Source organism: Xenopus laevis, chromosome 7S, assembly GCF_017654675.1.
Source record: "Xenopus laevis strain J_2021 chromosome 7S, Xenopus_laevis_v10.1, whole genome shotgun sequence".
In the NCBI taxonomy this organism is placed as follows: domain Eukaryota; kingdom Metazoa; phylum Chordata; class Amphibia; order Anura; family Pipidae; genus Xenopus; species Xenopus laevis.
In genome coordinates this window covers 49742257-49886435 of record NC_054384.1, presented here as the reverse complement: position 1 = coordinate 49886435, position 144179 = coordinate 49742257, and the positions used below count along the sequence as shown (strand labels likewise).

General features: G+C 41.7%; 3 protein-coding genes across 7 annotated transcripts; all 3 read left to right on the top strand.

Annotated features, from left to right (window-relative positions):
- Window positions 1–31928: 31928 nt before the first annotated feature.
- On the top strand, window positions 31929–36715 carry LOC121396365. Its single transcript, XM_041571212.1, has 3 exons — window positions 31929–32903; window positions 35280–35333; window positions 36079–36715. Exon 1 carries the CDS (start codon window positions 31993–31995, stop codon window positions 32896–32898), a length of 906 nt encoding a protein of 301 aa, XP_041427146.1. The 5' UTR covers window positions 31929–31992; the 3' UTR covers window positions 32899–32903; window positions 35280–35333; window positions 36079–36715.
- A 25298-nt stretch (window positions 36716–62013) lies between these two features.
- Window positions 62014–87917, top strand: LOC121396364. 2 transcript variants are annotated; one of them, XM_041571210.1, is made up of 2 exons: window positions 62014–64824; window positions 87785–87917. In XM_041571210.1, exon 1 carries the CDS (start codon window positions 62182–62184, stop codon window positions 64516–64518), a length of 2337 nt encoding a protein of 778 aa, XP_041427144.1. In that variant the 5' UTR covers window positions 62014–62181; the 3' UTR covers window positions 64519–64824; window positions 87785–87917. The 2 variants fall into 2 exon arrangements, with proteins under 2 accessions (XP_041427144.1, XP_041427145.1); XM_041571211.1 differs by lacking the exon at window positions 87785–87917 and adding an exon at window positions 65072–65183.
- MGC115313 (uncharacterized protein) lies at window positions 87111–128970 on the top strand. 4 transcript variants are annotated; one of them, NM_001095864.1, is given in 5 exon segments: window positions 87111–87166; window positions 87785–88015; window positions 88429–88558; window positions 109866–109940; window positions 128624–128970. In NM_001095864.1, coding segments are annotated over 3 exon segments (342 nt in total). In that variant the 5' UTR covers window positions 87111–87166; window positions 87785–88015; window positions 88429–88438; the 3' UTR covers window positions 128771–128970.
- Window positions 128971–144179: the final 15209 nt, after the last annotated feature.

The following is a 144179-nucleotide window of genomic DNA, read 5'->3' as shown; positions in this document are numbered from 1 at the left end:
CGATCTGCTGTACCCAATGCCTGGGCTGTAAAAACAGAGATGCAAAAAGTTGCCAAACACCACACTGTTATTGGGCATGTGACACACCAGGGAGCCTCTGAGCGCAGGTAAAGCATGATATAAGATGTGATAAAATAAATAATTTTCTGCATGATGTATTGCTGATGACAGTTTTACAGATAAACTAAAAAAAGATTTCTTTACAGACTGAGCATGTATTTTACTGAAAATCAGATGACCTGGATGAATGTAAAAATTTATGCTACATAATTAAAATGTGGTAGACACAGCAAGATTTCTGTTCCTCCGAGACCTATTTTGAAGGTGAAAATAGCACTATAATGGGCTAATTTGCTATTTCTTGCTATTTCTTAAGAAGCAGTTGTCTTTATCTTTTATTCCTTTAAAAGAACTTTGATGACTGAAAAGGAGATTTTGTGTACTCACCATTAAATCTTTTTCTCTTCAGTCACTTGGGGGACACAGGGACAATGGGTATAGCTAGTACCATTAGGAGGCAGCACACAACTACAAAAAAGACAACTGGCTATACCCCCAGCAGGCTGGAGATGAGCTCAGTTTGTACTAAAGTCAACAGGATATGATATAACTAAAAAATTTTAGCCAAAAAGCCAATAACTGGTAACAAGAAAAAGGTAACTTGTCTAACGGAAGTGAAAGCCTCAATCCAGGGAGGGAAGCCCTGTGTCCCCCAAGTGATTGAAGAGAAAAAGATTTAACAGTGAGTACACAAAATCTCCTTTTCTCAAAGTCATCTTGAGGGACACAGGGACAATGGGGACGTACCAAAGCTGTCCCCTAACAACCGGGTGTAAAAAGAGGCTTATGTGGTATCAACCACCGCAGCCTGAAGCACTTTTCTGCCAAATCGAGTGTCAGAGGCCGGAAAGGTATCAAAATTATAGATTTTTGAAAATGAATGGACAGAGGTCCAAGTTGCTGCTTTGCATAGCTGTTCAGCTGATGCCTGGTTTCTGAACGCCCAGGACGTACTCACACCCCTAGTCGAATGGGCAGTGACTCTGTTCGGTGGTTTCCGACCCCGGCCTTGTAGGCACTTTGGATAGCTAGTTTGATCCAGCGAAAAATGGATTGTTTGGTAGCTGATGCACCGCGTCGTGGGCCTAAAGGAAGCACCAGTAGGGAATCGGACTTGTCGAAGTCTTGAACTCTGAACAGGTAAAACTTTAAGGCCCTCGCAGTGTCTAGAGTGTGCAGGGCCATTTCCTTCTGATATGCTGGAGACGGACAAAAGGAAGGAACAACTATTTCTTGATTTAGATGAAAATCAGAAACCACCTTAGGTAGGAAGGATGGGATGAAGAACTGCTCTGTCTTGATGAAAGACAAGATAAGGCGACTTGCAGGAAAGAGCGCTGAGTTCTGAAACTTGTCTTGCAGTAGCAATAGCCAGAAGAAAAACAGTTTTCCAGTTCAGGAACTGAATGGGCACTGACCCCAGAGATTCGAAATGAGGAAGCTGAAGCGCCCGGAGAACTAGCGTGAGGTCCCAGGTAGGTGCGGGAGCCCTGACAGGTGGGGTCACATGAGCAACTCCTTGCATGAAAATCTTGACATCGGGAAGCAGACCTAGTCTTCTCTGGAAGAGTACTGATAGTGCTGAGATTTGAGATTTGAGAGAACCTAAGTACAGTCCTAGTAACAGGCCTTCCTGCAGGAACTCTAGAACATTGGGTAGGGAAAACAGCCTGAACTTAAACTTGTGAGTGTAAGACCATTGACGGTAGGTGGACCTAACTCTGTGATAGGCCCTGGCTGAAACCGGCTTTCGTGCTGCACACATTGTGTGTGCCATGGCCCTTGAAAATCCTTTCTGAGTTAGAATTGTGGTCTCAAGAGCCACGGCGTCAAGTTGAGGTAGGTTGGGTTTGGGTGTAGAATTGGACCCTGAGTGAGACGGTCTGGGAGAAGAGGCAGGGGCCACGGTTCTGCGACGGAGAGGTTGAGAAGGTCTGTGAACCATGCTCGTCGAGGCCACCTCAGTGCTATGAGGATGAGGGTGGATCGTTCCCTTTGAAGCTTTCTGATCATTCTGGGAATGAGTGGTGTGGGTGGAAAGGCATACGCCAGTCGAAAGGGCCAGTTGGCAATCAGTGCTTCTGCGTTTAGGGCCAGTGTGTCTCTGTATCGAGCTAGGAAGTTTGGTACCTTTCTGTTGTGCCTGGTTGCCATGAGGTCCACCTCTGGAGTCCCCCATCTGTGAGTTACTTCCTGGAATACTTCGTCCTTCAGTGACCACTCGCCTGGGTCTAAGGGTTTAGGAAGTCTGCTTCCTAGTTCAACAGCTCTGGTATGAAGATGGCCGACAGCTGTACTCTGTGAGTCTTGGCCCATTGGAAAATTTGTTTTATCTAGCTTAGAACTGCCCTGCTCCTTGTGCCGCCCTGGTGGTTGATGTAGGCCACCGCTGTGGAGTTGTCCGACTGTATCTTCACCGCCTGCTCCGTCAAGTCTTGCTGCCAGTGAAGTAGGCCTAGACGAATTGCTCGGATCTCGAGCAGGTTGATCTGCAACTTCTTTTCGTTCATTTTCCTTGAGCTGATCTGCCTTCAAGCACTGCTCCCCAGTTAAAGAGGCTTGCGTCTGTTGTGAGAATGCGCCAACTGGGATCCCCTAGGCATCTTCCATTTGAGAGGTGAGTGGTGTTCAACCACCAAAGAAGGGACGTCCGAGTTTGTGGGGACAGGAGTATCCCTTGTAGTAAGGACTTCCGTCTCCAGGTGCTGAGAATGTTCCACTGGAGTTCTCGTAGATGGAATTGGGCGAAGGGGACTGCTTCTATGGTGGAAACCATGACACCCAGTACTTTCATGCAGAATCTTACAGGATGATGTGGCTTCTGCAGCAATGACCTTAGCGACGCTTGGAGATGAATTATCTTCTCCTGAGGGAGGGAGATCCTCTGGGTTAGAGTATTGAAGTTCATGCCTAGAAAGTTCATGGATTGACTAGGAATCAGGGAGGGTTTGTTTAGGTTGAGGACCCAACCTAGTTCCTGTAGTTTCTCCATGGAAATCTGAAGTGACCGCTGGGCCTCCTGGGGGGAAGGAGCTTTGATCAGAAGGTCGTCTAGGTATGGAGTGATGGAGACCCCCTCATTGCGGATCAGTGCAGTGGCAGCCGCCATGATTTTTGTAAAGACCCTGGGGGCCGATGTGAGGCCAAATGGGAGGCTTGTGAATTGATAGTGGAAACTTTGGAAGGCAAAGCGTAAGTACCTCTGATGGGGAGGGAAAATGGGAACATGAAGGTAAGCGTCTTTTATGTCGAGGGACATAAGGAAATGCCCTGGGGACATCGCTGCAATGACAGATCGAAGGGATTCCATTTTAAATTTTCGCGGACGAATGAGCTTGTTCAGTTCTTTTAGGTCCAGGATCGGCCGGACGGAGCCATCTTTTTTGAGGTCAATGAAGAGGTTTGAGTAGTAGCCCTTGAAGTGCTCGTCCGGGGGGACGGGTGGGATCACTCCTGCTAGAAGAAGGTTGGAGATGGCACTCTGAAAAGCTGTACGCTTGGCCGATTCTTGAGGGAGTCTTGACATGAAGAATCGGTGTGGAAGAGATGAAAACTCTAGATGGTAGCCTCAAGTAACAACCTCGTGAATCCAGGTGTCTTGAACAAGTGATACCCACGTGTTTGCAAAGTGGGACAATCTCTCCCCTATAGAAGTCGGACCGGGAAGGTCGGCGTCATGCAGAAGTAGTCTTGTTGGCGGGTTTTGAGGTGTGCTTTCGGTTCTGCCAGGGAGTTCTTTGTTTGTTGCCGAAACATCCTTTGTTTGAAAAGGAGTGTCTTGGGGTAGAAGACCTCGAGCTCTTGGTCTGAGAGCCACGAAAAAACTTGTTCTTCCGAAAGGAGGGACATGCCTTGGGTTGGGGGAGAAGAGTACTTTTACCCCCAGTAGCCTGACTAATGATCTTATCAAGATCAGGGCCGAATAGAAGCTTCCCTTTGAACGGGATGGAGGTCAGGGACTTCTTAGAGGAAAGGTCTGCTGACCATAGTCTCATCCATAGGGATCTGCGGGCTGCCACTGAGAGGGCAGAGGCTCTGCCAACAGCTTGAGTAGCGTCTAGTGAGGCTTCACACATGTAGTCGTTGGCTTCCTTGATTTGAGATGCCAGCTGTGAGAGTTTGTGACGTGGTGCTCCTTCCACAATAGCAGGGATGAGAGTGTCGGACCAGCATTGTATGGCTCGGCTAACCCATGCCACAGCTAGGACCGACCGAAGTGAGGATCCGGAGGCTGCGAATAGTGAGCGTAGTAAGCTCTCTAACTTTTTGTCCATAGAGTCCTTGAAGGAAGACGTGTAAGGGACTGGTAAGGCCGTGTTCTTAGAGAGGCGGGATACTGGAGCGTCCACTGATGGAGGAGCAGCCCATTTTTCAGTAAGTTCAGGTGGAAAAGGATACAACTTTAACCTTTTCACTGCCAGCCAATTTGGCCAAGTTGGAACTTCTATTGCCAGACCGTTTTTGAACATTTTTTGCTCTTTCACTTTAGGGGACTTTCCTGGGGGGGTCTTTTAGTTTACCCTTGAAAACAAGATATTGTTTTTTTCAGGACAACCTATGCTAGAATTTAGTTGTCATTCCAGTCCTGTAAAAAGATATGGGCTTCTAAGTGTATAAAAACAAACAAAAAAAAACAGTTTCACATGATACAAACGCATATATAAGAAGCATAATTTATTTTATGCATGAGAACATGGCAGATTTGGAAAGTTCTGTGTCTCCCGAACGAGCCAATGCCAAATATATATAGTTTTATGGAGATTTCTCACTTCGATAGATCAAAAACTCCGAAGCAGTAAACTACCAAATTTCCAAAGCACCGCTCCACAAAACTGCATACATCTGATTTCAAGGCCAAACATTCCACAGCAGGTTTACCCTAAAAAACTACCCCTTATTGGAAAGAACAGATTCTAACAAGTTCAAAATGGGTAAATATATATTTGTACTCCAAACTACCAAATTGCAATTCTTTCCTAAAGTTAGCAGTTTTTATAAAAATGTGTTACATTTTTGAAAAATTACCTCAAAGTGTCCAGTCTACAGCATTGTATCTCCCACATATCATTATATACCAAGATACAACACCCCAAATATGAAAGCCCAGTGTCCGCTGAACAGTTTGATGCCCCATATGCATAGGTACACCTAAGTATGTGGCGTATAGGGGCCCCAGAACGAAGACACCCCATATGAGTTATCAGTTCTGGAATTCCAAATACTGCAAAATCTGCACATTTACATCATTTTTCAAGGGGCAAAAGTACAAAAATGTATGTTCACCCCAGTAAACCATATACTTTTGGAAAGTACACATTCTGACGAATCTAAAATGGGTATGCATGTCTTTCTACTCAAAAGTACCAACCGCAAAGCTTTCCTACATTTCGCAATTTTTATGACAGTACCGAAAATCACCTCAATATTGCAACTCTGAAGCATCGTATCTCCCACATATCATTATATACCAAGATAAAACACCCCAAATATGAAAGCCCAGGGTCCGCTGAACAGTTTGATGCCCAATATGCATAGGTGCACCTAAATATGTGGCGTATAGGGGCCCCAGAACGAAGACACCCCATACGAGTTATCAGTTCTGGAATTCCAAATACTGCAGAAGCCACAAAAAAGAAAGCTCTCTGTTTGATTTCAAATTAAGCAGAGAAATCCCTGTTTAAGGCAGGATTTTTTTGTTCTCATTTGGTGTGTGAAGGTGTTAGCTACTTGGTGTGTGAATTTTGGGAAGTTTTGAGTTGATTTACTTTATTTAAAATCGATTTTTATTTTGACCCAGAAGGTGAGTGATTGCTAGCCCAGTTCCCTTCACTTCCTGTGGGCTACAAACTCACTGACAGATCCCCTACCCCTCCCCCACACCTGGGTGTCAGTTTCACTTGTTTTTTTTTTGTATTTAGTTTCAGCTGAAATTTATCACTATTTGCACAGATTGTGTGTGTGCTTTTACTTTTATCCTTGTTTTGTAAGGAGAGAAAGCTAAAGGGAGAAGGATTTAAGAAAATAAAACATTTTCTAGTAGCAGTGCAACTCCGAGGCACCTGCTCTCGTTAACCCTCTCCCTGCTAAAGCTTCTCATTGTTGCATTTACTTTTGCTGATTCATAGAATTAAGCTTACTTTTTTGTGGATTGTTTTGTAAAATAATGGGAGGGAATAAAAAACAAAATTATAAAAAAATACCTCAAGCTCCTAAAGGAAAAGGAGCTGAAAAACCTGGCTGTAGCTATGCTAAAAAGCACCAGTCACAGCCTTTGTCAAAAAGCTCCACTGCTTCTGTTTCTGCTGCTGCAGCCAATGTGACCCCTGCTAAAAGTTTTGCACAGGCAGTGGCTACTAGCAACAACCCAAGCCAAGTCACTGCTGGGGTAGAGCAGCTTACAAGGAAGCATGGGGTTAGATGTCTAATGACAGGAGCTCATGGCATAGAGGCTTACATAAAAGCTGCAGCTGAAGTGGTGGGCCCATCTGTAATAGTGGCAGCAAGTAAAATGTATGGGAAAGCCATAATATTTGCCCGTACACTAACTGCAGTGCATACTCTAGTGCAGAGAGGCATCACAGTAGGGGGTGGTTATATCCCTGTAGAACCCCTAGAAGGATTAGGCATAAAGATAGTCTTATCTAATGTGCCCCCCTTCCTGCAAGACCACTTATTGCTACCCCACCTGCAAGCCCTCGGTGAAATAAAGTCAACTATTTCTAAACTTCCCTTGGGTTGCAAGGAGAGCAGATTGAGACATATCCTCTCTTTTAAAAGGCAGGTGCAATTACTTTTGCCTCGGGGTCAAGATACTATTGAGGGGTCCTTTGGTGTTCCATTTGAGGGGGTGCTCTATAAAATTTTTTACTGCACTGAAGAAGTGAGGTGCTTCCTTTGCAAGAACCTGGGGCACACTCGCCAGAGTTGCCCCAAAGGGCATATTAAGACCACAGTCCCTGTTCCTGCCCCAGTACCTCTAATGCAACAGCATACCCTGCCACATCTATTGCTGCAGGCTCCTCAAAGGAGAAATCCCCTTCAGTAAAGAACCTCAAGGGGGTTGTTACACAACCCACCTCTGAAACCTCCAAACCTCCTCCTTCTTCACTCAAGTTATCTAAGGCTACAGCCTGCATTTCAAGTTCAGCAAAAGAGAAGGGGGGAGGAATGTCAATGCATCCCTTAGTGCTGCAGTTGTTCTTGCCAAAAACCAACGTAACCCTGTTATTAACACTCCTAAGGGTGTGGGGTGCCGGTGGTTGTAACACCTGTCGTGGTGGGAGCAGAGAGTAGCATTTCCTCTTCAAATGACAAGAAAAAGAAGAGGAAATTTAAATCCAACAGGCTGATACCTGAGGAATGGGTTTCAGTGGTCAATGATGGAGCACCCCCATCCAAGGGCAAAAAGGGCAGCAAAACATCTGTTCCTCATGTGGTGATATTGTCTAGTCCAACTGTTGGATGCAATAAACTGGTGCCAGACCATGCACCTATAGACCCAGTTGGGGAAGAGGAGGGGATTATGGGCCTCCCCACAGAGTCAGGGGTGCTGCATCTGTCTCCAACAGGGGATCTTCCCCTGGAGTATAACGGGACAGCTAATGAAACCCCTGCAGAGTGGGCCGTAAGTGTCCCTGAGGTGCTGAGCTTTGGGAACTACAACCAGCCTCAGTGTTTAGTGCCTCAGGGTATTTCACTCCAAGAAATGGAGAACATTGGGACAACCCCCATACAGGATCCTGCAGACAATGCTGCGAGGGAGGATAATGAGGCTAGAGTTGTAAATATGGAGGATAGCCAGACAGACTCTGTAAGGTCTACTGTGCATGTTAAGATCTCTCCTCCATTCTCTTCCACTGACCCCAATGTTATTGCCATTCAGGAGGCACAGGAGGCAGTGGAAAGGGCAGAGGTTGCCCATCGAGCCTCTAAAGCTCCTGTTGTTAAGGAGCCAATTCCATCTGCTACCCCTGAGCCAAACACCTCCAGTGGTGTTCCAAGCAAAATCCAAGTATTATCTGAGCCGTTGCTGGGTCTCCAGATAGCAGGTGCTTCTGATCCTTCTCCTGCGACTTCTTGTGTAGATATTATCAAAGCTCCAGTGGAGAGGGGAAATTATCAATCCCTTAGCCAAGAAGAGTTCATGGATGAGGGGGACATCGAAGAGGAGGTTGACACAGTTGTGACAAATCCTTCTACCCCAATCATCCCAGCTGAGGATCTCAAGATGTTTCTTGAGAGCACCCTTGGTGTTAAATTGGAGAAGAAGCTACATATGGCTCTAGAGAAGTGGCATGATTTGACTTTGGTGATCAGTTCTGTGAGACAATACATCAAGGTCATAAAGAGGCCAAAAACTATGGAACTGCAGAATATCTCCGTAGTGTTAAGTTCCACAAAAAGTGTTTGTCTCACCAGGCCTCTGTGAGGGCTAAAGCATTTACTAACACATAATAATGGCTCTAAGTATAAGCACTCTTAATACAAATGGCTGTCGGGAGCCTTTCAGAATGTTTCAGGTACTCTCCTTTCTACGCCAAGGAGGGTACTCTGTCAGTTTCCTTCAAGAGACCCATATCACTCAGGAGCTTGAAGCGACCTGGCATCTGGAATGGAAGGGTAGAATCTTTTTTAATCACCTCACATGGACGTCATGTGGGGTGGTGACCTTGTTCTCAGAATCCTTCCAGCCAGAGGTACTGAGTGTTAATTCTGTCATCCCAGGCCGTCTGTTACATCTCCGGGTCCGGGAGTCTAGTGGAACATACAATCTGATAAACTTGTATGCCCCAACTACTGGACCAGAGAGAAAGTATTTTTTTGAAAGTTTATCAGCCTATATGGAGACAATTGACTCAGATGAAGCCGTGATTATAGGGGGTGATTTCAATTACACCCTTGAGGCTCGGGACCGGAATGTTCCCCAGAAAAGGGATTCATCTGAGTCAGCTTTGCGGGAACTCATTGCCCATTTCTCCTTGGTAGACATCTGGAGAGAACAACACCCCAGAAACCGATGCTTTCACCTATGTTAGGGTGAGAGATGGCCGTGTGTCTCAGTCCCGGATTGATAGGCTTTATATATCTAGCCATATTATGTCACGAGTTCGGTCCAGTAATATTAGCTTGGCACCTTTCTCGGACCACAATTGTGCTTCTTTGATAGTGGCAGTTGCACCATCTCTGCCCAAAGCAGCCTATTGGCACTTTAATAACAGCTTATTAAAGGATGAAGGGTTTGCAAAGGCAGTCCGGGAAATGTGGACAGACTGGAAGGGTTATCAGGATGAATTTGCCACACTGAGTCAATGGTGGGATGTAGGCAAGGTTCACCTAAAGCTCTAGTGTCAAGAGTATACAAAATGTTTGAGCAGACAGAAAAATGCAGAGATTGAGGCTCTGAATAGGGAGGTGCTTGATCTTGAGCAAAGGCTGTCAGGCTCTAAAGACCAAGCCATACAGTGTGAATATGTAGAAAAGAAAGAGACTCTGCGTAACATGGAACATCGACAGGCTCGTGGTGCTTATGTACGAAGCCGCATGCAGTTACTCTGCGATATGGATCGTGGCTCACGATTCTTCTATGCTCTGGAGAAGAAGAAGGGGAATCGAAAACAAATAACATGCCTTCTTGCGGAGGATGGCACCCCCCTTGAAGATCCGGAGGCTATCCGGGACAGAGCCCGGTCCTTCTATCAGAACCTTTTTTCTCCTGATCCCATCTCTCCAGATGCCTGCAGGGAGCTATGGAATGGGCTTCCAGAGGTCAGCGAGGGGAGAAGAGAGAGGTTGGAAAAACCAATCACTCTGAATGAACTCTCTCAAGCACTCCACTTAATGCCCCATAATAAATCTCCAGGGCTAGATGGATTGACTGTAGAGTTCTTCCAGTTCTTCTGGGATACTCTGGGACATGATTTCCATAGGGTTCTAAATGAGGCCCTCAAGACCGGTGAGATGCCACTTTCGTGTCGTCGAGCAGTGTTATCACTGCTACCTAAGAAGGGGGATCTCTGCCTTATTAAGAATTGGAGACCGGTCTCATTGCTCAGCACAGACTATAAAATTGTAGCCAAAGCTATATCACTCAGGCTCAAGTCTGTGCTGGCAGAGGTGGTTCATCCTGACCAGTCCTATACAGTCCCCAATTTTTGACAATGTCTTTCTGGTTCGGGATTTACTACATTTTGCCCGGAAGGCTGGTCTATCTCTCGCTTTTCTCTCCCTGGATCAAGAGAAGGCATTTGACAGAGTAGATCACCAATATCTTTTAGGCACTCTGCAAGCCTATAGCTTTGGCCCACAGTTTGTGAGCTATCTAAAAACACTGTACACCTCTGCAGAGTGTCTTGTTAAAATCAACTGGTCTCTGACTGCACCTCTGGCCTTCAAACGAGGAGTTCGACAAGGATGCCCTTTGTCGGGACAGCTGTATGCACTGGCCATTGAGCCTTTCCTGTGTCTACTAAGGAAGAGGCTTACAGGACTGGTGCTCAGGGAACCTGACATGAGGGTAGTTCTTTCAGCATATGCTGATGATGTCATCCTTGTGGCCCAGGACCTAGTTGATCTTGAGCGAGCACAAGAATGCCAAGAGGTTTACGCTGCTGCCTCATCAGCTCGGATCAACTGGACCAAGAGCTCAGGCCTTCTGGAAGGTCCTCTACATGTAGATTCTTTGCCTTCTGCTTTTCGCGACATCTCGTGGGAGACTAAAGTCATCAAATATTTAGGTGTCTATCTGTCAGCTGAAGAGCGTCCTGTTCCACAGAATTTTATTGAACTTGAGGAGCATGTTCTTACCCGCCTGGGAAAGTGGAAGGGTCTTGCTAAAATGCTTTCTATGAGGGGGAGGGCTTTGGTGATTAACCAGCTGGTAGCCTCTCAACTCTGGTATAGGCTGACATGTCTTAGCCCAACCCAAGAATTCATTGCTAAAATCCAGAGAAGGTTGCTGGACTTTCTCTGGATGGGAAAGCACTGGGTCTCTGCAGGTGTTTCAAGCCTACCCTTGAGAGAGGGAGGACAGGGAGTTGTATGCATACGCTCTCAAGTACATACTTTCCGTCTCCAGCAGATACAGAGATACTTGTATGCAGATCCTTCTCCACAGTGGTGTACCCTAGCATCCAGCTTTTATCATCAGGTACGCAACATGGGGTATGACCGGCAATTGTTTGTCATCGAACCTGAAGGATTCATAAGAAGCCTCTCACCATTGCCGGCTTATTACCAAGAGACTCTAAAGACCTGGAGCATGGTGACTGTGCTAAGGCAAGGAGGCATTCAGGGGGAGGACATTCTAACTGAGCCCATACTTTACAATCCATCTTTAAAGACTAGGATGTTGGAGTCCACCAGCATCCGTCACCGCCTTTGCAGGGCTCAGCTAACCAGAGTTGGGGATTTCCTGGATTTCGAGAGGTCAGATTGGGTGGAAGCTCGGGCAGTTATGCCACGCATGGGGTACCTTACCACTAGAGTTCCACATCGTCTGCTCCAGGAGATCAAGAATAACCTCTCTCCTGACTCTCACTCATTTATTGATGGGGTTTTACGTGGTGGAGAACCACATCCACCTTGGAACTCTCCACCTCCAGCCATAAAAATAGCACCCAAGACCCGTCAATCCCCTGACACACCTCCTTCTCCCAACTTGAGCCAGTTGGAGAATTTTACCTCGACGTGCTTTTATGACATGACAAGAAAGCTATTGTACTCCCTCATGCTCCACACTGTACACTTTCTTGCTCTTGTCTCCCGCTATGATACCATCTGGAGGCGGGTGTTTAATGAGGGTGAGAAACCCCAGTGGCGAGCCCTTTATTCCAGCCTGGTGCCTAGACCCACTGGAGACTTGAGTTGGAGAGTGCTCCATGGTGCTTTGAGCACAGGAGAGTACCTGGTCCATTTTACAGACTCCACAGCTGCTTGCCCATTCTGTGGCAAAAGGGAGTCTGTGTTTCATGCTTATTTTTCGTGTGCTAGACTGCAACCTCTTTTGGCTCTTTTGAGGAAACTTCATCTGCAGTTCTGGTTACATTTTTCCCCTCACGTTTTTATTTTTGGACGCCCAGTATCCCGGGACAATCGAGAGAAAGACCTTCTCTTCAACTTGCTCCTAGCTTTAGCCAAACTAGCCATTCATAAGTCTAGAATGCAATGTTTGGAGGGTGGGAATCCTCTACCGGTAGAGGCTTTGTTCCGGGTGCTGGTGCGTTCCCGCATCCGAGCAGAGTACACCCAGGCAGTGTTCACTGGCCGGTTGAGTGAATTTGCTGACCAGTGGGCAATAGATGGGTTGCTTTGCTCAGTATCCCCAGATTTGGTTTCTGTTAAGACAACTCTCACACTTCATATTTAAGTGCACTTTAATTTAAGTGACAGATCTATTATATTCATCATCAACATCTCCTTTGAGGTGTAATTCATTTTGGTGAGCAATCACTCACCTGCAATTTGAATAATATTCCAAATACTGCAAAATCTGCACATTTACATCATTTTTCAAGGGGCAAAAGTACAAAAATGTATGTTCACCCCAGTAAACCATATACTTTTGGAAAGTACACATTCTGACGAATCTAAAATGGGTATGCATGTCTTTCTACTCAAAAGTACCAACCGCAAAGCTTTCCTACATTTCGCAATTTTTATGACAGTACCGAAAATCACCTCAATATTGCAACTCTGAAGCATCGTATCTCCCACATATCATTATATACCAAGATAAAACACCCCAAATATGAAAGCCCAGGGTCCGCTGAACAGTTTGATGCCCAATATGCATAGGTGCACCTAAATATGTGGCGTATAGGGGCCCCAGAACGAAGACACCCCATACGAGTTATCAGTTCTGGAATTCCAAATACTGCAAAATCAGCACATTTACAGCATTTTTCAAGGGGCAAAAGTACAAAAATGTATGTTCACCCCAGAAAACCATATGTTTTTGGAAAGTACACATTCTGACGAATCTAATAGGGGTATGCACATCTTTCTACTCCAAAATACCAAGCCGCAAAGCTTTCCTACATTTGTCAATTTTTATGACATTACAGAAAATGACCTCAATATTGCAACTCTGAAGCAGCATATCTCCCACATATCATTATATACTGTACCAAGATAAACACCCTAAATATGAAAGCTTGGGGTCCGCTGAACAGTTTGATGCCCAATATGCATAGGTACACCTAAGTATATGGGGTATAGGGGCCTCAGAACGAAGACAGTTCTGTAATTCCAAATACTGCAAAATCAGCACATTTACAGCATTTTTCAAGGGGCAAAAGTACAAAAATGTATGTTCACCCCAGAAAACCATATATTTTTGGAAAGTACATATTCTGACGAATCTAAAATGGGTATGCACGATTTTGTACTCCAAAGTACCAAGCCGCAAAGCTTTCCTACATTTCGCAATTTTTATGACATATACAAAAATCTCCTCAATACTCCAACTCTAAAGCATTGTATCTCCTACATATCATTATATACCAAGATAAAACTCCCTAAACATGAAAGTCTGGGGTCCACTGAACAGTTTGATACCCAATATGCATAGGTACCCCTAATTATGTGGCGTATAGGGGCCCCAGAATTAAGACACCCCATACGAGTTCTGTAATTCCAGATACTGCATAATCAGCACATATACAGCATTTTGCGACAGGCAAAGGTACAAAAAACTAGGTTCACCCCAGAAAACCATATATTTGTGGAAAGTACACCTTCTGCCGAATAAAAATTTGCTAAAACTGTCTTTCTACTCCAAACGTACCTACTGCAAAGCAACGCTAAAGGCAGTGGTTTTTATGATATTTCTGAAAATCTCCTAAAAATATTGCAGTTGGTCGCATTTATCTCACCCGATTTCTTACATACAATTGGAAAACACCCTAAATATTGACACCAAGGGTCTACTGAACAGTTTGATGCCTAATATGCATAAATATACCAAAGCAGGTGGGCATGTGCGGACCCCAAATGAAAACAGTGCATAAGAATTTTCTCAGCTGTCAATTCGCGTTCTGTGAACATAGCGCCCTGACTGCATATAATGTGCCGTAAGACCACCTAACAGTACAAAGACCCCCCAAAACCATATATTTTTGGAAAGTACACATTCTGCTGAATAAAAATTTGCTACAACTGTCTTTCTACTTCAAACGTACATACTGCAAAGCAACGCCAAAGGCAGCGGTTTTTATGATATTTCTGAAAATTGACTAAAAATATTGCAGTTGGTCGCATTTATCTCACCCAATTTCTTATAGACAATTAGAAAACACCATAAATATTGACGCTAAGGGTCAACTGAACAGTTTGATGCCCAATATGCATAGATATACCAAAGCAGGTGGGCACGTGCGGACCCCAAATGAAAATAGTGCTTAAGAATTTTCTCGGCTGTCAATTCGCCTTCTGTGAAGATAGTACTCTGACTCCATATAATGTGCCGTAAGACCTCCTAACAGTACAAAGACCCCCCAAAACCATATATTTTTGGAAAGTACACATTCTGCTGAATAAAAATTTGCTATAACTGTCTTTCTACTCCAAACTTACATACTGCAATACTATGCTAAAGGCAGCGGTTTTAATGACATTTCTGAAAATCACCTAGAAATATTGCAGTTGGTTGCATTTATCTCACCCAATTTCTTACATACAATTAGAAAACACCATAAATATTGATAAACCAAAGCAGGTGGGCACGTGCGGACCCCAAATAAAAACAGTGCATACGAATTTTCTCGGCTGTCAATTCGCCTCCTGTGAACATAGCACTCTGACTGCATATAATGTGCCGTAAGACCCCCTAACAGTACAAAGACCCCCCAAAACCATATATTTTTGGAAAGTACACCTTGTGCCGGATAAAAATTTGCTAAAACTATCTTTCTACTCCAAATGTACATATTGCAAAACAACACTAAAGGCAGCGGTTTTTATGATATTTCTGAAAATCGCCTAAAAATATTGCAGTTGGTCGCATTTATCTCACCCAATTTCTTATATACAATTAGAAAACACCATAAATATTGACGCTAAGGGTCTACTAAACAGTTTGATGCCCAATATGCATAGATATACCAAAGCAGGTGGGCACGTGCGGACCCCAAATGAAAATAGTGCTTAAGAATTTTCTCAGCTGTCAATTCGCCTTCTGTGAAGATAAAACTCTGACTCCATATAATGTGCCGTAAGACCCCCTAAGAGTACAAAGACCCCCCAAAACCATATATTTTTGGAAAGTACACATTCTGCTGAATAAAAATTTGTTAAAACTATCTTTCTACTCCAAATGTACATATTGCAAAACAACACTAAAGGCAGCGGTTTTTATGATATTTCTGAAAATCGCCTAAAAATATTGCAGTTGGTCGCATTTATCTCACCCAATTTCCTATATACAATTAGAAAACACCATAAATATTGACGCTAAGGGTCTACTGAACAGTTTGATGCCCAATATGCATAGATATACCAAAGCAGGTGGGCACGTGCAGACCACAAATGAAAATAGTGCTTAAGAATTTTCTCGGCTGTCAATTCGCCTTCTGTGAAGATAGCACTCTGACTCCATATAATGTGCCGTAAGACCCCCTAACAGTACAAAGACCCCCCAAAACCATATATTTTTGGAAAGTACACATTCTGCTGAATAAAAATTTGCCATAACTGTCTTTCTACTCCAAACTTACATACTGCAATACTATGCTAAAGGCAGCGGTTTTTATGACATTTCTGAAAATCGGCTAAAAATATTGCAGTTGGTCGCATTTATCTCACCCAATTTCTTACATACAATTAGAAAACACCATAAATATTGACACTAAGGGTCTACTGAACAGTTTGATGCCCAATATGCATAGATAAACCAAAGCAGGTGGGCACATGCGGACCCCAAATAAAAACAGTGCATAAGAATTTTCTCGGCTGTCAATTCGCCTCCTGTGAACATAGCACTCTGACTGCATATAATGTGCCGTAAGACCCCCTAACAGTACAAAGACCCCCCAAAACCATATATTTTTGGAAAGTACACCTTGTGCCGAATAAAAATTCGCTAAAACTATCTTTCTGCTCCAAATGTACATACTGCAAAGCAACGCTAAAGGCAGTGGTTTTTATGATATTTCTGAAAATCGCCTAAAAATACTGCAGTTGGTCACATTTATCTCACCCAATTTCTTACATACAATTAGAAAACACCCTAAATATTGACGCTAAGGGTCTACTGAACAGTTTGATGCCCAATATGCATAAATATACCAAAGCAGGTGGGTACGTACGGAACCCAAATAAAAACAGTGCATAAGAATTTTCTCGGCTGTCAATTCGCCTTCTGTGAACATAGCACTCTGACTGCATATAATGTGCCGTAAGACCCCCTAACAGTACAAAGACCCCCCAAAACCATATATTTTTGGAAAGTACACATTCTGACGAACACAGAGTTGCTAAAAATGTGTTTCTACCCCAAATTATCAAAGTGTAAATGATGCTAAAAAATTACATAAGGAAAAACAATGCAAGCATAAAACTGCAATAAAAATCACAAAAAAGCAAATACAATTAGGAAAATCAACAAAATAACAAAATAACTGATCCGACAGCGTGGTTAGAGGTCAGAATGCTTGATCCAGTAGTCATGCTGTGAAATCTAAAGTTTTTAGGGAAATAACATAAGGGAAACTTAGAAAATGAACTAAAAAAATAAAAAAAGGGGCGTGGCCTACGATGCTGAGCTGAGCAGACGTGTTCTCTCCTCGTCTTTCCATGGCACGCCGCGGTCTGACCATGGATCGGAACACAGCGAGGCAGTCCAGGAACCGCAGGGTGAGCTACTTTATTCTAGGGACTCTATCCTAATCAATCGATTTAAACAGCTCCTACAGACGGAGCTACGGGAGGTGGCTGACTCCATTACGCAGCGAGTTTCGCGGGAAATTAAAGATTTGGGCACTCGCACTGCGGCAATTGAGGACAAAGTTGACGAGCTAGTGGCAGAATCCTCCGCACACGCAGATATGATTTCGGAGCTGCGGCAGCAGCTACAAGGCCTACAAGACCGCATGGAGGATTCTGAAAACCGCTCCCGCAGGAATAATATACGCATAAGGGGCCTGCCAGATGCGGTGACTAATCTCCAGGAGGAGATTCCTGCCTTGCTCGCCGCACTTGTCCCTGAAATCCCTCAGGACAAATTATTGCTGGATAGAGTCCATCGGGCCCTGGGGCCCCGACGGGAGGGTGGCCCCCCTAAAGATATCATCGCCCGCTTACATTTTTATACGACCAAAGAGGCCATCATGCAATCGGCGAGAGCCGCTCCTCATTTGGAATTTAACGGAGCTAAATATACCCTGTTCACGGATCTATCAGGGGTTACCATTCAACGCAGATGGGAAATGAAACCAGTTACTGGAATCCTCCTGGCTAATCGACTGAAATACAGGTGGGGATACCCTTTCCGCTTGACTTTTTCTTATAACAACAAAACTTTCTCTGTTTGTTCTGCGCAGGAGGGGCTTGAAGTGTTAGCGGAGTTAAAATTGACCACAACGCCAAATAACTCTCCCCGCTCCGCTACTTCCCACACTGGAGCGAGACCGATTTCACCTCTGTGGCAAAGATCCCCAAAGCCGTGACGCACTCGGGACTGCCACCACTGGCTTGGTTTTTCTCAGCACATTGTTGCTTTATTCAAGATTTGATTCATGTTCCCCCTGGGGGAGCCCCCCCGCGAGCCGATACACATTCTTCGGCCCACCCCCGCTAATGCAGGGGCGCACAACTGAAATACCCTTCTATAGACGGTATTTTTTTGATGTTTGGTCTGTTCTGTTTTTGTTACCTGTTCTGCTGTTTGGAAGTATCCGAGGGAATAATTTTTTTGGGGAATCCAACCCACGTCCAATGGACTGTTTTATGCAATCTGTCGACATGGCACTATGGCGCTGACGTGTGCAACACATAACGTTAAGGGACTCAACTCTCCCGTCAAGAGGGCTAAGGCCTTTCGCCAATACCATTCGATGCACATTGACATTGTTTTTTTACAGGAGACACATTTCTCCCGAGATTCGGGAACCTAAATTTTTTCACAGGATGTATCCTCGGGTGTATACAGCAAATGCGGCAAAAAAACACTGTGGAGTAGCGATATGCTTCCATAAGAGGCTCAACATCCAAATCCAGTCCTCTTTAGCGGATAAACAAGGGAGGTACCTAATCCTCACAGGTCTGTTACAGGACTCTGTCATAACTGTGGCTGTGATATATGGCCCCAACGAGCGCCAGAAGCCCTTTTTTCAAAAAATTTTCACCCTCTTGGAAAAGCATCAGAGAGGTCACCTTATATTAGGTGGGGACTTTAACGAGGTGGTGAACCCAACTATGGATCGACAAGGGCCCCCCTTGACTCAACATACACGGCATACCCATTATCTCTCGTCCTTATTGCACCAGTACGCCCTGGTAGATGCCTGGAGGGAGACCCACCCATTTAAAAGGGACTTTACGTTCTTCTCCCATCCCTATGAATCCTACTCAAGATTGGACATGTTCCTGCTTAACAAATCCCTGACCTCGGTCATAGTCCATGCTTCGATACATGTTTGTCCTTGGTCAGACCACTCCATTGTCAAACTTCAACTCAGGAACATCGCACCCAGACCACTGGATTTCTCCTGGCGGTTGGACGACACTCTCCTGTCCCAGAAGGAAATTGCCGACTATATAGGTCTTGAAATACAGACTTATTTCCAGCTAAATAACGGACCCGATGTTAAGAACTCTACTCTGTGGGCAGCCCACAAAGCCTATGTTCGTGGTCTGCTGATCCAATCCCAGGCAAGAAGACGGAAGGCTAACAGAGAGAAATTCTCCTCGCTGATGTCACAACTTTCTCAATTAGAGGCTGCCAACAAGACCAGGTCTACTGCCACGCTTCGGGGTGCAATAGATAAGTTGAGGACTGATTTGAACTTGTTAATGACTGAGCAGGAATTGAAAAAATTGCAATGGGTGAAGCAGAAGTATTTTCAAAAGGCTAATAAGGCTGATACAATGCTTGCACGTAAACTAAGTAACAAATATTTCCATTCCCCTTTCACGCAAATTCGTACTAAAGAGGGGGCCTTAACTGCAAATCCGGTTAAGATAGTTGATGTGTTTGCTCAGTTTTACAAAGCATTGTATGACCCTAATGTTGAGCCCTCCCTCACGGCGATTGGTAGCTTCCTTGGTAAGACCTCCCTTCCCCAATTATCCCAAATACAACAGGAGACAATTTCTTCACCGATAGGGTTGGAGGAATTGCTGGAAGCTATTAAGGGCCTAAAGTTGGCTAAATCGCCGGGACCGGACGGGTTCACGGCCAAATATTACAGAATGTATGCCCAGACTCTTGCCCCCATGCTGTTGCCCCTTTATAATGATGTTATGTCTGGTAAAGATCTGTTCGATCATGACTCCCAACTTGCCCACATAGCGGTAATCCCTAAGCCCCACAAAGATATCACCCAATGTAAAAACTTTCGGCCCATCTCAGTGCTAAACATTGATCTTAAACTGTTGGCCAAAATTGTGGCAAACAGGGTAAGCCTGTTTATTAGTGATCTGATTCATAAGGACCAGGCCGGGTTCATTCCGCATAGGCAGGTGACCGATAACATCCGCAGGGTCATTGACCTGGTTCATTTTAGCAAAACGACTGCTACTCCTTCCATGCTCCTATCGTTGGACCTAGAAAAGGCCTTTGATACAGTCTCCTGGCGTTATTTGGTCCAGACTATCCAATCGTATGGCTTCCCACCTGAATTTCTTAATGTTATCCAAGCCCTATATCACTCTCCCGGAGCACGTGTATGACACTTGGGCTTTCTGTCTGCTCCATTTCCTATTAAGAGGGGCACCCGTCAGGGGTGTCCTCTTTCCCCTCTCTTGTTTGCCCTCATTATTGAACCCCTGGCAATTCATATTCGGCAACATGTTGACATCCATGGTCTTCAGATCGGTGAGATTCATCATAAATGTGTCCTCTATGCTGATGACTTATTACTGTTGGTTTCCAAGCCTATGACATCTCTCCCATATTTATATACTTTACTCTCTGAGTTTGGCTCGGTCTCTGGTCTGAAGGTTAATTCCCAAAAATCCGAAGCGCTGAACATTAATCTCCCTCCCCATACTCAAAAGCTGCTGGAGCTTAACTTTGGATTTCACTGGCAACCTAAAAGCATAAAATATTTGGGGGTTCAGATCACTCCAGAATATAGTAGCCTTTCCCAAGCCAATTATCCGGGGACAATTAGAAGACTGTTCTCTATGTTACATTCTTGGGAACCCTTGCAGTTATCGTGGTTAGGGAAAGTACATGCCCTGAAAATGACAGTCCTCCCCCACCTGTTATATTTGTTCCGCACACTTCCAGTTAACCCCCCTATGACTACTCTACTTAAACTGCAGTCTCAATGCCTTAAATTTGTATGGGGTGGTAAACGGTCTAGGCTGAGGGCAAGCGTAGCCTACCGGAGTAGGACTAAGGGTGGCTTGGGGATTCCTAGTCTTAGGGCCTATTATGTTGCGGCTCAGCTGGCTCAGATGGTGGAATGGCATACCCAGAGTACTTCCCCTCTCTGGACACAGTTGGAACAAAGCTCTGTGGGGGGCACTCTTCTCAGCAATTTGATGTGGATTGGGGCCTCCCCTGACCCCACTTATTGCCCCACGGTGAACCATTCCCTGCAAGTGTGGAAGTCGGCTTCTACCAATTACCCATTAGTGTCGGCCCACCGTCCTGTGTTATCTTTCCTGAACAATCCTGACTTCCCTCCAGGCAGGGAGGGGGGCGCCTTCACTTGGTGGCAGGACAATGGCCTTTTAGCTTTGCATCAGCTCACCAGAGATCATGTGTTTCTGTCTTGCCAAACGCTCCAAGAGAAATTCCATATGCCTATCACTGAATCATTTAGATATGCCCAAATACGCCACTATTTTCTCTCCCTAACGGGGAACATTCTGCGGGACTTGCCTGCACCCACAATATTTGAACACTTATGCCTGCACTCCATCCCATATAAAGGGGCCATATCTAGAATTTATGATGTCTTAATACACCAGACGCCTGTTAAAGATTTGATTTTTGTTAAGCAGTGGGAGCAAGACCTGCGTCTTTGCTTGGAGGAGGATGCTTGGCTGGACATGTTGCGGGACATGTCTAGGTGTTCCCCTAGTATTTTGGTACAGGAAACTTCTCAAAAGGTGGTCACTAGGTGGTACTTAGTTCCCGAACAGCTTGCGAAATGGTATCCCACCTCCTCTCCGGTGTGCTTTAGGGGTTGCGGGCAGACTGGTTCATTTATTCATATTTGGTGGCATTGTCCTAAAGCTGTCCGGTTCTGGACCAGGGTCTATACGATGGTAACTAGCGTCACTGGGCTTACACTTAGGAAGTCCCCTCAGGAAGCTCTGATACATGGACGGGTGCCGGGTGGGAACAAATGGGTTCGGCAGCTAGTAGGCCGTATATTTACGGCGGCCAAACAGACTATTGCCAAGGCTTGAAAATCCAACTCATTAAATTTACAGGAGGTGAAACACAGACTAGATAACTATATGTCTATGGAAAGGCTTTCCTCACTTGCTAAGGGTGACTTGCGCTCTTTTCACAAACTCTGGGGCCCCTGGGTTCAATATAGAGGGCTATCAGCACTAGGTTAGATATGGGTACGTTTGGTGGATTGTACCCTAGATTTGCCATTTGCCATTTTTTCCCCAAGACACACCTATATTCTTATGTGATCATATTCTTCACGGAATATGCTCCCCCTATGGATACGTTCTTTAGTTTCTGTTTTACCACTTCTGTCTATTCTTTCCTGTTTAACTAAGGTTGGTATCCTATTTTCCTCATTGTTGACTGCAATAATTGTAATCTGTATCTTTGCATTATTGAAGCTGTTTTTTACATGCAATGCATTACTTTCTGTAAGAATTTTTATGGAAATTAGGAGCAACGGCTGTATTTTGATTTTCTTCTGTTTCTTTTTCTTTGAAAAATGAAATAAAAATATTAAAAAAATAAAAAATAAAAAAAAGTGAAAAAAACCCCTATAAGTGTGTGTTTGTGTATGCATGGATGTACAGTTCTAAAAAGTGTATAAATATGTGCATATATGTATTTGAGTATGTAAATATGTGCAAAAGTTTGAAGAATCAAAAAAATCAGAAAATCAAAAAAAAATACTTTTACTAGTACAGTATGTGTACTGTGTATATGTAAATGCCTGTAAATACCTGTAAATACCTGTAAATAAGTAAAAAAGGGGCACTTACCAACTCTAGATGAAGAGGAGTCCTTTTCAGTGCTGTAGGGTTGAAAAACGCTGAGTCACTGCACCAGGAAGTGCGTGGGTGGAGCTGGAGCATGTGAGCTGCTGGTGCTGCAACAAGGAAGCTGTTGAAGCTGTTGCTGCGTCTCTCTGTGACCCTGGAGTGGAGGATCGCCAATCTTTTTCAGGTAAGCTCGTTGCCTAGGGGGTTCTGCTGCTAACCGCTCCTCTCTGCACGCTGATTTTGCAGTGTGTGCAGAGAGAGCGCTGTTTTAGTAAAGAACCTAGCTCCTACGTTCTTGGCACTTAAAGCCTTTTTTCAAAAGAACGTAGGAGCTACATTCCTGGCAGTTAAAAGGTTAAGAAGCGACGGTTTGTTTGAAAACGTCTCTCGGGCTTGTCCCATTCTTTTTTTTTTAAAGATTTTCTTTATTGAGTTTTAACATTGATAGAATAGAAAGAGAGAGAGAAGAAGAGACTTAGAAGACATTGAAGAGCAGTCCCCTGGTACCGGTACATGAATATGACTGAGCTATACAATTTATAATTTCTTTTCACCCTGCCATGTCTGTTTGTGGGTCAGCCAGCCACCTGTCCCATATTTTTCCAAATTTGCTAGGGCATCCCCGGGCCTCATAAATCAGCTTTTGCCTTGGAAGAATGTCATCAATCAACTTTATCCAGAAACTTAACGTTGGAGGCTCAGGTGCTTTCCAGGTCAGTAAGATGGCTTTCCTGGCGTAGTGCAGGAGCTGTTGTAAGCATAGTCTGTCACCCTGGGGTAATGATAAGTCCTCAAAATGACCTAACAAACAGAATGCAGGCGTTCGCACTGCTGGCAGTCCAAGACAAACATTTATAAATCCAAGAATTGCGATCCAGTATCACTGTAGTTTTTGACACTCCCAGAATACATGCAGATAAGTACCACTTTCTACATTACATTTAAGACAAACATCAGGATAACCGTTATACATTCGTGCCAGTCTGTGTGGAGTCAAGTACACTCTGTTTACAAATTTGACATGAATAAAACGATCTTTAATACATATATTTGTTCCTGGAATTTGTTTAAGTATATCCACCCAGACCTCCTTATCCAGCGATGGGATGTCTTGTGCCCATTTTTGACATATATTATTAATAGGGTCAAATTGGCCTTGCAACAAAATGGTGTAAAACCAGCTCAGGAGCTTTGAGAGCTCTTGTCTACGTAGATACCGCTCCAGAGTCTGTTCAGCTATCTGTGGGGTTCCCTCTGGGAATTGGGCATGGAATGCATGTCGCATCTGCAAGTATCTAAACAGCATGTGATTGTTTAGATCAAATTCCATCTTAAGTTGGGCAAATTGTTTGAGCTCTCCTTGTCCTACAATATCCCCTAGGTGTTTAATTTGGGCATTAGCCCAAGAACTAGCATCTGGTAGAGCTTGGAATTGCTCCAAACTCTTATTTCCCCACAGTGGAGTCCATTTAGACCATTTACTTTCTTGTGGGCCAGTACTACTGTTTTCTGGAATATTTGGACTACTGTTTTCATGGGAGGAGTGAGTGAATACACCGACGGTAGCCCCCTGTGTAGCTGATTTGTAAAAGCTTCAAAGGAGGAAACCTTGCGGCCTCTGCCACTGTGGCTGGATTGTTAGGGTCTGGATTAAGCCACCACCGGGCATATACCAGTTGGCTTGCGTAAAAGTACTGTAAAAGATTAGGAAGGGCTAGACCACCTTTGTTAACTGGGGCTTGGAGCATCTGCATGCTTATTCTTGGCCTTTCACCTGCCCAGATGAAATCTCTAATGTAACCGTCCACCATTTTAAACCACGTTTTAGTGAGAAGCACTGGGGCATTGTGGAAGATGTACAAAAATTTAGGTAGAAATTTCATTTTAATTTATTATACGGCCTGGGAGAGACAGGGGGAGGTTCGACCAGTGTTGGAGTTTGGTTCTTAAGGACCTGACTATTGGATCTACATTCAGCTCTGGGTATTTTTTGGGGTCCCTGTGGATTACTATACCAAGATATGTAAATGTGGAGACCCACTGAAGTTATGAGCCATGCTGCGGGTCCCTAATGATCCCCGGGTCCACTGGGAATATCACAGATTTTGACCAATTGACCCTGAGCCCTGAAAACCCCCCGAATACTGTTACCTCCTGGAGGAGTTCTGAGAGTGAATCTTTGGCATTGGCTAGGTATACCAGCATGTCGTCCGCATAAAGAGAAATTTTTCCTCCAGCCTCTGTAATTTAAGACCCTCTATGTTGGAGTTGTTTCGAATTCTGATGGCTAGAGGCTCTATAGCTAAGGCAAAAAGTAACGGCGACAACAGGCACCCCTGCCTCGTCCCTCTAGCTAGTGGAAACATTTGAGACAGCTCTGCAGTCACCAGAATTCTGGCTTTAGGGGAGTCATACATTGCTTTCACCCATTTAGTGTATTTCTCCCCTAACCCATATCTCCTCAGAAGGATCCACAGGTAAGACCACTCTACAGTGTCGAAGACACCACCACCCTTTCGCCAGTAACACTGTGTGTGGCCCATAAGTTTGTATAAAGGCGTCGAAGATTAATGTCTGTTGCCCTGTTAGGCATAAACCCTGTTTGATCCAGATGTATTAGATTCACAATAACTTTTTTAAGTCTATTAGCTAGGACCTTGGCCAGCACCTTGATGTCAGCAATTAAAAGTGAAATGGTCCTACTGTATATGATGCGCATTTATCTGGGGGTTTGCTGGTCTTAGGTATGAGGGTAATCGTTGCTAGCTTCAGGCTTTCAGGTAGTTGCGCCCCTTGTGAAATGTCATTAAAGAGGGAACATAACTTAGGGGTAATCAATTCCTTGTGTGCCTTATACCACTCTATGGGTATTCCATCTGGGCCAGGGGATTTACCGTTTGGGAACATGTCTATTGCCTCAGCTATCTCATCTGTGTTGATTTCCCGGTTAAGGGATTCCGAGTCCTCTAGGGACAATCTCTGAATGGTATTGTCGTTTAAATACTGGGTCAGAGCTTCTTGTGTAAACTGAGACTTGAAGCTGTATAAATCTGAATAAAATTTAACAAACTCCGAGAGGATTTGATCTTTCATACGTATTTCTTCTTCTGTGGTTAGCATAGGGATCGAAGTTATTTGCGTAGGGTCTTTAGTAAGGAGGGCCAAAAGTATTTTGGAGTTCCCACTGTGAATATTTATTAACGTGGGCCAGATTGACTTCTCTTTGTGCTCCTGTGAGAGCTATGCCCAGAGTCTCTGTAGGATTCTCTCCATATGCTAATTCAGCTTCCCTTAGCCTCTCTCTGAGGGTTTCTAGCTCTGCATCTTGCCTAATTCTAGCCTCCTTAATTAAGGAGATGTATAACCCTCTTGTATATGCTTTACCTGCATCCCATACTATGTGGTCTTGGGCCATTTCCTGGTTCATCTGCCAATAATCATTATACCGTGCCTTAAACTCCTTGCTGACCCTTTTATGATTTATCCACTTTGGGGGCAAACGCAACTGTTGCATCCTGCTCTGACCACTCAGCTGTACCTCTAGTTTAAGGGGAGCATGATCTGAACAGATTCTTGGGATGAAGGCTATGGAGCTGACTTTAGGTAAAAGCTGAGGGGTAGCGACAGCCAAGTCTAGACGAGAGAGGGCTGAGGTAGATGTCGTGTAGCATGAGTATTGCCTAATTGATGGATGAGACCACCTCCAGACATCTATAAATTTAGTTGCTCGAAGCCAGTCACCCAAGGTCCCAGACTCCCCTTTGAGTGGCCTAAGTCTTTCCACGGCTGGATCGGGAACTGCATTGAAATCTCCCATCCAAAGAGTGGGGTATTCACCCATGTTGGCCACTTTTTGCAATATTATTTGAAGGAGAGAGAGTTCACCAGGTGGAGGGGAGTAAACATTTACCAATATCATAGTTTGACCTGTAATAGTAACCTTGAGAATCAAATACCTCCCATATCTGTCTGATACTACTGTGTCAATAGTTGGTCTAAGGGATTTCCTAAATAATGTGGCTACCCCTCTTGAGTATGTAGAGTACTCTGCATGGATCGTGTGGCCAAGCCATGGCCTTTTCAGGGCTCGGACCTTCTGACCTGTTAGGTGCGTCTCCTGAAGCAATATAACATCTGCTCCTTGTTTTTTAAGGTAGTCCAAAACTAGCGACCTTTTAACTTTATCATTTAACCCTCTGACATTCCAAGATACAAACTTAATTCTAGGTCCTGCCATGTTACGTTATTTGTGGTCTATGGACATGCACACAGACTGGCAATTGACACTCATATCCAGTTTTTGGGAAGCTCATCAAGAAAAGAGAGAAAGAACATTCACAGACATAAGAGATAGCAATATAACATAGGCCCATCCAACCATCCCCCCACCCGGTATCCCCTTCCCACAATTGGAGATACATTATTCCCTAAACACGGCTTTGCGGGGTGCAAGCCAACAATTAGGACTGAGGGAACAGTCCGTCAGTCGAGGTATTCCAGATTAGAGTTAGTTGAACTTAGTATAACCAAGAGTAAACGTAGAATAGAGGTAATATTCTCTAGGTAGAGTCCGCTTACGTTGTGAATATCAAGTAGCTGGCCTCCAATATAAGGTAAGTGGGGGAAAGTCAACTAGTATCCAAAGAATTATGTATGAACTACCCATTAAGGAGGATCAGACCTGATCTTAAAGTGTACCGGCTGCCATTTGGCTGCGGAATGTTGAGTGGCTTCCCCCCCCATCTTGTCCCATTCTTCTTGGATAATTTGTTCAAGTTGATTGTGGGAGGAAACATAGGTGAAGTCTTGTTGCTTCGCTTGAAAAGGGACTTGGAAGACTCCGCTCGTACATCCGATTCCTGGAGGTTGGGCTGCCCACTTAGGCGCTGATTGTTCTCTGCATTGAGAAATTTCGGGGCTGGACTCTGAGGGATCCCCCTGGGTAGCCTGATTCACCAGAGGTGGAGTAGGTGGTGTAGGGTCAGAAACCTGCCGCGGAGAGCACTGGTTGCATAGGGATGATTTATGCCCTGTGGGCAAGTGTTTTTGCGGTATTTGGCACAGGACAGAAAAGTGACCAGGGCTGTAGTTGCCCCCCTAGAAAAGAGGCTAGCACTCGGTCCTTCAGACATAGTGGGGAGAATATAAAACCTTGAATGCCTGGGAATGAGTAACCCAGTAGGAGGTAGCCTGTCACTTAACTGAGGTAGTAGGAGAGAGGCGAGTTGCCAATCTTGCAGTGGTGCCCTGTATTCCTGCTTCCACGATGCCACAGTCTGTGTGCAGCACTCAGAATTGGGAATGTACTCCCCGTGCGTGATCCAAAATGGCGGCTGCTAATTAGGAGAGCGCACCTGAAATCGCACGAGAGTACCAAGTTATGGGAAGAAAACTTCTTTTCCGCATTGAAGGGCGCCAATCCTAATTTGAAAAAATGCGCGTCTAGCTCTCCGGTATGCGGCATGGTGGAGACTGTCCCTTGCGGCTATATACCGAGCCGCCTATGGGTAAGAGACCCTGCGAACTTCCCCAGGAGTGTCCCTCCTTGCTCATGGGGAGACTTAAGGGAGGGCAGGAAGAAAGGGAAAAAACACGCCCTTTCCTCTCCATTGGAATTGCTAGGGACTGTGGAAATATCCTATCTGCCCTTCCATGGTTAAAGGAGGGAGAAGGAAAGAGGAGAGGGAGCACGCTGGGACTTACCTGTCCTGGTGACCGCTGTCCCATTTCTGTCTACCGGCCAGCCTGGTCTCCTCCTATGAAGGAAAGGAGAGTAAATGGCTGGGTGGTCTGTGTAAAACACCTGGGACCCCAGAGACAGATCCCACATTGGAAGGTGCCAATGAGATACTTTACGCCGTGAAAAGGTTCAAGCAACCCCCTGGTGTCAGAAAAAACTGACTAGATAATAAAATAAAATATTCTTCTGTCCTAACCTCCTGAGGACACAACTAAAACTGAGCTCATCTCCAGCCTGCTGGGGGTATAGCCAGTGGGGGAGGAGCCAGTTGTCTTTTTTGTAGTTGTGTCCTGCCTCCTAATGGTACTAGCTATATCCATTGTCCCTGTGTCCCCCAAGATGACTTTGAGAAAGTTTTTTTTCATATCCAATGGATATACAGATCTACTTTGGTATTACTTTTTTTTTTAATTATCTACCCAGAAGTTTTCAGGTAGGCACAATACAAACAGGAAATGGACAGAAAAAATCTACTAGAACTAGACTGATTCTACAAGGTTCTGATAAAAAGAATTCATGCCAAATAATTGGACTAGCCCCCAATGAGGCATAGAAGAAAAGTGAATGTTTACAGAAAACTATTACATGCCACTTCCTTAGCTACTGTAGGGATTTGCTATGCTCCTATAGCTTTAAATCCCTACCCTTCCTCCTTTTCCCTAGTTACTAGACAAAAGCCCATGTATGTATTCACCTATCAGTTATTGGCCAAGAGGTATAAAGACCACTTCCTTCCACACTTCCATATAGTGTTTGGAAAGGGGTGGATCCTTCCCTTTGGCTGCTAGTGTCCTTACCTTCTGCCTGGGTAAACCAAGGCCCAGTAAAGCTATTGCCCTAAAGGGACCAGTACCTTTAGTGACTGAGTCAGGGACCAGGGAGAGAGCTTAACTAGCAAGGGCAGTTGTGTGCTCCATCGAGGATCTGTAGCAGGAAGTAGCTTCCCAAGGCTCCTAGATTGCCTTTAGTGAAGGGACCACAGTGGAAAGGGATCAGGCTTAGACTCCTTCTCCCTGACCATTCCACTGGGTGGGATCCAGACCACTTTGAGGTATATCTGCCTGGAATTAATGTACTCTTTGACTACAATGCCTTATGGGAGTCACATTCTCTATGCTGTGTCATCTGCCTGTTCTGCCTAATGTGATGTACATCTGCTAATACCTCAAGCCATATGTAAGTAAACCTGTGGTCATTGTCTTGGACTAATAAACCCTCCTTTCCGTTTTACTATAAGAACCTCCTGGCGTCCAATCATTCCTATTTTTGTTATACAGTAGCCTGTGTGTTATAGTTGCGCTACATCTTAAGAGAAGACTTCCACTTAGCGAAGGCCCTGATCCTGATGTGTGAGTCCAATGTAACCCATGCTCATTACCCTTAGCTGGACACTTAACTATCTGTGGTCTGGATAGCCCAGATTAGCGTTACACTACTGTAATGTATATTCTTGTTTCCACAGTTCAATATACAGTAGTTTATTTGCCAGCGTGACGTCATTTAGGTACTTCGCCAGTTCCCTAATGGGTGCAGGGCGTAACTTCGCTAGTGAAAGAGACACGCGCTAGCGATCATTCCGCTCTGGTGAAGGGACGTAACTCCGCAAATTCAGTAAGATGTGGATTTTACTGAACATTACCTCTTGTGCCAGACTTTGCCTTCTCCACCTCAGACCAGGCGAAGTCCAATAGAGTGGATAGGACTTCCTCAAAATTTAGTCACAAAAAACGCCGGCTTCTTTTCCTTTTTTCAGGGTGATAGGCTGCAAAAGAGCGTAATTTTTTCAACTGACTGTCAACTGGCTTCCCCCCTAGATTTCCTAACAAATGGCACATAAACTATACACTGGGCTCATGTGTAGGGCAATATCACAACTCTATTTTCTTTAATAAAGGTTCCCTGGGCTTGTGTAGTGTAATGTATTTGATAAAACATATATGTCCATTCAACTTTAACTTCCCGCCGTATGTAAATTAACCAACGCTAGCGCAACTTCGCTCTGCTTGCAGAATTAACGCTAGCACAACTTCACCAGCGTTTGGCGCCCTGGAAGCAACTTTGCATTTTAGGGAGTTATCGGTGCCTGGGCAAAATTACACCTGGCAAATTGTTGCGATGTGGGCGAAGTGGACGCTAGCGAGTAAGCATTGCTTAGGGAATTTACCACATAGTACTTTGGCATATCTTCCATAGTACAGGTTATTCATAAAAACATTAAATCAGTATCCATAGGTCTTACATTTGTTTTTCATAAACTATAGGATTGTCACACCCAGAAGGCCTGAAACAGTATTTTTGTTAACATGGTATCGGATCATTTCATGATCTTACCTAAAAAAATATTTTTCTTAATTTGTTATATATGCTCATTGCAACCAGATATATTTTCCACCAACATTTATCAGCTGTCTAAAAAATCTTCCCAAAACTGGAGTCTGTCATTAAGGTTACTGGAATATATCAGTCACTGTTGGTGACAGAAAGTTAATAACAATAATAACAGGGTCCTTAAAAGGATGTAGGCACTTCTCTAATAGTCAGCACCAGCCATGAAAATATACTGAGGCTCATTTATGACCGCAGAATATTATGCAAAGTTTTCCCACTCAAATCAACATGGTTTTTTCCAAAATCAAACATAACTATGGGAGTTTTCTAAATTGCATCTTCCGCAATTGTGCTTGATGGGCCAATAATTAGCATTCAATCTGCATTGTGTAAAGCAGAAAATAATCTTCCAGTGGAACCTAGATACACTGCCACCTGGAGAGTAGTAATTCCAAGATTACCCTGCTTTATTGGTTGCACTTTTGCACTATTAATTAGAGCAGGCTGGGCATATGCTGTAGTGCTGTGCTCCCTTTGAATACTCACATGTGCAAGGTGCTGTTTTGGCATATGCTGTAGTGCTGTGCTCCCTTTGAATATTCACATGTGCAAGGTGCTGTTTTGGCATAAACTCAGGTTTGCACCCATGTTTGCAGTTTTCTCTTGTTAACCTGTCTGTGGTGCGAACCAAAGTTTTTATTTACGTTTTCTATTAATTTTCTTTATTCTTCCTCTCTATCCCAATGTCTTTCCTGTTTTCAGGCTTTTACCTAGATTTTCTTGTTAGTAACATTTCTGTTGGATCTGCTGTCTCCTGACGAATCACTTTCCAGCTGGAGGTACCTGGAAGCAGAACAGCAGCAGGTGTGCATGGGAGTGCTGAGGTTCTGGTTTCTGATCAAGATCTCTGAGCCATCCTCCCACTGGTGAAGGTACAGATTAAAGAGGCACCCTGGTCAATTCTACAGTTAAATCAATAGTGTTGTTTGGATAAGCTAGTTACAAATGCAGTGTTCTATGCCACAAATTGGCTGTTTTATTTATATGGTGCAAAGCTCTTCTTTACCTTGTTCCCCTCTTTTGCCTATCTTTTTCCTTTCCTGTTTTAACCACTCTAACAAGTGGTATTCTCTCCTTCCTTTTACCTTTCACCACTGCCATGACATGTTCCCCAGATGGCATTGTCTGCTGTTTACAGTTTCCATCATTTTGCATCCTCTGCATTATGGGTAATGGAGGGCTTAAAAGCTGTTTTTTCTGACACTGTTTGTAACATGCACCAGAGGAAGGGCCAGATGGGTCCGAAACATGTAGTGCGATAATAAAACTACACACTTGCAAAGACTCTCCAGACTTTCTTGTTCTTTTATGTTACTGAGGTGGAGATGGCTACTCCATTGGTCTGTGGAAGAGTCTGATTAACTAAAAGCTACTGGTGGATCACTGAGGAATAATTTCCAGTTTTCATTATACTATTGAACGCCATTCCAGTGACCCTGACCACATCAACTGAGATGTCTCAAGAAGGACAACATACTGATACCCAGAGAACCATGGATACGTTCGCCTATTCAGATGCAGAAATTGCAGATGTGATTGCACAAGCGGACACCACATTATCGTTTTTCGGAACAAGCTCTGACAAAGAATTCTATAATCAACTCCATAATCTATCCCGAAAAGAGTTGAACTTAACCTCCCACAGCTCTACATTGGTGGAATACATTAAAACAAAAAGAATTCCAAGGGGCCTAAGAGTGAATTTAACCCCACTGGGCTGTATAAACAATAAAGACTTCCTAGCAAAATGGGAAGGAATTTGGAATAAAGCAAGCTTGGATGCAATGGTGTTGACTGTTGAATATCTGCAACCAGAGATCGTGAAAACCAAGCAGGAGATCGCTACATTAAAAGACTCACTTAAACAAAGCGTACAGAATCAAGCCGAATACGAACGAATAATAAAAGATATCCATACCAGCATTGAGAGATTGAAAAGAGACACAGTCGCCAGGAAATTGAAGAAATTCCAGCGGGACACCAGGGATTACACATCTGGAATCGTGTATAGCTGGCAAGGCGGCTCTCCAAGGCAGCAAACGCGTTCTAACAACTTTGGCCTGCCGAGACACCGTCCAGAAGCCGGCGCTCCCCAGCAGCTCTACACACGTCGAACCCCGCCTCCTCCTGGCAGCACTGATAGTGTCTCAGACGAGCGGTTCAGCTCTGAGTCTGAACGTGGCACCCAGGGTTACAGAGGATCGCAGAGGCCTTTTTTAGGCGAACAGAGGAAGCAGAACCGGAGAGAACCGGACTGGCGAGGAACAAGAGGGGCTCACGAGGAATCGGTCGCAGGCGGATACTTACCCAGGAAATCCAAACACAGACCGGTACAGAGGCAGTTCTACCAGTCCTACTGAATGAGGTAAAGAACCTGGTTATTAATCTTTCGGATTATACCTTAACTGCCACTGAACTTTCTATTTTGAACAAGGGACTAGGGTTTATACCCACACACAATACTGACTTATTTGGTTGGAAAATTGACTTCTACAAATTTGTCAGACGCTTAAAGCTAAAAATGTGTTTTATGCATAAAGATTGTGATCCCCCTAGGGAAATGGCCCATAAGAGTGAAACACTTAGGAACAAAAGTGATTTCTTACCTGACATAACCTCACAAAATCTTGAGATATTTGAGAATGTTGTTTTACATGAGGTGGGAAACCTGTGGGAAAAGAAGAGTAAGAAAATGTTTGGCACTAAGTATAACATAAATAAAGCTGAAAAAGACGCACTTAAAAAACTTGAATTAAACACACAAATAATTATCAAAAAAGCAGATAAAGGGGGAAGTATAGTAGTGATGAATAAGAAGGATTATATTGAAGAAGCATTAAGACTACTTAATACCCCAGGTCATTACACTCAAATTAATCATGACCCCACATGGGAAATTAAAAAGTGTGTTGATGATACAGTGCTAGGGGCCCTTGAATCTGGTTTGATTAATGAGCAAACAAAAAACTTTTTGATCACCACACATCCACGTATCCCCGTTTTCTACATACTTCCCAAGGTACACAAAAAGCTTGAGAAACCACCAGGACGCCCAATAGTATCAGGAATGGGATCAGTGCTTCAATCACTGTCGCAATATGTAGACACTTTTCTCCAGAGCATAGTGGAAAAAATACCACAGTGCTTAAAAGATACTACTGATTTTTTGAATCGCCTAGAGACATTGGGTATGATCAATCCTGAATGAATACTTTGCAGCATAGATGTACAATCCCTGTATACCTCAATCCCCCATGAGGAGGGAATGTATTGTGCCGAACAAATGCTACTGGCAGATAAGCTTTCCCACCATCAGGTTTATTTCCTTTTGGAACTAATGTCCTTAGTATTGAGAAAAAACTATTTTAGGTTTGACGAGACCTATGACTTGCAGACCCAAGGCACAGCCATGGGAAGTAACCTAGCTCCAAGCTATGCAAACATTTTTATGTGCATACTGGAAAAACGGTTGATTTTGGAGAACACGAAATATAAGGACCACATTGTGTGCTATTATAGATTTGTGGACGATGTGTTCATAATTTGGAATTCCAGTGAAACACACTTACTTGAGTTCCTGAAATACCTTAATGAACAACATCCTACAGTCAAATTCACAGCGGAGTATAGCAAGGACATCATACACTACCTGGATGTAAACGTGAGCAACGTACAAGGGAAAATCATGACAGAATTGTATAATAAACCATTGGAGAGGAGCAATATACTTAGGCCAGATAGCTTTCATGCCCCAAACACAATAAAAGGCATACCGAAAGGGCAGTTCCTGCGCATCAGGCGAATAGCCTCTGATGACCAAAAATATGTGGAAGCCTCCAATAAATTGATCAAAAAATTCACTGAAAGAGGTTATGATCATGAAAGATTGTGTACAACAAGGGATGAAGTGCTAGCACTATCAAGGTCAACACTGTTACAAGAAAAGAAAATACCTAATAGGGACAAAAGGATCCCATTTGTGACATGTATGGGGCGCTGAGCAAACAAATTGAGGGCATTGTAAAAAAACATTGGTCGCTTTTCAGTAAAGACCATAAGTTTGGGAGAGATTATTTCGTGACAAACCACTTTTTTCTTATAAAAGAGGGAGAAACATCTCTAACCATCTGGTTAAAGCTGACATTTGTGTAAAAAAACAGAATACAAGGTTCCTGAGCACCCCAAAAAATGGCACTTTCCCTTGCCTTAATTGTAGTTGCTGCAACTCCATAATAAAAGGGGACTATATCACCCATCCACATAATGGTAACAAAATTCCCATAAAACAATATTCCACCTGTAATACTGATTGGGTTATCTATGCACTAAAATGCCCCTGTGGTATGGTTTACGTGGGACAAACCTCCCGAAATATAAAAATACGGATAGGTGAGCACAAAAGGTCCATCACTTCTTATAATCAAACAGAAAAGAAAACTCAAACACCTGTTGGGAAACATTTTTTTGAAGCTAAACATAATGCAGCAAGCCTCAGGTGGATGGTCCTTGAACACATTGATCGCCATCTAAGAGGAGGGGATAGAAAGAAAACACTGCTACAAAGTTGAGGCTAGATGGATGGAAAGATTAAATTGTATTGAACCTTTCGGGATTAATGAAGCTTGGAGTCTTAAATGTTTTCTGTGAAAATGTTTCTTGTAAAATTTTTAAAATGCTGCAGAGAAAAATGGCTTTGCTTTAAATTTGTAAACTTTTAACTGAAAATATGTATATTTTGCAGTTGTCTTGAACAAGAGGGCACTGACACAATGGACATTATAACTAAATTACTATGGTGAGGAAAACTTATTGATATTTAAAAGCTTTTGAAACATATTTGTAACTGTATCGTTAAACTACTGGAACTGTTATTGGTGTTACAAATGAATAGATGGTAACATAGTATTCATATGTTGAAAACATCTTGGGGCTCATTTATGAACACTGGGCAAATTTGCCCATGGGCAGTTACCTATAGCAACCAATCAGTGATTAGCTCTTTAAAGTCAGCTGCAAGTAGAACAATGAATGCAGCAATTTGATTGGTTGCCATGGGTAACTGCCCATGGGCAAATTTGCCCAGTGTTGATAAATGACCCCCACTGTTGTATAGCTGTCTACTGGCCACAAGATGGAGCTGTAGATTCACGTGGGGCTTATGGGTAATGGAGGGCTTAAAAGCTGTTTTTTCTGACACTGTTTGTAACATGCACCAGAGGAAGGGCCAGATGGGTCCGAAACATGTAGTGCGATAATTAAACTACACACTTGCAAAGACTCTCCAGACTTTCTTGTTCTTTTATGTTACTGAGGTGGAGATGGCTACTCCACCTCAGTTTTCTCTGCTCATTTCCTGCTTTACAGTCCCAGTACCATTCTAACTATGTGATCTTACACAAGTTGCATTGGATGCTTGCAAATTCTGTTTATTATGATGTCTAATAATTTTAATAGTCCTTCTCAAACTCTTCCTTTACATTAGTTATTTAAATGGAGACAGATGCTCACATACTCACTCAATTTCTTCTTTTTCTTTGCAGTCTCATGAGATATTAAACACAGCTCCCCTCACAGGCATATCACAAAAGATTCCAGTACGTGTGCTCGCTATAGAAGCAGGGGGATCAGTTCTGGATGCATAGATTGCACAGGTATCTATTCCCATCCAGATTTTTTTATTTAAATTTGTTTAATTTTTGGTCTTCCCTTCCTTAACTGATTTTTTGGACAGGTCTCAGATGGCTTTGACTTTTTGTTTGTGGGTGGCAGAGAGACTCAATGCCCTGTGTGTGAAAGTAGAGTTTTTGTTGGAATGCCTCCATGCTTCTTTGTCCCTGCCTCTTTGGGTGTCGGTTCTGCCACTAGGAATTTAAGTATCTGATGCCAATCTACAGCAGCTGCAAGATTCTGGGTGAGTCACACAATGTGTATGTATATATATTGTAACAAAGCAGCTGGGTTAGTTATAGATGGAAAATATATTTGTTCCAGGGTGTTTTATAATACAACACCCTGGAACATGGAATAATGCATACAGACCAAAGCTGCAAGGTAATTGCTGCATTTTAAGTACCTGACTGACATTGGGAGGAGGGACCCCTCCCACCTCAGAGTGTGAGAGTGCAGGAGCTGCACTGCCCTGCCCAGCCCAGGAAAGGTACTGGTTGCCAGTGATTGTGATATATATTTTGGTTCTTTTGCTGTTAAGTTGGTGTTGGGAAAGCCACCCAACTTTAATTAGGCTGCCAACTGTGTTTAGCCAGCGCTCTGGTGCAAGGGTTACTGACCCAAATTCACTAAGCGCCGAAGCGCCTAACGCTAGCGTCAATTCGCTAGCGTTGGGCATTTTCGTTACTTCGCAAATTCACTAACGCACGCTGGCGTAAATTCGCTAGTGTTACTTCGCACCCTTACGCCTGGCGAATTTTCGCTACGGACGTAACTACGCAAATTCACTAACGCGCGCAGTGTTCTGAACGCTACCTTTTACGCTAGACTTCCTTCGCCACCTCAGACCAGGCGAAGCGCAATAGAGTAGATAGGGATTGCTATCAAATTTTTTCTAAGTCCCAAAAAACGCTGGCGTTTTTTCTATATTATGGGTGATAGGCTGAAAAAGATCGAAACATTTTTTGGGGCTCCCCTCCTTCCCCCCTACATTTCCTAACTCTTGGCAACTTAACTATACAGTGGGCACATGTGTAGGGCAAAAAAAAAATTATTTGATGTTTTGAAGGTTTCCCAGGCATTTGTAGTGATTCTACGTATTCCTCCATTGAAATTTGAATTTGGCGCCGTATGCAAATTAACCATCGCTAGCGTAACTTTGCTTTGCTTAGCGAATCAGCGCTAGCGCAACTTCACAACCTTATGCTACCCCTGTGCGCAACTTCGGATTTTAGTGAATTTGCGGAGCGCTGGCGAAACTACGCCTGGCGAAGTGCGGCGAAGTTTCGCCTGGCGCAACTACGAATCTTAGTGAATTTGCCCCTATTTCTCCTCGTTTTTCATTTCTTTTGATGCTTGTTACCAAAGACTGTAACAGAATAAACTGCAGGCACTTGCCTTTAATAAAGGCTGTGGAAAGCGTACCCCTACAGGTCTATGTGTCACTATATATATATATATATATATATATATATATATATATATATATATATATATATATATATATATATATATATATATATATTTAGCTTTGTATTGTTAGTGTTTGCATTGGCCTGCACTTCAACATCAACGTGGGTTACAGGACATTGTAATGTGCATGTACTACCACCCTGCATTATGGGGCAGTTCATGTTAAATGAAATTACAGAATGATCCCTTATGCAGAAAATCCTCAGTCCAACTCATCCAAAGATCCATACCTGTATATTTATAATAATAAAAATTATTAATTTCATTGTTTTGGTCCTCACTAGGGCCCTTTATGGCAATGACTGAAACATCAATTCAATAAATATTTTTTTCATTGTTAAAATTCCTGGTTAAATTCCTGATATCTTGAAGGTCCCCAGTGAGGATATCATTTTTGTCATATAACTCACTAAAACTTGTGTATTATAATAAATGAAATAATCTTGTTGGAAAATATGAGGAGATTTGCACTTTTTGGGGGAATTAGCGTTTGGTAGGCTGGTAGCGTAGGATTTGTAGTTTAGAGACAGGGACACCAAGGTTTAGGATAAAACACAGCTTTATTAAGCACTGGACATTCCCAACAAAAAGGCAACAGAAAAATGTTCAGGTTACAGTTCAACTTCACTGTAGAACATGCAGTGTACAGTTCAGTAAATACACTGCAAAACATTCAGGGTTTTCCCCCCTCTGGTCGCTCAGCATCAAGGGAAACTATCACCCTCTTGCACCTTGAAGTATTTGGGCTTCACACTCAGCCGTGCTGGCTTACCCTCCTGGGATTCAGACTCACTAGCCTCTGCCAGTCCTTTTCTCTTTCTTTCCCCACAAAGGATTTAGGCTCCAAGCTCTGGAACTCTCTTGCTGGCAGTACAGCTCCTTCTGCCCAGCTCTGTTTCTCACAGCACCTCACTTCCCTGGAGAGCTTTGAGCTGTGCTCGCACAGCCCTTTTACATTCCCAGGTAGATCCTCTCTCAGCTGCCACCTTTCCCTTTCAATAAGCTCAGTCATTTTAACTATACCACCTGACTGAGATAGCTCATTAGTATGCTCATCCCCTTTAACACCTTCAGGAGATAAGTTTCTGCAGGGCAGCAAAAAGAGTTACAAAACTCAACAAACAGACGGCACTTCTGGAATTGGGTTTATTAGAGTTACTGCTGTGGAAACCTAACGTGTTTCGGGAGTATATCCCTTAGTCATAGGTTAACAGTTCACTATCAACAGCTGAGTTTTTATGCAAAAGGTGACAGTGACCCCTAGCAATAGCTGAATGATACAGAAACCTACTTCCCCCTTTCTTTTAATCCACAAGATAAATTTCTGAAAGCTATTGAAGAACTGGTGTCCTATGGCATATTTTTGGGAGTGGTGGATACATGTGACTGGGATTATTTGGTTAGGCGTACTCCAACCATGACAATCTTCCACCATCTCCCAAAGATACATAAATCGATTCAAACACCAGAGGGCAGACCTATAGTAGCCAGCATTGGATCTGCGAACAAGGGACTTTCAGATTGGCTTGATTCAAATCTAAGACCTTTAGTCCCACTTTTGGGCTCATACATAAGAGACACTGGACACCTCATTGAGAAATTATCCACCCTCACATGGCTGGACACATATCACTGGATTTCCATGGATGTTAAATCCTTATACTCCATGATCCCACACAATATGGGTATACAAGCGATTTCAGACACTTTGAAGGAATCACACGCTTACACACAAGATTTTATTCACTTTAATTTATTGGTTCTAGAATTTTTATTAACACATAACTTCTTTCACTTCGACGGGGGTTACTACCTCCAGAGACGTGGCACTGCCATGGGGGCGTCCTTTGCCCCCTCGTACGTGAACCTTTACATGGGCCGGTGGCAGCAGTGCCATGTCTATGGATGTGCTAACCCCTTTTGTGATCACATAGTGTGGTATGGAAGGTATATATGCTGTTCGTTTGGAATGGCCCTTTGAGTTCAATTGACGAATTCCATCAATACCTCAACACTACAATCTTCAATTATCACTTGAACACCATAATGAGAAAATCTGTTTTCTAGATCTCAATTTAAAAGGGAATTTATGTACTAAAACAATTGACACGGAAATTTTCAGGAAACCCACGGCAGGCAACATAATTTTAAAATATAATAGTTGCCACCCCAAACACACCCTGAATAGTATCCCTTACAGCCAGTTTGTCAGGTTCCGTAGAAATTGCAGTCAGGATGCTACATTTGATCTTCAATCGAAACAGTTGGGGGATGGATTGCAAGATAGAGGATACCCTAAACATCTCATTAGAAGTGCATATGAGAAAGCTAAAACAGCACCTGTATTGGGGAGAGAAAAAAGAAGGGTGACCCAGAAAGAAACAGATGGCATGGAGACAGGCAAACAAAAAATGTTTTTGTCACCGAATACAGTGAGGAGTATGGGCAAATTTGTAAGATCATTGACAAATATTTAGTGATACTAGATGGGGAAATTTTGGCCCAAAACTGAGGTCAAATGCGTCCCAAGAAAGGCTCCCACCCTAGGAAAAATGTTGGCCCCCAGTCAAGTCTCATCGGTTCCACTTAATGCGGCAGAAAATTGGCTAACAGTAAAAGGTACATATAGGTGTGGGGCAAAAACCTGTAAGACATGCCAAGTTATCCTAATTGGCCCTGAGTTTAAATCCAATGTATCAGGACAAGTTTTCAAAAATACAGGGTTTTATAATTGTAATACCAGAAACGTAGTATATCTCCTAGAGTGCAGCCATTGTAATAAACAGTATTTTGGCTGCACATCCCGCATGCTGAAAGAAAGAATAAGGGAGCATATTAGAAGCAAGGAAGCAAGGAAGAGACTACCCCAGTTGGCAAATATTTCAAAACATGCTCACCCAATGGGATAAAAGACCTAAAAGTTAAAGTAATTGAAAACGTAAGGGTACCAGTGCCGGGCCATGCTGGGCAGGCACCCTAGGCAGGCCCGGCAGTCGCAGCACCTATTTAGTGAGCATGTGCGTGAATTCGCGCATGCGCAGAAGCGCACAGAGCGTGAAAACTACATTGAGTCGGCCAGCGAAGGGAACCGGACTTGTGGTAGACGACAGAGGAGGTACATGCCTGGAGCCCTCCCAGCTTTGCGCCCTAGGCACGTGCCTACTCTGCCTACCCCTAGTTCCGGCACTGAAGGGTACCCATTAGAGGAGGGGATGTTATTTATAGATTAAACCTTAGAGAGGCTTTCTGGATCCTTAAACTGGATCCCAAATGGTCTAAACTACATGACATAAGTTATTTATACTAGATATAGGAACATATGGAACCTCAGGTAAAAAGGGCCTTACCAAGAAAGGTTCAGGTGACATGCATTATCTAGGTAAACCCCTTTGATAAAATCTGTTACCTTAAGAATTAATAGAATGTATCAGGATCACCCCCGTTAAAACATAGGTATTTACAGTTTGTTTGGTTTTTAATCTTTTTAACAGTTCTACTTTGTTGTAGCTTTTAATGTATTTAAATAAAGGTGTAATTTTATTAAGAGACCACTAGGGGTCACTGTCAACTTTTGCATAAAAACTCAGCTGTTGATAGTGAACTGTTAACCTATGACTAAGGGATATACTCCCGAAATGCGTTAGGTTTCCACAGCAGTAACTCCAATAAATCCAATTCCAGAAGTGCCATCTGCCTGTTGAGTTCTGTAGCGTTCACAGTGGGGACACTGTTTGACTGAGCACCTGGATTGAGGGAAGAGCGGTGAGCAGTAGCGGTCTCTCTTTTTGTTCCTTAACAACAAAAAGAGTTACTCTCTCTTGGATTTAACCCTTTGATTACCGAAGAACCTGAAAATGCATTGTTCAACAGTTTCCCATGCAGACTTTCACCAGCAGCAGCTGCAACATCTTTTTTTAATAGAGCTGCACAAACCTCACCAGTCACACATGCATTGGATTCAGGTTTAACACATTCCATGCAGTTTAAACTCACTGCATCATTCACACTGGTTTTGTTCTCACCAGCTACACACCACTCAGTGAGCTCAGCACATCACTGAATATCTAAGGGACCACTATGAGTGGGCTGGGGGTCTCCACCTGTATAAACTTGCTCACACACCAGCACTTTACTCTTTAAGTACTGGTTACATGTCTCCATTATTTTGGTAAACACATCCGCAGACTGTTTAAAGGTGCAAGTGTCAGCAGTATGACCTGGGACAAAACAATGGGTGCATTTTACAGGTTTTGTTTTACTCACAACCTCAGATTGGCACACACCCTCAGTCAAGTCATAAATGGTGGAGGGATTCAGCTTAACCTCACCTTTAAGACATTCCCCAACTGAATTACCTACATTCAGAGAACTTTTCTCCCTTTGCTTTAAACCCTCATGTAGCAAAGCACCAACACACTTTTCTCTCAACACACTTTCTTGCAGACACGCCTGATCTGCTTTCAGGTGTTCCCCACTGGGAATTCACCTTCTCTAGGGGAACATTTACATTGGGGGTCCCCTTATACTTTTTAATATGGGTGTTACCTCACACCCCACAGTCACACACGTAAGATTCACATCAGGACATTTGTCAGCTAAATTACACATAACATTTTGCATATCACGGACATTATCCACCATCTGGATTGATTGTCCAACATTCAGTAGTTTGTGGTTTCCCCACAAATCCCAGAATAGGGGAAAGTCCGTTCCCAGAACGATTTCCTCCTCCCCCTCACTGGCAACTACAAGTGAGTGGACAACTGACCCTTTGTGGTTCCAAAACTTAAACATACATTCTGTTCAAAGTTCTCTTGTATATCAGGGACCTTCTTCCCCCGCTAGAACAAACAGTAACAGATTATGTAACACCACCGACTCCGTAGATTTAATGTCCAGTGTGACTCACAGTGAAATACCATTCACTTTAAGCTCCACAAACTTTTCAACAGTCCCAGTGCATTCTGGCTGCACACTTAACACTTTCAGTCCCAGGACCTTGCCTTTCCTCCCACAGTCCCAGTTTTTTATCCCCCCAGCCTGCCGTTCCCTTTCAACCACCCCTTTAAGAACAGTCTCACCATTCCTGTAGGGCATCCGGTATGGAACCGCTGGGGATGAACTCTGGTGAAATATGCCAGACTGGACTTGGAAATCAGCATAGCCCCTCTCCTGGTTATGCTGCACTGATGCCACCCGCCAGGGCTCTAACCTCGGCGCACCTCCACCTTGGGACTGGTTTCCTGGCTTGGATCCAGATGTAGGGGTCTCCTTTGGCACTCGCGAAGTTGCTCTCACTTCCTTGGCCATCTGTTGCAAACCCACAGGTCGCTGCACCTTTAAGGAAGCCTGCTGGAAAAATTTGCTTTGTGGTAGGCAGAAAAAATTTGTCTTTTTTCCTAATCTTGGCACGCTGACTCTCTCCCAGTCACAGTGGAACTGCCTCCACCCATCACCATATTTCCAAAGAAATATATATGTAAGGAGATCAGAGCCTGTGGCAACAGAAATTAAAAACCAGCATAGCGTAATACGTTCATTCAAAAGGGATATCACCCTGTGTTCCAAATGGCTTATTAGCAAGTGTGCTCCCTTTTTTTTGGGCAACTTTTAGTTAGAAAAAGAAGACATTTCAGGGGTATATATAAAAAGTGAAAAGTGTTTTCCTGTGTAGAAATTAATAACATGTTCCGAGAGCGAAGCACCTCCACCCTTTAGGCAAATTGCCTACTTACAAACCACTCCTGTGGCGTTGTGCATGTAGCAGATTCACTTTTTGATGTTTTCTCCGAATTGGCACTCTCTACATGCTCCAGAACAGGGATAAAAACCGAAGATAGTATAATACCGTTTTATTAAAAAGAAACAATTAAAAGCAGTAGTAAATGCACTTACATTTATCCCCCTTAGGGTGTTTGCATTCAGTCAGGTTTAAATGATTGTAAAGTCCCAGAGGATGGACCTGCCGGCTCGATTTAGACTCCCTTGTGATACTTGTCATGGACCGGTGTGTGCTCACCTTTGCCTAACGCGTTTCGCTGTTGTTCTCAGCTTCCTCAGAGGCATAATCCATGTGGGTTCCTGTCTCCCTTTTTGGGAGACTCACTATCCTCTGCCAGTCCTTTTCTCTTTCTTTCCCCACAAGGGATTTAGGCTCCAAGCTCTGGAACTCTCTTGCTGGCAGAACAGCTCCTTCTGTCCAGCTCTGTCTCTCACAGCACCTCACTTCCCTGCAGAGCTTTAAGCTGTGCTCACATAGCCCTTTTACATTCCCAGGTAGCTCCTCTCTCAGCTGCCACTTAATTACCTGGCTGAGAGGTAATATTAACCCTACCTAAACTGAGTATCTCTCTGCAACACCTATCTTGCAGTTTAAATGTACTCTTTTCCATGTACTTTCCTGCAAGTCAGTGGTGTTTATATATATATATATATATATATATATATACATACATAGTAACATAGTAACATAGTAAGTAAGGTTGAAAAAAGACACATGTCCATCGAGTTCAACTTTTTTTTTTTTTTTTTTTTTGTTTATTAACTACCTATCTGTCAGTTGATCCAGAGGAAGGCAAAAAAACCCCATCTGAAGCCTCTCCACTTTGCCTTAGAGGGGGAAAAATTCCTTCCTGACTCCAAAATGGCAATCGGACTAGTCCCTGGATCAACTTGGACTATGAGCTATTTCCCATAACCCTGTATTCCCTTACTTGCTAAAAAGCCATCCAACCCCTTCTTAAAGCTATCTAATGTAGCAGCCTGTACAACTGATTCAGGGAGAGAATTCCACATCTTCACAGATATGTATATATATATATATATATATATATATATATATATATTATAGATAAATCAGCACTCTCTTGTGTGAGCAATTCAATATTTATTCATGGTGAAACACATCACAATCTCATGAATAAATATTGAATTGTTCTCACAAGAGAGTGTGTAATCACTGAGTATTGGCATATTGGGTGTATATATATATATACATACACACACACACACACACACACAGTTTCGGACCCTCATGCTGCTAAACTTTTGGCCTATTTCATGGCATTCCTTATTTCTATGAGAACAAAGAGGTGAAATAGATGGAATAATTGATTATAGTTTAAAGAAAACAGACTAGGAGAATTGAGGTTGATTGAGGAGATGAAGAATATTAGTACTGGGAGTTGGCCCCAGGTATAATGTTTTATGGTGGGCCCCTTGTCTAAGGTTTTTGGGTGGGCCCAAGGGAGGGGTGCACGGTAATTTTATATACACCAATTATTCACAGACCAGCACTCCCTATTGTAAAAGTTCAATTATTTATTGTTACATAGTATCAGTGATTATCTGTAGTGAAAATTACAATATTGTATTTGCCATCCATATTATCAAACATATATACATATGTGTTCACACATTTTTAGTAAAAATATAAATACGTGAATAAATATTTAATATTCTCATAATACAATCGTGTCTGTGTTGTGATTAAAAAATATATACTTGTAATACATTAAAACATCCACAAGATGTCACGAGTGTGTCTCTCAAAAAGGTTCAAGTTACAGTGTCCATAAAAATCCAATTGCGACAAATCCTAAAAGGAAACAAAAAATAAAAAAACAAATTGTAGCTTTTTTTTGTTTTTAATATTTTTTATTTTTATGTGAAAAAAAAAAGACAAAGCATATACAGACATGGTGTCAAGACTGCGAGTACTGGGGTTGTCCCAGCTCGCAGAATGAAAATGCAAAGATAATGTACAGCATTGCCTTGAACCATTTAACAACAACAATAACAATAAACATTTATATCACAGCCTGTGAGTTTACTGTCATTTGTGCATAGCATTGGTGTAACCTGAGATCTGGGCGTTGGGTGGGTATCAAGGTGGGTAATTGGTGGGAGCATATGAAAGAAAAGCCCATAACTAAAACCATCAAAACATGTCAAGTCACTTCCGTTCTGGATAACACAGAAAATATCAACTGGGTGTCAAATTTCTATAGGCCATCCATAGGGACCAGATTTTATTGAACTGCTTTTGAGAGTTTGTTTTCAAGCTGGTTATTTTTTCCAAGACCAAAACATTGTCTAGTTTGACTTTTACCTTCTGAAAGTCTAGTATTGGCGACTTCCAAGAAGATGCAATGACCTGTTTTGCAGCAGAGAAAATATGAGTGATCAATTTTCTGAGATATTTATTACCGCCTGATATCCTTTTATGTATTATAGCTTCAGATGGATTTTTCAAAAGTGTCAGTCCTGTAACTCTAGAGATTAGTGTGTAGATCCGAGTCTAGAATCTGACTGCTTTCAGGCATTCCCACCAGACATGCAGGAAGCTACCTTGATGGCCACAGTTCCTGAAGCATAATGAGGAGCTCGTTGGATACCATTTTGCAAGTCGGCTGGGATCTAGGTACCATTGGGGTAGAATTTTTTGAGATGTTTCTTGGATAGCGATATTAACCGAGCAATGAACAGTGTCCTTGAGTATGTCAGACCATTGTTCCTCCTCCATACAGATCCGTAGGTCTTTTTCCCAAAGTGCCACAAATCTCAGTGACTTTAATGGTGATAAATGGTTTAACTGGTCATATAAGGTCGAAATCGATCCTTTGTGGGGGATGTCCTGTAAGCACATTCTCTCAAACAATGTTGGATTGGAAAATTTATTCACTTTCCCTTGAGAATGTATGTAATGGAGAATTTGATGGTATCGTAAGAACTCCCGTGGAGGAATATCGTGCTTCTCTCGAAGTTGCTCCCATGTTAGGAGGTGTTGACTCTTAGTCATGGAATGAACATTGCATAGGCCATTGTCAGACCACCATTGAAACGATCTGCTCTTGAACCCAGGGGGGAAATCACTGTTTGCCTCGAATCCAGCAACTTGTTTATGAGGTGAGTAGAGTCCACAGTGTGAGGGCAGGGAATTCCAAATTTTTAATGAATGTAGTATGATGGGGTTGGAGATCCGTTTTCCAGATCGTGCTGTGGTCCATAGCAGATTACTTATGGCACCTTCACTAAGTGTATCCTGTTCTATTTGTACCCAAGCCGGGGCATAGGTTGAATGATGCCAGTTTATTATCAGACTTAGTTGTGCTGCTATGAAGTAATTTTTTAGATTAGGAATTCCGATACCACCTTTATTTCTATGTCTGGTAGCTGTTGGAAAATTTATGCAAGGTGTTTTCCCGTCCCACACAAATTTGTTTATTGCCTTTTGTAGGGAGGTTAGCATTCCTGCAGGCGGAGAGACCGGGAGTGTCCGAAATAAATACAGTAAATGAGGGAGTACAGACATTTTTATAGCGGAGATGCGCCCAAGCCAGGATAACTTGAGGTTACCTCAAGAGGTGATCATCCTGATGATTTTTTGAGAAGTTTTATTGTAGTTTAGTGGTGACAAGGTGTTATGGTCGTGGTGAAGATGGACCCCCAGATACTTGATGTTGTACGGCTGCCATTGTACTTGAAAGTTGATTTCTAACAGCTTAGCAATATGTTTAGGAATATTGATGTTAAGGGCTTCTGTTTTTGCTGCATTGAGTTTGAGTCCCGAAATGTGTCCAAAAGTTTGTAATTCTTTGTATAAGAAAGGGAGAGAAGACATAGGTTTGGAGATTGTGAGCATGATGTCGTCTGCATATAAAACATTTTTATAGTCCACATTACCCACCTTGATACCAGTTATTCTAGGGTGTTCTCTGATTGCAATAGCCAGAGGTTCAATCACTAGGGCAAACAACAGGGGGGACAAAGGGCACCCCTGTCGTGTGCCCCTGCAAGTTTCTCATATAAAGCAGAAATTGCACTGGAAATCCACAGCTAGATAGGGTTTTATGCAAGTATGGCCAGGATACTGTGTCGAAAGCCTTTTCCAGGTCTAGTGACAACAACATAGAGGGAATGTGGTTTTCTTTTGCATATCTTACCAAATTAATTATCCTGCGAATGTTATCAGGGACCTGTCTTCCCGGAATGAAACCTGATTGATCCCTATGTATTAGGTCCCCCAGAAAAAGGTTCAATCTGGTGGCCATAATCTTAGCTAGCAATTTAATATCTAGATTAAGAATCGATATTGGACAAAATTTTTACAATTAGAATGATCTTTATCTGGTTTAGGGATAACAGCTATTTGGGAGAGAAGGGACTCAGGGTGAAATTTATGCCTGCCGAGTAAGAGATCGTTAAATAGTTGTTGGAGCCATGGTGAGAGAATCGAGGTAAAGGTTTTATAGTATCTCCCGGTAAGGCCATCAGGACCCGGGGTTTTCTTGACGTTAAGGGTTTTAATGGCTTGCTGTATTTCCTGTAAGGTCACTGGGGTAGATAGGCTTTCTACTTGGGATTCTGAGAGGCGTGGAATCTGATGCTGTGTAAGAAAAGAGTCTATCTGTTTCTCGTCCTGTGGTGTTTGTTCTTGGTATAGGGTTTGATAATAAGCTGCAAATTCCTGAACTATTTTGATTGGGTACGCTGTAAGATGGCCATTACGGTCTCTGATTTGGGTGAATGGAGACTGTAAAAATTTATTAGATAAGCGGCGAGCTAACATGGTATCTGCTTTGTTAGCCTTTTGGAAATATTTTTGTTTGTCCCATTGCAATTTTTTCATCTCTTTTTCCATTAGTAATAAATTTAATTGGGTCCTAATTTGCTCTACGCAACGTTTGAGGGAGAAATCTGTTGGACTTAATTTAAGTAGGTCTTCTTTAGCCTGTAATTCCTTATTCAGCGTTGTTATCTGTTCATTCTTAGCTCTCCGTATCCTAGCTTTTGTTTGTATTAATACCCCTCTAATATACGCTTTATGGGCTGACCATAACGTAGGGCTTGAGATATCAGTGGTGTTATTGGTCTGAAAATATTGCATTAGTTCTTGCTCTAGAAGTTGTGTAGTTTGGGGGTCAGATAACAGACAGTCGTCTAACCTCCATCTATAGGAGTCTGGTTTATTAAGGAGGTTGGAGAGCTGTAGCAATACTATGGAATGATCTGACCAGGAACAGGAATGAATTTTAGAGTGAAGTATAAGGGGGGTTAAATGTTGTTGGATCAGTATCATATCAATCCTAGAAAAAGAATCGTGAGGTGGGGAAAAAAACATAAAGTCTTTCGACAATGGGTGGCATTCCCTCCAGGTGTCAATGTATCTGCATTTTTCTAGTAGTTTAGCGAAATAATGAGAACCGTGTGCTCTTTTAGGTAAAGCTTGCTGGCGTATTTTCGGCTGCCTGTCAACGTAGGGGTTGATCACTTCATTAAAATCTCCACCTAACAGTGTCGGCCTACGCTTCGCTCCTCCAATAGGGGGAAAAAAAAGTTGTAAAAGGATTTCTGGTTCTCATTAGGGCCATAGACTACTGCTAATGTAACTGGGGAGTCTTGAATAAGACCATTAAGTATCAGAAAGCGGCCTTCTGGGTCAGCCTTTGATTCATTTAGTACAAAATTCACTCTATTATGTATAAATATCGCGACCCCTCTATGTTTCTTAGGGGAGGAAGCTAGATAAACCTTACGATATGCATAATGAAAGTATTTAGGTACTGAGGTCTTGGAAAAGTGCGTTTCCTGGAGGAACACAATGTCAGCCCCCATCTGATTGTATCGTCGGAAGGCCATTGACCTCTTGGAGGGAGAATTGAACCCTTTTACATTATGGTACACACATATCAATGCCATTGCCCTTTCTTTGAGTTAAACTGATGGCAGTACCCATAGAACTTAGTAACCACTAATGCAATTAGACAGTTTAGCATGGTATAGAGTAATACAAGACAGTAAGACATTGCTGTGAAAAACATAATGATTAACATATAACAAACATTGAACTGCAGATTAATCCTCAAGGAGAATTTGTGATGTATCATCACAGTCAGTTAGTTACAATTACCGGCCATATAGGGCGATAAGGAACTATCAATGGGGGGGGGGAATTCCATCCGGACAAGCTCCTAATTGAGCAGCAGAAAAAAAATATTTACCCAGATTAGGCAGCTATCAGCCATTGCCCTTAGGGCTTTTGTGCCATAGGGGTGAGATCGAGCGTTCGCTGCAGGACTTTGAAGGAGAAGGAGGTTTCGGCGAAGAAGGGGTTGATACCGATTACTTCAGTCGGGTCAGCAGGTGTTGACCTTCCTGAGGTGTAGAAATTGAGTGCTGATGGTTCTGGAAAGAAAAGATTAGTTTAAACGGATAACCCCATCTGTATCTGATGCAATGTGTAAGTAGTACGGTCGTCACTGGCTTCATCAGCTTGCGGCGCTGTATGGTGATAGATGCCAAGTCAGAGTAGATGGAGTATCGGTGCCCTTGGTAATCCAGCTGTGGTGCTGCCCTGGAAGCTTCCTTAACTTTGTAGTAATGCACTCTAGCGATAATGTCCTTCGGAGGTGCCCCTTGCGGTCTGGGCCCAAGGGCTCTGTGGACCCTGTCCAGAATCAACTGGTCTGGCGGGGTGTCTGGCATCAGTTCGGATAGTAGACGTGGGATGTTGTTTCTGCGAGACCTGTTTTCAATATCCTCCATGTGGTCTTGTAAGTCATGCAGTTGTTGTTGCAGATCAGAGATGAGGTGGTCTTGCGAATTTACCTTGTTTGTAACTTCGTCCACCTTATCCTCAACTGCCTCTGTCCTGTTACCCAGGTCGCGCAGTTCCTGCGTCATATGGTCAGTAATCTTAGTCGCTACTGCCGACAATTCTGATTGCAGTAACTGTTTGAAGCGGCCTATGAGTATTGCATCACCCGAGTAAGTAGGGGTAAGTTCCAAGTCTGAGTCACCTTTATCGGAGTTACCGTCCGTATGCGTATGCCTTGGGTGATGTTTTGCCGCTGGCAGCCATTTTGGATTTAGCTGGCGTGTGCTGCGTAGGCGGCTGCGAAGGAGGATTTTTAGCTTTTGAAGCTTGTTGTTTCGATCTGGCTCCTCTAGTCATGTTCCGGAGCTGATACCTGGATCCTGTGAGTGATTTCGGGTCTGGGAAAATGCTTATTATAGCTAATAGGAGTTGCCGGGAGCGGAGCCCAGTAAAGTTGCGACTGCTCAGATCCGCATCGTAACCATGCCCCCCACAAATTGTAGCTTTTATATAAAAACACTGTAATAACTACTGAGATATCATGAGGTCAATTGTTTGCTGGTGTAAACATCTTTCTCTAGAAATTTTTTAGTTCAAAAAGCAACTTAAGTTAACTTGTCCATTCATACCATAAGGGATCATACAATTTAACTCATAAATCCAGAATGCCTCCCTTTTCAGCAACATCTTTCCTGTATCGCCTCCCCTTGGATGCGTTCTAACATGCTCAATAGGCATGCACCTAAAGCAGGAGGCATTATATATATATATATATATATATATATATATATATATATATATATATATATATATATATATATATATATAATTAAGGAAAAAGAAACTACTATGTTTGTTACTTAGTATTGTTTTTAATTCTACATGTTTTTAATTCTTTAGCTAGCCAAATGAAAAGGGTTTTTACTTATAGCAGAATTGACACAATATATGTAATTTGTCGTTCTGTAATGTTTTTTGTAATGGTTATACGTATAGTTCAACTATCCGATGACGATGTTAATAGGTCAGCCAATTAACGTTTCCCATCGTCATGTGTATTTAAGGCATTCATATTGTGCTTTTCCACACTTTGAGAAAGGCCTCGGAGAGGCCGAAACTTTAGTCATTTTTATTTAAGTGCTGAGAGTCTGGACCTTCTCTGTGTGAAAGATATTCTACATTTTGGACACTGCACCCAAGCACATTTGAACTAAGTATCGAGAGTGCCGACTCCTCTATGGATGGTTATTTGATATGTATTGAGCCTGGTACCCATGTTTATTTGTAGCTATATTCTATATTTTACTTTAAAGAATGCCTACATCACGATCAGCGCTGTTAGCCAGAATTCAGACTGACGCTGTGACCCTATTCTCTTGAGGTCTTTTAATGGTCTGCTGGGGGGCTGCCAGGGTCGAAGAAATCATGGCTGATGAAAATGGAGTTACTTGGCAAACCTCCACTGTGTTTCCCTCAGTGTGCAATCATACGTTATGCCAGCAGAGAGATGTGTTACCGCAAGATATGTGTTCGAAGCCAAGGAAGGTAGTTCAAAGACAGACGTCTGTATGTTCTTCCATATATATGTCTATATATGGGCCCTGATATGAGCGATGTTACATCTGTGGGAATCCAATACCCTAAGCCAACAATGGACGGGGAGCCCCTAGATACTAAAAACAAGAAAAAGCCGTAAAACCCCACACTACCTTACTAAAATTCTTTGAGATCTAATTTGTAAGTGCTTAGTGCTATTATAATCATATGCTTAGTTCTCAATCAATTTAGCACCAACATACAATTAATGGTATTTCAATCGATTGTGTTATATATAAATAATTAACAAGATTAAAGTGCTCAAGTGCTATAAATCAGGTGATGTGACCCGCAATAAAATTTATCTACACACAATTGATGAATAATCTAAAAGTTCATGGTTCTTATATGAATTAAATAAGGTGCTAGTGATGTAGTTATAATTTTAAAGTGAGTTCATGGTATCAAACAATTGAAAATAAAGCATCAGCAATTCATGAATAAAAGATAGAAATTAGAAAATAGTATAGAGGTGGAGTTATCCCAAAGAAACTAGCTGCGTTGTTCTAAGCCCTGGGACACCACACGTGGGAGAAAGGCAGAACACTGAGGACTGTGGTCTCGTTACTATGTTTAACTGTCTTGTAAGGAGAGCTAACTTTGCTATAAAACCAACAAATCCTCAGTGCCCTAGAGATAAAAGAGAAAAAAAGGAATGAATGCTGCGCTAGTAGAGCTACAATTCCATTAAATTTCTCTAGATCTGATATTCAATTAAAGTTTAAGTTTAAAAAGGTAAGATTTCAATAATAAGCTTTTCTTAAAAAAAAGGTTCGAAGGCTTGCCAACGCACGTTTCGCTTACGCTTTATCAAGGCAAATGGGCTTTTCATCCGTCGCATGTCTTTTTTTTTCTTCAGCATCTGACATCATCATTAATTTTAGTAAGGTAGTGTGGGGTTTTACTGCTTTTTCTTGTTTTTAGTATCCCTATTCTGGTTTATATACCTCTACACAGCCTGAAATTGGGTAATACAAGTGAGTGAACATTAATTACAAGTGAACTATATTTTTGTTTGTGGGGAGCCTCTAGATGTTATGAAGATGGCTGTTCTGTTGTGCCTGCATAAGGGGATTACCTGCTTTATATTGTGACCTGGGCAGCGGCCAGATGGCATTCCCGATATGGCATCTCCTATCTCTTCCTTAGTAATGTCAGTAGTGTCTGATATCTTGTGGAATGGATGGGAAGTCTATTTGCCCCAGGTATTCTAAGAGCGTATGGTGAAGCAGAGGAGGTAAGGCAGCATATATTTTTTGGAAGTACTCCCTAAATCGCTTCACAATTCGACTTCGGTCCGTGAGGAGGACCCCAGATTCATCACTAACTCCTGCTATTGCGGGGGGGTGTCATCCTTGGTCAGTGTGGCAAGAAATTTTCCATTTTTATCCCCTTGATTAAACCATGTTGCTGAACGGTATAGCTCCTTTTGGAAGAATTTGTCTATATACACCAAATCCACATTTCTTTGCGCCTCTGCAATGGTCTTTCTAGTGCTGTTATTGGGTTTAGTGGCAAGGTCTTTTTCAGCCTTCCCTAGGGTGATTTTGGCCTTGTTTAGTGCTGTCTCAGCTTCCCGTCTGGCTGCAGTAATAAATGCGGTGTACAGGCCTCACGTGTGCGCTTTACAAGCATCCCAAACCGATTGGTCAGATGCCGTATTGGCAATTACTTCCCAATATTCTTCTAACTGTGCTATATACCTATCCGTTACCTTGGGTTGGAGATCCATTTAGTTGGGAGTCATCAACACAGGGGCGTGATCTGAGCAAACCCGGGTGCCAAAATGAATTTTGCTAACCATTTTAAGGAGCTCTGATGTGGTCAGTATTAAATCTATTCTGGACAAGGCAGATGTGGCTACTGTGAAGCAGCTATACTGCCTAAGGTGGGGGATACCTCCATCTTCAGACATCTACATAATGTGCGGAGTCAAGCCAACTTTTGAATGCCTGGGAGTCATTTATACTTGGTCGTAATCTATCCATATCTGTGTCGGGTACCATATTTATCTCCCCCCCCACACTGTTGGGTAGGGGCCGAGGGATGCTACCTTTTGGAATATATCATTAAGGAGTGTAATCTCAGCTGGGGGGGGGGAAGATAGACGTTTACCAGAATATACATTGAACCATGCAACCTGCATTTTACAATGACATACCTACCCATCGTATCAGTGATCACTTGTTCCAGATTAAAGTTAAGGGACTTCCTAACCAACGTGGCCACCCCCCTTGAATATGTGGAAAACTCTGAGTGGTAAACAGCTGCCACCCAGTTGCGTTTCAGAGCCAATACCCACTGTCCTATCAGATGAGTTTCTTAAAGCATGATTAGATCTGCTCCTGATTTTCTTAGCTGGCCCATTACTACTGATCGTTTTATCTTGTTATTTAAGCCCCGGGGATTCCAGGACAGTATAGTAAGCTTCACCGCAGACATATACAACATTTCAAATGAGATCTGTACCAGTGAGGGTCATCACCCAAGTGCCGCCGCCCAGGCGCTATGGTATCTTCATGAAGTGTGCGGTATGTGACAATGGGTTTCAGGCCCAGGGCGATTCGCCCCACTGGTGCATATAAATTATAGCAGTAACATCTACAAGATATGAACAATTTACCAGATTTCTGCTCCCAGAAGAAAGAAAGAGAGGAAAGAAGTAGAATTAGGAGATAGCGTACACACCGCAAATATAGTTTCCCCCCACCCTGTATCCCCTTCCCAACATGGAGAAACCTGTATACCATTACAGAAGAAAACTTTTATACTCGTGGTTATGGCAGTTCTAGTGGGGGAGATAATCTCTGCCGCTCAGTAGGATCTTAAAAGATTTAGAAGGGCAGCTAGGTGAACGCACCTACATAGTCCAAAGGCAGGTTAGAGTGCCATGTGGCTCAGGTGACTGCCTTGTGCGCATGGGAGAAAGAAAAGTGTCATCCGGGGGGCCCCCCGGGGACCCAGGGCGCATCCATATGACCGTTACTTTGAGACAAATGGCCGAAAGTCAAAACTAGTGGCTCCCCTTAAGTCCAGGATGGCGTTCCAGAGTTGCAGCCCGCAGCTGGGCTAGAGTTGGGAGTTGTCATGGACTCACCAGAAGACTGATGCCCAGAATGGGTCCGGCCCGGCCTTGACTGCTGGCTAGTGAGTTGAGCTCGCTGCACTGGTGATATCTCATATAACTTCTAATAGGTGACTCAGTCGGGAGCCAAATATTGCCAGTCTGGTATATGTGTTGTGAGAGTGCCATTCTGCCACGGCATAAAAGTAAGCATCTGTATGAGCCCGGGCTTGTGAATATAAATGCTAGGATGTAGATTGGCCTTAAGTGCATTAGTCCCTAGGGGCGCCCAGAGATCCCACATTGGGAGATTTACTCACGGACTGCGTGGTGAACGGCTCCTTCTGTGCCTGCGTTCCAGCCACTCTTGGGCATCAGCCGGATGATTGAAGAACAGAGACCTGTCTCCTTCTATCACTTTCAATTTTGCCGGGAACAACATTGCATACTTGAAGCCCAGATCTCTCAGTTTTCTTTTAACCTCCACTCACCATACAAGATCCAGAATTGATCTAGCTTTTGCCTCAGGTGATCTGCTCTCAAAAGTCAGAGTGGTAAATTACTTGCCCAGAGCACACTCAGACCATTCTCAATTGATGCTGTCACTGGCACTTCTCTCTCCTACACATAAGCCTTAGCGGTTAAGTCCTATGTCGTTGAAAGATCAGCAGATTGACATTGACTCATCAGAGGCAATGGTTCAGTATTGGGTGGAAAAGAAGGTTCAGCGGAGTTGGGAATAGTTTGGGAAGCTTTTAAAGCACATAGCAGGGGAGTATTTATAGCAGCCATAGCGAGAACTCAAGCACAAAGGCAAGAAAAAGATAAAGATCTAGAGGACCTAGTTAGACAGGCAGAAGACCAGTATACGTCTCACCCCTCCACACCGTCCCATACTACCTACTTTGCAGCTGTCAGGGAAATGGACCTCTATAAAAATAAATGCTACGAAAAAACAGATTTTGTTTTCTAGGCAGAGAACTTTTGCTTTTGGCAACAAAAATGGTAAGCCACTTGCCTACCTTGCCAAAACACTGGACACTACAGTGGCAATTCCTACAATCATGGACCAAACAAATAAGATAGTTTCCTGACCCCAACCAAATAGTAACTGTATTTGAACAGTTTTACAGAGACCTGTACACATCGAGACAGCAATATGACTCCCAAGAACTAGACGGTTACCTAAAAAACATTCCTTTTTTAAAACTTGAGAAGGACCAGAGACTATATCTAGATTCACCCCTTACGGAATACGAAATAGCACAAAGCTCTACTTCAAATGCCTGTACAAAAGACCCCAGGTACTGATGGGTTGCCAATTGATTGGTATCGGCATAATGTGAAATTCCTAGTACCCAAACTACTAAAATTCTATAACTTAGCATTTGACAAATTTGAGCTACCACCGTCCTCAACTGTGGCCACTATAATAGTAATCCCCAAACCTGGTAAGGACCCTCTAAAATGCGACTCCTACTGCCCCATTTCTTTGCTGAATCCTGAAATTAAGATACTGGCAAAGGTATTAGCCAATCGGCTAGTCACAGTTGTCTCATCCCTAATAGACATAGATCATGCCGGGTAAAATGACAGATATAAATTTGCGCAGACTGTACTTAAACTTGCAAGTTGCTCATGACAACCCTGGGTCAAGGCTGGTGGTGTCTTTAGACACCGCTAAGGCCTTTGACTCAATTGAGTGGGGATATTTATGGGGTGTGCTCAATGCAATGGAATTTGGCCCCAATATACTAAAGTGGATCCAATTACTTTACAAAGAACCCAAAGTTAATCAAATCAAATAAAAGTTAATGTGATATTTAAGTGATATTTACTCCACCTCCTTCCCCCTCCACAGAGGTACGTGGCAGGGCTACCCCTTATCCCAGATATTGTTTTCCCTAGTGATAGAGGTGCTAGCCATACTAATTAGAACCTCTCCACAGATCACAGGCCTTTGTTATAAAACTACCAAACAAAAGATATCACTATATGCTGACGACACACTCCTCTATTTAGGTGACGGTGCAGCCTCTTTGCAGTATGCACTCCAAATAATAACAGAATTTGTAAGTACTCTGGACTTCTAATCAATTGGAGTAAATCTCAAATTCTCCCACTAGATGAACACATACCAATAATATTACCTCCAGATTGCCCACTACAGATAGTGACTAAATGTACGCCTATAGAGATACCAAAGACATTGTTTCACCATATACAGTAGATAAGATTATCTCCCCTTTCATATGGGCACATAAAAATCCCACATTATCACGCAGCAACTTCACTACTAGGGTTGGCAGCCCCAAACTGCTATGTGTATTACTTAGCGGCTCAGCTCTGCCATGCACATGCCTGGCTGCACTTTGAGGTGGATAATCCAGCCACATTACTTGAAGCTTTGTACTTTGATTCAATAGAAGGTCTTAAAAATGCTCTGTATAGACCAAGGAAAGATATAAAACCTCTAATTCCAGTGTTAGCGGCCCCACTCGAATAATATATCACCAGAGTCCCCCTTATGTGTCGCTATGGGCAGGTACAGGAGTCAGTAGCGATCCTAGAGGGGGACGGGCCCTGGTGCGTGACGCGCAGCCGGGCCCTGCCCCCTCCGTACGGCCGCATTTGCCCGCATTTCTCAGTGGCGCATGGACTGCCGGGGGGCCCTGAGGGGGTGTGGGCCCTGGCCCACTCGCACCCCCTGCTCCCCCGGTAGTTCCGCCACTGGCAGGAGTTAAGAGGCTCAAGCATCTTCTACAGGAAGGTACCTTTATGACAAGAGCACAGATGGTGTTAAAAGAAAAGCTAGCACATATACCCCTATATGCATATTTTTAGATTCGCCATGCCTTTTAGACGCAATTCCAAAGTAAGCCACAGAATATACAACAATCTTCACTTAAAAAATCTCTACTAAACCCAACTAAAAAGAAATTAATGTCCTGTATGTATACGGTACTGATAGGTAATATTTATGATCCTCTCCCACAGGTGAAACTTAAATGGGAAGCTATTACCCCTCTCTTGGATCAGGAGGAGTGGGAAGAGGTAGCAGACACTATGCAGGGACCCCTTGTTAGTGCAAGGGACAGGCTAGTGCACTTCAAAAATTTGAATGGTGTATTTATAATTAAACTATTTTTATTTGAACATAACACTGTGATGTTAAATATGATCAAGGTTCCTATCACTCATGCATTACTCCAACAAGTGGCTAAAATAATGACATGGAAATCCTAATTAGAATTTATATAACAAGATGGGTATAAGGGGGATATAACCGCACATCCTCTGATGCAGTGCCCAATGGAGTAAAACACCTTAGGAGGGGGTATGCAAAGTGGGAGGTGACATTGCCCTGTGGTAAGCTAAATATTAATGCTTAGGTTTGATTTGCTATGCTGTGATTTTTTTGCACTGGCAAAACACTGCATATGATTAATTTATTATACGTTATATAGACAGGACCTTGCATAGAGTAATCACTTACAGTAGGTGCTTTGATTGAAGGTTTTGAAAAATGCACAACATGACATGAGCATTGTTCTGCCCCACATCAAGTGTTGAAGAATCATTACTATTCAACAAGCTAGAATCTGTATTAGCTAGTTACGTAACAGCGCCATCTAGCGGCAGTAGAAATCCACTGCAACCTACGTTTCTTACATTTGTATAAATAAAGTTGTTCTTAATTATGCAACTACAGTGCATTGTGGGTAGCTAGTGCATTCTAGGAAGGAGGAGGGAGCCACCATACTGTTTACAGCACATTTGCATAGCTCTCCTAGCATTCCTGCTTCTTAAATCTCCACTACCCCACAGCCAGCATATCTGGTAAGAGTTATACAAGTCTCAGGATAGTCTGTCCTTTAGTGATGTTTTAGATAGTTCTAATCTGCACTTAGTAGTTGTTACGCTAGTAGATAGCCAGTCATGCGGCCTTATAGGTCGTCAGCCATCTTCAACATGTGCTTAGTGCTATGTAATATGTTCAGACATGCTGATTTAGAATGAATGCTGCTGTATATGTTATTCATATGTTTTTGCTATATACTTATACAAACCATTTGTATCTTTATAGTTTTACCACGCGAACATGCATCGACACACATACATCGATGCTCCTGTTTACTAATTGCAACTGACCACTTACAGTCAAACAACCTGTTATCAATAAACAAGTTAGATTACAAGACGGTCTGCTTATTTGGAAGACAGGGATGGTTAAGCTGAATGTTGGATTGCACACTGTGAGAACGTGTATGAAGGCAGAAAAGTAAAACAGATGCTGGTCAGCAACGATAGTGGATGTGACCAAATGGAGATGCCATCACACACGCGGTTCTGCGTATACGATTGCAGCGGCTGCTACACGGTCAGTGACAAGAAGTGAGAGTGCAGCTCCACACGATCCAGACCACGCTGAAGCCCGGTCCTATGTAGACCGAGTCCACAAAGAGACATTAAGCGGCCGGCAGAACAGGCACAATGTCTGTTAGCCGAGCATCATCATACAAAACCAGATCACGAGCAAGCTGCTCTAGCAAATCCTCCATAAAAGAAATGGCTGCTCTCGCACGTGCAGAAGCTGAAGCTGCAAAAGTAAAGTCTTCCTTCGCTGCACAAGAGATGCAACTAAAGAAAGAAAGGGCATCATTAGAAAAGGAACGAGTAGATCTGCAAGCGTCGCTAGAAAGAATAGCCGCAGAGAAAGAAGCGGCAGCCGCAATAGCCAAAGCAGAATACCTGGAAGCCCTGGAGTTTTCCGGATCTGAGAAACACAGCCGAGTACTTGGGCCAGACCTAGACGAACAAGATCCAGCCCAGCGTGTCTCAGAATACGTCCACCAACATCCCAAGACAGAGGACAACTTTGAGCCAGTACATGAGCCAGCTTATAAAGAGTGCCAAAGATCCTACCTTGAACCACAGTACCTTAGGCAGAACGATAAGCGACCAAACGATGCTGACAACTAGTGCCCTATGGAGCAGAGACTACAACCTTTGCCCCGAATTAAAGGGACACCTTTTGCATCAGAACGGCATTATACTGACTGCTCTAAGCCAGAAGCTCTTAAAAGGTATGGTAATACACCACACGTGCAGCATAACAGCACACCGGGTTGTACTAATGCCAACTAGGCCATCATGGACTTTGCTAAGTTCTTTGCTAAACGGGAGCTGGTTACCAAGGGACTTACAAAGTTCACCGATCAGGCCGAGAATTACAGGTCATGGCGAGCCTCCTTCCAAAACGCCATAAGAGACTTAGACCTTTCCCATCAGGAAGAGTTAGACCTCCTGTAAAGTGGCTTGGAAGCGAGTCCGTTGAACACGCCAAAAGAATCAGAGACATTAACATAAACTATCCTGACAGAGGCCTAAAGATGGTGTGGGAAAGACTTGATGAGTGTTACGGGTCCATAGAAGCCATTGAAAATGCTTTGTTCAAAAGGATTGATAACTTTCCCAGAATAGTGGGTAGAGGTTACCAGAAGCTCAGGGAGCTCAGTGACTTGTTAAGAGAGGTACAGGTTGCTCAAGAAGAAGGAGATCTACCTGGGCTAGCTTTCCTAGACACCGCCAGAGGGGTCAATCCTATTTTTCAAAAACTCCCTTATAACCTACAAGAGAAGTGGGTCACACATGGTTCTACTTATAAACGGGTTCATAATGTACCATTTCCCCCCTTCGAGGTGTTTGTAAACTTTGTCAGTGAACAGGCAAGAATCAGAAATGATCCCAGTTTTGATCTCACAATGTCATGCCCCACTACCCCTGGTGTCAGATCTCATAAAACACCAGTGGCAGTCCACAAAACTAACATTGCTTCCACAGGTTCTCCATACAAGCCGTCTAAGAGACACAGAGATCTTAACAAAGAATGCCCCCTGCACAAGAAACCACATTCTTTACTAAAATGCAGAGCCTTCAGAGAAAAGACTTTAGAAGACCGGAAAGAGTTCCTCAAAGACAACAACATCTGCTTCAGGTGCTGCACTACAACATCACACTTTGCCAGGAACTGTGAGGTCAGTGTGTCATGCTCAGAATGTGGTAGCACAGAACACAATACGGCTTTACACCCTGGACCACCCTCTCAGGCAGTGCACCAAACAGAGGATCATGAAAAGAAGCAGATAGACACTAACAAAACCAAAACAGTAGTCACTTCTCAGTGTACCGAGATCTGTAAAGGAGTGGTAGGAGGAAAGTCCTGCTCAAAAATCTGCCTTGTCAGAGTTTACCCGGCCAGTGACCAAGATAAGGCGATCAAGGCATACGCAATCTTAGACGATCAAAGCAACCGGTCTTTAGCAAAATCCACCTTTTTTGACACCTTCAACATCATAGGACCCAGTTCTCCCTACTCCTTAAGGACATGTGCAGGTACATTGGAGACGGCAGGGAGGAAGGCAACGGGATACAAGGTAGAGTCCATAGATGGGCAGACCTGCTTGTCACTGCCAACCATACTGGAGTGCAACCAAATTCCTGACAACCGTTCTGAGATACCTACACCAGAAGTAGCAGCATACCACCCCCACCTGAAGCGTATAGCTCACCAGATACCAGAACTGGATCCAGAAGCACCAATAGCCTTACTCCTAGGAAGAGACATACTACGTGTTCACAAGGCTAGAGGACAGATTAACGGTTCCCAAAACGCTCCATACGCCCAGAGACTTGACCTAGGGTGGGTCATCGTAGGAGACGTCTGTCTAGGAGGAGCATACAAGCCGATCTCTGTCAACAGCATGCTCACCAACACACTTGAAAATAGACGTTCATCCTTATTCCAACCATGTCAGAACAGTTTCCTGATAAAAGAATTGCCACATAGAGATCCTGTCCCTTGTCTCTTCATGGATCCTTCCAGCGAAGACCACGCCTGCGATGGTGAACAAGATCACTTAGGGTGTACAGTTTTCCATAGGTCAAGAGAAGACAACAAGGTCGCAATGTCCATAGAATGGAAAAAATCCAGTAGCACACCGGTAGTATTGAAAAAATCTTCAGTGTTTTATTAGCCCATACATACACACAATAGGGCCCTATTGTGTGTATGTATGGGCTAATAAAACACTGAAGATTTTTTCAATACTACCGGTGTTCTACTGGATTTTTTCCATTGGATGTGAAACTTGACCCAGCTTGCAGGCAAAGGTCCTCCAGTCTAGCACCTGGACCTACACAGGTGAATATAAGAGGGTAGAGCACTCCTAAATACTTGCTGCAATGTCCATAGAAGACAGACTGTTCTTGGAGATCATGAATCAAGGAATGACAAAGGACAAGTCAAAAAGCTGGGTCGCGCCTTTACCATTTAGACCCCAGAGACAACGCTTACCTGACAACAAAGAACTTGTCTATAACAGATTTATCTCCCTCAAGCACAAACTTCAGAAGACACCAGAGATGAAAGAACATTTCTTTACCTTCATGGAAGGAATATTCCAGAACAACCACGCAGAAATGGCACCCGCGCTCCGAGATTTAGAGGAGCGTTGGTACTTACCCACATTCGGCGTATATCATCCTAAAAAGCTAGGCCAGATACGAGTAGTGTTCGACTCAAGTGCCAGGTGCGAAAGCTTATCACTAAATGATGTCTTACTGTCTGGTCCAGACCTCAACAACAGACTTCTAGAGGTACTTCTACGTTTCCGTAAAGATTCCATAGCATTCATGGCCGACATACAACAGATGTTCCACTGCTTCCTCGTCAAGGAGGAACACAGAAATTACTTGAGGTTCTTCTGGTACCGCAACAATGACCCTAACGAAGACATCGTAGAGTACCGAATGAGGGTGCACATCTTCGGAAACAGCCCTTCACCTGCAGTCACTATCTATGGTCTCAGACTTTCAGCTCAAGAGGGTGAAGCAAAGTATGGGTCAGATGCCAGGTCCTATGTAGAGAAAGATTTCTTTGTGGACGACTGCTTGAAATCCACACCCACGAATGAGTCGGCAATCAGTCTCTTAAAAAGGACTCGAGAGATGCTAGCTTTGTCTAATCTGAGGTTACACCAAATTGCCTCCAACAGCCGTGAGTTAATGGAAGCCTTCTCAAACCAAGACCATGCAAGCGACCTTAAGGACTTGGATCTTGACACCGATTCCCTTCCCTTGCAACGGAGTCTCGGTTTGCTCTGGAACTTCAAGGCAGACACCTTTACCTTCCAGATCAACAAAGAAGAAAAGCCCTTCACACGCAGAGGAGTTCTATCTACAATAAACAGCTTGTACGATCCTCTGGGATTTGTAACACCTGTCACCATCCAAGATTACAAAATTATGTTAAGAGACCTCACCACAGAGATGTCCGATTGGGATGATCCGCTTCCCACAGAGAAAAAGGACCTGTGGACAAGTTGGAAAAAGTCTCTTGAAGCTTTGACCAGCCTTCATGTGACACGACCCTATGCTTCCATACCATCTACAGAAGTCAAGATGCAAAAGCTACATATCTTCTGCGATGCTTCAATCAAGGCAATCACTGCTGTAGCATACCTAAAGACCATTGATGCCAAAGAACAATGCCATGTAGGATTCGTCATGAGTCGGGCCAAACTGACACCTCTCCGCGAACACACGATACCCAGACTGGAACTCTGTGCTGCTGTGCTTGTGGTAGAGTTGGCTGAAATGATAACTTCAGGAATGGGCCTAGAAATCGAAGAAGTCGAGTTCCACACGGACAGCAAGGTAGTCCTAGGATATATCTGCAACGAAATTAGACGCTTTTATGTCTACGTCTCCAATCGAGTGCTGAGGATCAGGAGATCCACTAGTCCCCAACAGTGGCACTATGTGTCTACACAACATAATGCCGCAGACCACGCAACCAGATCCGTCGCAGCCTGCCACCTGAAAGCCACAACATGGTTCACAGGTCCTGCGTTCCTGTACTGTTCAACGGCTTGCAACATCAGATGTGACACATTTGAATTTATAGACCCAGACGCAGATGGGGAGATCCGACCCGAAGTGTCTGTTCTTAACACAGTGACTTCTGATCGTCAACTCGAATCCCATCGTTTCAGCAGGTTCTCCACCTGGATGTCTCTGGTCCGTGCGATAGCCATCTTGATTCATATAGCTAAGTCCTACACATCTACATTACCTGTGAGTCAGAAATCTTGTAAAGATTGGCATCACTGCAAGAACGCCATGTTACTCACAAAGAAGAACAGCACCCTGAATGCTCCATCTGGAGAATTTACCGAAAAAGACCTGTATAGACGTCAATGGAGGCAGGTGCAAAGTCTTTCTAATGTCTTCTGGGACAAATGGAGGAAAGAGAACTCTACCTTGCAGTCGAGAAGGAAGTGGAAAACTAACAAGCCGAACATCAGACCTGGGGATGTCGTGCTCATGAAAGACCACCAATCACATCGGAACGAGTGGCCACTGGGCCTCATCACCAACATGTTTCCAAGCAAAGATGGGAATGTACGTAAGGCCGAGGTAAAAATCTGGAAGCTTGGCGAGTGCAAACTATTCCTCAGACCAACAACAGAGCTCGTGTTGTTGTTTTCACCTGAGAAGACAAATAGTGACGTCCGTTGACGCCAGACGGGGAGTGTTCTGCCCCACATCAAGTGTTGAAGAATCATTACTATTCAACAAGCTAGAATCTGTATTAGCTAGTTACGTAACAGCGCCATCTAGCGGCAGTAGAAATCCACTGCAACCTACGTTTCTTACATTTGTATAAATAAAGTTGTTCTTAATTATGCAACTACAGTGCATTGTGGGTAGCTAGTGCATTCTGGGAAGGAGAAGGGAGCCACCATACTGTTTACAGCACATTTGCATAGCTCTCCTAGCATTCCTGCTTCTTAAATCTCCACTACCCCACAGCCAGCATATCTGGTAAGAGTTATACAAGTCTCAGGATAGTCTGTCCTTTAGTGATGTTTTAGATAGTTCTAATCTGCACTTAGTAGTTGTTACGGTAGTAGATAGCCAGTCATGCGGCCTTATAGGTCGTCAGCCATCTTCAACATGTGCTTAGTGCTATGTAATATGTTCAGACATGCTGATTTAGAATGAATGCTGCTGTATATGTTATTCATATGTTTTTGCTATATACTTATACAAACCATTTGTATCTTTATAGTTTTACCACGCGCACATGCATCGACACACATACATCGATGCTCCTGTTTACTAATTGCAACTGACCACTTACAGTCAAACAACCTGTTATCAATAAACAAGTTAGATTACAAGACGGTCTGCTTATTTGGAAGACAGGGATGGTTAAGCTGAATGTTGGATTGCACACTGTGAGAACGTGTATCAAGGCAGAACAAGCATTACAACATATACCATATAACTATGACTCCATTACATACGAATATTTGTAATACTTATGGGAATGCAACTAAAGACTGGTAACTCTTTTTTTAAAGCTTTTATTTTTGCATTAACAATAACATAAATCATACAGTGGGAAGGAAAACAAAAAAGGGGGGGGGAAGGGTGAAGGTTGGGGGGGGGATTGGTGGTTGGGCCACCCGTTGGACAGTCCAGGAGTCATAGTACGCTAGGAGAATTAGTCCATGTCTTGACACGAAGTCCATGCATCCCAAATTTTAACAAACTTTTCTGGACAACCTCTAGACATGTAGGTCAGCCTATACATGGGAAGTGCTTCGTTAACCAATTTTTTCCATAATGGTACCGTAGGGGGGTCCTGGAGTTTCCACTTAAGTGCAATAACTTTCCTTGCATAAAAAAAGTAGTAGTCGGAACAGTTGCCGTCTAGCTTGCTGTGGGATTAAGTGGTCTATATGACCTAGTAGAAAAATTTCTGGTGATAGAACCGGAGGAAATTCCATGTAAGTTTGTAAATATATGGCTAGATTCTTCCAGTAAGTATTAATAACCGTACAGGACCAAAAAGCATGCATAAAGGTACCAGGCTCTAGGCCACATTTATAACACAAATTATCTGGAATCAGTTTCATATGATACAAACGTACTGGGGTATAGTACAACCTATGTATCATTTTATGCTGTATAAGCCTATCCCCACCACTAATTACCGTGGGAACAAAGGTCGTTGTAATGTCATCCCAATCATCCTGTTTCTAACTAGGGATATCTTGGGCCCATTTACTATAACATTTTGCATAAGGGTTACCTCTTTGAGAATTTAACAGATTATACACATTGGACAGTCGTTTCTTCTTGTCAGGTACCTTAAGCAAAGCTTCCAAGGCTGGGGTTTCCAGTAGGGGTGCATTTGGGAATTGGGCGGTCAAAGCATGTCGAACCTGAAGATACCGGTAGAACATGGTACGTGGCAACTGAAAGTCTTGGGACAATTCTGTAAATGACTTTAGTGTCTGGTTCCGATACAACTGGCCCAAATATTTGATGTTATAGGTCGCCCATAATTGCGGATCTGGTATTGTACGTAAGTGTGGCAGGGATGGGTTCAACCACAGTGGCGTACTGGGTGATACCTGTGGGGTGGTATGTTTGTGTAAAGCCAGGGCTTTCTTCCAGGCAAGTATGCCTGTACGGAATGTAGAGAGTGGCAACCCACTCTGAGTGACGCCACGAAATGGTAGATTGGCCAGCGACTCAAAGGAACCTGCCACTGCAGCAGCAGTTATGCTGGCAGTGTCTTCAGCTAAAGGATTGAGCCACCCTGCCACATGAGTGAGTTGAGACGCTAAGTAGTATATAAAAAAGTGAGGCAGGGCTAGGCCCCCAAGCTCTTTAGGTGCGGTTAGTGTTGCTAGTTTAATTCGAGGCTGTTTGCTTGCCCAAATAAATTATGATACCATGGAGTCCAGCAATGAAAACAGTGGCTTCTGGAACATATACAACATATACAACAACTTAGGCAGGATGATAATTTTTATCATATTAACCCTGCCTATTATATTGAGTGGGAGTGGGGACGACTGGTAACTCTTAAATGTTATAAATCACAAATCAAAGGAAATCTTGATTATAAAGTAGGACTAATAAAAAGCACCTTCCCATGTAAATTGTCAAACAGATAGGGAGATCGGATCTTTGGGGAAATATATGGTCCCAAAATGCAGGTTAATATTATATACTTCCTCCTTCCATATATCAGTATCAGGCAATCGTTAAAGGAAAACTATTGCGAAAATGAAAATTTTATATGAGCTTTAGCATACTAAAATAAGAAACAATAAATTACATATTCTGCATCATTTCTGAAATAATCAAGTTTATATTCACAATCCCTCTCTCAGCATCTGTTCTCTTTGTTCTGTCTTCATGCAGGAGTTGGGTGTCAGATATTCATTGACAGTTAGATCCAATATATCTTAAAGGGGAGCAGATGAATTAGAGCTCACTCAAATAACCGATTCCAGTAAAAACAAAATCTAACAAAATAACTGACTTTTGCACATATCCTGCATGATGTCTGGTGATTTTAATAGAGTGAGCTCTAATACATCTTCTAGGCAAAAGGGAGCACCCCTATAATATATATTGAAATTAACTGACACCCAACTCCTGCATGAAGACAGAATGAAGAGAAGCAGATGCTGAGAGAGGAATAGAAGATGAATTTGATTATTTCAGAAACAGTGCAGAATTTTTAATTGATTGTATTTAGAAAGTTTCTTATATCTGTATGCTGAAGCTTATATCAATTTCCATTTTCGCAATAGTTTCCTTTTAAAACATAATAGTTTACATATACAAACAAAGCATTTTGCCAAAAGGGATTCGCAGTTACAATTGGATGTTGTTGGGAGACAATAGAGGGAGGGCCCTGCTCCCGATAGCTACTAGATCTACTGTTGAATGGAATATTTGACCTTGAAATCTGAAGTAATTTGGTAGTGTACTGCTGGGAGTTTGTGACCTATACTACTCATAAATCCATAAAGATCATAACATAGTAACATAGTAAGTAAGGTTGAAAAAAGATACATGTCCATCAAGTTCAACCTTTTTATTTTTTTTTAACTGCCTAACTGGCAGTTGATCCAGAGGAAGGCAAAAAACCCATCTGACACCTCTCCAATTTGCCTCAGAGGGGGAAAACATCTATAATTAACATCTATCTAGTCTATAAAACTATACATATTTGGTAATGGGTGTTCAGGATATTAGTTTTATGTTTGGGGCTAAAATAAAGTGTATTGCTGCTATGTATGGTTATGGGCGCACGGCCGATTTCAATTCATATACTCACAATTTGGAATAAAATATTCCCAGGCCATCACTTCCCTTGTGAAAAGTGTCTTTTTATTATTATACACACATTACAGTGCTCCAACGTTTCGGACCCTCTTGGGACCTTTTTCAAGGATAAATACAATGTGCAAATAAAACTTTTTATATAGTGCTCACAATACAAAATGGCACCAGAGTGACCTCCTATTCCTTGTGACATACTGACCATTTTGTGTTAAAAATTTTTTCTATTTCTAAAAATTTTTTTTAAAACCTGTGCAAAATATACAATAAATTTCTTAAGTATATGTGCAATATACCGCGTGACCAGCACAGGATGACATGCGAAACAATGATGGTTGTATATATCATCAAGTGCCCGTGTGGGTTGATATACTGCAGAAAAACTGTAAGACAATTAAAGGAGAGGATTGGGATGCACAGGTCAAGTATTCGAGCTGCCCTTGATCCAGATAGAAAAAACATAACCAACGAGGGTAAAAAGAAACAAGATATAGCACAACAGCCGGTGGCAAAGCACTGGGCTGATTGTAAACCTGATCATGGGCGGATTTTAAGCCTCCCCAAACCATCATGGTAAATGTCATTAAAACTGGGGGATTTGAAAGACCGATTCTAGCAATACCTTGCAATAGAAATCAATAACTTTGTTTGACTTGCAGCTCCCGTAGTGTCACACAGGCTGAGAGATCAGCTGACTGAGGAACGGGAGGGGAGTGGGCGGGACCTGCACAGCTCAGAGCTGATCCCCCTGCAAGAAGGGCTGTATGCTAAATGGAAGCTCAGGTTTAGCCATGTGCAGCATCTCCAGGGCTACAGTGAGTTAAAAAGATCCCAAGTAGTTATAAATATGTATTTATTCCACAAACCAGGTTGCCAGTTGCTCATATATATTTATATTTATTTAATATATCACTGAAAGATTTCACATACATTCAGAGACTTAGGCAATGAGAAGGGAACAATTATTTGTGTATTGTGTAAAACTGTATTTCTAGCTCCCTTTATCCCATGGTTAGAATTTATTTAATCTGAGTCAATTTACTGCAGTTTTACCCCTTCCTGCCCTGACATGCCAAGATGTGCTTGTCACATGGAATCCTGGTGACAAAACTATAGAGTACAGAGAGGAGGACAGTGGGTGAAATTGAGCAAGGAAACAATGGTGTGTGTGTTTTTTTATTTAGAGAGACTAGCCTCTGTATCTGTCTGTTTGTATCTGTTCCATTTAATCACATGACCTTACATTTCGGGGAAATATATTTTTAGAGGTGAAGGCTTCCACTAGGTTCACAAAACCTATTTCTGACACACTATGTTATTATACTTAATGTTTACTATGCATTTATTTTGCTGTGTTTGCCAGGGATGTTATACACTATACATGACACTATTTTATCTCAGCTCTTACTGGATTGTATAATGTATAAAAGTTGGTATACAAAACACACACACACACACACACATACATACATATATATATAAAATTGTTCAAGAGGGTATTCAAGAATATTTATTGCAGCATCACTGTGCTTTTGTGGAAATGGGTTTCAGTGCAGAATTCTGCTGGAGCAGCACTATTAACTGATTCATTTGGGTAAAAATCATTTTCCCATGACAGTATCCCTTTAACTAAAGAGGTTGGGCAGAAATGTTGTACATTATGTTTTGGGCTTCTGTACCAGCCGAAGGCAACCACAGCCATTTAGTGGGGAAGATCTGTGTCTCCAAAGATGCCCCAGTTCCCGTCATCTTTGTTTATTCACTGCACATGCTTTGGGCTTAGGGAAAGACACACAATATACTGAAAATTTGTCTTACCTGAAATTTTCCTTTTCTTGAGTCCGTAAGGCAGCACATACCTAAGGGTAAGCTCTGGACCAATCCCCTGGCAGGACAGAAATCAACATCCAATTAACGATCCTATAATACACCCCCCTTAATGCCCCCCCAGCAGTGTTAATTTTCAAGCTTAACCAACTAGGAGGAATAAAAAAAAAATACAACACACAATCGATGCAATAATTTTAATAGGGTGGGAATAATTGTGCTGCCTTACGGACTCAAGAAAAGGAAAATTTCAGGTAAGACAAATTTTCAGTTTTCTTTCCGTCCTCCAGGCAGCACATACCTATGGGACTTAGCAAGCTAAACAGGGGGGGAATTATTTAATTATGAAGAGCTGCTTCTAGAATTCTGCTGCCGAAGGCTGCATCCTGAGAAGCTGCGATGTCTAATTTGTAGTGCTTGACAAATGTGTGAACATTGCTCCAAGATGCTGCTCTGCATATTTCATTAATATCGACAGATGATTTCTCTGCCCAAGAAGTTGAAATGGCTCTGGTGGAATGAGCCCTTAATTGAGTTGGAGGTTCTTTCCCCGAGGATGAGTAAGCCAAACATATTGTATTCTTTATCCAAGAAGCAATAGTAGATTTTGCGGCTTTTTCTCCTCTCCTCTTTTCCGAAAACAAAACAAACAAATGATCCGTGGATCTAAAGCCTTTTGTCTTTTCGATGTATTCTGACAAACATCTATGAACATCCAAGGCATTGAGTTTCTTTTCTTTTGAATTTTCCGGAAACTGACAGAATGCTGGTAATATTATCTGGGAATTTATGTTTGCGGCAGTAGGAACTTTTGGAGAAAAAAACGGCAGAGTTCTCATCACTACTTTGTCTGGAAAAAATGCAGTATAGGGAGGAATTGCTGCTAATGCTTGTAACTCCCCAATTCTCCTTGCTGATGTTATTGCTATGAGGAAAGCTGTCTTCCAAGACAAATGTTTCAGTGATGCTTGCTGTAAAGGTTCAAAAGGATCTTCACATAAGAGAGATAAAACTAAGTTTAAATCCCAAGGAGGCATGAGAGAACGAATCTTTGGTCTAATCCTAGACACAGCCTTTAGGAACCTTTTTACTAATGGTTCTACTGCAACACTTTTAGACATGAAATACGATAAAGCTGAAATATGAACCTTTAGTGTGTTAGGTTTTAATCCTTTAGAAAAACCTTCCTGTAGGAACTGCAGAATTCCTGATATTGGACAGCTTTTTGCCTCAATTTCCTTCTTGGAGCACCAAGAGGAAAATATCTTCCAGACTCTCCTATACACTTTAGTTGTAGATGGTTTCCTGGATAAAATCAGAGTATCTACCACCTCTTGGGACAGGCCCTGAATAGTCAACAATTCCCTCTCAACCTCCAAGCTGTTAGATTCAATCTGGACGGATCTGGATGATTTATCCGTGCTTGAAAAAGAAGATTTTCCTGCATTGGAAACTTCCAATAATCCCCCTTGGATAGGAACAGGAGATCCGAGAACCAAGCCCTCCTTGGCCAGTAGGGCGCAATCATAATCACTGATGACTTCTCCTGTTTGATCTTCAGAAGGACTCTCTGAATCATAGGCAGCGGAGGAAATATGTAGGCCAGATTGAAGTCCCAAGGAATTGACATTGCATCCACATAAGTTGGATTGTCCGTCTTTGTCAATGAGCAGAACAGATGAAGTTTCCTGTTCGACCTCGACGCCATTAGATCTATCTCGGGAACTCCCCATTTCTTTATCAACACCTGAAAAACTTGGTTGTTGAGTTCCCATTCTCCTTGTTTTATGGATAACCTGCTGAGGGAATCTGCCAGAGTGTTGTTTATCCCTTTTATGTGGACTGCTCTGATGGACTGAAGATTCCATTCCGCCCAGACCATAATTTTCCTGCACTCTTTCATCAACAAGGAACTCCTGGTCCCTCCCTGTTTGTTGATATAGGACACTGTCACCAGGTTTGTGCCGAGTGAATTAGAACATGTTGTGTCTTCACATGTTTGCTGAATTTCTTCAGAGCCAGTCTGACAGCCCTGAGCTCTCTGAAGTTTGAAGAATGATTCTTCTCCCATGAGGACCATCTCCCCTGGACCATGTAGACTCCTAGGTGAGCTCCCCAACCCAAGGCCGATGCATCTGTTGTCAGTGATACGAATTTCGGAGTTTTGAAAGATTTCCCTTGGGACAGCCTTCTTTTGCTGTACCACCAATTCAACTCTTTTTTCAAGGTGAGTGAAATTCGAAACCTCTTGTCTAGAGAGAGAGGTGAGCGATCCCATTTGCGAAGAATCTCCTCCTGAAGAGGACGGAAATGAAACTTTGCCCAAGGAATAGCCTCTAATGATGCTGTCATCAGACCCAGAACTCTCATGGCTTCCCGAAAGGAGACCATATGAGAATGTTTGAGTTCCCGTATCAAGGAAAAGAGAGTGTTCACTTTGTCGGGGGGAAGCAACACCTTCATCAAAATTGTATCTATTTGAAGACCTAGAAACCTGATCGACGTTGTTGGTTGCAAGTTTGACTTTGCGACATTTATAATCCATCCATGACTTCTTAACAACTCCAAAGTCAGATCCCGATGAAGAGTAAGTTCCTGCTCGGAGGCGGCTTTCAACAGCCAGTCGTCCAGATAAGGGACTACATAGACCCCTTGTTTCCTCAGAGCTGCCGCTAGCACCACCACCACCTTTGTGAAAACCCTTGGGGCTTATGTAATTCCAAAAGGAAGCACTTTGAATTGTAGATGATGAAGAACTGAGTTCAAATACACTGCTATCCGAAGATATTTCCTGCTGGCTGTATGAATGGGGATATGAAGATATGCATCTTTCAAATCTATTGAAATCATCGAGTCTTTTTCCTGCAGAATATTGATGGCTGACTTGATAGTCTCCATTCGAAATTTTTCTTTCTTTATATATCGATTTAGGTACTTTAGATCGATTATGAGTCTGAACTTTCCTCCTGGTTTTGGAACCAGAAAAACATGAGAATAAATTCCTCTTCGAAGTTCTGAAGTGGGAACTGGTTCCAACACTTTCATGGACAAAAACTCTGTTATGGCTGTTTCTAGAGCTGCGTTTTTTATAACATCTTTTTTTATCTGATTGACGCAAAATCTTGGATTTGGAGGTCGATGGAAAGCTATAAAGTAACCTTCTTTTATTATAGAAAGTACCCATAGATCTGAAGTGGTCTTTTCCCAGGCCTGAAGAAAATAGGCTAGTCTTCCGCCTACTTCTTCCTGAATTCTGGCGTCAGAATCCTGTATTCTTTCCCTGATTGGAGTCCTTCTTTTGGGAAGACTCTTTAGGCATATATCTGGATCTGAAATTTCTGTTTCTGAAGTTAGAATCCCTACCTCTGTCTCCATTTCTAAAAGACCTTCTAAAGTATGATGATCTAGAAGGCGATCTTCTTGTGGAGGAACGAAAAAAATTTTTTCTTTGATTTTGTGGCTTATCTTGTGGAAGATTTTTACCTTTCCCAGAGACTAAGTTATCTAATAACTTATCTGACTACCAAAAAGTCTTCCTGGTTCAAATGGCATGGATATGAGGCTATTCTTTGAGGCTGAATCCGCTGTCCATGCCTTGAGCCAAAGAGCCCTTCTACCTGCTGTGGAGAGAGCCATGGTTCTTGCCCCCAGTTTTAACACATCCACAGCCATATCACACAAGAAGTCAGATGCCATTTTTATCGGCTGAAACATATCCAGTAGGTCATCTCTTGAGATTCCTGCCTCAATATCTTCCTCAAGCGAATTTAACCAAAATTTTAAGGATCTTGACACTGAAATGGCCGCAATAGCTGGCTTACAAGTATTGGCCCCAGTAACATAGGTTCTGCGAAAAGAACATTCGGCTCTACGATCCATCTGATCTTTAATTCCCGATTCTTCTACCGGAATAGTTGTCCTTTTCGACAACCTGGCCACAGGAACATCCACTTTAGGTGGATCCTCCCAGCTCCCAACATCTGCTGTAGCAAAAGGAAACATTAACTTAAATCTTTTGGAAGAATCCGATTTTTCCCAGGTTTTTGCCATTCTTGTTCAATTAATGTCATGCATCGGAAAAAATAGAGACTTCTTTTCCGAAAAAAAGGGAATTTTTCTGATTTTCTGAGGATGAAGTACTCGCCATATCCTTTTGTCCAACTATCTTACTGACTTCTTTGATCAATTTACCAACTTTCTCTATAGGAAAAAGAAATATATCATCTTTCTTTTGAGAATCTGAGGATGAGGAAGAATCCAATCCTTCTGAGGTAGTGGATTCTGAATCAGTGTCCAACAATTGTCTGTGTTCTGGGGATACTCTGGAATTTAAAGGTGTTGTCGATTTAATTTCAGACATTGTGTCAGACAAAAACTTTTTAAACCATGAAATAAATTCCTGATTTGTGTTAGAGTCTTTTGGAACTGATTGCCGACATGCTCCACACTTAGAATGATTGTAATTATCAGGCAAGGGCTGTTCACACTGTGAGCAGTTATTATGCTTTGTCTTCTTCTTCCTTTTCCCCGAAATTCTAACAGAATCAGACATCTGGAATCAATGAAGGGGAGAGGAGAAGTGTAAATGTATAATATTTGCAACACACATATATAAGAAGACATGGCTGGATAATAAGGCTACTATAAGTACCTTTTGCAACCTTACGAAAAACCTGCAGCCTGGCAGCCTGGAGTACAGGAACCAGCAGCAACCTGTGTGTGTGCTTATTAGGGATATATAGCCTGCAGACTTGTGCAATTACCACACCCCAACAGGGATAAAAACTCCCTTCTTACTCACCCTCCGGTTTCCCAATGCCTCCGGTACTGTCTGCTACCGCACATCAGACGGCTAGCGCTGACGTTATCATTGCGCGTCAACACCCGAGCGCACTGCACTGGGAGGACGGCTGCTTAGGAACCGAGCGCACCACTCCAGAATACTCGCCACCTCTATCCACACAGGGATACAAGGGCTGCAATACGGCACTCGGTAAGCCTAAGGGATATAAAAATCCTATATCCCCCTGAGTCACCCACCCTGAGGTGGTCACCCATACGGCCTTCAAACTCCTCAGAGTCTGGCTCTTCAGACTTTCAGTCCCTCCATTTCCTACCAGGAATCAGGACAGAAAAAAACACTGCTGGGGGGGGCATTAAGGGGGGTGTATTATAGGATCGTTAATTGGATGTTGATTTCTGTCCTGCCAGGGGATTGGTCCAGAGCTTACCCTTAGGTATGTGCTGCCTGGAGGACGGAAAGAAAACTATAAATATTTGTAATATATATATTTATATATATATATATATATATATATATATATATATATATATATATATATATATATATATATATATATATATATATATGTTACAATATAAGGCTGATTAGTACGTAATTCGGATTATTGGTGCACAGCAGCACAGAAACCATAATTAGCATCATAATTTATTCATCAGCTTCGTAATATCACCTAACATGCTTACCTATTTTCTGATTTGCGAAAACTCCTAAGCTTAGCTTCTAAACAGCTGCTCAAAACTCACTGAGCATGTGCGTGTAAAAGACTCTCTTAACAAAATCCAACATAGGGAGTTCCAGTGACAAGTTTGAAGTCCTGGATTATTACTGCTATAGAAATGCTGAACCTTTAGGCTGGTTCAATAAGTTCAGCATATAAAATATGGCATTTTTAGCCATATTTAGTGTTAGGGTTCAGTTCTCTTTTAAGAAAATACCCCTATCAAGCACTGTGGCTTGTTCACTGGGAGGGACCTCCTGGTATGGAAGGCCTCATTGAGGCACACACATTTTCTTAATGAGTGAGGTGACTATAGCACATTTTATTAATGAGTGAGGTGACTATAGCACTCTATAGGGGACTTTTCTTTAAAAAAAATTCTATTGTTTCCCCCATCTGCACTGAAGGCACTGTTAGCCTGCACCTCCAGTAGGTGAAAAATGTTTTGGTGATCTTTGATTAGCCTTCCCAAACTCAAAAGTCACCCTCCACCTATGAACCTGATGCATCGACATTCAGGTGTATGCCCATTGATGTGGTCAAACCTAGACCAAGAGGGGGAGATGCAGAAAATGAGCTATTACGGAGAGAGGCCTTTTGGATACACAAATTCGATTGTGTGGCACCAAAAGGTCTAAATGGGCAAACAGCATACAATTGCTTCTTGATTTAAAACATCCTAAACCTGAGAGTATTTATCTTTTGAAAAAAACATCCAGTTGAGATTGAATAAATACATAAGTTACAATAATATGTGGAAAAGAGGATATAGTTCTAAATGATAAGAAACATATGTTGCAATTTGCAGATATAAATGTTGTAGTAACTTAGTATTTTGTTATGCTTCTTATTTCACAGGATGAAACATGCACCGCTTTTATGAGTAGTTTTTATTGAACTGATGGGGACATCTACTGGTCACAGTATATTGCACATATACTTAAGAAATGTATTGTATATTTTGCACAGGTTTTAAATTTTAGAAAAAAGAAAAAAAATTTAAGTGAAATTTTCTTAACACAAATTTTTAACGGATGCACAAAATTATTGTATGTAAATTAGAAGACACACCATTGGTCAATATGTGACGAGGAATAGGAGGTCACTTTGGCGCCATTTTATATTGTGAGCACTATATAACGTTTTATTTGCACATTATATATTATCCTTGAACAAGGTCCCAAGAGGGTCCGAAACTTTGGAGCACTGTAATGTGTAATTTGTGTATAATAATAAAAAGACACTTATTTCACAAGGGAAGTGCTGGCCTGGGAATATTTTATTCCAAATTGTAAGTATATATGTATGCACCCAAAAAAAAAAAAAAGCTCAATGCCTGGGTGCTGGTTATAATGATAAATATCTAAAGCAGCAAATAAACCGCACTCACAGGTCTTGTATAAACAAAAAAAAATGTATTCCAACGTTAAGGCTCGAGTCTAGAAGTCGAATCATTAAAAGAAATTTTTTTAAATATGCTACTCATAAGAGCATAAATAGAGAGTCCCTCCAGAAGGCATGGGTGCACACTGGGATTTATTTAAAAAATTACATTTTATTACGTTACATTAAAACAGGTCAACGTTTCGGTCCACCTCTAGGACCTTTATCAAGACACAGAATGTTTTAAATGTATCATTAAAATAGGGAAAAGTGCAAAACACTCACCCAATCAAGTGCCACAGATAGAGTCATGTAATCAGGAAGGGAAAAACCCAATCACCAACATGTGTACTATTAATCATATAGTGCAGGTTAAAAACTGTAGAGAAAAAAATGATAAAAAATAGATACATAGTACAAAGTTAAAAACACATTGCAACATCAATGATTAGTTAACAGGACTAAAGAAACATGTATCATCCAGAAGCAGCAGAAGAACAATGTAACAAAGTATCAAAAAATAATTCAAATGATAGATAATAAGTTGCTAAGTGAATAGCATCACGGCAACAGCTTAGATAGCTAGGGCATAGCAAAAAAAGACACAAGAGGGCTCACCTTTGTTTTAGAAAACAGGTTAAAGAATTTTTGTTAAGCCCAAATGGGGATAAAGTATTTAATTTCTTGATCCAAAATACCTCGTTTTGGAGGAGAATTTTAGAGCGATCACCCCCCCTCAAGGGAGGTATATGGTCAATCCCAATATATTTGAACGTAGGGAGTCTGTGACCCTGTTCCAAAAAGTGTTTCGCAACTGGCTTTGTGGTTTTACCATCACGGAATGCTGTGCTTTCCGCTGAACGATGTGCATCCATCCTAAGCCTCAGTGTCAAGTCAGTTTTCCCTACATATGATAAGCCACAGGGGCAGGTAATCAAATATATCACATGTGTGGGGTTGTGATATAATGTCTAATGGCAAATCTTTTGCCCGTATGAGGATGTAGAAAAGATTGTCTGGGGGACATATAACAACAAGAGGTACAGGTAGTGCATCTAAAACTCACTGGTTTAACGTTAGTGAGCCAGGTGCGTGAAGGATTGGAGAGTATTCTGGCTAGATCACCATCAGATTTTATAATGTTCCATTGTTTTTTAATGAAGTTGCCCATATTTTTGGTATGATGGTTATATTTAGTGCTAAACACCAACCCAGTTTGGTTAACCCTTGATATATTTGGTTCATCGTGGCGTTTCCTGTCTACCTCCAAAGCATCACCTAGCACCTTGTTGGAATAACCCCTCTCTTTAAACCGATCCCTTATCTCGGTTATCTGCACTTCACGAGTAGACACCACCGAATTGTTCCTCAAAACCCTACAAAACTGGGAAATGGGAAGGGAACTATTAAAATGTAGAAGGACGTTTTTGTCCGTAGGTTTGCGGTATAGAGAGAAGTCCACTTTCGGGCCATTAAGTGAAAGAGTAATATCCAAAAAATTAATGGTCAGGGGGTGGATGTCATGAGTAAAACACACCTGCCTATCCAGTGAGTTTAATTGATTGACCATATCCTGGAATTGAGCGGCCGTGCCACCCCACAGAATCAATAAATCATCTATTGATTCTAAAGCTGACATTGTGAAGTTGATTTCTGAGCCTATGACTTATGCTAGCTTACCGGGAGATCCTTTTTCTAAATCTGAAAAGATTGTCCATTATGTAATTGGTGACGCTTTTGAGGACAAAGTTATTAATGCTCAATTGAAAGATTTTTTGTTACAGCAACACCCCAGGTGTCCTGTGCTTTATACTCTCCCTAAGGTTCACAAAAGCCTTACCAACCCCCCCTGGCCAACCTATAGTGTCTGGGTGTGATTCACTTCTCCATCCCATAGGGATATATCTAGACTCTATTTTACAACCAGTGGTACAGAACACCCCCACCTATTTAAAGGATACACCACATCTCCTTGAGTGTCTTAAATATCTGTCTCTTCCCACATCGGGACCACTTTTTCTTGTAAGTATGGATGTTGTCAGCTTGTATACCATTATTCCTCATGATGCTGGCATTAATGCAGTACAATCATTGGAGGAGTTCAATCAGTACAGAGGCCCTCCTATTACATTTGTTTTGAAATTGCTTAAATTAACTTTGTCCTTAAATTATTTTTGCTTTGAAAACGATTATTTTTTGCAGACATCGGGGACCGCAAGAGGGGTGGCTATGACGCCATCTTATGCGAATTTGTATATGCATCAATATGAGCAAAGGCAAATCTTACCTAAGTTTGGAGACAAGCTCATATTTCTCCGCCGCTATATAGATGATTTATTGAAACTATGGTGTGGCACGGCGGCTCAGTTCCAGGAATTAAACTCACTGGATAGCCCGATGTGTTTTACTTATGACATCCACCCCTTGACCATTCATTTTTTGGATATTACTCTTTCACTTAATGGACCGAAAGTGGACTTCTCTCTATACCGCAAACCTACGAACAAAAACGTCCTTCTACATTTTAATAGTTGTCACCCAAATGCTATGAAAAAATCCCTTCCCATTCCCCAGTTTTGTAGGGTTTTGAGAAACAATTCGGTGGTGTCTACTCACGAAGTGTAGATAACCGAGATGAGGGATCGGTTTAAGGAGAGGGGTTATTCCAACAAGGTGCTAGGTGATGCTTTGGAGCTAGCCAGGAAACGCCACGATGAAACAAATATATAAAAGGTTAACCAAATGGGGTGGTGTTTAGCACTAAATATAACCATCATACTAAAAATATGGGCAACTTCATTAAAAAACAATGGAACATTATAAAATCTGATGGTGATCTAGCCAGAATACTCCCCAATCCCCCAATTGTATGTTATAAAAGGGGTACTAATTTACGTGATTTACTGGTTACAAATGATCTAGTGCATTGCTATAGTCATCCTTCACGCACCTGGCTGACGAACGTTAAACCAGGGTGTTTCAGATGCACTATCTGTACCTCTTGTTGTTATTTGTCCCCCGGACAATCTTTTCTACATCCTCATACGGGCAAAAGATTTGGCATTAGACTTGTCACTTGTAACACCACACATGTGATATATTTGATTACCTGCCCCTGTGGCTTATCATATGTAGGGAAAACTGACTTGACACTGAGGCTTAGGATGGATGCACATCGTTCAGCGATAAGCACAGCATTCCGTGATGGTCAAACCATAAAGCCAGTTGCCAAACACTTTTTGGAACAGGGTCACAGACTCCCTACGTTCAAATATATTGGAATTGACCATATCCCTCCCTTGAGGGGGGGGGGGTGATCGCTCTAACATTCTCCTCCAAAAGGAAGTATTTTAGATCAAGAAATTAAATACTTTATCCCCATTTGGGCTTAACGAAAATTGTCCTTTAACCTGTTTTCTAAAACAAAGTTGAGCCCTCTTGTATCTTTTTTTGCTATGCCCTAGCTATCTAAGCTGTTGCCGCGCTGCTATTCACTTAGCAACTTGTTATCTATCATTTGAATTATTTTTTGATACTTTGTTACATTGTTCTTCTGCTGCTTCTGAATGATACATGTTTCTTTAGTCCTGTTAACTAATCATTGATTTTGCAATGTGTTTTTAACTTTGTACTATGTATCTATTTTTTATCATTTTTTTTCTCTACAGTTTTTAACCTGCACTATATGGTTAATAGTACACATGTTGGGGATTGTTTTTTTTTTCTCCTTCCTGATCACATGACTCTATCTGTGGCACTTGATTGGGTGAGTGTTTTGCCCTTTTCCCTATTTTAATAATACATTTAAAACATTCTGTGTCTTGATAAAGGTCCTAGAGGTGGACCGAAACGTTGACCTGTTTTAACGTAATTTAAATTTTAAATTTTATTTTTTAAATAAATCCCAGTGTGCACCCATGCCTTCTGGACGGTCTCTCTCTCTCTCTCTCTCTCTCTCTCTCTCTCTCTATCTCTCTCTCTCCCTCTCTCTCTCTCTCTCTCTCTCTCTCTCTCTCTCTCCCTCTCTCCCTCTCTCTCTCCCTCTCTCCTGTCCTGTCCTGTCCTGAAAAAATAAATTCCTAGGTAAACGGAAAGGCCTCTAATGAGCACAAAATGTTCAAAAACTGTCTGGCAGTAAAAAGGTTAAAAGCAATCGCTTTGGTAAGAGCATATGAAATTTAAACAGTAAACCACCACTTTACACCCCATATATTTACAGATGGACACTGAAACCAGAAACTGCCCATCCAATCCTAGACATGTATTTACAACATAAATGCAAATGCAGAATGCACCTTTATATAGAGAATAATATAGGGAATGCACCTTTATATAGGGAATAATTTACTACTGTGTTTAAATATAAGGATATTTAAGACCTTCATGCAGGTCATGGAACTCTGAGGTAAATTCAAAAATATCCTCATATTTCATCATATCAGCAGGGGGTTCATTATTCTCTAAAGAAAGACACAATCTGACTGGTGCACATATCTTCCCATTAACAAAGACCCCAGGAAATTCATTGTGTGTATTATAATTTACAGTATGGTGCACTGGAATATTATATAGATATATAAAATTAGAGAGAAAGCAAGAGAGCGAGAGATAGCTAGCTATAGATTGTATATGGATTCACAATTTTAGGATTTGGTCAAATACTGAATCCACTACAAAAGATTAATCTGAAAATCAAATTGGGGTTTTAAGTCAATTCATAATTAAAAAAGTCACAACATAACCAAGGTTCAAATTCAGTTTTAGCAAGGCACTCAGATTGGCTAAATGCAAATCCTACAAGCAGGGCCGCCATCAGAAATTACAGGGCCCCATGCAGTGAGCTGCCAACTACAGAAGGGAGGAGGGGAGCACAGGTGGCTGCATCTTCTTTCAGTGACAGCATTTTCTTCCCTTATTGGTCACAGAATTTTAAGTCCTGGTAAAGCTGCATGGTGATTGGATGAGCTGGAGGAGAAGTTCAAACCTCTGCTATCCAATCCCTGAGCAGTAGGGATGGGCGAATTTGACCTGTTTCGTTTCGCCAAAAATTTGCCGCCGGCGAAATGTCCCAGACGCCCATTAAAGTCTATGGGCGTCAAAATAATTTTGTCACGCGGCAAAATTTTTTTTTGATGACCACACCACCATACAAGTCTACGGGCATCATTTTTTCTGCAAACGAGGCGAAAAAATTCGCCCATCCGTACTGAGCATCTCAACCGGGACTTAAACTCAGTGAACAATAAGGGGAAGTAATGGACAGAAGATACCTCCCCTTGTGCTCCAGCCCTGCCTTCCCGAAGTCAGCAGCTCTCAGAAAGCAGGAGGCCCGGCTAATCAAGAAAGTGCGGTGTGGCCGGGCCTCCCTTACCCTCGGGGCCCCCTACAACTCTCCCCCCTGTCCCCCCCTGATGGCTGCCCTGCTTACAAGACAAAAATAAGGTTTGCATGCAAATCAACACTGAACTGAATTATGGATTCAATGTATCCCTAATACAGTGTATAACATACTGTAAGTGTATACACACGTGCACTCTTATTGAGGTTACCTGTGTGTGACTAAAATTAGGGGATGCTCCATGCTTTGGGGGTGTTCCAATAGGAACTGCTCGCAAAGGTGGACTTCAAATGACAGGAGAAGGTAGAGCGGCGAGGCAAGGTTCTTTCAGAGGCATCCCTTTCTGTATCATCTCGACCAGCAGGTGCAACAGTAGCCAATCTTAAGAATTCTTAAATAAATTTAAATAAATAATTCTCCTATACGTTGATCTAGTTTCTTTCAGCATAATTCAAAACTTCCTTCTCTGTAATCTTTAAAAAGTCTTTATCTCGCTTTCATATCCAGGGGGTATGACTACAGAATTATGGACTGTAAACCTCGAGAACATTACTGGGGTTATTCATTAAGCTCCAAATTTTTGTAGTTGGACTTTTAAAGGGGAAATTTTTTTTCCGATGCTGTTAAACGTCCAATGACAAAAGTACTCCAACCTGCCAAGAACATGTAAAAGTTAATGGCAGATGTCCCATAAATAATTGGAAGATTTTCTGAGTTGTGCAGGGTTCCCAAAAAAAAATTAAAAAATTAGCTTGCGGGCGATTTAATATAATAATAATAAAAAAAATAATACAGCCCCTGTCTCTGTTGGGTGGGGAAGGTAAATGACTGCCCTTTTGCACCAGACATTAAATGATATCACATTATGGTCACTGTTACCCAGGGGTACAATCACTTGCACATTTGTATATATTGTGGGTCATTAGAGATCACTAGATCCAGTATTGCATGATTTCTGGTTGGTGCCTCAAAAACTTGTGATATAAAATTGTCATGCAACAAGTTTTTAAACTTGCAATACTGTTGCTATAGTCAATATCTGAGTAATTAATATTCCCCATTATCATTCATTGCCCCATATTAGCAGCCTTATCTGTTTGCTACAGGAGCTTAGTGTCTTTCTTTTCACTTACATTAGGGGGTCTACAGCATACTCCTACAATTAATCTTTAGGAAATTATATGATCATATGGTGTATTGTCATCTTAGGTCCCTATATGTCAGAACCTAAGGTAAACCTATACACTGGGCAACAAACTGTTCAGTAGACCGCTGGCTTTCATATCAGTATGTCTTAACGTCCTACCTAATTGTGATATGTGGAAGATAATATGCTGTAAAGTGGAAGCCTTTAGGTGATCTCTGGAAAGGTCATCAAAATAGCCTATACTAGGAAAAAATTGCTTATTTTGCAGAGTAGAAAATGTGTACTTATTTTAGATTCAGGGGAATGTGTACTTTCCAAATCATGGCGTTTTGGGTTGAATGTAATATTTTGTGGCTTCGTCCCAAATAACATGCAGTGTATTCAATCGATTACGATGTACAATGGGCTCCGGTGGGAACGGTCGGGTCAAAATCAAACCTGACCGATCGACCAAGCGACCGATCTCCGCCAGATGAAAGCTGTCGGCACTCTCCACACACGATCCGAAAATCGTACAAATCCTCGATTCGTATGATAGGATCTGTGTGTCTATGGCCTTCAGTTTCATTGATTTTGCAGTAGTTGAAATTACAGAGATGATGGATCATATTGGGTATCTTGGGGTCCTACGTGCCACACACCTATGTACATTTTAAATAAGTCACTTTTTTCAGAAAGGTTTGTGGCTTGGTAGTATATCATAGAAAGCCATGTGTACTCATTTTGGGGGGGGGTATGTGTGCTTTCCAAAAATATATTGTTGAATACTTTATCACACATAAAATGCAGTAAATGCATTTATTTTGCAATAGCTGAAAGGAGAGAAGTAATAGAGCATATGTGGTATCTTCATCCAACTGTTCAGAAGACCAGTGGCATCCATATTTAGGATATTTTACCTAATGACCTGTAGGAGATAAGATATTGCAAATTGGAAATTTTGAGGTTATTTATCAAAAAATTCACAGATTTTATAAAAACTGACAAATTTATGAAAGCATTGAAATTTGGTAGTTTGGAGTAGAAAGACATATTTACCTATTTTGGATTCCAAAAGTGTATAGTTTTCTAGGGTAAACGTGGTTAGTGGGATTTTTGGCCTTGAAATCTAAAGTATGCAATTTGGTAGTGTACTGCTGTTTTTAATCTATACAAGTCAAAAACTCCATAAAACTTCAATAAAAATACATATTTGGTATTGGCACGTAGAGGAAACATGAGACTTTCCAAATCAATTATAATTTTGTGCATAAAAAAAATAATGCTTCTTATATATGTGTTTATTTTATGGAAAATATTTGCATTTTATCAACATTTAGAAGCCCATATCTTTTTACAGATGTGCTGTTAAATATATTTGATAACATTATATTCATATCTATCCATCTGGACAATTTGAAACACATTTATTAAGAGAACTATCATGAAAATCAAACAGTATCCCTTTAGTTTGTGTAAACCTCCATAAGTAGTGGCCCTCTGATAGGTCGTATTGTTCTGGATGTATCCCAGATGCTGGAATTCATGCCAGCAGAAAACTAAAAAGGATACCTGCAACACCTGAATTTTATATTTATACATTCATAATGGACTCATATACAGGATTTATACAAGAGACACTCAATCTTTGCATGACATTGTATATTAGCCAGGTACCCACTACCTCCCAATTACTTCAACAGAAGTGGTGAATTTAAAGGGTTGATTACATATTTACCGGAACAATAAATTTACATGCATCTTAAAGTTACAACAATAACTGTCCTAAAACAAAAGGTGTTGTGGGCTAAATGAAATTTTGAGTGCATTCCAGCATGATTGCGGTTGCCAGGTGCAATCTGACAAAATTGCAGCGATGCTTTAAAATGCAGTTCAGCTTGCCCTTTCCTGTTAATCAGATGCAATTGGTTGGCAGGGCTGCTTAGTGGTCGGCAGAGCTGTATTTAGGTCGGTTGCTACGCTAGGCACTGGACCTTACAGCCCCCCTTACAGCTCAGCTCCTAAGTGATGTCACGCACACGCATATGTGATTCCTGACACACTTCATTTCCAGCAACAACCCATTTACTCCTGAGTAAGTATCCTGTAGTGGCTGGGGGAGGGTATTTTTTTAATATTTCTCTTAAAAATGCATTCAATTATATAGGCACCCGAAGGCAGACCCCCAGGAGCTTCAGCCCACTAAGCACACGGCCTAGAGTTCCTATATATCAGGGGGCCCAAACTTTTTGCAACTAGGGCCAAATTTGGTGAGGTGAAAATGTGTGGGGGCCGACCATTCAGCCCGACATTCTTTGAACCATTAACATTAAATTACATGAATCGAGTAATCGTAGCAATAATATTTGGGCACATTAGTGAAATGATCTGCCACTTGGTCTATACTGCTGCCTGTGTGCTGAAGGTATTAGCAATAGACACGTAAAGGCACGTAGTGACACCATACTTCTTTAGTTTACTTTACTGGCACGTCAGTACGTCTATTGACACATTCAGCCCTAAAGAAGTATGCAAAAACAGCGCGTCTCTACGTGCCAGTACGTGTCTATTGCTAACACCTTCAGCACACAGGCAGTATAGACCTTAATATTACTGCTATGGGATTCCTGATCGTACTGTGCTGGGGGGCCTCATTATTATTAATTTCATGATGGAGGCTCAGGGCCGGTGTATATTTGAAAATGGGCTGCAATTGGCCCCCAGGCCGCACTTTGGATATGCTAGTTTTATAAAAATACAGCCCAGATTGGACAAATCTAGACTTTACATTTTTGTTGTAATCATGAACGGCAAAATCTAAAGAGGAGAACGACAATACAGCTTGTTATGACCACACAGTTCAAAAGCCAGCATCTGCATTGGCATGGGAGTGCATTTGTGAACATGGCATAGGTAACTTGCACATCTTGGAAAGCACTATTAAAGCTAAACAATACACACCCGTATACAGGTTTTACATGCAAACGTCTTTTTCCGGGAATACCTTGCTTATTTCAGCTATTTCAAGATAATGCCATAAAACTGGTCCCAACTTTTTCTTTTTTTTAAATGTGTTGCTGCCATCAAATTAAAAACGTGCTCAAAACGACACCTTCCAAATAATACCCATGTCCTACTGCATGTTACAGATTTACATTGAGTTTACCTAAAAGGTCCCCAATGAAAATCGTCACCATGCTATGCAATTATTTTTGAAAAAGGTGATAGGGAGACTACTAGCCCTATGGCTATGTAACTACATGAGTGCCCCGACAGCCTCCTCCTCTCAGGACTTCCGGCTGTAACACGGAGCCAGGAGAAGTCAGTTCATTTTCAGAGCAGGCAGGAGAGGATTCAAACTGCAGCACGTAAGTTCTCCTTCTTCTTGCCACATACTTTTTGTATGGGGAGGACTGTGTTGGAGAAGGGCTGGGGCAGAGGCACAGCTGATGGAAGAGCAGGGGGAGAGGCACAGCTGATGGAAGAGCAGGGGGAGAGGCACAGCTGATGGAAGAGCAGGGGGAGAGGCACAGCTGATGGAAGAGCAGGGGGAGAGGCACAGCTGATGGAAGAGCAGGGGGAGAGGCACAGCTGATGGAAGAGCAGGGGGAGAGGCACAGCTGATGGAAGAGCAGGGGGAGAGGCACAGCTGATGGAAGAGCAGGGGGAGAGGCACAGCTGATGGAAGAGCAGGGGGAGAGGCACAGCTGATGGAAGGGCAAGGGGGGGAAAGGCTGCTTGAGAGGATCGCAGAGGGTAAGGAAAGCGTGTGTAAAAGGGATCACGGAAGAGAAGGCTTGGTTAGAGATTTGCTCGGTAAGAGTAACTGGTCAGTGAAAGGAAAGGCAAAGAGCAACACTGAGGAGAGGGAAAGGCTGTGTGAAGGGGAACTTGAAGAGAAGGCTTTTTACAACTTTGTACAAAAGTTGTATAAGGAGAACTCTGGGGTTTAGGCTTTGTAGGGGGAAAGGCTTTATGAGAGGCTGTGTGTAAAGGGGGGAGGCAATGTGGATGGGAACAGTGGGGGAAGGTTGATTGAGTTAAATGCTGCGTGGGAAAGGCTGTGTGGAGGAAGGCTGATTGCGGAGAATGCTACATGGAAAAAGCCGTGTGGAATGGGTAGGTGAAGGCTGATTGAGGGGAACGCTTCGTGAGAAAGGCTGTGTGTCGCATGTGCTTTATGATATTTTTGCTTCCTATGTTCCCAAAAAGGTTGGGAAACATTGGTGACACAAACAATTTAATCTGTTTTGTTTGCAAGATCTAAAAGCCAACGGTTCAATCATACATCTCTATTCATAGTAACCATAGTGAGATTCCATGTTTTTATCAGTTTTCTCACATTTGTCATGCTCCAAAAGTTCTAAGAATGTATTTGCTGTCATGCAGGCAGCTGTGTGTTTCATACAGCCCTCTGGGATTTTTTTCTTCCAGATTGCACAGGCTGCTGCTACTTATCATCTGGGAAGCCCTCTTCATACACACTGTGTGCTTGCTTGAAGTCTGCCATTTTGGCTGTTTGCATTTGGTTGGACGAACTGTTACTGCCGCTAGAGAGTTCAGACACTCCCCCCCCCCCCATCTCACACGTGCACAGTCAGAGAGACGGAAGAAGGAAGTGAAACTCGCATGCTTAATTTTCACTGCATCGATGCAATCTACTAGGTAACAGCCTGAATGCTTCTGCTCTTTTAAAAATGAAGTGATGCCCCCCTCCAATCTTTTGCTAAATTATGGCAACTTCTGGAAATTATGGGCTTGACTCCTAACAAGTCTGCTGTTTTCTAGGTGCTTTGGTCATATAGTTGGTAGTCTGGCCTTGTTTCTGTGTATAGATACTGTCTATTTTTGGTTGATTTTATTTGGGGAATTGGGTTTTGGGGAGTTGTCCGTAATATGAAAACTGTGGCTTTGCTGGGATTTAAGCATTGTGTGGTGCAATTTATTTTCCATGTACTTAGAAAAAATTAAAATATATACTATATTTGCATGGTTTACTTTGTTCTGATAAGATTAAACTAAAAGCATTGCAAAAATGTTTTCTATTGCTCAGTCACTCTGATCTTTCTGTCGCTAAGGTTTTCCCAGATGGTGAAAGTCCGGTCTCTACGCAGATCTTGGGAAATAAAGATGCAAGAGCGCCAGGAAAAAAAAATGGTTAAAGATTTTGCTAAACAGCTGAAGGAGGAGAAACAGCAGAAGGTGGAAGTATGTATCTCTTGTAAAAAGTTTGGCAAAGACAAGTCACCTTTTCCGCAGTGTTTTGTATGTTGTTAAATGAGACATATAGGATAAATGAAAAAACCCTAATTTTGTAGGCAATTATAAGTAATATATGGTGTTGCTTTTACATGGTGCTAAAAATTAATTATCTTTAATAATAGTCCCTTTATTGGATCTCCCTATAGATGTTCTCTGTTCCCTGTCTGTGCTTCAAATGAGGGGTGGGAGTGTCCTAACATTACCTGCCAAAAGCACAGTAGGAGGGGGACAGCCAATCACAGCCCTGCAGTCACACAAGTACAGACAGGCTTCAGTTCCCTATCTGGTCCTGCCAGCTGCTGATTGGTTCCTGTCCTACAGTGCAGTGAGCTGAGAGCCGCTGTCTCCCCTGCACATCCTGGGAATTCAGGGAGCAGGAAGGGAGGGATTATTAGGGTTTTTGCAGAAATATTCAACAAATCCGCATGAAACACTACTTTTTTAAAGCACAAATCTTCTATATCTAAACTAGACGCACTAGTATATTCTTATTTTTTACACAAAGTGTCTCCTTTAATCAGGGTGAAATTGTGGCCAAAAACAGCATCTATAAGTTTGAGAAAATGTTATAAGCATCTCTGGTAATAGCACATGCAGACCATAATATAATGAGTCAGACAATTTTAGCATTTTATTTTTTCTATTTTGGAGAAAAAAATCCCCCCATGGGAAATTGGACTGTAAAATGTTATTGCTTGTGCTCCCCAAAATATTACATGATGTGGTCACAGTGGGCATAAAGCTCTTAAAGCCTCAACACAGGAAACAATATGTGAGTAGTTATTTCCACAAATCACTGTTACTATAGCTTCTTTTAATGCAGCTCCTTAGCATTTAATCCATCTTGAACTGTTGGTATAAATAACATGGGGCTGAGGCATCTTTGGAGAAAAATAACAAAGTTCATGACCATTCCTACAAAATAAGAATGATACATTCTTTACAATGTAAAATCCTAAACCACATTTCATACACACATATTCTCTGCCGCACCATAGTTCATTTTAGCAGAAGTCTGTAATTTGATAATCTCAGATGAAATTTGATAATCTCAGATGACCGTAGTTATAGGTAGTACAGATTGAGAGAGTTGCCTGGCAAAATGTTCTGCTTAGTGGCCAATAGACAAGCCATAGAAAGTTTTTATTTATTTTTTTTCTCTCCACTTAAACTTGCTTTTTTCCTTTAACCCCTTCCCATCATGTACATACTAGGTTCTAATATAGATATTTAAAAAAAAAAAAAAAGCATATAGAGCCTAAGATATTTGTGCCTGGCCCTTAAAATGTGATCATCTTATTTTAAGTGTAAAAGGAGGTATTGTGTACACATACACATCACCACACATGTATGCAGTGCTTTACAAAGTGCAAACACGGACAGGGAATTAGGTATATAATTTTATACAGTAACAAACGATACATCTACGCGAGCTTACAGCTTTCAATACACAATTGAGAGGAGGTTCCTGCCTCTAGGAGCTTACAATCTATTAGGAAAAAGGAAACAGGCAGAAACAAAAATGGGGTGTGTTAAAAGCACATAAGATAAGGGTGTGTTGCAGAGGAAGACTAGCAAAGTGCTTCGTCTAGATCAGGGGTCCCCAACCTTTTGTACCCTTGAGCCACATGTCAAAAGTGTTGGGGAGAAACACAAGCATGAAAAAAGTCCCTGGAGGTGCCAAATAAGGACTGTTTTTGGCTGTTTAGTAGCCCCTATGCGGACTGGCAGTTTATGAGAGGCTCTACTTGGCAGTATACTTAGATTTTATGCAATTAAAACTTGCCTCCAAGTCTGGAATTTAAATACAAGTACCTTGTTTGAGGCAACTGAGAGCAACATCCAAGAGATAGGTGAACATTATGTTTAAGGAGCTTAGTGTTTTTGTGGAAGTTTTCCTAATGCATTCCAGAGGCATTGTGCAATCAATGAAAAAGGTTTTATGTGTGAGTGTATGGGGAGGGGGGGAGGTGATGAGAGCTAATATATACAGAGGAACAGAAGAATCACAGGCCCTGAAAGACAGGATAAGATTTTTGAATGTTAATGCGCCACTTGACCAGAAGCCAGACCAGAGACAGATTTTAGTACAGAGGTGGTAAGGAGTGATTTAGACGCTTGCGAGTTCATGCGGGCAGCAGCAGTGAGGATATAATACAGTGGGTGGAGATTATTCAGGGAGACCTGCTAGTAAAATGTTAACAGTTGTCTATTCTGGAGAGGATGAGGGCCTGAACCAGTGTTCTAGTGGTGGTCGGGCAGAGGATGTTTTCGCAGTGTTTCTTAAAAAGAAGCGGCATGTTCTGGTGAGGGATGTAATTTGGGGTGAGAATGTGAGGGTCTAAGATGACACCTTTGGGGGTGAGGGACTGGATGTAGAGTGACATTTTAAACCAGTTTTGGTGGGAATATAAACAGTTTAGTTTGAGACATGTTGAGCTTAAAGTGGAAGGCAGCCATCTAAGAATGTCTGTAGGAACAGTAGAAAATAGAAACTGCAGAAAGCTCAGGATTGTGCCTAAAACTAGATAAACTGTCTGTCATAGTTATAAAAGAGTTCATGGTTAAAATATAAGTAAACTTTTAAAAAAGTTTAATGTAAAATGGATGAGGGGGCTATTCTAAGCACTTTTGCAATATACATTCATTATTTTGTTTTTATTCCAAGATATTAAGGGAAACGTACTGTTAATATGAATGAATTTTGTTACAACAGCGCCACCAGGTCAGTTTCCCTGACTTCTGCTTAGGAAATATTTAAGAAAGCTTTCTAACTTTATTCCTAAGCAGAAGAACATCAGAGCAGCCTCCTTCTTTCTCCTGACAACTTCCTTTACTACTTGGTGGTCAGTCTGGTGAGAAAATGGCCAGCAGGGGGCACTGTTGTAAGAATTCATTCAAATTAACAGTACATGTATCCCTCAATATCTTGGAATTAAAAAAATAAATAATGAATGTACATTGCAAAAATGCTTAAAATGGCCCCCTCATTAATTTAACATTCACTTATTTTAAAGGTTTACTTATCCTTTAAAGGAGACTAATTTGTGGCCTAAAAAACTTTCTAGTCTACATTAACATTTATTAATCTGTTAAAGATCTGACTATACTTTTTACCAGCTAAATGGCAACATTGTTTCACGAGCCTGAGCCAAGAGAGTAGAAACATGAACAACTGTTTTCCATAGAATTTACAAATAGCTTTGAACATAAAACATTAAACATATAAATAACACCTTCAATATGGGCACTAACTACATACATTAGGTGTATTTCCTAAGTACACAAGACTTCTTGTGGAAGGCCAGGCTGCAACTGGAAGCACAGATTGTCGGTTAGTGTGAGACTTGAGTGATCACTGTTGAGGTGACTGTACAAACAGCAGTATAAACTAAAAAAGTTTGTCACCCTACAGGATTTGTATTGGATTATGGTCCGGGGATTTGGCTGACCATTCCATAATGTCCATCTTGTTGGTCTTGAACCAAGATGTTGCTCGTTTACTGGTGTGTTTGTGGTTGTCTTGTTGAAATTGGCATTTCCTCTTTGGCATAAGAAAACATGACCTCTTCAAGTATTTTGATGTATTCCTGGTATGCGGTAAATAGACCCCACACAATATAGTATAAAAAACATCCCCATAGCATCATGCTTGTGCTGCCATACTTCACTGTCTTCACATTGTACTTTGACTTGGATTCAGTGTTTGGGGGTCATCTAAAAACTGTCTGTGGCCCTAGACCCACAAGAACAATCTTGCTTTCATCAGTCCTCAAAATGTGTACCATTTTTCTTTAGGCCAGTCAATGTATTCTTGGCAAATTGTAAAAAAACCTCTTCAGCATGTCTTTTTTTTTTTTTTTTTTTCCCCAACAATGGAACTTTGAAGGGGCTTCTTGCCAATAGCTTCACTTCCCACAGGTGTCTTCTAATTGTAACAGTACTCACAGGTAACTGTAACTGTGATCTTCCTAGAGCTGATCATTGAGTCTTTGCCATTTTGGTTATTCTTCTATCCAATCAAATGGTAGTTCTGTTTTCTTCAACATCTTTGTTTTTAGTTGCCATTTTAAAGCATTTGAGGTCCTTTTAGCTGAGCAGCCTATCGTTTTTTTATATATGTTTTCCCTTCTCTTAAGTAAGGGCAATAAAAGACACCTGTTTTTTCACAGAATGAATGACCTCGCTAATTAAACCCCATATTGCTATTACTTGGAACAAGCCTCAATTAATGTTTCAGTTACACAGAATCAGCAGCATGCATATTATGACTTTTGGGTCTATACACCTACTAGTAAATTATTTACCATGTAGAAATATAATTTCTGCCAAAAATTAACTGATCAGGTTGGTGATGTCGGATTGCTATTATTCTAATCACAACTGTACAATATAGGTTATAGCTGCATCTTAGTCAGTGGTTGACTCACCGCGGATTGACAGCAGCTCAGACAGAGCACTCATTTCACAATATCATTACCCTAGATCAGGGGTGCCCAAAAGGTAGATCGGAATCTACCAGTAGACCTTTAGCTGGTGATCAGTAGATCTTAAAGACACTGTCAAGAAACAGCTTGTCTTTATCACCCTCCTATTTTATTCAGATATTTGTTGTTACGGTTACATAGAAATAGTTGTTTGTTTAAATATAGCAATATAAATTCTCTAAAATCAATATAATATTTAAGTAATTTCCATGGAACAGAATGCTAAAAATGCTTTCATGGATGCAGATCATAATGGGACAACATCACTAAAAGTAGACCTCGCAATTGTAAAATATGGGCACTCCTGCCTTAGATAACTATTGGGTAAGGGCAAGCTCACTATCCTATACAAACAGCTGTATAAGCCACTGTACATAGACACTGTAATCCGATCTTGGGATGCAAGAAGTTGGGTGATCACTGATGACCAGTGGGAATTGATCCTGAGTATCCCCATGCAAGACATAAATTACTTCAATTATATCTGATACCAAGCATATTACAGTATCCAAAGGTCCATGCCATAAAAAAAGTCCTAAGCTCCCCTAATTGTTTGAGGTGCAGTACAGAAGTAGCTAGTCTGGGCCACACACCTACAGCAACACTGGACAGGAATATTTTAATGTTTGACAAACGCCCTGCTAGGGTGCGGCAAATGCGACAACTGTAATACTGGTCCTCCTAAACAGTTCCTGGATTTGCATAAAAACTTTAATACCAAAGCACTTTTTCAGGCCAGATGTCTACTTAACCTTTGTTGGAAGGCCTCTACCTCTCCAACAGTGCATGAATGGCGCAAAGCCATGGAAGTACTGGAAATAACCATGGACAGATGCTCAAATATATTCAAATCTAGCTTCACTAGACAGAGAGCCTCTCCACCTTTACCTCTCCCTCCCAGGTAGCATATAGGAAAACCATAACAACCATTACTAATATATAAAGATTTATTGTTATTGTGACAGATGCAGTTGTGATTATATGCAATGAGGATTTGTACCAGGGTTAATCCAGGTTATAGATACTTTACTGTTTTGTACCTACTTACATGGTTTCTGCTTCACTCAAGTCCAATCCAAACTGTACTTATACATTGTACTCTGCTTTTTATTCAGTAAACTTACCCATTGAGCAATAAATAAAAAAACTAAGTACCTATGATTTACTGTCTGCAACAGACAGACACAGTTCAGAGCACTTCCCTTTGGCATCTGCACAGCCTCAATACTCGGTCCACTAGTAGTGCACCTCAGGTGGTTGGGGATAGAACTCACCCTACCTGAACAACATACTGATCTCTCTGCATCGTACACAGAAGCCACAATGGATGCCTATACAGTATCTGCATCATGACCCTGATACAATACGGCTGGATTGTGAATTAGAAAAAAAACATTCCAACCCAGTTCATCTAATTTCTCAGCATGAAGTTCAACTACACAAATCAGACTATGACTAACACCAGACAAAGTAACACGATTAGCCTTGACATCACAACAAATCTGCAACCAAGGGTCTGCAACAGCAGAACTCTGCCTCAGACTCCTCGGCTGCATGGTAGCAGCCCTGAAGGCACTACCATTTGGTCGCTTCCACATGAGGTGCATTCAAAAACCATTTCCTCAGCAGCTTGAACAAGGAACACTCCAATTTAGCTCAAAAGATTTCCATATTCCTTGACAACAATTGTTCTTCAGTCCCTGCAGTGGTGGAGCCAATATCAAAACCTCTTCTTAGGCCGAAAGTGGAAATTACCACCTTGGGCCATCATTACCATTACCCAGTCCTTGGTTGGTGGAGCAATCATCCCTCCACACACGTCAGGGGAAATGTTCAACCAAACAAGGCAAAGTTGCAGATTAACATTCTAGAAATCCAGTCCATACAGAATGCAGTGTCCTACTGGTTTCAACAGTTGAGGGGTCAATCCCTACAAGTACAGTCTGACACAGCAGTGGCCTATCTTACCCACAATGACTAGAAGGCGTTGCTTATACTTCACTGGACAGAATCCAAGTGAAGTAATTGATATACTGAAAATGCTAATTCAAGCTATACCTACTATATATGTTCCAAAATGTTTTTTCTATAAAATGTTATTATAGATTGGCTTACTCTCAATTAAAAAAGCCATTATGAAAGGGGGTAGGGATTACCTTGGATGCTGAAAGAGAAGATATGACTATCATTTGGTTCTGTTGGATGGATACACATACATTAAGATCTTTAATTGTGTAAAGATGAAATCACATTTAATCCAACATTTACAATTTGGCCAAAAGTAAATGAAAATCAAGAGAGCGCATACCCTTTTATATTTACCACTAGACAAGACAAACCAGATTTTCCTTCAGGGTATGGGGAGAGTCTAAAATTTGGCAGATTTGAAAGATAAAATAACAAGGTTCCCTTGCGTCTTGTGACCTAAATTTCTGTCCTTCCTCCTAGCAATTTCATCAGCAAAATGGTTGTCTGACATAGCAGCACTATCCACATGGAGCTTATCCACCACCAGGACAGGGTGGTTTCTAGAACACTGCCATCCTTCACACCAAAGGTAGTCTCCTCGTTTCATATTAAAGGAAAACTATACCCCAAATTGAATACTGGAACAAGAGCACCACATAATGAAAGTGCTTTTAATGAATGACAATATATTGTACTGTTGCTTTGCACTGGTAAAACTGGTGTGTTTGCATTAGAAACACAACTATAGTTTGTATAAACAAGCTGCTGTGTAGCCATGGGGGCAGCGATTTAAGCATAGATGCAGATGCCTTCCTTGTCACTTATGGCGACAACAAGGGGGCCTCTGCATCTAGGCGTACTGTAACCATATGGTTAGTTGACACCGTAAATTTCACTTATTACTTTTTAAAGGGCAGCCCAGAGCCTTCCATTTGCAGGCACATTTCCACTAGGGCAGGCTGTACCTCTTGGCCACTATATAATTCAGCCATTCATGAATATATATGTAGAGCAGCTACCTGGGCCTTCCTCTACTTTTGCAAAATTTTACAGATTCAACATCTTTCATTCAGCACCATCAGCTTTTGGTGGGAAAGTCCTCCAAGATGCAGTGTCACATTAATGGGGTTATACCTGACACTCCCTAAATCGGGACAGCTTTTGGATGTCTGCTTTTTATAGAAAAGAGGATCCTTTCTCTAGAACGGCCCTTCCTGTCAGTGCAGCAACCATGGGTTAAGTATCCACCTCCGGAGGCAGGATAGAAGAAAAAAATTAGAATCTCGACTCCGCCCTCTTCATATAAGCTCTTGCTCCTTCTGATTCCCCTCAGTTTTTTTCTTCTGTCCTACTAGGAGGTTGGGACAGCACACAATTTTTTCTTTTTTCTTTTCAGTTCCTTTACAGGTTTTACATATCTGAAGAAGGAAGTTTATCCAGAGCAGGAGGCATCCTAGTTCTACTTCCACAATACTGTGCCTAATCCCTAACCTGATTCCACTCCTCAGGACTGGCAAATGGTTACCCAAGGGGATTATTTACCTACAACACAGCCACCCTCTCTCAAGAGAAGGTACTGCTGTTCTTGTGCATCTTCCGGTTCTCCCTGCAACTCAATGGTAACTAGGGGACCGCATTCTGTATTGCACGCAGTTCCTGTTAAGGACACACGCGTGTGGGTTTTTGCGCCACAACGAGATGCGCGCGTACACGTCAGGTGACGTGCTTACTGGGCGCCATCTTGGATTTTTAATCCACACGCCCCGGAGTTCACAGAAGCAGCGAATTACCACCAGACAGGTACAAGTTCAGTAGCAGTGAACCGCTACATGAGGGTTTTAACCCAGCGGCTTTGCCTATGTGTTTTATGGCAGTTTTTTTTCAAACTTTCATATAACACTTAAATTACAGCATGTTAACTGTGATTATTCCTTGCATACTATTTCCCAGTTTATGCCTATAAGGCACACTGGATTAGGGTCTTACATGCCTATAGGCAGACAGGGCCATGTATCAACTAGTTGCTCTTTAAGGGCACCTTAATTACTAAGACACATCTGTATTTTCTATTTCAGACAATACACCATGGATGCAGATTTGGGTCTGGAAGAGCTTAGGAAAGAGATGACCTCAGATATGCCCAGGACAAAAAGGGCAGATAAAAGATCACACAACCAACCAAAAAAATGCAGGTTCTGTAAACATACATTACGTAAAGGGGAACAAGGTGTCTGCCTAGACTGTGCAGAACCAGCAGATCTAGCACCAACTTTATCACCACAAACAATTCCATTACAACAGGCTGAGGCTAGTCCCCCACATTTAGAATCTCAGGATCCTTCTACTTCAAAACCTCCTCAGCTAGAGGAATTGTTTGACTGTATTAAATCAACCATTCAATCTTCCATTACTCAACCAACTAAGCATAGTAAAAAACGAAAGACACATACTATTCCAGATTCACATTCATCTGATTCTGACTCACCTACCGATCAAGATAGTGATGTTGAGCCAGGCGAAATTTCTGATAGGTCAAAGTAGAATATGTATGCACTCCCTGGCATTTCCGTATGCAATAATCTGGTGCTCAGTCCTCTAGGGAGACGGCACTCCCCTGGGTTCACAGGAAACGAAGAATTGAGGAAACGGCACACAGAATTGAATGCAAAAAGGGATATACCCCTATGGATTTATTGTGTCAAACAGCACAACACTTCGGGGGCAGGCCCCTTCGTCAGGTGAAATTTCTGATAGAGAATTCCTCTGATGACTCAGACACACAGCGTCATTACCGCTCCATTGCAGGCCCAGAAACCGCAAAACCGAACAGCCGCATCAAAAGCTGACAAAGTATTAGGGATTCAACCCAAAAAGTGTAGAACCTTCCCAGTATTTAAATCAATATCTCAGGTGATTGAGAACGAATGGTCAAAACCAGACCACCGCATCACCCAGACTCAAAGGTTCCAAAACACTTATCCTGTTCCAGAGGAACAATGTAAATTGTGGGACAAGGCCCCTAAAGTTGACTCAGCGGTAGCTTGCTTGTCCAAAAACACAACTCTACCAACAGAGGAAGTGGTTTTCAAGGAGCCGATGGATACAAAGATGGAAGGGTCCTTGAGGAGAGGGTATACACATGCCACATCAATTCTAAGACCGGCAGTAGCATCGGCGGGATTAGCTTGTACTGCCAGATTTTGGTGCCAGGAATTGCAAAAGAATCCTACTTCCCTAGAGGTTTTACATGAAGAACTACAACGTCTTAGCTCAGCGTTCGCCTTTTTAGCAGATGCAGCCATGGACACGGTTAGGTTGGCAGCCAAAACCAGTGTTGACACAGTACTTGCTAGACGTGCACTTTGGTTACGTCATTGGTCTGGAGATACAGCATCCTAGACCAAGTTAATGAACCTAAGATTTACTGGGGACACGCTCTTCGGACCAGACCTCAAGCAGATCATTACTGAAGTTACAGGTGGTAAGAGCATCTTTTTGCCTTAGTGCAAGAAACCCAGATCAGAACAGCCCACTAGATCTTATAATAGACCCTGGAGCTCCCAGGGACAACCATTTCGTTCCTTTCGAAATCCCACCTTTCCTCTGTCACAATCAAGCGGGGAGACGAGAAAAGGAAGACAAACTTGGTCCAACCAACAGAGACAGAGCAGGAAACCAGCTCCATCAAAGCCCAATTCAGCCTGACTCCAGGCTGGGGCAAGCGAAGGTAGGAGGTCGTCTTCAGCAATTTTTTCCAGTATGGCAAGACCACATACAGGAGAATTGGGTGCTCACAATCATAGCAGAAGGGTACCGAATTCCATTCGACAGCCTACCTCCTCGCACTTACAAACGCTCATCTACACCAAAAAACTCATCCAAAAGACTCGCTCTGGCTACGATAGTGAACGAACTGAAACAAAACAATGTCATTGTACCAGTACCTGCCGAAGAACGCTACAGAGGTTTCTACTCAAATCTCTTTTTGGTCTTAAAGAAGGAGGGTACCTTCAGACGAGTATTAAACCTAAAAACCTTAAACAAGCAGGTGTCCAAACAGAGATTCTGCATGGAGTCCATCCGGTCTGTGGTAATGTCAATGACCCACAATTGTTTTATGACCAAGGTAGACCTTCAGGATGCCTACTTACATGTACCCATCAGAAGGGCATCCCAACAATATCTACGGTTCACGGTGCTCGAAGAACATTACCAATTCAGGGCACTTCCTTTCGGCCTTTCCACGGCACCCAGAGTGTTCACAAAAATACTCAGCCCATTAATTGCACACCTCAGGCATCTGGGAATCTCGGTCACACCTTATCTAGACGACCTCCTAATCAGAGCTCCGTCCTACAACCAAAGTCACAAAGACGCCCAGATTTGTGTCACGATACTCCAACAGCACGGTTGGATAGTAAATTACAAAGAGTCACCTCACACCCACACAGCAAATTCAATTCTTGGGAATGTTGTTCGACTCATCCCGTCTGAATCTTCTCCGAGGGCAGAGATGTAGTCTAACAATAGTACACACTGCTCAACAAGTCTGCACTCAGACCACCATTTCAGCGGAACGCTGCCTCCAGTTATTAGGCTACATGGTAGCAGCGTGGGAAGCACTACCATTTGGCAGATTCCTCATGAGAGACTTTCAGAATCACTTTCTAAGCCTTTGGAACAAGAACCACTCAAACTTATCACAACAAATTCCACTTACCATGCAAGTCAAACGATCACTGAATTGGTGGACAACACCTCAAAATCTATCTCAAGGCAAGACATGGGCCTTACCCCAGTGGACCGTACTGACCACGGATGCCAGCCTCACCAGCTGGGGGGCAACTTGGCCACCTCGGACTTGCCAAGGGACGTGGTCACCGGCAGAATCAAAACTACCCATAAACGTGTTGGAAATCAGAGCAATACGAAATGCCATAGCTCATTGGTCTCAAGAATTACAAAACAAACCACTGCGCATTCAGTCCGACAATGCCACCGCAGAAGCCTACCTCAACAAGCAGGGGGGAACCCGCAGCAACAGAGCAATGAGGGAGGTAGCGCAAATACTCACCTGGGCAGAACTTCATGTTCCAGCCATCTCTGCAGTCTTCATTCCGGGCATACTAAACTGGGAGGCGGTTTATCTCACCCGCCAGCGGATAGACCAGGGAGAGTGGTCTCTCCGCTTCGACGTCTTCACACAGTTGGTAACCAGATGGGGAACACCAGACATAGACATGTTTGCGTCAAGACACAATTTCAAAGTTCCTACCTACTGCGCCAGGTCACAGGACCCAAGGGCAGCTTACGTGGACGCCTTAGTAATACCATGGATTTTCAAGAGAGTCTATGCCTTCCCTCCGCTAGCACTTCTTCCAAGAGTGATCTGCAAGATACGGCAGGAACGGACGGAAACCATTCTCCATTGGCCGCGGAGACCTTGGTACTCCGAACTCATCAACATGTCAGCAGCTCCACCATGGCGGCTACCTCTCGCCAGATTTGCTCACTCAAGGACCAATAAAACACGACAACCTTCAGAGGTTGCATTTGACGGCTTGGCTTTTGAAACAGAGTTGTGGCGTTCCAAAGGGTTTTCAAAAGAGGCCACTGACATTCTGTTGAAGGCCAGACTGAGACTGGTGTGAATCCAGGCAGTTTCAGTGGCCGCAAGCGTCAGTCCCAACAATTGTTGAATTCCTTACTCAGGGGCTCCATTTAGGTCTCTCCCTAGCAACCTTCAAAGGCCAGATCTCGGCCCTTTCTATTCTCCTACAACATCAGTGGGCAAGGGAGCCAGATCTCATGCAGTTCATGCAGGGAGTGGGTAACGTTAGGCCTCCATACAGGGATCCAACACCACCCTGGGATCTTACACTAGTCCTCAATGTATTACAAGGACCCCCATTTGAGCCTTTAGCTTCCTGTACGCTTAAATTTCTTACCTGGAAAATGACTTTTCTATTGGCCATTACCTCAGCAAAACGAGTCTCAGACATGGCGGCCCTATCTTGAAAGGAACCCTGGCTTATTTTGCATCAGGACAGGGCAGTTTTCAGGACTATTCCAGCCTTCCAACCCAAGGTGGTTTCTGCTTTCCACATAAATGAGAAAATTAATCTTCCTTCCTTCTGCCCTAGGCCAGCTAATCCCAAAGAAAAGGCACTACATAAACTAGATGTAGTGAGAGCGATTCGCTAGTATCTAGACAGATCCAAAGATTATAGAAAATCAGATGCCTTTTTAATTACGTATGGTCAGAACAAAGGGTCGCCTGCTTCTAAACGAACGATTGCTAGATGGCTGGTTGAGACAATCAATTGTGCTTATGACCTTAGTCACAAACCTAGGCCTTTCAAGGTCCGAGCTCATTCTACCAGAGCACTAAGTGCATCCTGGGCCTTGTACAATCTAGCCACTCCAGAACAAATCTGTAAGGCAGCCACTTGGGCTTCTTTGTCTACATTCGCAAAATTTTATAGACTTCATGTGTTTCATTCAACGCCTGCTGCATTTGGTAGAAAAGTACTTCAAGCAGCTGTGAGGAAACAGTAAATTGAACCCAGCCCTAAAAAGATGGGACAGCTTTCAGACGTCCCCATGGTTGCTGCACTGACAGGAAGGGCCATTCTAGAGAGAGATGGATTTTCGACTTACCGGAAAATCTTTTTCTAGACGGCCTGGACTGTCAGTGCAGTAAGCCCCACCCTTTCAATTATAGTTTGATATTGTTGCAAGTTGACATGTTAATACTGTTGTTGTTATGAATTTCTTCTAGCTCTTTCTCTGCTATCCTTTCTATTCTCCTAACTGAGCTGACAGACCAAACTGAGGGGAATCAGGAGGAGCAAGAGCTTATATGAAGAGGGCGGAGTCGAGATTCTAATTTTTTTCTTCTGTCCTGCCTCCGGAGGTGGATACTTAACCCATGGTTGCTGCACTGACAGTCCAGGCCGTCTAGAAAAAGATTTTTCGGTAAGTCGAAAATCCATCTTTTCTACACGGCCCGAAATGTGTTAGCGCGGTTACCCATAGTTAGTTGTTTGTGTAATAACACAGTTCATATAAGTTTGACATACCATGTTGTTAAATTACTGTTCTATACTCTTTGTAAGCTACTCTTGCTATTCTTTACTCTTAATATTCTCTACTTTTTGCTTCTCCTGACTTGACTCATAAGAAAACTGAGGCAGTGTATGGAGAGCCTGGAGCCCAATTTGTTTTTATTTTATTCTGTCCTGCCACTGGAGGTAAATGCTTAACCCTACTGCATCCGCACTGACCGTTCAATAAATACAGTTTTTTTTTTTTGTTTTTTTTCCCCAAACTGCATCTACTGCTACTATGATAGCCAGAAATAATTTTACTGAAAAGCGGGGGTGTATATAGCAAGATCTGGCAACAGATGAGGGCCCAGGACCATTGGAGTCCCAGTGTAAATTTAATAAGCAGATGAAAAATATGTTCATGGAAAATGTCTTAAAGGATAAGTAAACCTTTAAAATAAGTGAATCTAAAATTGATGAGGGTGCAATGTACATTCATTATTTATTTTGTTTTTATTCCAAGATATTAATGGATACATGTACTGTTAATATGAATGAATTTTGTTACAACAGTGCCACCTGCTGGTCATTTTCCAACCAGTCTGACCACCAAGTAGTCAAGGAAGTTGTCAGGAGAAAGAAACAGGCTGCTCTGATGTTCTTCTGCTTAGGAAAGATGTGAGAAAGGTTTCTACATTTTTTTCCTAAAACATCAGAGCAGCCTCTTTCTTTCTCCTGACAACTTCCTTGACTACTTGGTGGTCAGACTGGTGGGAAACTGACCAGCAGGTGGCGCCGTTGTAACAAAACGTATTCATATTAACAGTACATGTATCCCTTCATATCTTGGAATAAAAACAAAATAAATTATAAATGTAAATGGCAAAAGTGCTCAGAATATCACCCTCATTCATTTTAAATTCACTTATTTTTAAGGTTTACTTATCCTTTAACAGAGTTTGGGGGCTCAATGGTCTTGGTGGGGGTCGCAATAACTAGTCATTCCATTAATAAAAATTCATGTAGGTGATAGCTCATATAATTCAGTATATATGCCAGTATAAACAAACAATGATATTCGATAACTGTTTCATATAAATAATGTCAGTCAGTTCATTGTTCATATGATCTTAAAAAAAGTGTAATAACTCCAGCTTTTATTGTTTTATTAAGCAGCTTTGCAATATTCATTCATTACAGGTTTTCTATGGCTTTTAAGTTAATTAGAGAGAGAGCACGAGCGAGAGAGAGAAAATGAATGAATATGAATTGGCACTCACCATTCATGCAGTTAAAAGCCAGGTGCTAACCAAATTCATCAATAGTAGTCCAGTGAACGCACTCGCGGCATTAGACCTTCAGATATATATCAAAACGTTTTTATTAGTGCATGGTGCATCAACGTGTTTCGATTCACATGGAGCCGTCATCAGGATGAGAGAACAGGAAGTGGAGCAAATCATTAAATCACCCTCCAATCAGCATGTCAATGTTTAAAACACCACATATGTGAACTAAAAAGTGTCAGCCTATTCGCATTATAATGTGTTGAGAAGAGTCCACTCATTTCTATTAAATCACTATTATAAGGTGACTATTAAAACCAGTGTATTAGGCCCTACATAGGCCAAATACAAATTAACTAGAAGTAAATATGTTGTGAAATGTGTGCAAATAACAGTGGAACCCTTCAGTGAAAATGTATAATTTTAGTGTATCAAATGCAATTGCTGTTTTTATCTTGAGAAAGGTCCCAGTAGAGGACCGAAACATCAATACAATAAAGGAGAATTGATTTGAAAAAATTCCCTGTGTGCACCAGCATCTACTTATATCTCTCTCTCCCTCCCATGAAAAAGAGGCAGACCGGGAACAAAGAAAGGAAAAAAGATACACAGTTAAAAATTATGTCAAGAAAATGTATCAATAAAACACTGATAAGCAGAGACATTGTATCAGCAACTCAAGTAACAGAATCAGGAGTAAATATTCGCACACTGTATAGCTACACTGTATTACACATTATAGCACAATACCTTTGATTCAAAAAAAGCACATAAAAGACCAATGTTCGTTTAAGCCTAAAGGGGCCATAGTGTTCAATTTTCTTTATCCAGAAAACTTCTCTCTGGAAGAGGATTTTGGATCTGTCTCCACCCGTCTCAGAGGCGGCACATGATCAATGACAATATACTTGAAGATGGGTAATCTGTGTCCTTGTTCAAGGTAGTGTTTTGCTACTGGTTTAATAGATACCCCATCCCTAAATGCTACACTTATTGCTGAGCGGTGGGCATCCATTCTCAATCTGAGTGTTAGATCTGTCTTGCCAACGTAAGGCAACCCACAAGTTCATGTGATCAAGTATATGACATGGCTTGTGTTACAGGTAATGTGATGTCTTATCGCAAATCGCTTGCCAGATTGAGGGTGTAAAAAACGTGTTTCCAGGTGTCATGTATCTGCATGAGGTGCAGTGAAAACAGCCTGGTTTAGCTCCAGACAACCATGTCTCTGTAATCTTGCTATAACATTAAAATAACATTAACATATCTATCTATCTAGATATATCTATATATCGATCTATCTCTATCTATCTATATAGAGATAGAGATAGAGAGTTAGATAGAGAGAGAGAGACCAAATGGTCTCACAATAGATAAGAATCTGTCTCAATAATAAGTTAGTATCAAATGTTAAGTATTAAAAGTTACACAACATTGCTAACTGTGTTGCAAGCCCAGTTCACAGAATACACCAAAACAAGCGAATATCCAAAATCAATTGAAAGAGCAGTATTCATTAAGGCCTCTCGCCGATAGTGTTCCCAGTTTCTTAATCCAAAAGGAATCTCACTGCAGTAATAATCTAGATGTATCGCCTCCACGTGTAGGCATGGGAATGTGATCTATTGCTATATATTTGAATGTTGGTAATCTATGCCCCAATTCAAAACAATGTTTTGCAACCGGTTTTGCAACTTGATTTCTGATCGAGATAGGCCGTATTGATCGCTGATCTGTTGGTGTCCATACGTTGGCGCAGAGTCAAGTCTGTTTTGCCAACGTATGCAAGTCCACACGGGCACGTAATCAAATCACGTGAGTAGTAATACAGGTGATATGTCGTATCTGCATGCGTTTTCCCGTCTGTGGATGCGCAAACGTGGTGCTAGGAATCGTATATCTACACGATGTACAAGTTGGACATTTAAAACAACCCATTTTTTTAGGGGGCCTCCACGAGGCGCCAGATACTTCACCTTTATAACTTCTAATAGGATCATTAACCTGCAGTAAATCACGTAAATGTCTCATGTCCTCAATGTCTCATCAGCCTGTATGATCTTCCAATTAGTTTTCAATGCATATTTTAACGGAGTAGCATAATTGTTAGGACGAAAAAATCAACCCCGTGGTTCCTTCCGTAATCTTTCGTTGTTGTCAGAACGTGTTCCAGGCCTTTTGTAAAGCATTGTCCAAAGTCTGTATGCCATACCCCCTTTGAATAAATCTTTCTTTCATTTCCATAAGTTGTTGTTCACATACAACCTGATCTGAGTTGTTTCTTAAGACATGGCAAAACTGCGATAGCGGAAGTGAACGTCTCAAAGCCAGTGCATGAAAGCTGCTGGCATGTAAAAAAGTGTTACGATCTACATCTATATCTATCTATATATATCGAAAGAAAAATCTAGCAGTCACAGGTCTTATGAAACGTTTCCAAGTGTTTTATTCAATCAAAAAAACGACTAACGTTTTAGGCTAGCACTCTAGCCTTTCTCAGAGTGCTAGCCGAAATGTTAGTCGTTTTTTTGATTGAATAAAACACTTGGAAACGTTTCATAAGAACTGTGAGTGCTAGCTTTTTCTTTCGCTATACTTCTACTACCTAGGCTGTTTGCACCCAGGCAACTTTTACTGCTATATGAGTCATGCTGGCTTCTTAAAGTTGGTAGATAATGCAAATAAATACAAGAGTTTGGTGGGAGACACCTTGAATCTGATGTGGTGACATCATCACAGAAATGTAACACCATTTAAATATTGCTCATTCTATACAGACAAGTCAAAAAGGCTACAAAGCACATATAAAAATAGAAACTATAGACAATCACATTTAAAACAATATATCCATTCTACAAATAAAAACAAGATATTGTGTAACTATGTTTCAACCCCTTAGTAACATCATAGCTAAATGATTGTTCAGAATATCTTTAAACACTTTTGCAAGAAATATCTTAAAACTGAGTTAGATTGACAGGCCTGCATGAAGACTCATTCGTCATTTATAATACTTATTTTATAAATAATTATTTTATTAATATTTAAAACTACCACTCGGACTGTGGGATAATAGTCCCTGTGGTTATTCACATATTTTAATAATCAGGTGTGGGCCAAGTTTCTAAATGAAAATCTTCTAAGGGTGTTGTCTCTTAGTTAGTATCACTGTGTGAACACATATGGGGTAATGTAATAAAAATCGCTAACGGAAAAACTATTCGCAATGCGAAAAGTTATGCCTTTGTGCGAACAAATTTAGCTTTGTGCGAATTTAATATAGCTTTTGCGAGCCCGGAAACTGTCTAGCGACCACTTCCGACAGTGAAAGACCGTTTGCGAATTTTATAGTTTGCACCAATGCGCAGTCAATGTTATAAAACTTCTTACTTAAAAAGTCGTTATGTATGCTCCAAAAGATTACGACACCTTCAAGCACTTCTTATGAGTCCGCAATTAAAATTCGCAATGCGCAATTAAAATTCGCAATGCAATAACAGTTTAAGGAACAATACTACATTGCGAGATGTGGATTTTTAGTCTTATTGGTGCGAATTGTTTTGCACTTTGCGACTTTTATTACATTCCCCTGTTAAATTGCAAGTGTGGCTATTATAACTGTTAGGGGATGTGTGTCAATTCCCTCCTATACATATAACCAAGGACTGTGGACTCTAAGGGGCAGATTTATCAAGTGTTGAATTTCGAGGGTTAAAAAACCCTCGAATTCGACCCTCGAAGTAAAATCCTTCGAATATCGAATTAGAAGGATTTTAGCGCAAAAAATGTAACGATTTGAATGATTTTAAGCGATCGAATGCTTTTTATTCTATCATAAAAAGTGCCCAAAACCTATCTACAATGTCACCATAGGCTAACATTCAACTCGGTAGCTTTTATTTGGCGAAGTATTGAGTCAAAGGATTTTTTTAAAGAGACAGTACTTCGATTATCAATTTTTTACTTCAAATCGTTCGAATCATTCGATTTGATTGAATTCGATCGAATTTGACCAGTTCGGTGGTCTGAAGTACCCAAAAAATACTTTGAAATTTGAATATTTTTGTATTCGAACTATTCACTCGAGCTTAGTCAATCTGCCCCTAAGTGTATGTAGCCCTCGTGCTAAGGGTGGCATTATAAAGATATCCCCTACACTGTGTACCTTAAACCAACAGTGTCACTCATACTCGGCTATGTGGAGTATGCCGAAGTGTATTCATATTACTATAAATCAAATAAACATGACTATATGTGAAACTATATGTGAGTCTAAACGTAATTAACATATGCACCATCATGATTAGAAACGTTTATGCGTATTGAGTGCCGGATATCTCCACTATATATAGATATATCTATCTATCTAAATATATATCTATATACAATGCTATTGAAAGCAGTGGTTTTCCTTTTCTATTCTCTGCCCTGATGGCTCAGACTTTTAAAACAATGAGACAAGCCAGCTGATTTACAGACTTGTCTTTGCTGGGGAACAACCAGTAAACAAAGTAACAGGAATTAAGCAAATACTGCTTGCAACAGCAATTGTTTTTACAAATAACTTTAAAAGCACTGATATTTTTTTAAAAAATGAATATTAGAAAGTTTGTTAGAATCATGTTTTTTTTTATTAGGCAAATTTTTATTTTGTGGTTGAATTTCCCTTTAATATTACTGCTATTTATGGTCATTTATAATAATGTGATACAATTTTGACGCTTTCTTTTTTTCACTTGCACTTATTTAAACACAGTTCTTTCATGTGTGTTATCCTTGATAAAGGTCCCAATATAGGACGGAGACTGAAACAGATGATATGGTGGAATATAGAAACTTTATTTTTTCGATTATGCAGTACTGGTCTTTATACCTTGGAATGGTTTAGATGTGGGCTTTTGCATTATAAGATATATTCATAGGCTTATTTTCATTAAGGCTTGAGGAAGCTAAGCCTCCCCAAACCTGCCTGGCAACTATAATAAAATTTTAATAAAACTTGCTCCCTTACTGATCTGCGCTTCTACTTTAAAATCAGAAAATGAATTGGAGCATTCTCCTTGTGACTCCTCCAATCAGAGCACAGCTCTTTTGACAGACCATAAAATGCAGCAATCAAGCCACAGATGTAGGTGGGGCTAGAAGGGACTAGAAATTATGAGTATGCTGTAACCTTTGCCAAAGCCACTAGCTAACGTCCTACAGATTTTATCCCACAGGCTCTGAGGTACTATACAAGTTTACCTTCTAAAAGCTGCCTCGCTTGCTGGAATTAAAATTTTGACACCTAGCATCAGTAATATTAAAACAAATTGTGCTTTGAGTTTTTTTTTTGTTTTTGCACATGAAATTTTTTTCTTACTTTTGTCATTGTTTTGTTTATTCTTGGTTAGTTAAGGCAGAGTTCTCATGAAGCTGCATGGCTGGGATATAAACCTATGTTGTTTCAGTGTAGTGTGACAGTGTGTGTTTGCGGGGTGTCTGAATGTCTGGCATCAGTACCCACTGTATATAATATGTCTGGGGAGCCAGTACCTACTGCTTTTCACTGTATAAAATGTGCTTGTTTTGTAAATATATACTGCAAATAATGTATGGGGTGTTGCTGTCCACTGCATATTAATGTATATAATGTTTTTGGGGTGTAACTGTCCACTGCATCTCACTGCATATAATGTTCCTAGAGTGCCAGTAGAGTCTTCCTCTCACATGTAAGCTAACTTACCTAGGACACAATACTTTAATGTTCCAACGCTTTATACTTTTTTAGCCCTTAAGGTTGAAAATATAGTAATTGTTGTAGTGTTTGATTTAGGTTAAGAATCCATAAAAACCAACCAGGTTTCAGTCTACGGCACCTTTTCAATTTAGAAAATGTGAAGAATAAGACTCCAACTTAACATTCCACAAAACTATGTCCCCTTTATTAGAAATAAGGGGAATAACTGTGAATGTAGATGGATGGATAACCCCGCTTATGTGACCTCCGTTGGAATCTCATGGAAGTGCATGTGTGATTACTTTCACATCCTGAGCATTTTAAGGTGAAAAGCACTACCACCTGCACTTTTGCACAGTTTTCCTGAAAGTTAGTAGACACTGCTAGAAGTATTTTGGGGGGGGAGAATAAATTTTACGCCACCAGATCAATGTCTGAGATTAGCTTTAGGTCCATCTTTAGCCTTCCCAATCAAAATATGAATATATTTGGTAGAGGAGCAAGGTCATAACTCTAGTTGGACAATATTTAATTTCTCCTATCCTATCTCGTTAATTTCGATTAGTAGCCTGGCACTGTGCATTATGCGAAGAAGTGGCAGGGCCTGCTGAGGTTATGGTTTAGTGTTAGGTGCACTGGTGTCTGTGAGCCTATCTGTTGCCCTTCTTGCAATGCCTGAATTATGTTACTGAACACTGCACAAAAGGCTTTATCTCTGGAACTTCCTTTTATTTTTGCATCAAGGAAAAAAAGAGACGTAGAGAAGAAAACCTTAAACGGCGATTGGAAAATGAAAGAAAGGCAGAAGTTGTACAAGTGGTACGTACTATGTAACAATATATATATTATATTTTTGAAAAGCAGATCTGCACTCCTGCGTACAAAAAAACGGAACTGAAGCTGAGGTCAGACCAAATATGAAAAAGGCCTTTTTCTAATTAATGTTAGAGGTAAATTGTAGAGACTTCAGAAGGATGTTTTTGCCTTCTTCTGGATCAACTAGAATGCAGGTATGGTATCTCTGTCTGAATGCTGTTTCCACATCGATTCCGTAAGGATATTCTAGGTTTTTCCCTCACACAGGTTAACCCTCATAGCAAATATTACATAAATTGTATGTGTGGTGTCATGGGTATCCTTTATCCAGAAAGTTCTGAATTACACCAAGGGCATCTCCCATAGACTCCATTTAAAGTTTTCTGTTATGCTTATAACTCAAAATGGGTCTATTTTTTAGCGTCCATGGTAGAGTAATATTATTGGATTAAATTAGCCCCATTTTTTAATGTGGGGAGATCCTGTGTTGTATTGGGAAGTAATTGCACAACAAATTGTTTTGTTTCCATTCTATCTCTATGGGTACCACTTTTTGTCGTATTCAGTGCCTGCATTAGTATTTAATATTTGTATTTCCTATCCACAAAATACATGTAGTCTACTATTTCTTTTAAGTGAAAACCATATAATTAACACATATGTCTGTGTTAGAATTGGTCACAGAAATTTTAAATAAGGTAATTTTTTTTTGGTTGAGGGTAGGTGAAAGCTATTATAGTCCAAAACAGTATTTACAACATGTATAGCTGTATAGGTTTGTAACTCGACCCACCATTTTCCAAAGAGAGAGACACATTCAAAAAGTCAAAACTCATTATCTGCTATGGTAAGTGAAAAGCTTGATTACATATTAACAATGTCAAGGAAGATTAGGAAAGTGTCCCGCAGACAGAAGTTAAAAATCAAACAACGTTATTACAGGCAGTTTAAAACAATGGACAGGCATCTGTATGCAGATGTACTTACCATTCTATGACCTGTGTGGTCACCTGATGCATTTCATGCCTCATTCTGGCAATTCATCAGAGTTGATTAAGTGCCAGAACGAGGCACGAAACACGTCGGATGACCACACATGTCATAGAATGGGAAGTACATCTGCATACTGATGCCTATTCATTGTTTTAAAGGACCAGTAACATCAAAAAAATGTTTAAAAATTCGTTAGTGCACAACGAAAAATAAACACCAAGACAAATGAAACTTTTAATAAGCAAAGCCTTTATTAAGAAATAACTTACAGAAAATGCACTTCCTGTCCTCTTCAGAAAAGGCGACCATCCACCTCTTCAGAAAAGGCGACCATCCACACTGCAGCAATCGATTTCTCCTCTCTGGCTATTCACTGACAGGCATCCTCCTCGTGACGTCCAGCAGAAGCAGTGTCTCTCCTTCCCCGTGCATCGGCTTCCCTCCTCCGCTCTCCTCACCTTCCTCTCGGTCTTCCCTCCTCCCCTACTCTCAGAGAGAGAGAGATGCGGCAAAGACAGCAGCAGCCACGGGGCACAGAGTGGGTAGTAATTTAGGAGTCGGTGTGAGCGGAGGCAGGGGACGGAGCTCTAAGAAGCAGACAGTGCAGTATAAAATACTTGTCTGTGTGTGAAATCCATCCCTTCGCTTCATACAATGGCAGAGCACGGGAGAACTGCAAACAATCCTAGCAGTGTGTATCTGCTTGTCTGCTTCTTTTGCCCCCTGCAGACCTGGGCTTATGGGACAATTAGTCGCATTGAGGTTCCCCGCAGAGAGAAATACAAAACAGGCTGCCAAAGTCCCCAGACTGAGCTAAGTTGCCCGCTCGTTGCTGTGAGGAAAGGATACGTGGAGCTGCTGGGATGGGAGCTATACCCGCCAAGACTTACCTGTATGTGTATAGAGCTCCGTCCCCTGCCTCCACTCACACCGACTCCTAAATTACTACCCACTCTGTGCCCCGTGGCTGCTGCTGCTTTCTTTGCTGCATCTCTCTCTCTGAGAGTAGGGGAGGAGGGAAGACCGAGAGGAAGGTAAGGAGATCGGAGGAGGGAAGCCGATGCACGGAGAAGGAGATACACTGCTGCTGGACGTCGCGAGGAGGATGCCCGTCAGTGAATAGCCAGGGAGGAGAAATCGATTGCTGCATTGTTGATGGTTGCCTTTTTGCCGTTTCTGAAGAGGACAGGAAGTGGATTTTCTGTAAGTTATTTCTTAATAAAGGCTTTGCTTTTTAAAAGTTTAATTTGTCTTGGTGTTTATTTTAACGAATTTATAAACATTTTTTTTTGTTACTGGTCCTTTAAACAGTCTGAAATGAAGTTTTTTGATTCTTAACTTCTGTCTGTGGGACACTTACCTAATCTTCCTTGACCCTGTGTATATGCTACTGACTGGACTGGAGACCAGCGTGTGGATGTGCCTGCATAATCAGAAGTATGCCTTGTTAAAGGGCGATCATTGGATACAAACATGTACGTTTTTCTGAACGTACATATTGACAATACATTAAATATTGAATTAAAGGAAAACTATATCCCTGAACAATGTAGGTCTCTCTAAAAATATATTTAATAAAACAGCTTAAGGAGTATTGCCTGTTAAATTATAAAGGAAACTGTACCCCCAAGCAATGTAGGTCTCTAAAAATATATTATTTATATATTAAATATATATTATGTAAGTAAATATTCATAATAATATGCTTCTTTAGTAGTATGTGCCATTGGGGTAATCCTAAATTGCCAGATTAAGAATTAAGGCCCAGCCTCTAGTATCCTGTGATTCACGGTGCACAAAAACAAACCATACATGTTAGGTCACGTGAGGCAATTACAGGACAAACTTCTGTATTTTGATTCCACACTTCTATTACTCAAAAATGGTATTATTTAAAATGGTTTATTTACATAAAGCAGAGTTGTTTTACATATGAGCTATTTTATGCAATATGTTTTAGAGACCTACATTGTTTTGGGGTAGATTTTTCTTTTGGTATGCAACAGGCAATGCCCCCCCCCCCTTAACAACAGGCCATACCCCCCCCCCCCCCCTTAACAACAGGCCTTGATTATTCTCCAGTTTCAATGTTCTCATTACAGTCCTTCGATCTTTAGTGTGGCTTGAATGATTTTAACCATCTCGTCAAAGATTTTATTAATATCATAATAAATAGTCTGTGAAAAGGTTTTAATGTTAGTTCCCCATGACTATACATGTCATATGGATTAAAATCATCAAACTGCAAATGGGAATGGCAGCTGTTGCACTCATTGCACTAGCAATGCTGCCCCTATTTGACCTGCTCCGACGCTGGGTTTTGAGGGGGGGGGCATCTGGGCAGCAGCCTCAGAATCGATCCGGGGTGAGTGATAACATCCACTTCATAGTCTTCAAAATAGACATCATTTCAGGAATAAGAAGAGTGGAACAATAACGATCTGCACTTTCTGTTTTGGCACTTGTGTTATAAGCCATATAAAAATGTTTTAGTATATGTAGTCTAAACATAGAATGCTATTGGTCATTAGCAGACTAACCAATAACTTAACAATGACATGAACTTAATGTGTACACATGAATAGGAACATAATATTACATAACGAAGAGAACAAGAATTGCACATAGCTCCCCCAATCGGAAGTTATACAATAATCAGGCACCTTTAAAATATGGCTTTTGCACCATGTCACTCAATATTGCAAACCAGTACATGCTAATATACCAATCTCCATATTTGGACTACAAGGGGACCCATCTGGCTTGTATATAGAACATAAATTTGGTTTACTAACATTAATAGGCTGGATGCCCAAAAAATCAAGATGGATGGTATGTAGCAACAAGCGGTATTACTGAATGTAGAACCCAAATGTCCTTATATTAAATTATATGAATTCTTCCCATCAATTTATAATGTATTCCCTTATTTTTTAACAATTTTTTTCTGCTGTCCTGAAAAATGTAAAATGGGGCTTCTTCTGTAATATATTTAAATATTAACGGGTTGGTTCACCTTCAAGTTAAAGGTGATGTTCACTATTGAGTTAACTTTTAATATGTCATAGAGCGTCATATTCTGAGACAATTTTTAATTGGTTTGAATTTTTTATTTTATTTGTTAGCAGTTTCTAGGGTCCAAATTACCCTAGCAACTATACATTGATTTGAATGAGACTGGAATATGAATAAGAGAAGGCCCAAATAGAAAGTTGAGTAATAAAAAAATATCAACAAAAATACATTTGCAGCATTAAGGTGGCCATACACTGAGAGATCCGCTCGTTTGGCTAAACGAGCGGATCTCTCCCCGAAATGCCCACCTTGAGGTGGGAAATATCGGGCTGATCCGATCGTGGGCCGTAGGGCCCAACGATCGGATCCTAATGAATAGTAACGGGCGGTCGGATCGCAGGACCGCATCAACGAACAGATGCGGCCGCGATCCGACGGGAATTTTAGTCCCATCTGATCGAGTAAGCCCGTTGGGGGGGGGCCCCATACACGGGCCAATAAGCTGGCAATTTGGTCTGTCAGCAGCTTTTATCGGCCCGTGTATGGCCACCTTTACAGAGCATTTGTTTATTAGATGGGGTCAGTGAACCCCATTTGAAAGGTGGAAAGAGTCAGAAAAAAAGGGAAATAACTAAAAAAATATAAAAAAAAAAAAATAAACAATGAAGACCTACTGAAAAGTTGATCAGAATTAGCCATTCTAAAACATATTAATATTTAACATAAAGGTGAACCACCAGCTTGCCAGCTTGTCAAGATCCTGGATGGAAATTATTGGGCTGGATAGTTTTGTGTCATCTGCAAACACTGCTACATTACTTACAATACCCTCCCCTAAGTCATTAATGAACAAGGTAAATAAAAGTCGACCCAATACTGAGGGACCTAAGAACCTTACTCAAAGTAGAGATGTACCATTAACAACCACCCTCTGTACCCGATCCTGTAGCAAGTTTCCATGTGCAAACAACTTCATTAAGCCCAACAGACCTTAGTTTAAAAAGCAGTTGTTTGTGGGGCACGGTATCAAATGCTTTGGCAAAATCCAAATGGATCACATCTACTGCCCCCCCCCCCAATGTCCAGAATCTTACTTACCTCATCATAAAAAGCAATCAAATTTGTCTGACGTGACATAGCCTTCATAAAGTCATGCTGCTCATAATTCCATTCACTAGGACAACATTTTGAATGTGGTCCCTTAACAAGCTTTCAAATAACTTGCCCGCCACAGATGTCAAGTTTACTGGCCTATAATTGCCAGGCTGAGATCGTTATCCCTTTTTAAATATTAGAATTACATCAGCATCCAGTCCATATCTACAATACCAGATGAAAGCGAGTCGGAGAAAATCAGAAATAGGGTCTGGTCTAAAACTGAACTAAGCTCTCCTAGAACCCAGGGTGTATGCCATCTGGCCCTGGAGCCTTGTTTACATCAGCCACTGACTAGATTGAGCTGAGCGATCAGTGCAGCTTTGATGTGAGCCTGGGAACTCGCTCCTCTATTGTATACACTGAAGAAAAGAACTGATTTAGCACATTTGCCTTTTCCGTATCTGTTACAACCATACTGGTACCATTATTTAATGGAATAACACTCTCAACCTGCATGTTTTTTTTTTTTAATATATTTAAAAAACTTTTTGGGTTATAGTCTTAGCCTCTGCCACATTTCACTCTTCATTTATTTTCTTTGCCGTCCGAAATGCTGATTTACAACATTTATTGTGTTAAATGCAGCTTTTGTCCCAACAGACTTGTAGTTTTTAAATGCCTTTCTCCTCTCTTAATATTTATTTCTTTACTTCTATATTATATTTCTCGGTCGTCCCTAGGCAGCACAGGGTACCAATGGGTTAATACAGCAATCCCTCTAGGAGGCAGGATGGAACTAAAACTTCAATCCCTCATAGGGGATCCTCCTCTTCCCTGTATTGACCCCGCCTACTTTAGTTTTTTTCCATCCTGCTTGAAGGAGGTAGGATGTGTGGGGAGTGAACTCCCTTACATCTTATAATAATTGTATTTACTTCTTTTTTGAGCATAACTACGTACATTTGGACTGGATTTGGTATGCTTCAGCGCTGCCACGCATTTATACTGTATGTAATGCACATCCATTGCAAGGCAAGCTTCAGTGCTGCCACAAAGCGAACAGAGTGAAAGGTATGCTTTAGCGCTGCCAGAGTACCGTTCCTCTAAAGACTTTTAGTGTGACTACCGACTGTTTCAGTCAAGCACTGCGCGGATAACGACAGGATTTGTCGTTCGCGCCAAAACAGTTTCCGGCCGCCATTTTGGATACACAGCGCACAGAACGGAAGCGCATACTTGACCCAAATGATCCGATTACATCGTCGCAGACGGTACAAACAGGCGGTCTGAACTTAGCGGAAGGTATTGTCTACGCATAGTTACTACTGGTACAGCTTATTTCCTTCTGCTATACTATATCGCTGATTCTTAGCATACTTTTCTGGTTTCTCTTATTTACTTCAGCTATATCTATAGCCTAACATGGCCTCAGACCCTACCAAAACACATGTGTCCTCACAAGACAAGCTAGACAGGTTATCAGGCTCTGATACAGCATCAGTGTCAGCTAAAAAGAGACAGAAAGAAAAGGAAATGCAGCAGTACCACAAAAAACGCAAAGCCAATACAGAAATTAAAACCGATTCTACTGCAGATGACAAACAAATTCCTGAATGGTTCCAACCTTTTCAATCATCTCTGTTATCAATGTCAGCAGCAATAGAAAAGCTAGCTACAGCTCAGGTAGCACAAGCCTCTACTTCAGTAGCCAAGACATCTCATGTTTCAGATAGAGTAGAGGAGGAATCTCATTCCTCAGAGGAAGAAGGAGCTGTTCAGGATGATGACTCTGACTGGGAAGATTCAGAACAAACTAATTCTCATTCGGAAAACACACACAAATCCCAAGCTGAAGCTATGCACTCACTTTTAGCAGACATGTTTCTGACATTAGGTATACAAGAGGAACACAAAGAGGCTAATACTTTAGATAAAATGTTTGGTCCGACTCAAAGAAAACAAAAGTTTTTCCCAGTACATGAAACAGTACAGGAGGCCATTTCAAAAGAATGGAAAAATCCTGACCGCAGAGCAGTTAAAGACAAAAGAATGGATATAATGTACCCATTCAACCAGACTCCTAAAGACAAATGGGAAACCATACCCAAAGTTGACGCACCTATTGCCAGATTAGCTAAGCGTACCACTATACCGCTAGAAGATGGCACGGCTTTCAAAGATCCTATGGACAGGAAGGCAGAAAATCTATTAAAGGGCGCATTTGCTTCCTCCACAGCTGCTTTTAAACCATCAATTGCATCCCAGGGTTTTCACCAAAATATTGGCGACTCTCGTGGCACACATGAGACAATTGGATATTTGCGTTCTTCCATATCTAGACGATCTATTAATTTCTGGCACCATCATACGCAACAGCAGTTACTCACACCAACCTCTGCAAGAGAACTTTAGAAGCTCATGGTTGGATGATCAACAAGGCAAAAAGCACAATGATTCCAACACAAACCATCATTTTTTTGGGAGTCAGATTCGACTCATCTCAATACAAGGTTTTTCTCACTCCACAAAAACAGCGCATCTTACAAACAGCAGCAAAGCAAGCAATATCGCAAAAATCAATCTCAGCCAGAGACTGCATGCGACTTCTAGGACTCATGTCCTCTGCCATAGAGGTCGTACCCTTTGCACAGGCTCACATGAGGGAACTCCAATTAGATTTTCTTCGAAAATGGCGCAGAAATTACAACAAACTAGACTACCCGGTATTCCTTTCAGAAGTCACAAAATCCTCCCTTCATTGGTGGCTTCAATCAAACAACCTATCAAAGGAGAAACTTTGCTCGGTGGCAAACTGGGAAATCATCACCACAGATGCCAGTCTTTCGGGTTGGGGAGGTGTTTTCAACCACAGAACTGTTCAGGGTCAGTGGTCCCAAGAGGAAACCTCACTACACATCAATGTGTTGGAGCTACGAGCAATCTACCTAGCTCTCTTACACTGGTCAGATCTTTTGAAGGATCTCCAATAAAAGTCAAGACCGACAACGCCACCGCAGTGGCATATATAAATCATCAAGGAGGTACACACAGCAAAGCTGCTTGGAAAGAGACGTCTCGCATCTTGCAATGGGCGGAAAACAATACAAGCCGATTAGCGGCTGTTTATATCCCAGGCCAACTGAATTGGGAAGCAGACTTCCTAAGCCGAACCACTCTAGATCCAGGAGAGTGGATGTTACACAAAGATGTGTTCCAACAGCTTACAGTCAGATGGGGGATACCACAAATAGACCTTATGGCAAGCAAATTCAACCATCAACTAACATGCTACTGTTCCAGGTACCAAGATTCGGAAGCATGGTCAATAGACGCAATGACAACTCCCTGGGACTTTCAACTCGTATATATTTTCCCACCCATTCCAATGATTCATCCAATTCTCAGACGGCTTCATCTCTTTCAAACAACTGCCATAATGATAACACCGTTTTGGCCCAGAAGGGCATGGTTCTCGGATCTCAGAAAACTGTCAATTGCCCCTCCATGGACACTGCCCCTCAGACCAGACCTTCTCTTGCAAGGTCCCTGCTGGCACCCTATGTTGGAGACACTATCCCTGACGGCATGGTTATTGAAAGCTCCATATGGAGGAACAAAGGTCTGTCAGAAAAAGTAACCAACACTATGTTAAAAGCACGCAAACCAACAACCAGTACCACATATCATCATATATGGTCCAATTACATTACATGGTCCAGAACAAAGAAAGCAAGCTACCAAACTTGTTCGATTCCTCTGATACTGGAATTCCTTCAGGAGGGCATGGACAAGGGGCTCGGAGTAAATTCCCTCAAAGTGCAGGTATCGGCACTTTCAGTGTTCTTTCAAACACAAATAGCGTCTTTTCAAGACATAAGGACTTTTCTTCAAGCCGTCGGGCACATAAAACCACCGTACAAACACCCTCTGCCTCCCTGGAATTTGAACCTGATCTTACAAACACTACAGGGGCGTCCTTTTGAACAGCTTGCTACCACAGAAGTTAGGTTTCTGACTTGGAAGACGGCTTTTCTGGTAGCCATTTCGTCAGCAAGGCGAGTATCTGAGATTGGGGCTCTAAGTTGCAAGCCTCCATATTGTATTTTTCTTGAAAATAAAGTGGTATTAAGAATGGTTCCAGCATTTCAACCTGAGGTAGCAACAGAGTTTCACCTGAATCAGGAAATTGTGTTGCCTTCATTTTGTCCTAAACCAGTCTCTGAAGCGGAACACCGTTTACATAGTTTACATGTGGTACGGGCACTCAAATTCTATCTTCACAGAACAGAAGGATTTAGGAAGACGGATGCTCTTTTTGTTCTGTATGGCTCATCTAACAAAGGTGACAAGGCTTCAAAAGCATCCATTGCGAGATGGATTAAGAACCTCATAATATTCATTTACAAACTCAAAAAGCTACCAGCACCTCTGAAGGTAACGGCTCATTCCACGCGAGGTTTAAGTGCTTCATGGGCACTCTACAATCAGGCGTCCATGGAACAAATTTGTAAGGCGGCTACTTGGTCGTCCTTACACACTTTTACAAAATTCTACAAATTCAATGTTTTCGCATCAGCTGATGCCAGTTTTGGCAGAAAAGTTCTTCAAACTGTTGTTTAATAATATAGAATCTGTTGGCCATGTTAGTGCCTTTTTTACAATACATTTTTCTAAATTCAACCTAATAACTTACTTCTTCCCACCCTTTCTTCTGGCTTTGGGACTCACCCATTGGTACCCTGTGCTGCCTGGGACGACCGAGAAAAGAGGATTTGTTATCATACTTACCGATAAATCTCTTTCTCGTAGTCCCGTAAAGGCAGCACAGGGAGTTTCCCAACCAAATTCTTGCTATATTCCTACTTATAAGCTGTGCTAGTCGAAACTAAAGTAGGCGGGGTCAATACAGGGAAGAGGAGGATCCCTTATGAGGGATTGAAGTTTTAGTTCCATCCTGCCTCCTAGAGGGATTGCTGTATTAACCCATTGGTACCCTGTGCTGCCTTTACGGGACTACGAGAAAGAGATTTATTGGTAAGTATGATAACAAATCCTCTTATCTGGCAGTACTGTTGCTCCAGTCAATATCTGAGTTATTAAAATCCCCCATTGTCATTACTTTACCCAAACTAGCAGCCTTTTCTATTTGCATCAGGAGTACTTTTAATGCCCACCTCCAGGTCATTAATAAACAAATTGAAATGCAAAGGACCTAGTACAGAGCCCTGAGGTCCACTAACAACACTGTTCCATTGTTCCATTTACCACTAACACTGGTCCAATTAGAACATTTACCACCACTTTGTAGTCTATCTTTTAGACAGTTCTCTATCTAGGTACAAATACTTTTGTTCCAGACCAACATTTCTTAATCTAACCAGTAACCTTCTGCGTGGCATTGTATCGAAATGCTTTAGCAAAGTCTAAATCACATCCACTGCCATCCCAGAATCGAGGCCCTTGTTCACCTTCTTATAAAAAAAATTAAGTTAGTCTGGTAAGATCTATTATGCATAAAACCATGTTGGCACAAACTCATAGTATTATGATTCGCTATGAAGTCCAGTATCTTATTCTTTATTAAGCCTTCGAAATGCTTTTCTACAACAAACGTTGGACTAACTGGCCTATAGTTTTGAGGCTGAGAACGGAATCTCTCTGAATAGCGGCACCACATTAGCAACTCCCAGTCTCTCGGCACGATGACAGACCTCAATGAATCCTGAAAAATTAATAAAGAGGTCTGGCAATCACAGAGCTAAGTACCCTGAGATGAATCTTAACATGTTCTAGTCTCTCTTGAATTTGGTGTGAACCATGCATCATTAGTTGTATTACTAGAATTGGGACTATTAAGAAGGAAACCTTCATTAACTGGTTCCTCATTGTGTGTAGACAGACCAAAAATATGAGTTCCGAATCTCTGCTTTTTTTTTGTTCTCATCAACCAGCTGACCCCCCCACTAATAATAAAGGTCCCGCCCCTTCCTGCTTCATTTTTTTACTAGTAACACATTTATTTTTACTGCTTGCTGCAATATCCTCTTCCATATAAATTTTAGCTTGCCTGATAGCTTTTTTTTTTTGCATGTTTATTGACCTCCTTATTGTACCTCCTTGTATAAATGATTTGGCTGTCCCAGCTAACTTGAAAGCCTTAAAAGCACATCTTTTCTTACCCACCTCAACACCAACACTTCTATTGAACCAAAAAGGTTTTGCTTTGTAACAATGTTCCTTACTCACAAGGGGAATGTACTGACATGGATATTTATTAACCCTTTCCCTGCCGGCCGTTTGTCCTAGATGCGATCATCTACTGCCAAGCAGTTTTTAGATATTTTGCACTCTTTCACTTTAAGGGCCTTTCCTGGGGTGGTCTTTTAGTTTACCCAGGAAAACAATATATTGTTTTTTTCAAGACAACCTGAACTTTCAAAATATGCAAGAATTTTGGTGTAATTCTACTTCTGTAAAAAATATAGGCTTCTAAGTGTCTAATAAAATGAAAAAAATCATGTTTCACAAAGAACAATCACATATCAGAAACATAATTTATTTTATGTACGAGAACACAGCCGATTTGCAAAGGTCTATGTCTCCTGAATGCGGCAATACCAAATATAAAGTTTTATGGAGATTTCTCACTTGTATAGCTCAAAATCTACAAGCAGTACACTACCAAACTTCCAAAACACCGCTCCCCAAACGGCATACTTCTGATTTCAAGGCCAAACATTCCACTAACAGGCTTACGCTAGAAAACTACCCATTATTAGAAAGAACAGATTCTGGTGAATCAAAAATGGGTAAATATATCTTTGTACTCCAAACTACCAAGTTGCAATTGTTTCCTAAAGTTATAATGTTTTATAGAAATTTGTGAATTTTTTTAAAAATGACCTCAAAGCTTCCACTCTACAGCGTCATATCTCCCACACATCATTAGGTATCAATGAACCTCCCCGAATATGAAAGCCTGGGGTCCACTGAACAGTTTGATGCCCAATATGTATAGGTGTACCCAAGCACGTGGCATATAGAAGCCCCAAAAGGAAGACCCCCATATGGTCTGTCATTTCAGGTACTGCAAAATCAACACATTTACATCGTTTTGGGGGGGTGGGCAAAAGTAGAAAAAAAGTAAGTTCACCCCAGAAAACCATATATTTTTGGAAAGTACACATTCCCACGAATCTAAATTTGATATGCATGTCTTTGTACTACAAGGTACCAAGCCGCAAACCATTCCTAAATTTGGTGATTTTGGTGACATTTCCAAAAATCACCTCAAAATTTCTACCCTGCAGCATCGTATTACCCACATACTTTTAGGTATCAAGAGAAATCACCCCAAATATGAAAGCCTAGGGTCCTCTGAACAGTTTGATGCCCAATATGTATAGGTGTACCCAAGCACGTGGCATATAGGGGCCCCAAAAGGAAGACCCCCATATGGTCTGTCATTTTAGGTACTGCAAAATCAAGACATTTACATCGTTTTGGGGGGGTCAAAGGTAGAAAAAAGTAAGTTCGCCCCAGAAAACCATATATTTTCGGAAAGTACACATTCCCGCAAACCCAAATTGGGTATGCATGTCCTAGTACTCCAAAGTCCCAAGTCTTTCCTAAATTTGGCAATAAAAGCAACGGTTTTACATTTTTGAAAATCGCCTAAAAATATTGCAATTGGCCGCATTTATCTCACCCAATTTCTTACATACAATAATGTAATGTAAAATAACATAAATATTGATGCCAAGGCACTACTGAACAGTTTGATGCCCGATATGCACAGATATACCAAGGTAGCTGCCATGTGCGGACCCCAAATAAAAATAGTGCATATAAGTTTTCTCCGCTGCCAATTCGCCTTCTGTGAACATAGACCATTGACTTCATATTATGTGCCTCAAGACCCTCCTAACAGCAAAGACCCCCCAAAACCATATGTTTTTGGAAAGTACACATTCTGACGAATCCAACAAAGATAAAGACATCTTTCTACACCAAACTACCAAACTGGAAAGCTTTTCTAAACTTAGAGGTTTTTACAACATTTCTGAAAATTGCCTAAAAATGTTGCAGTTTGCCGCATTTTTCGCACACAATGTTTTACGTACAAAGAAAAATCACCCTAAATATGGAAATCTAATGAATAACTTGATGCCCAATATGCATAGATTTACCAAAGTATGTGGTGTTTACGGACCCCAAATGAAAAACATGCATATGAATTTTCACACTAGCCAACTAAGCTGCTGAAAACAGTACCCCGACTTTGCGTTATGTGTTGTAAGACCCCCAAACTGTAAAAAGCCCCCAGAACACCATATATTTTTGGAAAGTACATATTCTGATGGATCAAACAAAGTAAAATATATCTTTCTATACCAAAGCACCAACCAGCAAACCTATACTAAAGATACATAAGGAAAAATAATACAGGTATAACATTGCAATAAAACCACAAAAATTGTGTAAATCAATGAAATAACAAAATGACTGATCCAACAGCATAATTAGTGGCCAAAATAGATTACCCAATAGTCATGCTGCCAAAACAAATGGGTTTTAGGGGTAAAAAAAACACAAATTAGTAAAATGAAAAAGTAAAATAAAAAAAAGCCCTCTGAGTTTTTTGTGTATACATGTGTATACACTTCTAAAAGTGGAGTGACAGTGTGTATATAAGTGTGAAATAAGTGCAAATAAGTGTACATAACTTTACAAAAAATTTTTTTAAAAAAAATCTTTACTAAAATGATTGTGTAACTGTGTATCGATCTATACAATGTAGTGTGTAATTTGTAAAATAAAGGCCACTTACTGTTGCTGGAGCAAGAGGGAGAGTCTGATGCTCTAGAAAGTTTCAGCAGCATGTGTGCTGATGAGTCACTGCAGCCAGGAAGTGCCTTGTTGCCCAGGGGGCTGTCAGCACTGCTAAGTCTCTGCAGAGGTGGCTAAAGCCGCTGATGCAGAGATCAGCACTGATTTCTGCCAGAACGTACTAGGTACGTTCTTGGCAGTTAAAGCCCTTGCCTGCCAGAACGTACAGCGTACGTGCTTGGCAGGCAAAGGGTTAAGCAGCGTTTAAAAGACTTCCCATTTTTGTTCCCTATTTAACCCAGTGAAAAGCATTTCCCACTTAATATGTTGCAGAGATTCCCTTATACTGTTTGCATGTCTTAAATTGTGTTTTATTTATTCCCTTACAGAATTGCCTCAGCAACAGAATCTCAAAGGAGACCATGTTATGATCACTATTCCCTAAATGCTCACCCACACAAATGCTTGAGATTAGTTCAGTATTATTAGATCCAAAAGAGAGTTTTTGAACAAGCTGGAATAAAAAGTTGTCATTCAGCATATTTACAAACCTACTAGCTTTTTCTGTCTTGGCAACCCCATTACCCCAGTCAATGTCTGGATAATTGAAGTCACCCAAAGTAAAAACTTGACCTATTTGTAAAAGTAGCTGGGCTTCATACTCGTCACTTATACAAGGTGGTTTATAGCATACACCAATTATACTTTTCTTTGTAACCTTTTGTCCAGTCAAAATCTCTGCCCAGAGGGATTCCACACCCTCAGCAGTGCCAGCAATTGTTATTTCTTTAGTGCATGGCTTTAATTTATGCTTTACACACAAACACACTCCTCCACCCTTTTTAATCCATCTGTCCCTCCTAAGAAGGGTGTAACCATTTCAATTTACTGTCCAGTCACTTGTTTCATCCCACCAGGTCTCAGTGATACAAATTGTATCATTTTTAGAGTATGCAAGTCTCCAATTTTATCTGACAAACTCTGTGCATTTGCCAGCATACAGCGGTGGTTATTACTTTCATTTGAAATTTGAATTACTTGGAGGAAAATTATATCTTGTTAGTATTAGCCTGTTTTTCTTGTAACAGAGGGTCCTCCTTAGCAGGTAAACTGTATGCCCCCCTCACTCCTCCCTCATTACCCCTTATTAATCCCACTGCCCCACGTACCCTAGCTTCTGCTTCATTCTTTATCTCACCCACCCCCCCTCTTGTCTAGTTTGAACAATAGGACATCTGTCTTTTTCCATCCTAACCTACTATGTTACTATGTTAAAGCCCCCCTTAACTGCTCTCCATAGGCCTCCCTCGACTCTCCTTCGCCTCAGTCTATCACCAATAGATAGCAATAAAAAACAAAGCACATACATTCAATTGAAGATACATCACAAAAAATGCAAAAGACATGAGTACTGCATCATTACAATAATATTGGATAAATGTCAACCCACGAACCCCATATCTTAACAAATGTATCTGATACTCCTTTTGGGTTTATATGTTAGTTTTATGACTGGTAGCATTTTATTGACTAAATTATCCCATTGAGAAACAATGACTTTTCTAGCATAAATTAGCAAAATTCTACAATTTATCTCTTGTAGAGATTAAAAAATACTATAGTGAATCTGTGGTTTCTTCCCACTGTTCTTCAGTGATTGAAGCGAAAACCCGGCACCATTTATCAAGAGCTTTATGAAAGGGTGGTGGAATCATATTCTGTAGTGCTACACACATATATATATATATATATATATATATATATATATATATATGACAAGAATAGTAATAATCAAAAAGACAACAATAGTAATAATCAAAAAGAAAACCGCACCAAACAGGTCTTTATATGAAAAAAACAAAAGGTTTTATTTGATCAATATATTTGATATATATATATAGCTTAATAATAAAACGTTTTTTCACTAAAACCCTGTGAGTGCCGCAATCCTTTTTCACTGCTTATTTCCCATGCTGGCACCCAGGTATTAATTTTGTCTACGGAGTGCACCATTCCTTTGGTTAGATAGATAGATAGATAGATATAGATATATATAGATTTATATCACATTCATAGAGCTGGAGCACTCTTGTAAAAATGAGCAGGTGCCTGGGTGCAGGTTACAAATATTTTTTATATATATATATTATATATATATATATATATATATATATATATATATATATATATATATATATATATATATATATAATTACTAATTTGTTGGAATCTGGATTCCTCTATACTAAATCTATAGAATACAATCTGGTGTGATCCAAATTGGGCTCTAAATGCATGTTTAAATTGTAGGTATGGAAATTGATCAATATGATGACCTTGTGTAAATTCTGCAAGTTGTGGTAAAGATTTAAAGGTTCCCTCATCCAAAATATGTCCTAATATTTTAATACCCAATTTAGGCAACACAGGGGGAAGTGGAATAGAATCTCTCAATTTTTTCACAAAAGACTATGAGCCAAAGATTCAAAGGATCCTAAAATTGAAGATTGTAAAAGCATATTTTGGTCTTCAGCATCTGTAACAATCCATGTATGTAAATGTAACAGCTGAGCTGCTAAGTAATACACATAGAAGTCTGGTAGTTGCAGGCCTCCTCTATCTAGGGGGGCTGTCAAAGATTTCCATGAAAATAAAGTAGGGGAATTACAATAAAAGTACAAAGGTTTTGAAAAAAAAAAACTTAAATAAATTTTACCCCAAGGAATGATAGGAAGTGTCTGCCACGAAACCATAGTAGACGAAAAGTGCCTAATCATCATTGGATCAAGATTATGCTCTTGAAATTGTAATCCATAAATACAGTACTTATGTTTGTCAGCCCAGAATAATAGAATGTTCACAGGTCACCTATAGGCATTATTTGGGATTTATCCCAGTTAACCTGTAAACCAGAGTAGGAACCAAATTCTTGAATCAATTCTAGAACCTTTTGTAAAGAACCATGTGGGTCAGCCAAAAGCAATAATATATCATGAGCACAGAGAGCTATTCGATCTTCCACAGTTTTAAATGTAAAGGTGGCCATACACGGATAGATCCGCTCGTTTGGCGATGTCGCCAAACGAGCGGATCTCCCTCCGATATGCCCACCTTGAGGTGGGCAATATCGGGCTGATCCGATCGTGGGCCCTGGGGCCCAACGATCGGATCCTAGCGTTCGCCAAACGGGCGGTCGGATCGCGGGACCGCATCAACGAACAGATGCGGCTGCGATCCGACGGGATTTTTAATCCCATCCGATCGAGATCTGGCCGACTTTCGGCCAGATCTCGATCGGGGAAGCCCGTCGGGGGCCCCCATACACGGGCCAATAAGCTGCCGACACGGTCTGTCGGCAGCTTTTATCGGCCCGTGTATGGCCACCTTAAGGCATGTCATGTCAAACCAAGGGCTCGCCATAGCAAACATAAGGAGGAGAGGGGACAACCCTGTCTAGTTCCCAGATGCAATTCAAAGGGTGAAGAGACATGGTTGTTTAAGTTGATCGTTAGGGGCTTTATACAAAATGTGGCACTTGTGAACTTGGATGCTAGGCACTTTTAGCTATGGTTTTCAAATAAAAGTACCTTTCTTTGTAATACTGTTTGGTGAGGAAGAGGTGTGGGGGCTTTTTACCTTGGGGTGTTTAGTTCTCCTTTAAGGAACATTTGTTTCTTCTGTCACTGCCACTTCTTATGTAATTATTTCATCATTGGGCAGCACAGCTGAATAGTAGTTATTATAATAAGGTGCTGAGGGTTTTTCCATATCTCCTACTAATGCAAAGTTCATATAGTTCATTCTCCTTTTGCAAAGCATGTTTTGAAAAACAATTGCTATTGAAAGCAGCATTTGCATTTTAAAAGACTTTGAAAAAGACCTTCATTGAGGATGACACAACAGTCTCCAAATCGGTACGATACATTTGAAATATAGACTGAACAGTTTTTTTGTTTCCCACAGTTAATGACCAAAACATTAAGTTAACAATAAATTTTCACTAAACTCTTAAATGCTATACTTTTTGAAGCTTCATATTTGTGTGTGTATATATATATATGTGTATATGTATGTGTGTATATATATATATGTGTATGTGTATGTGTGTATATATATATATGTGTATGTGTATGTGTGTATATATATATATGTGTATGTGTATGTGTGTATATATATATATGTGTATGTGTATGTGTGTATATATATATATGTGTATGTGTATGTGTGTATATATATATATATGTGTATGTGTATGTGTGTATATATATATATATGTGTATGTGTATGTGTGTATATATATATATATGTGTATGTGTATGTGTGTATATATATGTGTATGTGTATGTGTGTATATATATATATATGTGTATGTGTGTATATATATATATATGTGTATGTGTGTATATATATATATATGTGTATGTGTATGTGTGTATATATATATATGTGTATGTGTATGTGTGTATATATATATATATGTGTATGTGTGTATATATATATATGTGTATGTGTGTATATATATATATGTGTATGTGTATGTATATATATATGTGTATGTGTATGTATATATATGTGTATGTGTATGTGTATGTGTATGTGTATGTGTATGTGTATGTGTATGTGTGTATATATATATATATATATATATATATATATATATATATATATATATATATATATATATATATATATATATATATTTTGTGTCACACTAAACTTCATATACTAATCTATCATTGCTGAATCTTTAGATTCGGAATCCTGCAAAGCTAAAACGTACTCAAAAGAAACGGCTGCGCGGCATTGAAAAGAGAGACACCTTGATGTTATCTACACATGGGGAAAGAAAAACACACACAGAGAGACTTCGGAAAAAGAAGTTACCTACTTCCACCTGATATATTTGTGCCGATTTTGCAGAATATAAATGAAATTCCATAGTCAATTGACTTTTACTGCTCCTCTACAAGGTGACCGCACGGGTGGATGTTATCTCTTGACAGTGATGATAAAGGGATTCTGTCATGAATTTTATGGTGTAGTTTTTAAATTACACTGTTTACACTGCAAATAAATCACTCTACAATATAAAATTTCATTCTTGAACCAGCAAGTGTATTTTTTAGATGCAATATTGGTGTGTAGGCAGCCATCACAGGTCATGTGATTTCAGAAAGAGCCAACACTTTAGGATGGAAATGCTTTCTGTCAGGCTGTTTCTCTTGCTCAATGTAACTGAATGTGTCCCAGTGGGACCTGTATTTTTACTATTGAGTGTTGTTCTTCGTTCTACCAGGGAGCTGTTATATTGTGTTAGAGAGCTGTTTATATTCCTATTGTTCTGCTGATGGGCTGCTGGGGGGGGGGGGGAGGGGGTGATAATCACTCCAACTTGCAGTAAAGAGTGACTAAATTTTATCAGAGCACAAGTCACATGGCTGGGGCCTGCTGGGAAACTGACAAAATATCTAGCCCCATGTCAGATTTCAAAATTAAAGATAAAAAAAATATTTTTCCTTCTGAGAAACGGATTTCTGAGCAGAATTCTGCTGGAGCAGAAAAAAAGTTTTGCCATGACAGTATGCCTTTAACATAATTAAGTTGGGTTAGGGACTTCATGCACATGCTGTGGTCTTGTCACGGGATACAAAAATTGGGAAATATACCTATCCAGATACACCCTAGAGTCATATTGCTTAAATTATAAATGAAAAAAAAGTCTCAATTTGCACTCTAGATCATTTTTAAAGAAGTTCAAATTTTATTCAAATTCATTTCTGTTAATCACCTTTACCAAACCCAAAGTCAATTCATTATTAATAACAAATGATGTGTTCTTTTAAGTTAATCCATATGCTGCAAATCATTTTAATTTAAACTATGCAAATTCAAGGCGGGGGGAGCCAGGACAGACGTGCTAAGCCACAGCTCCCGTACAAACTACTATCCTGACCCTTTCTGGCAAGTGGGCTAAGGTCCAGAATCACTTTGTACAGAGGGAAACAACTGCTGGACAAAAATGTCCCACCGTTATCAGGGCAGAACTAAATCTGAGAGCCTGCAGAAGCTTTTTGCCAAGCCGAATGCCCAAGATGGCGGCCGGAACTCAGAATCTTCCTCGCGAAACACCAGAGGTAGCGGTCCCAGCTCACCACAATCTGATAACGCAGAGGATTCGCCCTCTGAACCTACTCTGCACTCGCTGATGGCGGCGATAACTGAATCCAAAGCCTCGCTAACGGCGCAGCTGTCTAAAACAGCCGCAACTATGACATCGAAAATGGAGGAAATCAAGGTAGACTTCTCTTTATTGCACCATGACACACAAAAGCTCCATGAGCGCACCATTGAGGCCGAAAGAAGGATAGGGGCCTTGGAGGATGATGTTACGCCATGCAAAGGCAGATACAACAGCTGCAGCACGATCAGCGTTTGCTCATCGACCATGTTGATGATCTAGAAAATTGGCAACGCAGGTCCAATCTAAGAGATCAGCCTACCAGAAGGCTGCAAGGGCACTCAAGTGGAGAACTTCATTGAAAACTGGCTAAAGGTAACACTTGATGCCGAAACTTTCTCTGCTCTCTTTGCAGTGGAACACGCTCACAGGGTGCCTTCTTGCCGACCCCCACCTGGGGCCCCTCCAAGGCCAATAGTTCAGGACGCCGCCTTGCGGGCCGCAAGGATCAAGGGTGAGATCCGCTATGAGTGCCAGAATATCATTATACCCTGACTTCTCTACATTGGTGCAAAGGAAGCGCAGCTCCTTTACAGAAGTTCGTCGACAACTACGCACAATGAAGATTCAATACGCTATGTTGTTTCTGGCAAGATTGCGCATCACTACAGGGGACTCCACGACATTCTTCGACAAATCTGAAGATGCTATGCAGTGGATCGAATCCCACCACAAACCTCCAAATGGTCAACGCTCTCCAAACCAGGTGGCAGACGACAACTGATCTTCCACCCGACATGTGATTATAATCCTTTTTGCGACTGCCAATCCATGTGAAACGTTAAGATGTCAGACCTGGTGAAAGGTGACTGACAGTTGCCACAATTCGGCAGACAACGCAGAGATTATGTAGGTACACTACAACTCCAAGGTATCGGCAACAGTGTGGGTAATATATTACAACCTTTTGGCAGACTGTTAAGCACGAAGAACTAACCGATCTCTACTTAATTACACGATAAGTTTTGGGCTAAGGCTTACTCAAATTGTTTTTTTCTTTTGTGTAAGCAGGGGTGGGAAGGGTAAAGTTGGGGTAAATGAAGAGCAAAAGTTTCACAAGTTGTGCATATGTTCACGTTGTAATAATGTTCTTGGCTATCGATTGAAAGTGCAGTATTCACTCCTGAACCACTTTGTTAAAGGTATCATTTGAGTAAAATGGCTACTATTACAATCTGTTCAAGGGAATGTCAGGGGTCTGAACTCCAAATTTAAAAGGGCACAACTTTTTCAGCATATCAAGGCCTTTTCGTCTGCAATAATACTCCTACAAGAAACGCCTTTAGTTGGTCAGAAAATACTTGCCCTTAAAAAAGCGTGGGTGGTTCATCATTATCATGCTTCATTTTCCTCATATGCTCGTGGGGTGGCAGTTTTAGTTAGAAAGCATGTTATGTTTGAACTGTTGAAAATTTATACATAGATATGTACGGCAAATACATTATTATTCACTGTAGGCTGAATTCAGTCCCGCTGATATTGTCCAATGTATACCTACCACCCCCTATGTCTTTAGACACACTTGAAACCATAAACTAAAAAAAAAATCAGAAGCACTCCAACCCCCCCGCCGTATGTGTAATCCAATATATTGGAGGCCATATCTTTTCAGCAGTTACTATTTTGTTCTCAAAAACTTGTTCACCGCTATTCTAAAATGGTTCGGGTGCACTTTCCCCGAACCCTCCACTTATGACCTTCCAATGCAATAAATTATGGGTCACTCACCGCTCCTGTTCGATGGCCCGGGTGCTGCGTCCCGAACCCTCAGCATGGGGGAGACATCAAAACTTGAAAATCGGCAGTTTCCCACGCACTCAGCAGGACTCCAGGCAGTGGTAAAATTTACTTTACTTTATTACACAAACATATATCGTCCTTGAAACCATGTTTACAAAGATTATAGATCTCCCACCAGCTCCAGTTTGCATATTGGGCGATTTTTAATTCTACCCTTGACCCCCAGCTGGATAGGCTAGTCACTCAGTCAACCACCCTCACTCCTCTTGCGCATTGGGCTAACTCCATTGGTCTAAAGGATATTTGGAGATGGAAAAACCCAGATGGTAAGCAATTCTCCCGCCATTCCGTCACACACACAAAACTCTATCCCGCATGGATTTGGCATTAGCCTCCCGGACTTTCTACCCCTAGTCTCAGAAGTCAAATATCTTCCAATAGCTTTTTCTGACCACTTCCCCTTACTGGTAAAGCTGCAGTTAGGTTCCGCTACATCTGACAGGTTGTGGAGGCTGTCCGTTGTGGCTGAAAAATAATCCAGTTCATGAACTTGCCACACAAGGTTACAAAGAATACTGGCAGTCCAATACGAACACAGCCTCACCTGAAATATACTGGGAAGCCTCTAAGGCAGTGGCCCGCTGCTCAATCTCCAGGGCCATAGCAATTGCAAGAAACACCAACAAACAGGGGCCGAGGCCAGGGTCAACTTACATACAGCTGAATCCGGCTTTGCAGATGACCCCACAGATAACCATGATCAGCTGTGCAAGGCGCAACAGGCCTTAGAACTAGCCAATACCTCACTTGCTAGGAAGAAAATGCTGTACACCTCCCAAGAATTGTATGACCAAGGAGAAAAAGGGGGGAAAACTTTGGCCTACCTATCCAGAATTACTGCACCCAACACATTCATTCCTAGAGTAAGGCTTGAAAATAGAGACATCACTACATCCCCCAGTGACATTATTGCTGCCTTTAGTAGTTTTTACGCCAGAATTGTTCACAAGACAGTATAAACAATTACCTAGAAGATCTTAATTGTCCTCAACTGGATCAGCAACAAAAAAATGATTTGGACAATCACATAACAGGAAATAGCTGTAGCACTCCAGTCTTTTCCCAGTAACAAAACTCCCAGCCCAGACGGGCTGCCAGCTGAGTGGTACAAGCAAGTGGCGCCAGACTTAATCCCAAACTACCTACTAATGCTGAATGACAGTGCTGGGAAAGGTAAACTTCCACCCTCCCTATATTCGGCGCTTATAGTACTAATTCATAAAACAGGCAAAAACACAGATTTATGCGACTCTTATCGCCGATCTCATTGATCAGCACTGACGCAAAATTTCTGGCCAAAGTGCTCGTCCACTAGACTACTGAAAGTTATAACAACAATAATACACCCTGATCAGTCAGTTTTTATGCCAAATAAATCTACTATCATTAATTTACGTAGGCTTTATACAAACTTACAACTCAAGCATGATAACACTGGTTCAAGGGTGATAGTGTCTTTAGACTCCACCAAAGCCTTTGACACCATAGAATGGCTCTATCTATGGGAGACGCTCAAGGCCTTTGGTTTCGGACCTAAATTTATATCTTGGATACAACTGCTATACGCAGAACCCACTGCACAAGTCCGCATCAATAGAAATATTTCTAAACCCTTCAAACTGCACCGTGGCACTCGTCAGGGTTGCCCGCTATCCCCCCTGCTCTTCGCTGTAGCGATAGAACCCCTTGCAATAGCGATACGCAAGGCTGACATAATCCATGGTCTGTGCTACAAGACTTGTGAAGAGCGTATTGCCTTGTATGCGGACGATATACTCCTGTTTTTGGCAGATCCCGGCCCATCACTTCAGGCAGCTTTGGATATTATTCGAGACTTTGGTAGTCAGTCTGGTCTAAAAATCAACTGGGACAAGTCCCTTATAATGCCAATTGACAATATTCCCTCTCAGCAGCAAATAACAGATACCAACCTTAAATGGGCGTCCGAACTAAAATATCTGGGAATCCACATATCACCGAAGGAATCAGAGTTTCGAGATCTTAATCTATCTCCACAATTGGCGAAATTCACAACAGCAGTCACACAGTGGCGAAAACTTCCACTTACCATGTGGGGAAGGATCAACATCTTCAAGATGATTTATCTCCCAAAATTTCTGTACTACATTAGAAATGCCCCAAAAGCTATACCAAAAGAGTTTTTTTTTAGAAAGCTTAACACGGAGCTATTAACCTTCATATGGGCTGGGAAACAGCCTAGAATCTCTTGGAAATTCCTTACAGCGCCCACATCACGTAGGGGTCTTAGTCTTCCTGATCTATGGTTGTACTACATAGCGGCACAACTGTCCCACATTCAAGAGTGGTTCAATCCCAATGCTGAAAACTAATATGCTTCTACACGCTTCTACACGCATTAATATTAGGGTCATTAGAGTCTTTAATCCACTGTCCTATGCGTAAATTGAAGGATTCAAACCCACTGCCTCCTGTCCTTCGGACACCATATCTGGCCTGGCAAATCGCCCTGCGGATGTACAAAATGTCCCCATTTCTGATTTTGCCATACACCCCTCTTTGGGGCAACTCACATCTCACGCACTTCCGCAATCTCCCAGATTTTATTTACTGGACCAAGTTACAAATCAAAACTCTGGGTGACCTACTGGAGCAAGGTGCCTTTCCATCCCTTCTCCAGCTACAGGAGAGACTGCTGGGTACTCCCATAGACCGCAACTGAAACATGCATTCAATGCTCAATTTAGGGGATACAACCCAATAATACACAAATTTGGCATTGGAAATACTCTTCATAAGGCAACCTCCCTGAAGTTGGTGTCTTCCCATTACAAGAATCTGCAGGAGGCGAAGGCCTCTCCCTTCCAACTGGCCCATCGCAAATGGCAAGGGGCAATACCAGCAATCTCGGAGGATATCTGGGAAGAAGCCACTGATAATACCTACAACTTCTTCGTTTCAACAAGAGACAGATTAATCAACTTTAAAATTTTACATTTCTACTACTACTCCCCTGCAAGATTACATAGGGTTTTCCCTAACAAATCCTCAGCCTGTCCACGATGCCACCAACTTTCTGCAAACTTCATTCACATGATTTGGGAGTGCCCTGTAATTCTACAGTTTTGGAGGAACGTGGTGAGATGCCTCAGTGATTATCTAGACTTACCACAGGTGTTGTCCCCTGAGGCGTGCTTACTGGGTGCTGTAGCCGAGCTAGTTCCCTATAATCACACCAGAATTATGTATAGAACCTTACTATTCTATGCAAGAAAGGTTATTATTATGCATTGGATCCAACCCCAACCCCCCACAATTAAACAGTGGACTAATCTGGTGAATTGTATGCTTCCATTAATAAAACTGACCTACGAAGCAAGAGGGCTTCCCGACAAGTTTGATAAGATTTGAGGTCAGTGGGTGGATGTATTTCCCATATCAACAAATGAGTAAGGTTTTCCAGAATTTTGATCTGTGTACTGACATGGTTCCACTGTCTGTGAAAGGTTTGGTATGATACGATATAGGACTATTTGTGTACTTGTAATATTGCACTGATTTGATGTATAGCCAAGTGTTAAATAAAAACTTAAAAAAAAAAAAAGTATGCAAATTCAAACATTAATTTATTCTAGAATTTTATATATAAATAAAATACACGTTAATTCAATTGCTTCTATGCACAGTGAATCATTATTTATAGCATTTCATATAATGAATTAATTTGACCGCATTAAATGTAAATGGTTCATTAGACCATCCAATAAAACAAAATAAATTTTAATGAATTATGAAAACAGTCCAGTATCACAAAATTAATTGTAGAAAAGTTTGTTAAAAATAGAAAGGAGAGGTTATAAAGTCTTCATTTCAAAAACTTCCTTGACTAATGGCCTCAATCCACAAGCCCAAGGTTGGGAGCTGCAGTATTGCAAAGTTAATTTTGCCTTGGGCGATAAACGTGCATCCGTGTTTTGGATGCAAGGTCAGTGGGACGCTAATCACATCGCCGAATCCACACGCTATAAATCCCCTACCGAGTGCAGTCGCATTCATTCAAGCTTGCCGCACAGCCCCATTGTGATACGGGTCAAACTTAAAGCCGCGTCCTGTTTCCTAAAGCGGATATTTTCCCCATGGTGAAATGTGCAGTGTTAAGGGTTATACATCACTGCTCCTCCGGGTCCGCATTCATCTAGCAGCCTCTCGTAGCACCTCAGCACATCAGACAGGCAACTTTCTTCCCTCCATAGCACTCTTTCTTTAGTATTAGTTTATCGATATCTCCTCCACGAATCCCCATTGTAATGTGTTCAATGCCATACATTTTAAAGCATTTAGTACTGCCTGCATGTATGCCATTGAAATGTCTTGCGACAGAGCTTTTAGGCGACTTCCGTCTTATTTCCCCTATATGTTCCAAAAGCCTTGTGCCTAAGGCGCGTTTAGTTTTTCCCACATACATTAAGGAACATGTACATTCTATAACATAAATTACGTTTTACAGTTGATATAGCTATAGATTGGAAAATTATTTTGTGTCCTTTTAAGATGTTTAAAGTGATCACATCTTTTGACAAATGTATATGCTTTACAGTTCCCACAAATCCAAGACCCAGATACCTTCTTTCCTAACCAAGTAGTGGCTTGTGTCTGGTTTGTACCTACAAAATCAATTTATCTTTCAATGAAGGCACTCTTTTGGCCGTTAATTTGGGGTATGACCCCTGCAATTCTGAATCCGCCAAAAGGATGTCCCAATTATTTCTAAGGACTTTTTTGATATCGTTCCATTGGGAGTTGTAATTTGTAATAAACCTACAGGAGATTTCACATATTTTTTTATTTTGCTTGTAAATTAATTGCGATCTGACAGTCTTGCCTTGTTCAATCATGCTGTTATCATATCCCCCCTCTCTGAACCTGCTTGACAGTTCTTTGGCCTGTATTTCGAATGTTTTCTCATCTGTACAGTTCCTTCGAATACGGAGGAACTGTCTGATGGGTATGCCTTTTATCAATGACAGGGGATGATGACTGCCAGCTGCCAATATGGTGTTGGTCGCAGTAGGCTTCCTATAGTTTTTTGTATGTAGAACTCAGTTTTCCTTATAATTTAAAATGTCAAGGAAATCCTATTCCTATTGGTCGTAGTGTAATGTGAGCTTTATATTTTTTGCATTATGGTTTAATGTACATACACATTTGGTGAGGAGATCCACTGTCCCTTGCCATAGGATTAGTATATCGTCCACATAACATAGCGAGAGGAGGACGTGCTCCCCTGCCCACGCCTCCTGAATATCCTGGACCTCGTTGTCTTCCCATCGTCCTAGGTGCAGGCAGGCGTAGGTGGGGGTGCACGTCGCTTCCATTGTGGTCTCTTGTATTTGCCTATAGAATTGATAATCAAATACATTATTATTTAGAATGAAATGTAAGCATTGTATTACAAATTGAGTTTATTCTTTATATTTGGGACCTCTGCTTGCTAAATACTCTTCACAAGCCTGGATTCCTATATTATGTGGAATTGAGGAATACAAGCTTTCTACATCAAGGGTTACCAGTAAAACTTCTTCATCTATTGGAAGCTGATCTATTTTACGTATTACATCCGCCGTATCTAATACAAATGAGGATAAAGTGGGTAAAAATCGCCTCAAGCTTTCGTCCACATATTTGCTTATCGGTTCTGTGAGACTGCCTGTGCCCGAGACTATAGGCCGGCCTGGTGGATTTTCTAACCTGTTTTGGATCTTGGGGAGTGATCTGTGTTTTTACATCAAGGAAATCAAATTCTTGTTTAGAAATAATACCTTCATCTTTGGCCGTGGTCAGCATTACTTCCAATTTAGATTGCGTTCTTAATTTCGGGTTAGATTGTAACTTGTCATATTGGCTGTTATCACTTAATTGCCTTAACACTTCTTGTTTGTATTGCTTTTCGTCTAGTAGTACTACATTGCTACCCTTATCAGCTACTTATATAACAAGGCCTTTTTGCCCCCTTAATTCGCTAAGTGCTTTTTCTCTCTTTTAGTCAAATTATCCAGACAATTGGAAATTAAGGGGAATTTTTTCTACTCGCTTGACAAAGGCCTTGATGTTCGGGACAATGATGGCATAAATTGCAATCTATTTTTTTAATTTAAGAGAAGCCTATATTGTTACTGGAAGCTATCTCTTCGGATTCTTCTGATTCACTTAAAAGGGATTCGAGAATATCGATGACCACATAATCATTTGTGGTGAATCCTATCTTGGGGGGGGACATTTTTATAAATCTTTTTATGGGTTAAATGACGTGTGAACAGGTGTAGGTCATTAACTAAAGAAAATTTGTCGAGTTTATTAGTTGGACACAATAGGGAGAGATGATGTTCTTCCAACTTAAAACTTGACAAATTAACCACTTGTAGTTCATCAGCTACTTTATCTATCTCTGTTTTCTTCCCCTGGGGATAACCCCACCTGGATCTGTCCCGTAGTTGAACTGGACTTCCTTTTTGATCTTCTCGTTTTCCTCCTCACCTATTTTTTGACAAATTGACATTCTTAATCCTTTTTTTTCAGCTGTTCCTGTTCATTATCATTGGCATTAAGTGCCTCTGTTGAATAAACTCAACCTGTTTTTGTAATCATTAGTGTCATAAATAAACTTAGGTTTTTTAGAATTTTTATTTCATACTGTAAATGTGTTAACTGTTTTTTCACGTGCTCATTTAATTCCCCAAATTTTCCATCATCTTTTTTACTTTCCAACGCCTCTTTGGTTTTATCAACTTGAGAGTTGATTTTGGTACAAAAAATGCCATGTAGCTGGAAAATATACTGGATGAAGAGCTGGGACAGTTCTGCCGCAGAGGGAAGTTTTTGCAGGGGAATGAAATGTGCCATTTTGCTAAAGCAGTCAATAACCACCCAAATCACAGTGTTCCCTCTTGAGGGTGGTAACTCTACAATAAAGTCCATAGCTAAATGAGTCCATGGATGAGAAGGGATGTGTAAAGGTTGCAATAACCCACTAGGGCGAGTATGGCTTGCCTTGGAAGTGGCACAAATGGTACAGTCAGCAACAAAGTCTTTGACGTCATTACGGATAGTCGGCCACCAGACTAAATGTCGTAACAACTCCAGAGTCTTCTCAGGACCAGGATGTCCAGCTTGCCTGGAACAATGAGTCTGTTGGAAGATGGGCAGGCGAAGCTCTGAGGGTACAAACGCCATCCCACTGGGAGTATCAGGAGGAGCAGAAGACTGACCAGCCAAGATTTGCTCAGCAAATTGAGGGAACAGGGATGCAATAAACTTAGCAGGAGGAATAATTGGTTCTTGCCTCTCAGTAAAACGTTCCACCGGAGTGAAACTTTAGGGATAGAGCATCGGCTTTCAGATTTTTGGAACCAGGACGAAAAGTCAGGACAATATTGAAGCGAGAAAAGAAGAGATCCCATCTTGTCGAGGATTCAATCTCTTGAGAGATTGTATGAACTCTTAAGTTCTTATGGTCAGTATAGATCATGACTGGAATCGAAGAACCTTCAAGGAGGTGACACCACTCCTCGAAAGCAAGCTTGACTGCCAAGAGTTCACGATTCCCCACATCGTGATTCCGCTCTGCAGGAGAGAACTTTTTGGAGAAATTGGCACACGGTGTAGTTTCCTGTCAGCAGAATGTCTTCGGGACATGGTAGCGCCAGCTCCCACCTCAGAGGCATCCACCTCAATGAAAAAGGGTAATTCTGGATCAGGATGACGGAGGACCGAGGCAGAAGTGAAGGCATCCTTCAGGGACTGGAATGCTTCTACAGCTGATGGGGGCCAGGAGTTGGGTTTACCCCCTTTTCGGATAAGGGCAAGGATAGGTGCCATGCGAGAGGAGAACCCCTTAATAAACTGTCCATAATAATTGGCAAATCCAATGAATCTCTGAATCGCCTTGGTACTCAGTGGAAGGGGCCACTCCTGAATTGCGGACACTTTGGCAGGATCCATCTCAAAACCTTCTGGAGACATGATGTAACCTAGGAAAGGGATCTGGACACCACAAAGACACATTTCTCCAGCTTGGCAAAGAGAGAGTTCTTCCTCAGACGAGAGAGTACTTCCTTTACCTGGGAGCGATGGTTTTCTAGGTCCTTGATCAAGATGTCAACTAGGTACACAACCACAAATTTCCCCAAGAAATCCAGGAAGATGCCGTTCACAAATTCCTGAAAGATGGCGGGGGCATTACAGAGGCCAAAGGGCATTACGAGATATTCATAGTGCCCATCACGAGTGTTGAAGGACGTCTTCCATTCGTCACCCTCACGAATGCGGATGAGGTTGTACGCGTAGATCCAACTTTGTGAAGATCTTAGCCCCTTTCAGTTGGTAAAAAAAGTTCTGCAATCAAAGGCAAGGGATATAGATTCTTCACAGTAATTTTATTAAGTCCTCGGTAATCTATACAGGGAAGTAGACCGCCATCCTTCTTCTCCATGAAGAAGAAACCAGCCCCTGCTGGAGAGGTAGAGGGATGAATAAACCCCCGCTGGATATTTTCTTGGACATAGTCTTTCATGGCGGTAGTCTCTGCTGGGGAGAGAGGATAAGTGCGACCTCTAGGGGGCATGGTTCCTTGGAGATCGACTGGGCAGTCATAGTTTCGGTGTGGGGGAAGGAACTCAGACCTTTTACAGAAGATGTCCGAGAATTCCTTGTAGAAGGAGGGCAGCGTCTTAAAATCTGTAGTGGAGGTATTCTCCCTCTGGAGGGGTTTAGCAGGAAGACAGTGCTGTTGACAGAATGGACTCCAACGAGAGATCTGTCCAGAAGACCACTCAGTGGTGGGGTCTTCTGGACAGGGAAGGGAAGACCCAAGACGACAGGAACAGAAGAGCAGGAAATAATCAGGAACGATAACTTTTCTTTATGCAAAGTCCCAACCTGCACAGGTAACTCCCAGGTCGTCATGGAGATAAACTCGGACATTAGATGCTTGTCATCAATGGCAGTAACCCGAAGGGTAGTAGACAATGGATATAGGGGAACATCCGTATACTTGGCAAAGAGAGTGTCCGTGAAATTCCCGGCAGCCCCAGAGTCGATGAAAGCAGAGCCGAAAATCATCTTAGTGGCCAGCCGAATCTGAAAAGGTAGAAGAAACTTGTGAACGTTCTCTTGAGATTGAGAAGTAATGCCCCCTACTCACATTACTCTGGCTTTACCTTGGAGAAAAGAACCCTTAGGCCTCACAGGACAGGTATTGGCAAAGTGAGATTGTCCACCACAGTACAGACATAGACCCACCATCCATCTACGAAGTCTTTCTTGCTCTGAGAGACAAGCTCTTACAACTTGCATTGGCTCCTCCGGAGGAGTAGTGGAAGACTGCTGGGACGGTGCAGGCAACAGAGGTCTTTGAACGCGTGGGGCTAGTGTAGGTTGGAATCTCTTGCTGCGTTCCCTATCAACTTGATGCTCCATTTTAACAGTTAGCAATTAAATCCTCGAGAATCAGGAAGTTACCTGGAAACCAGCTCATCTTTAAGTCTCATTGACAGCCCTTGGTAGAATACAGCCTTGTATGCATCTTCATTCCAGAAGGTCTCACCAATTTAAAGTTGTAAAGTCAATAGCGTAATCACTAGCACGGTGGTTTCTCTGTCGAAGCTGCAGGAGACGAGGCATTAGGCAGGAGCCAAGACGAGGCATTATTGACCCGTCCTGGGGCATCAAACACAGTGCGAAAAACCTGTAGGTATGCTTTGATATCAAAGGTCAATGGAGAATTCTTCTCCCAGAGAGATGTTGCCCACTCGAGCGGTTTGCCCTCCAAACGAGACATCACATATCCCACCTTGGCATGTTCACTGGGGTAGTGCAAAGGTTGAAACTCGAATTGGATCTGGCACTGCGTAGCAAAACCTCTGCAGGCGTGTGGATCCCCATTATAAAGAGGTGGAGGCGGGATGCGTGGCTCCCCAGCCGGAGAGACCGCAGCCGGAGGAACAGCGGCCGTGGGAGGATTGCCGGCAACTGGAGACAATGGTGGCATACAAGAGAGGAGAGTATTGAGTACTTGCCCAATGTAGAACTGTTGAGCTTTATAATCTTCTATTCGGGACGCCAATCCCCGAAGTGCTCGTCCTTTCACATGGCAGTGGGCAACAAAGGGTTAATCCCTCCAGCTATGCAAATGGGACAGGAAATACCAAATAAATTCCTGACTTCCTCCCCCTGCCGCCATCTTTTTTTCTCCTGTCGCTCCCCCCAGACGTGCCAGAGAAAGTACCTCTCCTTTCCTGAGGTCCCAGGCCAAGGTTCCCAAACCCTCTTGTGCCTAGGGAAGTCCAAAGGTGGACTAAGGCCAAATGGTGCCGTTTGACGCTGTTAGCCGCAATGCTGGTGATCCGGCGCATGCGCAATAAGACATCAGTGTTTCTTCCGGTTCCAAGATGGCGCGGGCGTATCTGCGCATGCGCGAACTTACGCAAACCGGGAAGTGGTGCCAAAAGTTGAAAAAAAAACAGCGCGAAAAGGAACCGACAGCCATTTCAACTCCAATTTTGTGGCGTTTTGTATCCCCTATGTTGCCTGTGTTGGTAAGGATAAAAGGAAGATACTAATGCTTCTATTTTTATTTTAGGAGTTCTCCTTCTGGACAAAGAAAAGACAAGGAGACAGTGTGCATCTTGTCCGGAATGAGCTATGCCGGATAAAAGGCTATGTGAAAAATGCTTTTCGGAAGCTTCAGGGATAGCACCGACACAATTCACAGAATTCATGTCATGGATGAAGAATACTTTCAACCAATCTATGGCCAATATGGTATCCCAGATAATATTATGAGAAACTTGGATGGAGGCAGTGGCCTAGGGCAAACAGTCCATAACCCAGTTGAACAGAGAGAGATACCGGGTCTGGACACCCCTAATAGAATCAATATACCTGAAACTGAATCTGAAGGCGAAATCTCAGAAACAGAATCAGAGCGAGAGGATGACTCAGAATTCAATACAGACATGATGGTCTCTAGTCAAAGCAGTTAGGAAAACTTTGGATCTGGAAGACAAGGTTCAAAACCCAGAAAAGCAGGATAAGATGTTTAAAAAAGTATCTAAGAAAAACCACCTATTTCCAATTCATGAAGTCATCCAATCCACAATTGTAGGGGAATGGGAATTCCCAGTAGAGATGTCGCGAACTGTTCGCCGGCGAACTTGTTCGCGCGAACATCGGGTGTTCGCGCTCGCCGGAAGTTCGCGAACGTCGCGCGACGTTCGCCATTTTGGGTTCGCCATTGTTGGCGCTTTTTTTTGCCCTCTCACCCCAGACCAGCAGGTACATGGCAGCCAATCAGGAAGCTCTCCCCTGGACCACTCCCCTTCCCTATAAAAACCGAAGCCCTGCAGCGTTTTTTCACTCTGCCTGTGTGTGCTGAAGAGATAGTGTAGGGAGAGAGCTGCTGCCTGTTAGTGATTTCAGGGACAGTTGAAAGTTTGCTGGCTAGTAATCGTTTTGATACTGCTCTGTTATTGGAGGGACAGAAGTCTGCAGGGGTTTGAGGGACATTTAAGCTTAGGTAGCTTTGCTGGCTAGTAATCTACCTTCTACTGCAGTGCTCTGTATGTAGCTGCAGTGGGCAGCTGTCCTGCTTCTGATCTCATCTGCTGACTGCTGCAATAACAGTAGTCCTTGTAAGGACTGCTTTTATTTATTTTTTTGTTGTTTTACTACTACTACTACTACTACTACTATAAGAGCCCAGTGCTATTAGTCTAGCAGTGTTGGGGAGTGGGACTGGTGTGCTAATCTGCTGCTCCTAGTAGTTCAGCAGCACCAACTTTAATTTTTTTTTTTTAATATTCATTTTTTTTTATTTTACTTTTTTTATTTTACTACCGCTGTAGTAGTGTATAAGTTGACCTTTTAGGCATTATTTGCCCTGTAGGCATTTTTTGCCCAGTGTGTTATTCAACCAACTGCCATCTAGCTGTGTGACCTTGTTCACATTCTGTCTAAATATCCATAATATTACCGTCTCCAGAAAAAACACCGGAGTGACTTTTTTCAAGCAGCCATAATATATTTTACGTAATCCGTATCCATCGCTGTAGTAGTGTATACGTTGACCTTGTAGGCATTATTTGCACAGTGTTTTCTTCAAACCGCCATCTAGCTGTGTGAGCTTGTTCACATTTTGTCTAAATATTGATAATATTATCGTCTCTAGAAAAACCACTTGAGTTACTTTTTTTCAAGCAGCATTCATATATTTTACGTAATCCGTATCCACCGCT

Bases quoted from the DNA above. Each gene is read 5' to 3' on its own strand.
- LOC121396365 (XM_041571212.1), top strand. From the start codon at position 31,993: ATGTCTCAAGAAGGACAACATACTGATACCCAGAGAACCATGGATACG.
- LOC121396364 (XM_041571210.1), top strand. From the start codon at position 62,182: ATGTCCATAGAAGACAGACTGTTCTTGGAGATCATGAATCAAGGAATG.
- MGC115313 (XM_041570559.1), top strand. From the start codon at position 99,537: ATGTTGTTCGACTCATCCCGTCTGAATCTTCTCCGAGGGCAGAGATGT.